General features: G+C 36.2%; 1 protein-coding gene across 7 annotated transcripts; it reads left to right on the top strand.

Moving 5' to 3' along the window:
* Window positions 1-37,366: 37,366 nt before the first annotated feature.
* Window positions 37,367-142,751, top strand: SLC4A7 (solute carrier family 4 member 7). Of its 7 annotated transcripts, XM_045088993.1 has the most exons (26): window positions 37,367-37,698; window positions 76,795-76,876; window positions 80,719-80,865; window positions 88,186-88,324; window positions 88,932-89,092; window positions 90,712-90,900; window positions 93,251-93,619; window positions 98,720-98,835; window positions 100,768-100,925; window positions 102,714-102,801; window positions 103,386-103,532; window positions 107,662-107,768; window positions 109,993-110,167; window positions 113,629-113,762; window positions 114,941-115,186; window positions 117,798-117,903; window positions 120,057-120,218; window positions 120,611-120,724; window positions 123,138-123,299; window positions 123,479-123,730; window positions 126,562-126,630; window positions 128,101-128,274; window positions 132,297-132,428; window positions 134,661-134,758; window positions 136,427-136,534; window positions 138,516-142,751. In XM_045088993.1, exons 1-26 carry the CDS (start codon window positions 37,639-37,641, stop codon window positions 138,595-138,597), a joined length of 3,777 nt encoding a protein of 1,258 aa, XP_044944928.1. In that variant the 5' UTR covers window positions 37,367-37,638; the 3' UTR covers window positions 138,598-142,751. The 7 variants fall into 7 exon arrangements, with proteins under 7 accessions (XP_044944928.1, XP_044944925.1, XP_044944926.1 ...); XM_045088991.1 differs by lacking the exon at window positions 93,251-93,619 and having other exon boundaries at window positions 37,368-37,698; window positions 90,712-90,861; XM_045088988.1 differs by lacking the exon at window positions 93,251-93,619 and having other exon boundaries at window positions 37,369-37,698.
* The last annotated feature ends 1,428 nt before the right edge of the window (window positions 142,752-144,179 follow it).

Genomic DNA, 144,179 nt, shown 5'->3' with positions numbered 1-144,179 from the left:
GCCCATCCCTCCTTTAGGGGACAAACAAGCAGTTGCCTATTTTTACTTCGACTAGACTCTACTTCCGCTTAGCTCAATCACATCCTTTATTGACTTCTTTCTCTTCCTTCCTCCCCCTTCCTCTTTCCCAATGTTATTTATAAATGTCAGATACTTGTTTACGGAGGGAAGGGTGATCTTTACCACGAGCTGCTGGTACTACTGCGGGGTTAACCTGCTCTGGGGCACCCGCTTTTACCATCACACACCTTGCTCCTTCTCTCTTCTCCATTGCTCCCCCTGGATGGAGGACACCAACAGCAGGAAGGGTGGAAACTCAAACCCAGAACCCAAAACACAAACACCCACTAATGACTCACATGCTGGAACTGGGGAGATTTGGAGACTTTCCTTTGCCGAAAAACTCAGAGGCAAATGTTTCCACGCACCGGAAGCCAAGCTGGCTCGTCCAGCACCGGGACTCTGCTGAGGTGGCTGCGACTCAGGGATGTGTCACCGACTCAGACATGGAGTTTACTGGGTCAGTAGATGGAAGGTGGCCTGGACTTGAATTTCTTTTCTTTTCTCCAAATGCCTGCTGGAGAAAATCTGATATATCCTGCATGAGTCAGGCTTGAGTGTTTCTGTTTCTGGGGAAGGGCGTTTTACTCCCCTGCTCTCCAGCTTCCCTGCTGGTTTTAATTGTGATTTTAATTAGCAAGCTTGTCATTGGAGTGGAGGCGTGGCCTTTCTTCAGAAGGAGAGTTTTCTCTGGCTGTGTGGTCCCTGCTCGGCCACTTGGATCTTATAATGATGAGAAATAACTTTTTTCTTTAGTGCTTTTTCTTTTGAATGTTCAAAGGGCTTTACCGAACTTTAACCCTTAGGGCCCTCCGTTTATATTTAGATTAAAAAAAAAGTGAACGTGGAGATCTTTTGTGGCAAAGTGCTTTGAAACCCTGAGATGAAAGGGATCCCGTAAAGAGAAATTAACCTCATTTATTTTTTAAGCAACATTTCGCGTGCGTGTGTGGACAGATGTAATTTGAGGCAACTCGGAGTCTCCCCTCCACTCTGCTGGTGACCCTCCCTCCCTGTCTCCAGCCGAATCAGGATCTCTTTTTTCTTTTTCACTTCTCTATTTCTCAAGCCAGGGCCTGTCTGGTGGAAAGGCTGATTCAGGCTATTAACTAACGCTGGGCCCTATCTCTAGGCAGGGCACCCCTCTCTAGCTGGATAGCCCCAAGTGGAGGAATCCAAGTTTCAGTACAGAAAGGAGAAAGTGAGGGTTGTGGGGCAGGAGGCTCCAGATCCCTGGGTGCATTCCTGAATTCATTAATGCACATGCAGCATTGCACTCCTAAGTGCACTGGGGCAAGACTAATATTTAGTTGGACCACACTGGGATTACCGTGCACATTGCTAATATATTGAAATATTCTTACATTGACTTGTAGATAGTCATTGCCTATGCCTCTGCAAAATATTGTGAAATATTTTGAATTTCACCCCTGCTCTGTGAGCTAGGAGACAAGACTTTCTTCTTGGTTTCCTGTAATGCTTAGCATAATGCGCCCCCGCGTTTGAAAGGCTTATACTAATTGATGGGGAGAATGAAAAACATCAGCAGCTTCTTTAACCATCAGGGGGTAATGGAGGACCAGCTCAGGATTTCCCTGTAAAATATAACGAGTGCTTCTAGTAAAGGATTCAGAAGTTAGATTTTCCCATTCACTCTCTGAAGTATTTGAAGTGAGGAAGGTACACGCAAAGATCGATGACTGGATGGGTTTTAATAAAAATACCCTTCCAGGTACTGAGATTTAGTCAAAAGCTTGGTACCCAGGAAGACTGCCGGAGGCTAGGGCCAGACCAGAAGCGGAACATTTCTGTTAAGCACTAAATATGTGCGCCTCCCCCCCATTCTTATATTAAAGCCCTAATTCCCAATTTGGTGGTATTTGGAGATGAGGCCTTTGGGAGGTAATTAGGCTTAGGTGAGGTAATAAGGGTGGGGCCCTCATGATGGGATTAGAGAGCCCTCCCTCCCTCTCTGTCTGTCTCTGTCTCTCTTCTGGACTCTGTCCCCCATCCTCCCCCTCACTTATGCACAGAGGAGAGGTCATGTGAGGACACAGCAAGAAGGTAGCGTTCTGTAAGTCAAGAAGAGAGCTGTCACCAGAACCCAACCGTGTTGACACCCTGACCTCAGACTTCCAGCTTCCAGAAGTGGAGTTCATGCTGGAGGTAGGTGCCTGTTGTCTCTACCACCGATCAATGGTATTCTGTTGTGGCAGCCCGAGTCGTCCAAGTCAGTGTCCTTGTGTTCCCATTACCTGGATTCTCCTGAGAGATCCAGTCCCACAGGCAGAGATGCTGAAACGGAGGCCAGTCTACCCAGGCCTGAGTCTACCCTGCGAAGGCCAGTGGCCTAGAAATAGAAAAAAAAAAAAAAAGGTCTACTTTGTTGGACTCTAGGGCTAAAGGGGAAAGAATACAGCATGGTCTCTGCCTTCAGGGCCCACTCCCCGTCAGTGTCTTAGCTTTTGACTAATCAGAGCTCTTCTGGTGAGTAAGGGAGGAGAAGATAATACACTATTTTGTTTTGGTTTGGTTTTAATAATTATTTTTGTGAGGGCATCTGGGTGGCTCAGTCAGTTAAATGTCTGCCTGTGGCTCAGGTCACTATCTCAGGGTCCTGGGATGGAGACCCATGTTTGGCTCCCTGCTCAGCAGGTAGTCTGCTTCTCCCTCTCCCTCCGTCTCTCCCCCCCACTCATGCTTTCTCTCTCTCTCTCAAATTAAAAAAAAAAATCTTAAAAATTTTTTTCCCCTTTTAAAAATAGATTTTATCTATTCATTTGCCAGAGAGAGTATGAGAGCACAAGCAGGGGGAGTGACAGGAAACATGATGCAGGACTCGCAGGACCTTGGGATTGTGACCTGAGCCAAAGGCAGACGCTTAGCTGACTGAGCCACCCAGGAGTCCCGGATGACACCCTGTTGAGAATACATTCCTAAAAATGACCCAGAAAATGTATTCATATAACTGCCAGTTGAGAGTGGGACTGGGTAAGAAGTGCACCGTTGGACCTGGTACAGGGTGGGATACCCAACTTCTCTCCCTATGGAGCGTGTCTCTCTACCTTCTCCTGGGCTCTCATGGCTTTCAAAAATGGCAAATAGCCAGTCTCATGAACCTCATGCCTTACCATCATGGTCTCTACCTTCACCACACATTGGAATCACTCAAGGTACTTTGAAGGAGATCCTGACTTGATTGGTCCAGGACACGGTGGGCATCAAGAGTCTTTAAGAGTCCCAGATGAATCTAGTATGTAGTTCAGGTTGAGAACCACTCCAGATAAGCTCTGAGAGTGAGAACTTGACCCATTTCATGGAGCTATCTCATTACATTGTCTCATAATTCTGAACTATCTCATACTTCTCTTTGGACCAAGCAAATGCATTTACTACACATGCATGATGCATGAAGGTCTTTGCTCACATTGCTTCATTGATTTGTGTTTCAACAGACTTGCTGGGCCAATAAGGAAAAATATATCATTGTTCCCTTGTTGTGCCTGATAAAGTCCATACAATTTCCAAAGATGAGATGTTTGTCATGTACTCTTGGACAATGTGCTCCTAGTTTCCACAATCTGGGTCATTGACTTCCTCTTGTGTAAAAACTGGCACACATCTAATCCTCCTACTCTTATTTTAAACAAATTAAGAAATTATTAGCTGCTTATTACAAACTAGGTACTCTAAGAGATGATTTTGATGCAAAATTTGTCATTTAACCTTTTTTTTCAACAAGTTTTTATTTTTATCAAAGTTGTATATATACATTGTTTTCAAAGTTAAATGAAGCTTATTATGGAAAATAGCAATCCTTGAGTTTTATCCCTTCCCCTTCTTAATTCCCACTCTCCAAAAGCAACCATATTTACCCTTTCAGGTGTTCTTCCAATATTTTTCAATATGTCCAGCTAACAAACTTACCCTGTTATTTCTTGATTTTATATGCTTAGAGATAATCTGTTGACTTCCTAATATAAAAAAAAAGGGGGTTAGTGCTCTCATTATGCCTCTGCTACACAGATATTTCCTCTCTGACATCCTAATTGAGGCATAGATTTTGATTATGTCAATACTCAGTTAATCATGTAGTGTTTGGGGGTGGGGGTGGTTGGTTAGCTCAGTCAGTTAAAATGTCCTTGGCTTAGGTCATGATCCTGGGATCCTGGGAGCCCCATGTCAGGCTCCCTCATCAGCTGAAAGTCTGCTTCTCCCTCTCCCTCTGCCTTTCCCCACTGTTCATGCTCTCTCTCTCTCTCTCTCAAATAAATAAATAAAATATTTTTTAAAAATGATTAATTATTTTCATAGTTGAGCTATGGAATATGCTGATTAGATTTCTTTGCTTGTATAATTTCTTGCTTTTTTGATTTTAATAATTTCACTTTTTATTTGATTAATTTTTATGTATCTTATATTTATTTCTCTTCAAATTATCATCCATCTTCTGAGACCATGTTCAAGGGTATCAGATAATCTATCAAATTCAGCTGTTTTGGGTTTTTGTTTGTTTTAGAATGGTTGCTAGTAGTACCCTTCTTGTATATGCTCCAGTTTAAACTGATTGTGCTCTAGAATTGAGAGGGCTGGTGTTCTAAGATTTCTCTTCACCATCATCTCAGAGATTACCTTCACCTGTCTCCAGTGTTGGATCTCTGGTTTCTTGAATCTCGTGTATTCCTCTTTCTTGTTTTACTTTCTTGTTATAGTGGAACTTATCCCCCAAGTAGCATTCTTAGCAAAGTTATATGGGAGGAAGATCATTTGAGGCTTTGCATATTCAGAAATGCATATATTCTAGCTTCATAGTTAATTGATAGTTTGCTTGGGTATGGAATTCTAGATTGGAATTATTTTCTTTCAGAATTTTGAAGACATTGATCCAGTATCTTCTAGGTTTCAGGATTCTTTGGGAAATCCAATGCCCCATTCTAAAGACCAGATTTTTATATTCCTTATTCTTACATTCTGAAGGATTTTGGGATCTTCTGTTTGCTCTCACTATTATGAAATTTCACAATAATAGGTCTTGGCATGAGTTTGTTTTCATTAATTGTCCTGGCTTTTGGTGGGATTTATCAATGGGGAAATTGGTGTCCTTTTACTTCTGGGATGTATTCTTGAATGATTTCTTTGCCAAGTTCCTCTCATCATTTCTTACATTCTGTCTTTCTGCAACTCCTGTTAATTAGTTGTTGGATGTCTGTGACTTATCCTCTCTTTTTATTATATCTTGTTTTCTATTTTCCATTTTTATATTTTAGTTCCACTTTCTGGGAGTTTTTCTTAATTTTGCTTTTTACTATTATATTGAGTTTTTCATTTCTGCTCTAATATTATTATCTTCCAAAAGGTTTTTTAATTTTTTGTTTTCTTTCTTAAATAACATCTCATTTATGTTTCATGGTTGTAATGTATTTTCTTCTCTAAGGATATTAATTATATTAATTTGACATTTTCCACTTTGTGCATAGTATATTTCCTCTGAATGGCTTTTCCTACAATGTGCTGTTCTTATTTTCTGTGTTTCTTATATTAGAGCTTTTCCTTGGATGTTGCTAGTCAATGATTTGTCCATTCATGTTTTCTTTTTAAATTTAATTTAATTTTTTCACCATACCCAGTGCTCCATGCAATACATGACCTCCTTAATACCTACCACCAGGTTCACCCATCCCCCAACCCCTCTCCCCTACAAACCCTCAGTTTGTTTCTCAGAGTCCACAGTCTCTCATGGTTCCTCTCCCCCTCTGATTTCCCTAATTCACTTTTCCTTTCCTTCTCCTAATGTCCTCCATGTTATTCCTTATGCTCCACAAGTAAATCCATTCATGTTTAACAATGAAAAACTCCAAAGCTGATTGAAGGCTCTGAGTGTGGGTGATGCTCTAAATTAGAGAACCACTGATTTCATATATTTAGGTCTTTTCTATTAAGTTGGTCAAATTTCTCCAAAGAAGACTCCTTCAGTCTCCTACTCAGAGGATAGTCCACGTCTGATTGCCAACGTTCCTGGCATAGAAAGTTGGGTGGGTGAGTGGGGAATGTTTTAGAATGCTGTGAATTCTTTCACTTAATCTTCTTGGGTTTGTCATGGACCCTGTTGCTCATCCGTGTTCGATATTACCCAAATGAAGAGACCCTGTGCTTTTACTCTTCCCAGAGAATAAACTTCCAGACATCTGTCAGGGTAGGGGATGGGCAGGTTGCCCAAGCACATGGAGTGGGAGAGGAGATACAGGGACCCAACTGCTTTTCAAACATCTTTAAACCAGTGCTCCTCTATCAATATTATCTATACACACACATGCACACACCTTCAGAGGGTTTCATTAATCCCTGAACCTTTTAATGAATTTTTTTTAAGATTTGATTTATTTAACAGGCAGAGGTCACAAGCAGGCAGAGAGAGAGGGAGGAAGCAGGCTCCCTGCCGAGCAGAGTGCCCAATGTGGGGCTGGAGCCCAGGACCTTGGGATCACAACCCGAACTGAAGGCAGAGGCTTTAACCTACTGAGCCACCCAGGCGTGCCCCCCTTTTAATGAATCTTAAGCTAAATTTACCCACTGTTGGCTTAAGATTCAGTTTTCTTGGGTTTTCCAGTTAGATCACCACTTGTCTATATTCTTGTCTCAAAAATTTTGTTTCTATAGTTTTCCTTTCTGTTCTACCGTTGTAGATTTATGCCTTATAAAATTATTTGTATTAATGTTGCATTTGGGTTTTAGGAAGAATGTGTTTAATATGCCATCTTTAAATAGAAGCCATTAGATTCTCATTAACTTCACTATGTCACAAAAAGTAAGAAGATATCCCTATTTTACAGATGAGAAAATGAGACCTTGTATCACAGTTACTGTAAGATTCAAACCTATACATTCTGTGTTCAAACCCATTGCTCTTTCCATTATTCTGTTCTGCCTATCTTAAACTGAAAAGTGAAACAACAAAAACAGTTTGTCATGATATGTCAGTTTCATTAGGACAAAGTATGTGGCAGGGTGATAATCCTGGGGGTTGCCTGGCTGTCTCATTTGATAGAGCATGTGATTCTTGATCTTGGGGTTATGAGTTTGAGCCTCACACTGGGTGTAGCGATTACTTAAAAATAAAATCTTTAAGAAAAGATAATTGCTGGGCAATTTGAAGAGATAATGATTTGAGATTTAACAGTTATTAAATGCAAATAAAGTGTTAGTGCTGTATAGGCCTGGTTTCCTGTCAAGATCAACAGGAAAACAATTTTCAAAATATCTCCTTTCTGTTTATAAATATCTTTATGGAAACTCTATGCAGAATTTAGCATAGTTCACCGGTTTTAACCATGTTGGGTTACTGATTTTCATTGCTGGCTGGCTGGCTGGCTGGATTGATTTAAATCTGCAAGTTAGATGATTTTCTCTAAAAGAAAAGTCTTGTGTATGTTATCTGCCTCTGAAATATGGCTTTGTAACCACAAAGCAAATATTTCTTTACCTACTGATTCCCCTACACACCCCTTCACAAGCATGCATAATTTAAGTGGCATTCTTTATAACAGAGACCGAGAGAACTATGAGGGGCTTAATGAATATACTAGATGTGTTTCTAAAAATAAATTTCCAGTTTTTATCCATTTTCAGCAATGATAGTTGTTTGAATATTTACAAGCTACCACAGGTCAAGTGTTGAGACTTATCATTTGGTATTATCTCTTGGGTAGCTTTAATCCATACTGGTAAAAACATATCAATCTTTATCAACTGATATTCCATCTTTGTCTAAGAACTAAGTTTAGATTGAGTAAACTTTTGAACAGCCTGGATTTGTTCTGCTTCTTGATTATGTCCATGGAAAACCCTTCTAGTAGTTTTCAGGTCTGGGTTTCTTCTGGAGTTGGCATTTCAGATCTGGTTCCAATCTGTGAATAAATCTAACCAGAGTAATGGGCTGCTTTGAGAATCATTTTTAACTGGAGAGACAAAAATTCCATCATGCTTCAGGTCATAAGTCTTGCTGCCAAAAAGTTTCCCAAGTGACAGTAATTATGTATTTATGATTTATTGGAGAATTTGGGTGTTCCAGAATAAGAGTAGGAAAATGAACACTTTAGGGCAAATGGTGAATTGATTCAGAGAGGCTCTTCCAACAATCTTTTTTGGTTACTTGTCCTCTTAGGAGGTGAATGGTGTTTTCTGGAACCACAGAAACTATAATCATTGGTCTGTTAGCTTCAGTATTGAACTTCTGGTCCCGGATGAAATGGCCAACATTGCTGTGCATGGGAGAGTTAAAGATCCTAAAAGTTTTCAAAGTCTTTGATTTGAGACATTTCTTTGAGAAGGCACAGGGCTTCTGACTGCATCATACAATTGGATTGAAGCCTGGAAATTCACCCCGATGTGTTTGAACAAACTGTAGCCTATGAATACTGTATTTTTTATATTGGAACATTCCTTTCCTTTTTAAAAAAGGACCCAGCATCTATCTTATCCATTTCCCACATTCTTAAGTAGTTGGAATATCAGTCTCAAAGTCTTCTCACAAACTTACTTTCATCCTTTTACAAGGATAGGAAAAAAAATAAATGAAGAAGGTATGTGAACTTCAAATTGGATTTAAAAATTATTTTCAGCTCATCGACTCCTTTTTCTCTGTCTCCATCTCTTTCTCTCTCACACACACATACATGAACAAGCACATGAATGCATCCAGACACATACAGCACATATAATATTCATATAATATGAGTAATATTAATGGAGTTATCACTGTCAAATAATCACACTGCAATCTATTTATTACACAGGTAGTATCTGAGTTCGTATATTTTCTGCTTTAATTGATCATACAGTGAGATGAGCTATGTTGATATGAGAGGACAGAATCCAACAAAATACAATTAATCTGATGATTTCACATGGTTCACAAATAACTGCAGTTATTCATTCATCGAACTTGTGAATATTTCCTAGATGTCCCTGACTCTGTTCTAGGCTTTCAGAATATAAAGATGAAAAATGAGATATCTGCCTTATGTAAGCAACTGAGGTATAAATATAAATTACAGTTCACGAGAAAGAGTAGATCTTTTTGAGCAATGTTCTAGGAGAGTGCTGTAGACTGAATATTTGTGTCCCCCAAAATTTATATGTTGAAATCTAATCCCCCAATGGGGATTTGTTATTTGGATGTGGGGTGTTTGGGAGGTGATTAAGTCATGCAGGTGGAGTCTTCATGAATGGAATTAGTGCCTTATTTAAAAAGGGGCCCTACAGAACTTCCCTGTTCCTTCTCCCATGTGAAGACATAGCAGGAAGACAACTATCTATGAACCAGACACCGCATCTGCCAGTGCCTTGACCTTGGAGTTCTGAGCCTCTAGAACTGTGAGAAATAAATTTCTGTTGTTTATAAGTCACCCATTCTATATATATAGCTGCCCAAACTGACTAAGGGAACAAAAAATTAAGCAACTACCTTGCCTGATAGAGGTTTCACTGAAGGGAAACATTTCAGTTAAACCTTGAAGTATGGGTAGAGTAAGCCTGGCTTAAGAAAGGGTCAAGTGCCTTCCTGGAAGAGGTGCTACAGGTCAACAGGGATTGACCAGATTTTATTTATAAGCTGGGTATTTGTAGTTTTGGAGCCATTTTTGGAGTCATTTTCAATTTCTCTTTCTCACACATGACATATCCAAGCTATTGTCAAATGTTATTGGCACAATGTATAGACTCTACTTTCAAAACACATGTCAAATCAGACCACTTCTCCCCATCTCCATGACCACTAGCCAGGTCCAAGTCATCATCATCTCTTGCCCAGACTACTACAAAAAAATCTTGGTTTGTTGTGTTAGTTTTCAGTTGCTGTGTAACAAATTACCACAAATTGGGTGGCTTAAAAACACACACAGTTGTATTTCACAATTTCCATGGGTCAGGAGTCTAGAAATAGCTTAACTGGATGCTCTGATCAGGGCCTAACAGTCTGTAGTCAAGGTGTTGGTTGCATTCTCATTTGGAGGTTCAACTAAGGAAGAATCCACCTCCAGCTTCATGCAGATTGTTGGCAAAATTTAGTTCCTTGTGGTTGTAGAACTGAGGGCTGGTTGATTACTGGCTCCTGGCAGGGGACTGCCTATAGGTTCTAGAGGTCTCTCATAGTTTTCTGACAAGAGAATTTCTCATATTCCAGTCTGTCAAGATGAAGTCTTATGTAAAGTAACATAATCAAGAGAGTGGCATCATATTTGCCATATTTTGTTCATGAGAAACAAGTCATAGTTTCTGCCTACATTCAAAGGAGATTCCCATACAAGAGCATGATTCATTAGAGGTCAACTTAACATGTGTCCACCATAGTGGTCTTACAAATTCTGTACATGCCCTCCTACAGCTTATTCTCCATGCAGAAGCCAGAGTGATCCATTTAAAATATAAAACTAACAATGTCATTCTCTTGTTTATAATCCTCTACTGGCTTAGAGTAAGGCCTAAAGATCATGCATATATAATCACTGGCTGCCTCACCTGCTTCATTTCTCACCAGTCTTCCCTCACTTACTCCTCTGCAACACATGGGAATCTTTGTGGCTCCGCAACCATGCCGAGCACACTTCTGCCTGATGATCTTTGCATTTGCTGTTTTCTCCATCTCAGACAGTACCCTAGCAGATCATTATTACTTGGGCTCTCTTTTCATATAGGTATCTGCTAAAATGTTACTTCCTCAGAGAGCACTTTTCAGTTTCCCCCAACCCCAAATACCCCTTTCATTATGTATCTCTATGTCTTTCCCCTACCTTATTTTTTCCTAGCCCTTATCTCTCTGTATCTTTTAGAATATACTTATTCACTTTTTCATTGACTATCTCTCCCCTAGAACTCAAGCTTCTTGAGGAGAGGGACCTTGTCTATCTCATTCTCTGTTGTTTTCCCATGCCTAAATCATTGCATAGAGTAAAGTTGACTTGTGTGTGTGAATGGATAATGAAAGGATTTAAGAGACAAAGTAAAACTTTTCAAAAATATTTTATTATTAATAATATGTTGAATTTTTCAAGTAAGCAGTAACTAAACTCTATTGGAATAGTTTTATTGGAATAGTGAAGAACAATCAGTACTGCAAAAGAGATTTTAAAGTCACTTGAGTGACCTCAAAATAGTTGATATTTCTTATTTGTTAATGATGAAGACTAGCATCACTGCTAGTGGAAAAACTTGACATTAACACAAAAAAAGGCAGTGACAGAGTAAGAGAAATAAAAAAGACAGAAGATGTTTAGAAAACAAATGGCAAAATGGCAAATGTAAATCCCACCTTAACATTAATTACTTTAAATTTAAATGATTAAACACTCCAATTGTGTAGAATGGATTTTTTCAAAAAGAGAGAGAGTGTGTATGTAGGCGTGGAGGGAGGGGCAGTGGGGGAGAGAGAAAGAGAGAGAGAATCCTAAATGGGCTCCATGCTCTGCACAGAGCCTGATGGAGGGCTCAGTCTCAGGACCCTGAGACCATGACTTGAGCTGAAATCAAAAGTTGGACCCTTATCCTACTGAGCCATCCAGGACCCAAGTAGAATAGATTTTTAAAAATGCTCCAAGTATATTCTGTTTATAAGCAACAAACTTTAAATTGAAGATACAAATAAGATAAAAGTAAAATGATAGAGGCATACCATTCAAAGAGTAACCAAAAGAAAGCTAAAGTTGTTACGTTAATATCAGACAAAATAGACTCTAAGAAGAAATTGTTACTAGAGACAAAAAAAGGGCATTTTATAATGATAAAGGGTCAATGCATCAAGAAGTTATAATAATTAGAAACTTATATAGAAACTTAGGAACTTGCACAAAAATGTTCAATGTTATATATACCTAAGAAGAGAGTCCCCAGATTCATGAAGCAAAAAAGTAAGAATTTAAGCAAGAAATAGAAAATTCAACAGTAATAATGGGAGACATCAAAATCCCACCTTGAAAAACTGTTAGAAAAACTGGACAGAAGATCACTTTAGAAAGAGATGATTTTTTTAAAAAAAGATTTTATTTATGTATTTGACAGACAGAGATCACAAGTAAGCAGAGAGGCAGGCAGGGGTGGAGGGCAGGCTCCCTGCTCAACAGAGAGCCCAATGTGATGCAAGGCTTGATCCCAGGACCCTGGGATCATGACCTGAGCCGAAGGTAGAGGCTTTAACCCACTGAGCCACCCAGGTGCCCCGAAAGAGATGATTTAAACAATACTGTAAACCATCTTGACATTACAGACACTTATAGAACACTCCCCCAAATGCTAAAAACCACATTCTTCTCAAGTGAACATGGAATATTCTCCAGGATAGACCCATATATTAAGTAATAAAAGAAGTCTCAGAACATTTGAAGGGTTAAAATTATACAAAGTATGTTTCCTGAATATGGTGAAATTAAATTAGAAGTCAATAACTGAAAGAATTTTGGAAATTCCCATTTATAAATTAATGTGTTAGAAGTTAATACTCTCTTAAATAATGGGTAAGAGGAGAAATCACATGGGACATTAGGAATAATTTTAAATGAATGAAAAAAAGTACAACATACCATGATTTATGGTATGCTTAGAGGAAAGCTTATAGGTTTAAATACTTATATTAAAAAAGAGTAAAGCTATTAAATCAATAACCTACACTTCTACCTTAAGAAACTAGAAAAAGAAGGATATTCTAAACCCACAGCAAGAAGAAGGAGGAAAATGATAAAGATTACAGCAGAAATAAGTGAAATCGAGAATAGAAGAATAATGGAGAAGATTTAAAAAACCCAAAATTTGGTTTATTGAAAGCATCAACAAAATTTTAAAAATTTAGCCAGACTGACGCAAAAGAAAGGGAGAGGACTCAGAGTACTGAACCCGAGAATGAAAGAGGTGATGTTATAACCAATCTTACAGAAATAAAAAAGATTATAAGAGAATACCATGAACAATTGTCAACAAATGAGATAACCTAGATTAAATGATTAAGTTTCTACAGTGCCAAAAAAAAGTCAATGTGGAAAGAATAGTCCAGTTCAACAAATGGTGCTAGATCAAATAATATCCACATGTGAAAGAATGAATGTGGTCCTCTACCCCATATCATATACAAAAATTAACTCAAAATAGATCAGAGACCTAAGTGTAAGAGCTAAATCCATAAAACTCTTAGAGGAAGCACAGGTAGGTGTAAGTCTTCATGACCTTGGATTTAGGCAACAGTTTCTTAGATATGACACATAAAGCATAATCCAACAAAGAAAACATGAATAAAGTGGACTTAATAAAAATTAAAAACTTATATGTATCAAGAAGTGAAAAGACAATGCACAGAATGGGAGAAAATATTTGCAATTCATATATCTGACAAGGATCTGGTAACCAAATTATTTGAAGAACATTTACAACTCAGTCATAAAAAGACAACCTAATTAAAAAGTGAGCAAGTGTTATTTTAGAAATTTCTAAATATACAAATATACAAATGACCATTAAGCACATGAAAAGATGCTCAACTCATAAGTCATTAGAGAAATGCAAATCAGCACCACAATGAGAACTACTTCACACCCACACCTGGATGAGTATACTCAAAAAGTTGGACCTTAGCAAGTGCTGGTGAGGTTATGGAGAATTTGGAACACTTACAGATTGCTGGTTTGAATAAAATGGTGCACTACTTTGCAAAACAGTTTGGTAATTTCTCAAAAGGTTAACTGTCACGTTACTATGTCACGTAGTAATTTCACTCCCAGGCATATACTCAAGAAAACTGAAAACAGATGATTCACAAAAAACTTGCACAAAAATGTTCAGAGCAACATTACATAATAGCTAAGAATTGGAAACAATTCAAATGTCCATCAACTGATAAATGGATAAAGAGATGTGATAGACCCATGCAATGGAATATTGTCTCCCTATAAAAAGGAATGAAGTAATATCAATGCTACAACATGAATGAACCTTAAACATGTGCTAAATGAAAGGCAAAACACACAAAAGGCCACATATTACAGAATTCCATTTATATGAAATTTCCCAAATATGCAAATTAACAAAAATACAAAGAAGACTTTTAGTTTCCAGTGGCTGGCAGATGGAGGGTATGGGGAATGAGTACTAATGTATATGAAGTTTCTTTTAGGGGTAATGAAAAATTCTTGAATTAATTAGTGATGATGATTGTATAACCTTGTAAATTTCTCAAAAGCCTTGAACTGTATACCTTTAAAAAGCTAATTTGATGGTACATAAATTATATGTCAATTTAAAAAAAAGAATCTATGGGGTTCCTGGCTGGCTCAGTCATCAGAGCATGTGATCTTTGATCTTGGGGTCATGAGTTCAAGCCCCATGTTGGGTATAGATCTTACTTTAAAGTAAATTTTTCAAATTTTTAAAGAATCTGATACTCATAAAGAAAGCAAATTATGAAAAATCACTTAAGTAAGAGTATCTTTCTGATGAGAGAGATGTGGCCCTTCATAAAGTCTATTGTAAGAAACTAACATCCACAGCTAGACCTACCTTGGATTTGATTTCATTCAACCTTGAGTTGCTCTCATCATAATGGCTATCATATGGGAGAAAACTTTCCCCAATTCTTTTCCCTCCTAGGTAGGTTCTGTTCTTTACTTTGTCCAAATGTCCCCCATTTCTTTCAAGAAAACATTCTCTTACTCCTTTTTCCCTTCACTTTTCTTTCTCATTTTCTTCTCTGCCTTTTCCCCCTCATTTCCCCCTTTTTATTAAAACTTTCCTTTCTTTTTTCATGTCTACTCACCTGTCTCTGTCTCCATGTCTCACCCTTCCCTTCACCTCTTCCTTGTTCCCTTTCCTCTTACCCGGCTACAATATAGAAATAAAATATACTTTAAAGTATTTTTTTTAAGATTTTATTTATTTATTTGACAGAGAGGGATCACAAGCAGGCAGAGAGGCAGGCAGAGAGAGAGGAGGAAGCAGGCTCCCTGCTGAGCAGAGAGCCCGATGTGGGACTCGATCCCAGGACTCTGAGATCATGACCTGAGCCGAAGGCAGCGGCTTAACCCACTGAGCCACCCAGGCGTCCCACTTTAAAGTATTTTTAAATTTTGTATGTATGTATGGTTTTTTTGACAGAGAGAGAGAGAGAGAAAAAGAATCTTAAGCATGCTCCATGCTCAGCACAGAGCCTTTTGGGGGCTTGACCTCACAACCCTGAGGTCATGACCTGAGCTGAAATCAAGAGTGGGGTGCTTAACTAACTGAGCCACCCAGGTGCCCCAAAGTATTTTTGTCAGAATTATGTACTTTTTTGCTTTCTTTGCTGAGCTGAAAAGAAAGTAATTTTGATGCTTAATATTTCTTTAAGGAAAAACAACTCTAAATTAATTACAAGGTTGATTTTGCTTTAGGGGATGTAACTGGTAATTAAAAAAAAGATTATCCACCCATGCTATATGAGTAGTTATAAATAATTGAGGTAAGATACTTTCATGAACATTAAAAAGTGATTTGTAAATATGAGCAGACACTACTGGTAAACACTGATAATATCTAGTGTGGTGGTGTTCACTGAAGGTTCTTAATTATAATTTGGCTCTTCTATGTGTAGACACGCCTGAGTTAACCATTTATGCTACAAAGCATAAGCCTCCTACACAGATAGTTTCATTCAACTCATATAAACCTGATCATATTTTCCCTCAGGAATGTCCTTTCTGAAATTAAAAAAAAAAAAAAAAATACAACATGGGTTGTAAGCTCTTCTCTTGTGAAGCCATCTTCAGAATGACCAATTATTCTCGGTCATTCATCTGGAAGAGTGAGTAAGTACAAAAAGAATACCATTAGCCACAAAGTTGTCATCTTCTTCAAATAAAATTCTGATCTCTCTGGTTTGAATATTGAAATGAAAGATTCACTGTTTTCTCCTATAATGGGTCAAGAGAAAAAATGATATTTTTTTTGTAACTGTCATTTTATGAAAAAACTTGATTCTGTTTGTTGGCTCAGAAAAGGAACTGGTTAAGTATCACAGGACTTGGTGATTGAAATTCTAGTGCTCAGAGTAGTGGTGTCAGAATGATGAGGCATCCAGATAGTGATCTCAGAAACCTTCCCAAACAATGTGACTGCTTCATTAGAAAGGGAAGGGGGAGGGAGGAAAGGCAGGCTTAATTCTTCAGTCAGTTCGTAAGAGGCCATCGACCCTGTCTCGGAGAGACAGAGTGCTTTACTGTGGGGCCTGTTTGGGTGTCTAGGTGCAACCATTACTGAAAGATTGGAATTATTATGAGATGTTAAGTATTAGGGGCCCCAAGGAGAGCTGAAGAAGGTGGACTTCCATTGCCTGGCTCTAAGAGTCAGTCAGGCGGCCCGTTTAAGATCCCCCCCAGATGGTTTGAGAAGTTTGGTATTCGCTTATCTTTTTTAAGCTGCACAAGGGCTCTGTGTCTGGGTAAGTTCGCTGTTCAGCAAAAATGAGCACTACCCCCACCCCCACCCTGCCAACCTCCTGAGCATACAATCAGACCATAATACCCAGGTTTCTTCATAGTTTGTTGAGGTCATGAATTCTCACTAATAGAATGTGTGCAGGAAATCGTTTGTGCCATAGTTGAGCCAAGCCTTTTAGGAAACTCGGAAGTCTCCTCCTTGCTCTGTTTCTTCCTTTATTGATTGGATGTTGATGATGGTGAGGCCTTGGGGGAGGAGGGAGCTACCTAGTAAAACAAAACATAATACGAAGGTGACTGAGCATGCCCAGAGCCACCCACCACCCAGAAACAGTTTAGGTGAGCAAGAAATAAGCTTTTATGAGACATGAGCATTATATATTTTGAGGTTTATTTATTATAGCTGCTAGTATGACCCTAACTAACAAGGGATTTGAGCGGCTCACAACTGAAAGACTACAATTAGAGGAAGCAACACTATCAGATGTGCCTTCAGCAAACTCACAGGGAACACCATTTCAGAAACATAACCCTTTTACCTTTTCTTCCTTCTGGTTCTCATTTTTAGTTGGTCATTGCCTTACTTCCTATTTTTTTTTTTTGTTTTAATTAATTAATTTATCAGTAGCAAAATCTCCTCTTTACAACTTGTCCCTCACCAACCCCATCCTCAAATATGACTGAGTTGGGAAAAAGTTACCAGGAAAGACTTTCATAAATCTCCCAAGAATGAGAATGGGGGTGATGTGGGAGGTGGGTGAGGAGAAGATGTTGCATTGTGATCAATGGAGGAGAGCCTCAGGAGTTCGGGATATCTGAATTATTTCCACCATGATGATGGTGAGAGGAAGGCGACCATTAGGAACAATGATGGATTATTTTTAGGTATGCTAAGTTTTGAAATTCTTACTCAACAAAATGAACATTGTTTACATTCCATCTATCTTTTCAATTGTCATAAATTGAATGTAGGTATAGTGAGAACAGCAAGCCAGGGAGCACGAGCCACCTTATTCTACAGTTAAGGAAATAATTTTACTTATTTATTTATTATTTATAAGATTTTATTTTTAAGTAATTTCTACACCCAACATGGGGCTCAAATTTATAATCCCAAGATCAAGAGTCAAATGTTTTATTGACTGAGCCGGCCAGGTGCCCCAAGAAATAATTTATCTTAAATTGTTTTATTTACCTGTATATAGATTAAAATGTGAATATTTTATAGTGATTCAAAGGGGGACATGCACCCCAATGTTTATAGCAGCAATGTCCACAATAGCCAAACTATGAGAAAAGCCCAAATGTCCATTGACAGATGAATGGATAAAGATGTAGTGTATATATATATTCGATTGTGTGTGTGTGTGTGTGTGTGTGTGTATGTATAATATTACTCAGGCATCAAAACGAATGAAATCTTGCCATTTGCAATAACATGGTTGGAACTAGAAGATATTATGCTAAGTGAAATAAGTCAGTCAGAGGGTGCCTGGACAGCTCAATTGATTAAGTGACTGCCTTTGGCTCAGGTCATGATCCAGGGGTCTTGGGATCGAGTCCTTCGTTGGGTTCCCTGCTCTGCGGGGAGCCTGCTTCTCCTCTCCCTCTGCCTGCCACTCCCCCTGCTTGTGCTCTCTCTCTCTCTTTTTCCATCAAATAAATAAATGAATCTTTTTAAAAATTTGTTTAAAAAAAAAAGTCAGCAGGCGCCTGGGTGGCTCAGTGGGTTAAGCCTCTGCCTTCAGCTCATGTCATGATCTCAGGGTCCTGGGATGGAGTCCTGCGTCGGGCTCCCTGCTCAGCAGGGAGCCTACTTCCTCCTCTTTCTCTCTCTCTGCTTGCCTCTCTGCCTACTTGTGATCTCTGTCTGTCAAATAAATAAATAAAACCTTATAAAAAATTAAAAAAATTTTTAAGATCAGTCAGAGAAAGACAAATACTATATGATTTCTCTCATATGTGCAACTGAAGAAACAAAACAGATGAACAAAGAGAAAGGGAATGAAAAATAAGATAAAATCAGAGAGGGAGACAAACTATAAGAGACTCTTAACCATAGGAAACAAACTGAAGGTTGCTAAAAGGGAGAGGGGTGAAGGGGAGGGTAACTGGGTGATAGACATTAAGGAGGGCATGTGATGTGTTGGGCACTCGGTATTATACGCAACTGATGAATCACCAAATTCTACCCCTGAAACCAATAATACACTATGTATTAATTAAATTGAATTTAAATAAAAAATTTAAAAAATAAATAAATAAAATTTAAACATTAATAAAATATATTTTTTTAATTAAAAAAAATTTTTTTTAAAGTGATCTCTACATTTAATATGGGGCTCAAACTCATAACCCAAAGATCAAGAGTCACATGCTTGGGATGCCTGGGTGGCTCAGTCTGTTAAGCATCTGCCTTCAGCTCAGGTCAAGATCTCAGGGGCCCAGGATCAAGTCCTGAATCAGGCTCCTTGCTCAGTGGGAAGCCTGCTCTCCTTCTGCTGGACGCCCCCCTGCTTATGCATGTGATCTATCTCTCTCTCTCTGACAAATAAATAAATAAAAACTTAAAAGAAAAAAAAGTTGCATGCTCTACCAGCTGAACCAGCCCAGCACCCCAAAATGTGAACACTTTTATTAAACACACAGTTATTTACAATTAAAAATACACAGTCTTTGAAGCACTGAATTATGAGACAAGTATAAATCACTTTATTGCAAGAAAGCCAAGTGAAAATTTCAGTAAATATTTGTTGAGCTCCTTTCATATGTCAGGTGCTATCACATTTGTTTTCTAGGGTTCAACCAGATCTACACATTTTATTTTTCTATATATTTCAAATAGCAGCATATACAAATATATACTGCACCTCGTAAGTTTTGGTGACACCAACCCAGGCAGAGTACACAAATGATAGTAACCTAAAATAAACACATTTTTACCCCTCTTGACTTTCTAATTTTGTTTGGAAGTGTCAGAGGCCAGGTTCCTGGGAAACAGACTCCTGTGATTCTTACATTTTTGGACAGAAGTTTGATTATGGGGTGCTCTGGAAAGCAGCACTTGCTTGCAAAGAGCAAGAAAAGCAGAAGGAAAAGCAAGAGGAGAAGGTGAACCACAATGTAATTGCAAAGACGCTTCAGTTGATCCTACGCAGAGCTTTGGAGCTGGAATGATTCTTCAGAGTTGTTCCAAACTGAGACAAATCGTCTGAGCATTTTTGGAAGCTGGTTGTCCCCAGGGAGGAGTATAACCTTCAGCTCAGGACAGTTCCTGAAGAGGAACTGAGTTGTGAGCCATTAGCAGCCAATATCCCTTGATCTAAGAGGGACCTGTTGGGCATGGAGCATCCACTGTACACATATTATCTGCAATTGCACCATTTTGTCATAAAAAGAACAGTACCAGGAGGGAGATATGTGAGTAAAAAGGGAAGAGAAGAAAAATAATAAATCAGTATTTGGGGAAAAGGGAAAATAAAGAATCGTGAAAAATAATTAAATAAGTTCAAAAACTAAAACATCTGTTGTACCAGGTACGGACTATGATTTCACAACACAGCACATTCTGGTTGAACACAGGGATTAAAATGGCTAAGGTCACTTGGTCCATCAGAAAGAGTTCCGGAAAACACCTGTGAATCATGATTCAGAGGCTTGTACCGTAACCTTCAAAGCACATTAAACTGATCGGAAATGCATTCTGTTAAACTACTTAACCAACAGAGGTCATTCAGTCAGAAGAACACTTTTAGAGCATGAAGAAGCAAGTTTGAAGAACATGGATGCTGCGAATGAAGGAACTTAAGTTTAGCCACTTTCAGTCTTAGTTTTTCAGTCAGAAAAATTATCAAGTTTTCATCATCCCGTGGATGATTAGAAAATTATGGCTATTTGACTTTGGAATCCATTCTAAGAATTTGGGGAGGCACCTGCTGACCATCTTGGTCTGGGTGTCCCTGGCAGCTGACCCAAGACAAAGACTCAGTAGCTAGTCGTTTATCTGGGAGTGGCAGGAAATAGTATGGTAGCGCGGGTGTGATGTAGCGATGGAGAATGCCATTAATCAAAGGTATGAGAGGAGCTCAGCCCCACTGTGAACCATGAAGCATACACTTTAGAATTATCTCAACTGAGGGGCCCGGAAGCGAGGATATCAGTCCCCAGTTGCTATTGGAGTGGGTTATGGCTATTGCTGGCCATATTGATTCTCCTGAGCTTGAGGCCTGCTTTGTGCCAGGTAGAGCAGCCTCCCCAGGCTTAAGGAAATGGCCTTGGGGGACAGAAAGGCAGGTACTGACCGTTGGAAGCCTACAGATAAAGCCCGAGGGTTATGTGCAGAAGCCTGTCAGTGTAGCCTCTGCTACATGGACAGCTGAAATATATTTTTCTTGTTATGATATGAAGGTTGGTTTCCATCTCCAAGGATGTTCCAAGCTGGGGCCAGGGGAGAGAGAAGCCAAAGGTATGCTGAGAAGAAGAAATCATTCTGAGATCTCCAAACATTTGGGCATGGCCGGGGCGCAGGGGAGAAAGTAAGAGTTGACATAACCAGGCAGTCCAAGGAAACGTCCTGTGGGGGAGAGCCCATGAAGGCAGCATCCTTTGTTCACCCAATCAGACCCTTAGACTCCTGAGCTAGAGAATAATAGCAGAGTGGAAAGTTTTCAGGTGGCGGTTACCTTGGTCCTGTGCCAGGTGTATTACTCACTGCTCACAAAACTCCAGCTGGTATTTACCCTCTGACAAAAGGGGAAAGAAAAAAGTTCTTCTGGTTTTAACGTCACTCTGGGCATGAAGCATGAAGTATAAGACCCCAGGATGGGGAAAATGAGAAAAATTTCCCATGGTCCTCGTTTATCTTTACCACAGGATCTCAGCTCTTTCTACCCCTTTAGGGAACGTAAGAGTCTAAAGTGTTTTGATTCTTTAACTAAATTTTGTTTATTAACCTCATATCTGAGGAAATAACATTTAATCGGCTCACTTCCTGAAGGGCTTGTTTCATATCCTTGACTCAGATTACTGTGGTGTGATCAGGGACAGCTTTACTCTTTCCTCCCACAGGGAGCTGAAGAGCGATTCACTGGCTTCTAGTACACGCAGGAAAGACTAGAACGAGAAACATCCTGACCCTGAACATCCTCTCACGTTTTAACTCAGAGAATCCGCTCCCTGCCCCAAATTTCGTCTATAAAAAAAAATCAGCCAGGATCCCTTTGCCAAAGAGGAAGATGTTCACCTATTTAATGAATCTTTATGTAGTTTATGTATACTGTATAGAAAGCCGAGAGGGAGGTGAAGATGAGGAAGTCATGTTCCCAGTCCTCATGGAACTTACTGGTATTCAACAGAGAAGGAAGGCATGGGGGCAATTAATTACAACCCAACACGAAATAGTGGTTTGATACCCTATGAGAAATTAATGGTGCTGATAGACCTTCTCTCATTAAATCTTAGACCTCTTCCATTTCACACTAAATTATTCAGCAGGTGTTAAAATTCTGCCCTCATTTTTTTTTTAAGATTTTATTTATCTATTTGAGAGAGAATGAGAGAGCACAAGATGGGGGAGGGTAAGCGGGAGAAGCAGACTCCCCCCTGAGCAGGGAGCCCAACATGGGACTCGATCCTGGGACTCCAAGATCATGACCTGAGCTGAAGGCAGACACTTAACCGACTGAGCCACCCAGGAGTCCTGCCCTCAGTGGTTTCTTATGGCTTTCCCAACTCATATAATAACTTTTCAAAGTCAGGAAGGACATCTTAAGAGCTGTGCTTTCTAAACGTCATGGTGCCCAGCAACCTCATCTGACCACCTCTTGAGCCCCTTCAGCCCTTGCCAAACTGCTTGGCCAATCAGCTCTGTAGTTGCAACATGACTTTTGAAGCCATTGATCGCTTTTATTGTACCTGATAGACAAGCCAGGGACTCTGATGATCTGGTAGACACTTCATGGACTCAAAAAGTTGTATGTGTTTAGTTGAATGTGTTAGGATTCCGTCTTCCCAGCATTGACCAGCCCGTGATGCTGTTCCATGCACACAGCCCTAAGGACTAAGCACTGGCACATGTCCTGCGCTTTTTTTAAGAAGCTGAAACATCTGCCTTTGTATTTTACCTCTGGCCCATTCATGGGATTGCTCAGATAGCATTTTCTCAGGGTTATTGCGTTTGCTTTGCAGAGTAAGTTCTTTTGTAATGAAGGATGTGGAATGGGTGCCACTCGTCGGCTCTGGAACAAGTGTCAGGCCTCAGTGCTGTGTGACAGTTCTAGAACAGTGAGTGGTAAGAGTCTGCAGCTGATCTGGTCAAGGCCTCCCAAAGAGGCACAATCAGTGCAGGCTCAGCCTGCTGCCTGTTTGATTCCTTTGGTCCCCAGCTACCAGATAGCTACTGAAATGGGTTCTAGATGCATCCATCTTTGTATTCTGGGTCTTTCTCATCCCCGTGTGAGCCCTTGTGGATATCTAGTGCCTCCCACATATCTTCAAACTGCTTTTTGCTTCTTCTCCTTTGACCCTGCCTGACTACTCTCCCTACCAAATTCCCTGCCCTTTGGAATTTCTCTTCTCTTCACATGGTCTGTTTCTTCTTCCTGTTGTAACTTGGGTGACTTCACGTAACACAGCTCTGATCAAGTGCCTCTGTCTTAATGCTGTGGCTCCCCATTATTCTCAGGAAGTCCCCATTCCCCACGTGCCAGCCCTGAATTGTGTATTCCCACTCTAGCCAATCTCTTCAGGTTCTTCTGGAATGCCTGCTTCATACTCTCCACCCCTAGATCTTCAAGCGCTGTTTCCTCTGACTGCTCTACCTTTGATTTTATTCTTCCTATATTTTAAAGACTAGACTTTCAGGGATCATTTCCATAGTTTCTTCCTATACTTTAGGTCTCACTTAGCAGTCTCCGTATTTGGGCCTCCTTCTTGACCCGAAGACTGAAGCTACCAGTACTCACATCGATGCTATTAGACCCAACAGGGTAATGTTCTCTTTCCTTGTCTGTTCTCTGTTAGACAGAAAGGTCCATCTTTGTCTTGTTCATGCCATACATTTACTGCCTACCACACAGTGGGTTCTTGATAGGGCCAGCTTCATGAGCACTTAGGTAGGAGTTTTGGTTTTGATACCTGTCAGTTGCTGTCTTGAACTTTTTTTTTTTAAGATTTTATTTTGTTTTGTTTAATTTTAGATGAACAGTGCCTGTATGTGTGTGTGCATGCAGGCAGGTGCTTGAGGGAGGGAGAAGCAAAGGGAGAGGAGAGAGAGAGTCTTAAGCAGGCTCCACACTCAGCTTGGAGCCCATGGGCAGTAAAGGCTAGGGGGCTTGATCTCACAACCATGAGATCATGATCTGAGCTGAAATCAAGAATCAAACACTTAACTGACTAAGCCTCCCAGGCATCCCTAAAGATTTTATTTTTGGGTACTCTCTACACCCAAGGTGGGGCTCAAACCCACAACCTGGAGATTAAGGTCCCACGCTCCACTGACGGAGTCAGCCAGGCATCCCTTGAACTTTTCAATCATTTGTCTTTGGGCTTATGTTTTGTAAGTGAAATCCAATGGAATAATGGAGCGTACACCAGAGGGTTGGAACCCTGGTCCCCCCTCATGGGATGTTCCCTGTTCCAACCAGTGACCACTGCTGCCTTTCCTCTCCCATTCCCCTCCACCATACCCACTTTGGTGCAGGAACCTGGAAGGGTTGGTTAGATTCTTGTGCCCAGATATGGAGTCAAGCACAGAGTCATACTGCCTGTGAGTCCAGCACTCTCTGTGAGTCCCCACTCGTCCAAAGGAACACAATGCTGAGTAGCAAATAAAAAACACAATGACAGGTTGAGAAGGAGGCCCCAGAAAAAAGGAAAACACTATTGTTTGCTGCTTTTTGAATAAGGGATTTTGTCTTTCATTTTGCACTGGGTCCCACATAGTATTATGTGGCTACTCCTGGCGCTCAATGAGTATTTGTTGAATAGCTGAATCAAAGAAATTGGATGAACCAAATGCATGTTTTTTTTTTGTTTGTGTGTGTTTGTTTGTTTCCCCGAAGCAATTGCCCAAATGGATTTTCCAACAGGGCTGTCATTTCCTAAAATATTTTTGGAACTTCTCTTTGAGAAAGTCACTCATTTGTTCAACGATTATTTTTGAACAGTTACTATGTACCAGGTTCTGGTGTGTAGTAGTGAACTATTTAGATAAGGATGTGGGAAATCTTGATCCTTAGAATTGTTTGCAGTGAATTTACTTTTCTAAAGAAGGCAAATGTTGCTAGGGGCCACATCTGGTGAGTAACATGGACCATAAAACTAAATGGTAACCATAATACTACTTGGGACTAAAATAAACTTTATAACTATGGAACCACAAATTAAAAACATTGGGTTTCTTATGTGAGTAAATTGATTCTGAAGATAATTTCCAAATACAAATTTCAAGACCATTTAGAATTACTTTTAATAAAGGAAGAGTATTCCAAGGTGACTATCTTGAAGCAGAAATTACTATTTAAATGTAGAAGCTCTGGTAGAAATTTTTTTTTAAAAAGATTTTATTTATTTATTTGTCAGAGAGAGAGACACACACACAGGCAGGCAGAGTGGCAGGCAGAGGCTGAAGGAGAAGCAGGCTCCCTCCAGAGCAAGGAGCCGAATGTGGGACTTGATTCCAGGATGCCAGGCTCATGACCTGAGCCAAAGTAGATGCTTAACTGACTGAGCCACCCAGACGTCCCAGATATACTTAAAAAAAAATAAGAAGAAGAATTGTTTTAGGTAACTTCTATTTTATTTTCTTAAACATACTTTTTAGTTTCATATGTAAAAGATTTTGGAAGTGATCTCAATGTGGTTATTAGTAATAACCTGCGTCTATGACCACATTGTTCTTATAACCTTTACTGTCAATAGTTTACTGCTTTACTCGAGCCTCTAAATTATGATTTTGTTCATCAGTTTTAGAACCTAGGGATAACCTATTTATGTTATAATACCTCTCCTATGTAGGCTGGCCCTTATTAGCTGTGTTATCTTAACCTCTTTGTGCCTTAGCTTCCTCGTAAAATTGTAGGGAGGTCTAAATAAATTAATATATGCAAAGACCTTAGAATACTACCTAGCATATGATAAATGCCACATTAAGATTTTTATTACAATAATTATTATTATCTGACCCTATGCATCTAGGCCAGGAATAGGCAAACATTTCCTCTAAGGGGGTCAGATAGTGGATATTTAAGGCTTTGTGTGTTGATGATCTCCGTCACAACTACTCTAGCCTGTTGTGATGCCAAACTCAGCTTTAGACCATATACAAATGAATGGGCATGACTGTCTTCCAATAAAACTTTAATTACAAAAACAGGTGGCTGGTTAGATCTGGTCCATAGGCAATTCATTTGTTGTCCCTCATTGGGGCCTTTTTGATGGGTTTGAGTTTGAGTGGTGGAGGAAGGCTTGGCCAAGAGTCAAGAACAGAGCCACAGTGACCCAACATCTGAAGCCCAGGTCACAGTGGTTAATAAGCTTCTTATTGCCCAAAGTGAGGGCAGGGTGGGGAACATCTCCATGGAAGTGTAGCTGTGGTTGTAGAGTAGATAGGCTACAACTGGAAAGCTCCCTGTATTTCAATCACCAGAGCTGGTTTTGTCCTGACACATTGATTCAGTGCACATTTTAGAAACCCCTGTTCAATGAATGCTTGGGTATGCAAAGGTTTACTATGTATCTACACAGATGCCCTGTTTCTTCCAGTTAATATGGAATTTAATCTTTTAAAAACTAGAGAGTAGTTTTGTCCTAAAGGGAGAGTTTGCAGACCCCAGATTTCTATAGAACATTCTTTAGCCTTACAGTAATTGGTGAGCCTAAATATTAGGAGGAAGAGGGACCCCTGACCTGCTTGGCTATCACCTTTCCCTGGAGTAACCTCAAAGGAGCCTTAAGTCTTGTGTTGTTGTTGCTAATGTCCTCCCCCCCAATATCAGATCAGCATGCAATACGCTTGCCTAAGTAATAGATATTATCTAGACAGATTGGGAGAAATGGAGAGGATATTTGTTTTCTTTATGAATTTGATGTCTTAAAGTGCCTGGCAGTCAGTGTGTCCTCTTTGGCAATATTCTTCTAGTTTTGTGTGGACACTCTCCTTCAGGTAAAAAAAGGTCCCTGACAGAGTGTCATGCATTCTGTATTTCCCTTGTGCTTTCCAGGGGCAGGGGTTTTTCTACAATCCTGAGGACTACTGAGACTTAAATTGGGCTCTTGTTTGATACAACAAAGTACATTTTGATTCATCGATTGATTCAAGAAATATCTACGGAGCTCCTACTCATGTGCCAGATACCGTACTGATCCTTGGAGGTGCAGGGATGAGTGCACAGCACCCCTGTTCTCATGGAATTTACTGCTTGGTGATAGATGCAGACATTAAACAAGTCAGCGAACAGGTAAGGACAGCACGTTATTAGAACGAGCAAGAAGTGCTAGGAGGGAAATGGAAGTTTATAGTAATATTTCTCAAATTTGCTGGTCAGAAGAATCATCTAGGGCTCGTGGTAAAATTGGGGAGTACTTGGACCCATCCTGGACCTGCTGAATCTCTAAGGAAATCCACATATTTTATAAGTACCCCAAATAAGAAAATTTGGGAAACTTACAAATAAGAAAATTTGGGAAACCTGGTCTAAGAGAATTTAAAGCAAAAACAAAAACCCTTGTCCAACCAGGCAGTAATCTTAGAAGCTTTCCTCCTAAAGAAGGATTATTTGACAGGTCTTCGAAAGTTTGTTGTAATAATTGGCAGAAAGCTTCCATTTCAAATTTGTGTTTGCTGATGCTGATGACCTATGGACTTAAATGACACCTTTATGAAACCCTCATTAGGTTGCTAGGCAATGGCTGCTCTACTGACTTGGGTTTAGTTTCCTGGACATGAGACTTTCTGAAACTCTGTTTTCTATCTCTTTGCTAAAATATGTATTTTTTCTTATCCAGAAAAGATGCCATTGGGAATATTTACTCTGAAAACATTCTTCTCTTTTTGGGATGCCCACAGCATACTCTACAGACCTCATGGAAGACTTGACTTTAACACATTGAGGGTTTTTTTTTTTTTTTTTTAAAGATTTTATTCATTTATTTGAGAGAGAGAGAGTGGAAGCAGGGAGCAGGGGGAGGGCAAAAGGAGAGAGATAAGCAGGCTCCCCGCTGAGCAGGGAGCTGGATGCAGAACTCCATCCCAGGACCCTGGGATCAGGACCTGAGCCCAAGGCAGAGGCTTAACCAACGGAGCCACCCAGACATCCCTAACCCATTGAGTGTTTTGACTTGGCCTCAATGAGAGAAGTGATCCCTCTTAACAAGTTATGAATATTCTTATGCACTATTTAGTTTTAGTTACTATTATTGTGCTTGTGCTTATTTAAAGTGATATTTAACTTTCAAATATTCTTATTCTAAACCACTGTGAAATAACATTTTATAGCTATATTTTCTTAGTATAAAAGTAACTTATTCATTGTAGAAATTTATAGAAACATAAAAAATAAAATTTAAAAACCACCTATATTCCTGAGGCACCTGGTTGGCTCAGTCCTTGGTGCATTCCATTTCTGATTTCAGCTCAGTTCGTGGTCTCAGGGTCATTAGGTGGAGCCCCACATGAAGCTCCCCATTCTGTGGGGAATCTGCTTGATTCTTTCCTTCTCCCTCTATCCTTCCCTGCTCCCCCCACCACCACATGCATATGTGGGCACGTGCTCTCAAATAAATATTTAAGATAAATAAATATAGAAAAATCACCTGTATTCCTATTCACTGTCAGCATTTTTGTCTATTTCTGTTTAATCATTTTATCATTAAATTTTAATACATTAGTTTCAATTGATCATTCACTGATAGGTAATTATAATTAGGATTAAACTTTATGTCAACTTTGTATATAGATCTTTTAACAAAACTTGATACAGCGAGCATTTTTCTATGAAAATTTAGAATGTCTTGGTGAGTACATTATATTCCATCATGAAGATATGCAAACATTTATTTATTTAATACTTTTTCATTGCTTCATTTTTAGATGGTTTTTAATTTTTCACTTTAATATATACATTTCATAACATAACATTGGCATAAACCCCATTTTATATAAACAAATAATGTCCATATCTATGACCCATCTTTTAAGACATTCCTCGTGATGCTATTACTGGGTTGAAGAACATGCTATTTTTTGAGATTGTTAATACATGTTGCCAAATTGCTTTTCAGAAAGACTGTACCAATTTAGGCCCAGGGGGTGTCTTTAGAGGGAGATGCTAGAAATTACCCTTGACTAGATGGATCCGTAGGGGCCAATAAGCACTAGGAAATGGATGTGATTTTTGGATACACTGATTAGCCTCCCTGTGTTCTGTGATTCCGGACTTGTATTCCTAACTCTGACAACCTAGTTTCACATTGAATAGTATAGGTGGGGTGTAGAAAGAGCCCTATCAACTACATCTACTATTGTACCAAAGTCTTACAGAATATATGTTACTGATGAGGAGTCATGCCATCTTCACATACAAAGGGCAGCTTATGAGTGGCACCATGGCCTGGATCTCTATTCATATTATAAACATTATTGCAAATTGGCATTTAAAGAGGAGATACAGTGAGGGAGTCATTGGTAAATGATAACACTAGTATTCTCATTGGTGGGGGATATATTCTCAGTCCTCCAGTGGAAACATTTTCAAATTCTTGGTGATTTTTCTGGTTAACTGTCTTTAGGAAAAGAAAAAATGCAGTGCTTGTAGCTTCATACTTTGTAAAATATCTTTTTCATCTTCCCTCCCCATTCTCAGCTTTCAACTGTGCATGATGTGTCAATGGAACTCAACTATGAAAAACAAGTAAAAGGAAAGCTTACCACTTCTCAGGCCTCACTGACCCCAGGTTACAAGGACACAGTTATTATATTTAGGTGGAGTTGTCATGTGGGTTAGTGTGCCCAGTGACATGTGCTGGACTGGCTCTTTCCACCAAATGAATCAGTTTGTGTAAGAAAGGAACCATAATTTATTTGACTAGGACCATAATTTTTAAGATTAGGGCTTATGTTGCATGTATGCATGTGTGTGTATGTGTGTGTGTGTGAGAGAGAGAGAGAGAGAGTAGGTGTACTCTTTTACCTACAGGCACAAGTTACCATATACTGGCTTCTGGCTTCAAGCAGTAAAGATTACAGTAGTCCCTAGGATGTCTAGAGAGCATTTGGAAGCACCCTGAGGGCTTAAATTTCCACTTGATCTGATCTCTGCACTCTCTATTGGCAATTCATTAACAGCCTGAGTTTCACAAAGCAAAGCTATAGAACTACAAGAGAGATCCAGACGGACAGGCCCTGGGTGGGAAATGAACCCCTAATCACACAGAGCTGTTTTTAAGAGAGATCTTTAAGGACAGGAACAGCAGACTGGAACAGGAGAAGCGTAAGACAGGCAGGAGCTCAAAGCTGTTTGAGCAGGAGGGAGAGATCATCAGTACTGAAGAAGTTATAGAAAGTAGGATCTTCAGGGCTCCCTATAGTTAAAATAGATACAGCACTCATTCTGTCAAGTATTTTATTATCTATTGCCTTATTTGGCCATTGCCACACCTTTGAAATAAAGGGAACAAGTATTGTAGGTGTGCAATCCTTTATTTGAAACCCTTAGGGCCAGATCTTTTAGATTTCAGAATTTTTCAGAATTTAGACAAATGACATAATGCCAATTGTGTATGCTATGAAGCACCCTTAAAGGGCGTCTGAGGTATCATTCTGTTATCAGACCCATTATATGGGTAATGAGACAAATAGATATTCACAATAAGGGAAAAAAAAACTATAAACAGTTTCACATCAGTTTAGGTGAGGTTTCTGCGGTTAGATGAGTTATGAAAATCGTTTAGTTTTTCAGAGATTTATGGAGTTTGCAATTGAGGGTAAAGGATTGTGGTCTCAATGATCCCCATTTTACAGATCAGGAAACAGAAGTCCAGAGGTGTTAGTGACAACATGCAGTGTCGTGCAGAACCTAAGTCTTTTTCCTGTCAGTTTTAGATGATCATAAAATAAGATGATTATGAATATTTCAAGATGATCTAAAGCAACCCAAGTATTTATTTTAACATTAGTGGCCTGGTATGGGGTGCCTGGATGGCTCAGTCCGTGCAGCTTGCAACTCTTGATCTTGGGGATGTAGGTTTGAGCCCCATGCTGGGTGTAGAGATTACTTCAAAATAAAATCTTAAAAAAACCAAAATCTTTAAAAAACCCAGAGATTACTTAAAAATAAAATCTTTAAAAAAACAAAACCCAAACTCATTAATGCATAGTAATTTTTTAAGAAATTTGATTCCATCTTTGCCTCCCTAAAAATCTTTTAAACCTTTGTTTCTCTTTCTCAAGATAGGCCTTGGGATTTTAGATTTCTCCTTTGGTTCAGATGAGTTCTTTTCCAGAATTCATTGTCGTCTCAGTTGCGGACCTGCTTGAAGGGATCACTTTCATAAAAGGGGTATGTGATTCCTGAAGTTTAAGTATATCTAAAGAGTTGTGCTGAGAATTAAAACAAAAACAAAAACCAGACAAGAATCATTCAGTGTTTTCCTAGCCCAAGTGCAGAGAGGAATGGTCCTTGGAAAGCAGTCAAAACATAAGCCACACCCAGGTGTACCTAGGTGTTACCAAAATGGACTCTGACTTTTAAAGAACACTGCCTAAATCAAAGTGTGTAACAATCTTTAAAAGAAGTTTGCTGGCATATCTCAAAGTGCCAATGTACACTATTCTGTACTCACTTGCCATCTGTTACTCAATGGTGGATTATAGTATTTCACCTAATGTCTGAGCAAACTAGATGGTGACCAATGACTTTGAACTGACTTGGAAAAAATCAGCATTGTTAAAGAAACAATGAGCTGAGTGTTACTCAGTCTAGAATTCAGTCCCAGGGCCTTTCCTAACTTGCTCTGTTATTTGATCATGATAGTGCTTACAGTCTTTGACATAATTGTACTTTGTACAATAATCATAGTTCCTTCCCCATATGTGCATAAGATAATTCAGAAATAGACATACAAATAATTCTAGAAGGAAAAGATATAGATATAAGTATATAATTGTTTTTTTTTCCTTACAAAAACCATCATAATATACCCATTTATTCACTTTTGTTTTTCTGTAACTTAATATTAAGAATATATCTTGAAACCCTTTCCGTATAGGCATACTTATATAACTCATTCTTTCGGTGCTAAATTGTATTTCATCATTTGGAGTGCCAAAATATATTTAACCAATCCCCCTTGCTGACATAGTATTGCCAGTTTTTTTTCCTATCAAAATGTATCAATGAATATACCTAAACATATACTTTACCCACCATTTTTATTAGTGAAAGCAGATTAAAATGCTTTTATTTGTTTCCTGTGGCACTAACTTAAGCTTTGTTCTTTAGGCTTTTCTTAAGACTATTTTTTAAGACTTTATTTATTTATTTTAGAGAGAAAGAGAGAGTGTGAGAGGGGAGAGACTGAGAGGGAGAAGCAGACTCTCCATTGAGCAGGGAGCCCAATGCAGGACTCAATCCCAGGACTCTGGGATCATGACCTGAGCCAAAGGCAGGAGCTTAACCAGCTGAGCCACCCAGGTGTCCCTTAAGACTATTTTCTTAAAGCAGTTTTAGGTTCAGAGCTAAATTGAGGGGAAGGTACAGAGATTTTCCCTGTACTCCCTGCCCCCACACCAGCACAGCCTCCCCTTTTAACAACACTGTCCAACAGAGGGATACTTTTTTGTTACAACTGATGAACTGACACTGACACATCATAATCACCCAAAGTCCATAGACTACATTACAGTTTACTACTGGTGATGTACATTCACTACATTACAGTTTACTCCTGGTGGTGTACATTCCTTGGATTTAGACACGTGTATAATGGCATGTATCCATTATTATGTGACCAAATGGTATTTTCATTGTCCTATATGTTAGGTGTTGTGTTAGATGTTCTCAATTAATCTTTGACATTGCAAACTCAGGAGGATACTACTATGATTTGCTCCAATTTATAGTTTCAAAAAGAAGGCAGGCAAGGTGAAGTCTTCCTCAAAAACACAAGAACAACCACAAAGGCAACCTGTCTCAGGAAGTTTGCCTGGATGGGGAGGGATGCTTCATCACTGGGTTACCCTGTTTCTTCCGATCAATAACCTTGATCTTTAAAAAAAAAAATATTATTGAAGTAGAGTTGACATACAATGTTGTATTATTTTCAAGTGTACAACATAGTGAGTTGACAATTACGTGCTCACAATGCTCACGATGATTAAGTGCAGGTACCTTTTGTCCCCTGTTGAAAAGAAAACCACGGGTCTAAAATGTCACTTGGGTCGGGCCAAGTCACCAAACCCAATTACAGTTTGTTTGTTTGTTTCTTTTTTTAAAAGATTATTAATTTATTTATTTGTCAGAGAGAGAGTGAGTGAGCACAAGCAGGGGGAGCAGCAGGCAGAGGGAGAAGCAGGCCCCCACTGAGCACGGAGCTGGATGTGGGACTCATCCTAGGACCCTGGGATCCTGACCTGAGCTGAAGGCAGATGCTTAAAGCCAGTCGGGTGTCCCCCAGCTGCAGTTTCAATATCCCCCAGAAATGTAATTTTAACTGGTCAGTCAGGGATTTTCTGAGCAGTGTTCATGAGGTAATGTGCCACATGGACTCTCTTCCATTCCTTACAGAAAGAAGAGGTAATCCTCATAATAAGACCCTCTGCCATTGCCCGGAAGGGAAGATGATCTTGCCTAAAACAATCCTTTTTTTAATTTTGCTTACAATTTTCTTCCCACCCTCCTTCCTGTAAATACCTTCCATTTTGTCTGACACCTTGGAACTCCCCTCTACTTGGTAGGTAGAATGCTGCCAGATGCATGGATTCTTTAACAAGGTCAATTAAATCTTCAAATTTACTCTTGAGTTTTGTCTTTTTAACAGGCCATATTATTATAATATTATTGACTATATTCCCTATGCTGTGCTTTTCATCTCCATTACTTATTTATTTTATAACTGGAAGCTGTACCTCTTAATCCCCTTCACCTGTTTCTCCCATCCCCTCTGGCTACTACCAGTTTTTCTTTGTATTTATGAGTCTGTTTCTGATTTTTTTTCCAGTGCCCTTGATCTTGTTGTTACCTCTGGTTGTTACCTCTTTCCTCCCCTCCCCCAGCAGTTTGATCAAGTAATACCATTAACATTCATAACTCAGTTTAAATCTAATGTGTTTCTCTGTAACTTTTCCAAATGCCTTCACTTTTGTCCTTTTCCTGTAGCTGGCAGCCCTCATTCCCTTCCTTTTCTAGCAAAAACCATTCTATTCTTTTTCACTGAGGTTCCCATGATCATATTAGAGCTGCACACATTGCATTGTTGGCATTTGTCTGTATATCAATGTCTTCCATCTTGAACTCCATGAAATCAGGAACAGGCCTGCTTTTTTGTTCCGTTTTAAAAATTTATTGAAAGAGCTACTTCATCCCCCCTCCCCATCATCTTCCTATTGTTTTCCTCCCCTTACAACTGCCCTGGTGTTCTTATAAACACTATTCCAAGGAGTTTAGTTTTCCTCATGGGTGGGGATGATTGGGAACATTTAAATTTCAGCCATGACTAGAAGAGGTAATGAAGAGATTTGTAATTGTTAATGGATCTTCCGTTAAAGGTTGGTTTCATGCTTTTCAAAATGACACAGAAGCTGCTATTTGTCTTTACAGAATATGTCCTGGCTTCTTAGAGAACTGTTGGGTGAAGATTTTTTCTCTTCAGGATGAAGATCTTGCCAAAATGTTGTATCCATGTCCCTGCTAGTATTACCTACTATTCCAGAAACCTGGTAAGTGTCTTGGGCTACAGCTGAATGTCATTAACTTTAGGTGCTATAAATCCAGTGTTAGCGATGAATTTAGGTTCACATTCACCTTTGTTTAGCAGTTGTCTCCCTGTGCTACATTTTGGATGAATATTTAAAATACTTAAGATAATAATTTGCCTTTCAGCACCTTGGAACATTACAGTCATTTACATTTGATGAAAGTGATTTTAACACATTACCTTCTTTACTCACCACAATATCACTTCAGGATGAACTCTGGCTAAGCCAGAATTAAATGGGCAATTGAGAATAATAAATTCTATAATTCAGACCTTTACTACATTGTTTTTCTAGTAGTTGGGATCAAATGAAAAGTAGAAAAAGTACATGGCAACACAGAGGTTACTCAAAAAATAATTGTGAATTAAATAAACTAAGGGCTTATTTTTAATTTTTTTTTTTCAAGATGGATGAAGAGAAACTCATTTTCTAGCATGGTTTCCTGAGTGTGTATATGTATATATATTTGCTGTTGTTTTTTAAATATTTTATTTATTGAGAGGGGGGAGGAGCAAAGGGAGAGAGAGAGATATACAAGTAGATTCTACACTCACCACGGAGCTGAGTGGGGCTTGATCTCACAACCCTGAGATCATGACCTGAGTTGAAATCAAAAGTCAGTGGCTTAACCAATGAAGCCATCCAGGAGCCTCTTCTGAGTGTATATTGTTAAGCCCTTCTTGAAGCTGACTACTTAGCTCTTTCAACTCTGGCTTTAAGGGTCATGGCTCCTACTTCGTTCCTGTTACTACTGTTGGTCACATTCTCAGCTGTCACCCAGGATGCTCTTAGGTCTTAAAGGATGTCCCCTTGTGCCCCTACTTCATTCAATTAATCCAAGTAGAGCTTACAAGTGCCAAGAACTCTTCTGGGTGTACTAGGAATTTAACAACAAACAAAGCAGAGCACCCCCCCCCCCCGCCCAAATCACTGCTTGAATGAAGCATACATAAAACTATGCTAATGTATGTATACAAACAATAAACATGATAAAGCGTAACATATATAAAATGTTTTAAGAGGGTAAGTGCTGTACAGAAAAATAAGGCAGAGAAAGGGAATGGAGGGTGTTCTGTGTACACTAATTACAGTTAATGGCTACTTCGTAAGAGAGTCCAGAACAAATTCTTCTATATAAATCATATTCATCTTAGAGAGTGATGGTATGGGTACAAGTGATGGATGCCTTCAACAAATTTATAAGGTGCTTTTTTTTTTTTTTAAATTCCAGGTCCCCTCTTTCTTCATATTCTTTTCCTTTTCATTCTTGTTTCATCTTTTCTTCCCTTCTTCTTATTGTTGTTCAACTATCTTTAATGAGGCATTGGATTGGTGCAACAGAAAGAGTAGGTTTACTAACTAGGACCTAAAGCCACTTATCTCTATGAGCCTCAGTTTCCTCATCCATAAAGTGGTGATAATAAAAACATTTTGTAGTGTTGTGAGGATTAAAGATGAAGCATGTTTACAAAACATCACAGTCTCTAATTGCAGACCTCTTTAAATGGTAGCTATTATTAAAAGCACATCTGCTCTTATCCAAGTAAGTGGATCTATGTGTGCTAGACTCAAAGTAACTCTCTGGAAGTAACTCTCTGGAGCAAAAGGAGACTAGGACCCAAACCAGGAACGGCTCTTGCAGCATCCTTAATTTTCTGACAAAGGGCTTTGCTAATATCCTATTGGAGATGGATAAGACATGTGCTCTGAATCCTCTGTGACATAAAGTCTCTCTCCAAAGCACTGATGAAGCTCTTATTAGCTAGCTTTCTTATCTTTTTTTTTTTAAGATTTTATTTATTTATTTGACAGACAGATCACAAGCAGGCAGAGAGGCAGGCAGAGAGTGGAGGAAGAAGGCTCCCTGCTGAACAGAGAGCCCGATGTGGGGCTTGATCCCAGGACGACCTGAGCCTAAGGCAGAGACCCCAACCCACTGAGCCACCCAGGTGCCCCTAACTTTCTTATCTTTTTAAAAATACACACGACAGCTCGGCGAGGAGCCTGCTTCCTCCTCCTCTCTCTCTCTGCCTACTTGTGATCTCTCTGTCAAGTAAATAAATAACATCTTTAAAAAAAAAATACACAGGATAATCCTGTTATCAACAATGCCCATAATAAGCATGCTGTGCTTTTATCCCAGGTTTGCGGATAAAAAGTCAGTGAGCCCTTCTGTGACTGTCGGTGGCAGGTCCCATTATCATTCCCAGATGGAGCTGTGGATATTTGAGAGCTGCGCTCCAGGTGTGGATATGTGGGGGTGGACTCAAGAGTGCGGGAGCCGCCGTGATGCCGGGACAAAGGGACAAGCACTCGAGGATACCTCGTGAGGAGGACTCCCTGTTTCAGGGCCTCGAGCTGGGGTTCACACCTCCTGAACTGAGAGGGGGGAAAAAAAAACCTTGCAGGAGTCCTGAAGACCAGTTAGTTCCTTTGGGGTTCCTGTGAGCGTCCTTCATAAGCGTGGCGTCCTCCTACCTTCCTGCTACTCTAAAGAACGTGGTTAGGAGGTAGGTGCGTTGGTAAACCCCACCGCACTTGGAAGCTTCAGGAGAACCTTCCACCCGAAAAACGAGTTAGACGCTCTGTTTCAGTAAAGATTTTACAAAGAGGGCGGAGCCTCGTGAGGAGGTGGCCTGGGGGTGGTGCACGCGGGCCTCTGCGAGCCGCCGATTGGCTGGAACAAATGCCTGTCCCGCTTCCCTCCCTCCCCGTGTCCGGTGGCCTCGCGGCAGGACCGGCGGGCGCGCGGAGCAGGCTGGCGGTGCCAAACTGGCAGGGGGCGTGACGAGGGAGGCGGGGAGGGGGCGTGTTGGGGCGGGGCCCGGGCGCCGCGCGTCACGGTCTGCGGCCCCGCCCCCGGACCCTACGCGGGTTACTCCTCCTCCCCCGCCTAGACCTCCCGCTCGCTCAGTTCTCGCTCCACGTTCCACGCCGCGGCCTCGCTCCCCCGCGAGAGCCAGCGCTGCGGCTGCTGCGCGCACACGCTGCCCCGCGTCTGCCGCGCACGGCTCTTCCCACGCGCGCGCCTCGGTCACGGACGCACGTTCGTTTTCTCTCGCGCGCCCGGGTCTCGGCGGCGGCGGCGGCGGGCGGCGGCGGGCGGCGGGCGGACCGCGCGGGGCAGCTCGGTAGCGGCCGCCGCGGGCTGGCCGACGGGCCATGGAGGCGGATGGGGCCGGCGAGCAGATGAGACCGCTACTCACCCGGGTAACCAACAGGGTGAGGGCGCCGCGGGCGGCGGGGCTCCTCGGCGGGAGCGGGGCGGGGGGGCGCGGAACGAGGCAGACAAAGGCGGGGGCGCGGCGGGCGTCGCGGTCCGGCCACTTCGTCCCGGGCCCGGAGCCACTCCGCCGCCCCGCAGCCGCACGCCTCGCCATCCCCTTTGTGTGGGCGCCCGGGGCGCGGGTGCGAGGGGGCGGCGGCGGCGGCGGCGCCCTGGAGGCCCGAGTGGGGGCAGCCGGCAGCGCGCCGCGGGCATCCTCGAGACCCGCATCCTCGCTGTGGCTCCGGCCCCGGGGGGCCGTCTGTCTGCCCTTGACCCCACCAGCTCTTCCTTTCTCCCCTCTGCGCTCACCTCCCTTACTCCTGGGCGTTCTTCCCGGCCGGGGTCTTCGTTCCGGCTACCTTGGCGCTGGATTTCAGATTAGCCCATCGAAAACCCATCTTCTTTCTCCCTCTGAGCGCGGCTCCACCTGTTTCTAGCCTCAGGCAGTGGTGAAGAGTTGGGGTGAATCTTTTCCCTTCTTTCGCTTCTCCCTGCCGGGTCCGCGTGGTATGCTTTGTTCGGTGAGTTCTCCGGCCGCGAGGACGAGCTGCTTTCGCGGCCAAGGCTGCTTTTCGCTGCTGACTCTGCCTGGTCCGCCTCCTCCTCTTTTGGCGAGAACCAGGGGAGTATCCTCCTGCCGCAGGCCAAGTAGAAAGAGGAAAGTGTCTTGAGCCCTCTGAGCTGCTCCTTCTTTCAACAGCCTAGCAAAATCTCGTATCCCGGTGGCTTTGGCTTCAGGATTAGAGGAGGGGGTTGCGGGGGGAGGCTTTTAGAAGGCCAGCGTTCCCGTTTAGGATGCTGGACCGGCGGCCCATGCTCGAGAAACTGACTTCCTGCTTTCATGTAGAATACATGTGTCCCCACAGTTGTGATTCTCTTTTCTCTTCTCTCTTCGTAATTCCTGACTCAAAAGGGCATGGAAGTGTTATAAATTTTCCTACTTCCAATTCTTACTCTGTGACCAGCAAAGGGGGGGTGGTTGTCCTGAAAATTTTCCAGTCTTTAACAACTAACAGGAAAATTGCTTTTCGTGTGTTTTATTCAAGACTTTTCTTCCAACTCGCTCCCCCCACCCCCCGCCAATCTTTTTAAAGAATATTGTAAGGCCCTGGAGACTGGTCATTCGTTATTACTAAAGTATGTTCACTTACAAATTCTCAAAACATGGAGGAAAACGGAGTCTCCAGACAATGAAGTCATTTAGCAGTGGTTTTAGGGGAAGATCAAGTCACAAGGATGGTAATGGAATACTGGAAACTCGTTCTAAGGAATCTTCAGTGATTCTTTGTGTGACATTTTGAATAAGCTGAGTTTGGGAGGTTTCTTTCTTTCTTTTCTTATTTCTCTGTTACTGTGTATCAAACAGTGTTGTCACATTTGCAAATTTTCAATTCGGAGCAGTTAAAGAACATTCTAGTGTTCATAAAGCTAGATGGAAGCTATGTCTTCTCAAATACTGTCTACTTAGCTAGCAAAAGAAGCGTAGTAATGCCATTGCCTTCTGGATCAGTGATTCATTCATTCATTGTAATAACACTTAGAACCTATTTTGTAGTATTCAACAAGACAGAATCAGCTCTGCTGTACTAGAACTTACATTCAAATGAATGACAAAGGAATTATCAAGCACTTATAGATGGCCTGGCTGGGGAGCACTTTGGAAGGTATACCTTCTAAATCTTTGGGAAGGTAAAGACTTGGCCACAGCAAATGTATACAAATCAGTATCAGAAATCAAATATAATAAGCAGTCACAGCACACAGTCTAAAACCAGAATGGGAGAACAGGAAAACTGTTGATTAAAGTAATACAGACCACTCTAACTTAAAAACTGGGAAGAGAGGAACTCTCTTGATACATGATCAGTTTTCCCCTGGAAAAGTCATAAAAATGTAAGATTATGATATTCATCAGTCATTTCTTCTTTAACAGGCAGCTACTTGGCATAGCCAAAAAAAGTAGAATAAAATTAATATTTATAAAATGAAATCTTGGGTATGTGATTATGCAAAATTTTTGAATAAATTGGTGGTAGTTTATATTGCTCTGAAACAAGCCCATCTGTTCCATAATTTAGGCTCTGAGGTTTCTTCTGCTTCTAAAATTCTGTTCTTTTCATTGATCATGGTTTTGGGGTAGGAGAAAAGTCATTTATAAAAACGCAACTTTTGGCGCCAGGGTGGCTCAGCGGGTTAAGCCTCTGCCTTCGGCTCAGGTCATGATCCCAGGGTCCTGGGATCAAGCCCCACATCGAGCTCTCTGCTCAGCAGGGAGCCTGCTTCCTCCTCTCTCTGCCTACTCTGCCTACTTTTGGTCTCTGTCTGCCAAATAAATAAAATCTTAAAAAAAAAAAAACTAACAACGCAACTTTTGTTTGCTTCTACAGAAACTTATAGCAGGCCTCCCTTAGAAGTGAACTGTCAGTCTTATTTTCTGGTATTAAATATTCTGTTACAACAGATAACAGTTTAGAAGGTTCCCAAGTTTTGGCAAGCATTTATTCTTTTAAGCAGTACACTATTTAACATAGTTCTGTTGCCACTGAAATTTTTGGTCTGTTTCATGAATTTTGTTGTTTTACAATTTCATTTATTTTATGGGTATTAAATTATCTCCTAGGTGCCAGGCACTGGGGATATGGGCACACAAGGTAGAGTCCTAACCTCACTGAGTTTATTTTGGCATGTATAGTGAACACACTGATAGCATTTGCATTCCTGCTAATCTATTTATGAGTGCCAGTTCAAACATTTTCCTGAGTTCATTAGAAATGCTTTTAAAAAAGTAGTCATTCAGTAAATAAAACATAATAACAATATACTGTGAATTCAGTGGTGATTGACAAGTAGAAGGTTTTTCTGGTGGTTCTGTAAGCATAGTCTTTGGGATCTGTGGTTAGGTATTGATAACTCAAGAGATAATATGTACCCAGCATAGTATCAGAATTTTAGTTACCTTTTTGCCCTTAGTTGGTTTCTCTGCATCACAGTCCATGGAGTTGTAATAAAGGGAGAGACAGGAAATCTCATCTGTGCAAATGAAACTGTAGGACAATTGAGTTGGATTGAAGAATTGTTTTATTTGGTAATTGAGAGTGATAAGTATAGATTTTCTTCTAAGAGAGCTTAGGATATGAAAATTAGAATCTTTTTTTACACTAGTCTTCTGTTTCTTGAGTAGGTTAAAATCGAAAGCCAAAGTAACCTGTTGTTAGAGGAACCTGGTTTATTTTAGTGGTATGTGGTATGCTAACCAATATATTTTAAAGCCTTAGTAGTTAAACTTGTCAACATCCTGTAATGGGTTGTTTTTCATCCTCTTTCCTTCCCCTTCTTTCTTGCTATATTTTACCACAAATATGATCTTGAAGTGGATAGGATCTGCAGCTCACAAAATGGGCTATTTACATAAAAGAATACAGGTAGATGCAGAGGGTTAGTGCTATTGTCAGCGGGGCTTTTGATTTATATTATAGCTTCTTCTTGTTGACTATAGATTCGTCTGTAGTTGTCTGCTTTTTATGGATTCAGTATTTCTAATTTTGCAGTAAGCATGTATCAGTAATAAAGATCAGTGTTTATCTATGTAAGGGTGCCACAACCTGCCGAGATGCTTTTAAGCCCACTTTTGAACCAAGAGAGTTTTTGGTTCCTGTACAAAGCATGTAGTCTATAGCTTACAATGAATCTTGCCTCTGTTTTTGTTTAGTAAACTACTTCATGTATTTTGTTGAGTAATATTCATCTAATTTTATAACTTGGGAAGACATTTAGGATTATTTGTAATTTTGATGATAATAAACCATGAAGGGGTCTGCTTGGCACGATGTTAGGATAGTGTTTGTTACTGTTGCTGTTAATAGTCTTCCTGAGGGCACAGGACTTAGCAGCCTCAAGTACTGCTAGGTTTCCTAAATGAGTGATTCATCACTTCATGAACTGGACATTTTTAATGACTGTTATAAGAGGGGCCACTGTTTTTTTTTTCAGTGCTTGGTTTAGGAAGATAATGTGATTATGACATAAATATGCACTTTGATCTGGAGCTGATTTGTCAGTGCAGAATGGTTCTAGTTTGACTATAAGATTTTCATATTTACTCCAAAGAGGATATTTTTAAGTATTTTGATTTTTATTAAGCCATAGTTTGGATTTAATAAGTCTAAGGAGTTGTTTTTTGAGCAATGTCCAAGTGAAGGATAAAGCATACTCTGCCTTTTCATAATGAAATAGAAGAGACAATTTAATATTTTAAATATTCTTTCTTTTGTAGAGAATATGAGATTAGTGTCACTAGTTTTTATTTTGTTTACCTGTCAGTATAGAATTGTCCTCTTTTTCTGGAGTTCAGGACTGTACTGCTTCTTTTTTGTCAGATTGCCTGATTTGGAGAACCTGTTGAGTTATATGTCATCCCTGACTAGGAACTTGGGAATTGGATATACCTTTGAAAATGGATTCACACGTGCAGCCTGCCCATACTTTATATTATAGAATGGACTGTGGACTGATTTCTCAGAAGAGCATGAGAAAGGAAAACATGATACTTTTAATCTCTTCTTCTCATCATTTGCCATAGCATACAATTAACACTTGGTGCTTTTATGTTTGGTGTATGTACTTTTATACGCAGATTGTTTTCAGCTTGATACCATTCCTTTTTTTTTTTTTAAAGATTTTATTTATTTATTTATTTGACAGACAGAGATCATAAGTAGGCAGAGACGCAGGCAGAGCGAGAGGGGGAAGCTGAGCAAAGAGCCCCATGCATGGCTCGGTCCCAGGACCCTGGAATCATGACCTGAGCCGAAGGCAGAGGCTTTAACCCACTGAGCCACCCAGGCGCCCCCTGATACCATTCTTTATTCTGGAAAAATACTGGAAAAATAGTTACACAGACTCTTACTTAAACAATTGATGTATTCAACAAAGATAGGAATGTATGTAGCAGACTCTCTTCCCATTGAGTTCCATGGTAGTATTTGGAAAGGTTTTCATTAAGAAAAAAAGTTCACTTAAGAAACACATTTTTGAGTGGTGTCTGGGTAGTTCAGTCAGTTAAGCATCTGACTCTTGATTTCAGCTCAGGTCTTAATCTCAGGGTTAGGAGATTGAGCATCCCCATCCGGCTCCATGCTGGGTGTGGAGCCTGCTTAAGATTCTCTCTCTCCCTCTCTTTAAAAAAAAAAAAAGAAACAAAGAAGGAAACAAATTTTTTTTTAAGAGATCTTATTTATTTATTTGACAGAGAGACACAGTGAGAGAGGGAACACAAGCAAGAGGGAGAATCAGGCTTCCCTCGGAGCAGGAAGCCCAATGCAGGGTTCGATCCCAGGACCCTTGGATCATGACCTGAGCTGAAGGCAGACACTTAACAACTGAACCACCCAGGCACCCCGAAACAAATTTTTTAAAAAATATTTTATTTATTTATTTGAAAGAGAGTGTGTGCACGGAGCAGGGACAGGGGTAGGGACAGAGGGAGAAGCAGACTCCCCACTGAGCAAGGAACCCCTCTTGGGGCTCCATCTCTGTACCCTGGGATCATGATCAAAGGCAGTCACTTTAATGGACTGAGTCACCCAGGTGCCCCCAAAGAGACAAATTTTTGATAAGAATTTAGATTTCATTTCTATTAATAGTTTGGCTGCTGGGGTGTCATTGTGATTAGAAAAGCATCTTTTCTCTTTTGTAATTGTAGCACTTTTTAATTTTTGCCATGGGTAGGTAGGGTTTTGGGGGTAAGTGTCAGGAAATGGAAGGAAGAAGGGTATTATTGGACTCTGTTTATCTAAATTACAACAGATGCCCCCTTGTAGGCAGATTCAAACTAGCACAAGACTCCATGAGAGGAGCATGGTCTGGACTTGAGTCTCCACCAGCTCTCCCTGAAAGCCCTTTTGCCTTTCTGTAGGATACCAGTCCCAAATTGAATATGGTAGCCCCACATTTTTTGCTTTTTCAATTTAATACTTCTGCTCTAATCGTTTTGCTTACTGGACTGTAATCATGCTTGGGGATTCTTTGCTCTACATTTTAAATTCCCAGGATTTTTTTTTCTCCTCTGGGCATTCACATTGTCACATTCAGATCTGCAGCAGATAATGCTGTGTGATGTGAAATGTATTGCATTCTGAAAATCCTGGATGTTAAGATCATATTGTACAAAATGAATTAAAGACCCAAATGTTTTAATCCTGTAAGAGTCTAGTATATGTATTTAAAATGAGAGACCTCTGTGTAAAAATCAGACTATAACCCCTCGTGATAGTTCCCATAATTATTTAGTAGACTTGACTTTGCTTGATACCATTAATTGTTAAACATGATCCCTTTGAGTGTGCTTTGTTTGCTTTGCACCAAGGTACACTTCATGATGAATTCTCTCCTGTTTTTTCATTAGCTCTGGATTCTGTCCTAACATTTGGAGTATTAATGGTGCCACAGATAAAACAGCACTTATATTCAAAATTATTTCCAAAACAGATAAGACCATGGGGACTGTGATCCATGAATCCCCCAGAAACTGAAAAATTTTATGCTTGTATGCTTTCTTTCCAGGAGAGGATCAAATGGCTTGACATTCAGATCTCAAAGGGGTTTATAATCCAAAAAGTAGTGGAAGGAATGCTTAGCCTAAAAGTTAGCTCAGCTGGTATTCTTAGAAGTTCATAGAAGTCTTATATTTTGTTTAAATAGATGACAATAATTATTATAGCCCTGGTATTTGCTATGGTTTGTTTTGTGGAATATTTAATCTGTAGCAGGTTTTGCCAATTAAGTTTGGGAAATGTCACACACTGTACTTTTTAGAGATTCATACTGCATAATGACATATTAAAGGCTCTGAGAAATCCTATAATAAATACATTAAACTTTGGTGGGGAGAGAATATAGTCATGGATATTTCCATTTCCAGTGAAATGGAAATTTCTGGTGGTTCTTACAAAATATGAGCAGTAGGTCACTAATCTATCCTAATACAGGTCTAAGAAAGCAAAGCCTGTGATAGTGATAATTCACTTTGTTACAGTAGCAGGAGAGTTTTGAAAAATAATCACTTAAGACGCTTTGGGAACAACCTGATAAGGTTAGGTTGAATAAATTATGGAATAGCCACAGAGTGAGGTATTACAGCTATAAAAAAAGATTGAGGAAGATCTCTTTGTACTGATGTGGACAGATCTCTAGGATTAATTGATTAAAAAAGTAAAAGTGAGTGACAGAGGGCACTATACAGTGCTTTTTCTTTATGGGGATAATAAGAATGTATATTTGTATTGACTAGTATTTTTATAAATACATGGGAAAGGAAAACAGAAAACCAACAAAAAATGGTTGCCATGAAGAGTATGAGGGAACAGGACTTGAGACAGGAGTGGGAGCAAAACTTTAATATGTACCTTTCTATGTGGTTTTGGTTTTGAACTGTGCAAACACAGTATTCAATAAAATAGGATGGTTTCTTACATTACTTTATGCCATGGATTAGCATAACTAGCTATTTCATGAGTGACTTGGTATAATTTAGTATGATATCGGCTGCTTAATTTTTCACGTTAAAAAAGCACCATAAAGGGACGCCTGGGTGGCTCAGTGGGTTAAGCCTCTGCCTTTAGCTCAGGTCATGATCCTGGGGTCCTGGGATGGAGCCCCGCATGGGTATCACTGCTCAGCGGGGAGCCTGCTTCCTCCTCTCTCTCTGCCTACTTGTGACCTCTGTCTGTCAAATAAACAAATAAAATCTTAAAAAAAAAAAAAAGCACCATAAAAATGGCAAAGTTGTTAATACATGCTTATGAGTAAAGTCACATATTATATGTCTAACTCTATTACTGAATCTTCGGTCCTTTGACAGCTTTGAGTTTGCATGTTACTGATGTCCTGATCCTCTTCGCCCTTTCAACGCCTATCTCTTCGGGGATTTAGACTGTGGAGGATTAAGTAGAAGGCATGATGTGGAAAAAGAGGAAAAGTGTTGTAAATGAAGTGCCTTAGGCCTAGGAAAGAACTGCTTGGTTACATATATACTTACACTTAGAATTTTCCTTTCGATTTTTATACTTACCTTCAACTGAAGATCATAAGTGTTAAGAAAGAAATCTTCCAGACTAATTACGATTAATTGTTGAGATTACAGCGGCACAGTTGAGGGGCCACCACTGAACTGTGTTCCTTGTTTTGCTCTAGAAGGGCCCATTACCTTGAGTGTGGTGTGACTGCTTTCCCATAGAGCTGTGCAGTGTGGCAGTGCTGTGGGAAGACATCACTGTAACTATGGATTCTTCCTGTTGTATGTACTCCCTGTGAAATGTCAGTCCCTACATTTAAAACAACTAGTTAAAAATAAGACTAAGAAATGATTTCTCTTTAGTCAGTTTTTAGAAGCCAGTAATTTGGAAGAGAGAATCATCTTTTTTTCTTCTCTTGGAAGTATTTTTATATTTATATTTGAGTATAAGCCTCAGTGGTATTCTGAGACTTCCCAGCACTTCAGATGGAATAATGAAACCTCTTCGAAGGGAAGCACTGGGTAAGGAGGAGGAATGCCATGATTCTCATATTGTTGTGAATTGATAGTCTAGGATTTATCATTTTGTCCTTTGCTCTGGGGCAAGTGAAGAACAGATAACTAACTCTTTAGAGAGAGCCTGCTTTGAGGCACGTGTTTTATTAGGTATCTTTCAGTCACTTATTATCCCTGTTACAGATGTGAACTTATAAACAGATTTCCTGAAATTTCCCAGGCCATACAATTAGTAGGAGGCCAAGCTAAGATTTGAGCTTATGGTCTATGCTAAAGCACCACTTCTCCCTCTTGTTCCATTTCTCATTAGCCTTGAGTAGTCAGTGATCCTGTTTGTCACTACCATTTAACATTAATTACATTACATTACCATACCTAACATTAGGTAATTTTACATGTGTGATAATTGAAAGCTCTATTTGCCTTAGATAATGAACTGTATTTTTATATTTAAAGGTTTTTATTACTATAACTTCTGTGAATTTGTTGCTAATATTAATGGAAATTAAATATTTCAAAGAAATTTGCCTCTTTGTCTCCAGATTCAAGGAATGTAATACATTTTTCTGGATCATTATTGATTCCTCAATTTAGGTCTATTCTGGGGTTTAACACATAGAAAGCAGTCAATGACTGGTCAGGGAATGAATATTAGGATAATGTGAACTCCTAAGATTTGAAGTTAAATATGGTTAATTGTTTAATCAGTCCGTTAAGGAATCTTATAGGATTCTGGGGTGTTACTATCAAAGAAAAGACTGCTTTGCTTGATGTAACTGCCAGTAGAAGAGAATATTTTTTGCCTTGGTTCTAGGGGAAATATTGAATAAATACACTTTGGATTGATCTCAGAGTAACAATACTTAATACTTAACATTTTTTAAACTGAGATATGATTCAAACAAGTGAGTATTAAGTACATTAAAATGAAAATTTTGATTCTTAAGATACTTCACAAGTTCTAAATACATTAATACTTGTGTAATATATGATTTTTGAAAATCTACAAGTTTTAATGTATACTGTTATAAAAGGACTAATGGCAAGAAAAGAGATCCCAAATTTCAGATATGATGTCAGCTGTTATATATATTGGTTTGAAATTGTGCTATTTCTCTTAATTCGTTAGGATTATTTTTTTAATCTATTTTTATTTATTTATTTATTTTTATTTGATAGAGAGATCACAAGTAGGCAGAGTCAGGCAGAGAGGGTGAGGGAAGCAGCCTCCCCGCTGAGCAGAGAGCCCGATGCAGGGCTCAGTCCCAGGACCCTGAGATCATGACCTGAGCTGAAGGCAGAGGCTTAACCCACTTAGCCACCCTGGCGCCCCAAGGATTATTACTTACATAAAAAATAGATGTATTTTGGGCGCCTGAGTGGCTCAGTGGGTTAAGCCGCTGCCTTCGGCTCAGGTCATGATCCCAGGATCCTGGGATCGAGTCCCGCATCCGGCTCTCTGCTCAGCGGGGAGCCTGCTTCCTCCTCTCTCTCTTTCTGCCTGCCTCTCTGCCTCCTTGTGATCTCTGTCTGTCAAATAAATAAATAAAATCTTTAAGAAAAAAATAGATGTATTTTGTTCATTTGCTTTTAATTTTGTGATTTTGTGGTCTGTTGGCCCTCTTGCTTCCTGGACTCTGCCTCCCTAACTTCCCAGTCCATGCATCCTGTTTGCACAGGTGCCATAACTGGCTGGTGCACTGACTCAGTAGAGTCCTTTCAGTAATATTCTGTATTTATTTTTGTTTTGCTTGTAATTGTTCCCAGATGGCCTTATAATATGTTCAGGAGGAATTTCCTTATCCATTTTTGCACATATCATTAGCAGTATCCTTAGGAGCCTCTTTAAATCTGGGCAAATTGATCTCCCTTTTGTTAGGAATAAGGTATTCATTCAGACTAAAATTAGCCTTCATTTTGTATTTCATTTTATTGAACTGTTTTTATTATTATTTTTTATTTTTATTTTTTAACGATTTTATTTATTTATTTGACAGAGAGAAATCACAAGTAGACAGAGAGGCAGGCAGAGAGAGAGAGGGAAGCAGGCTCCCTGCTGAGCAGAGAGCCCGATTCGGGACTTGATCCCAGGACCCGGAGATCACGACCCGAGCCGAAGGCAGTGGCCCAACCCACTGAGCCACCCAGGCGCCCTTGAACTGTTTTTATTCAGTTAATAGGAAATGCACTACATAACCATGAGGCCAAAACCTTATTTTCAGGAGAAGGTAAAATTTGGACGCAGCCTAACTTTAGCCCCTGGTGCGACAAGTGTGTGCTTGGGTTTCACACAACACCGGGTTCTCATACATAATCTGCCACCAGGTGGCCTTGGGCAACTAACATCTTTGAATCTCATTTTTCTCATCTATAAAATTGAATTATAATACTTATAGGGCTTCTTCAGGATCATGGAAAAGAGTATACTGTGCATAAAATGCTGAATGTGCCTGTGGAAACATGTAATTAGTAACCAACCTGTATTCTTATGATATACCTCATATAACAGAATTCTAAAACAATTATTCTACATATTGATTGAAAAGAAACAGAAAATAAAGTCTTGACTATCCTCTGACATTGAGATATTCTGGATGGCTCTGTGGGAAGGGGTTAGGTATTGGGAAAAATTTAGTCTTCTACCTGTATTTTTCCTTTACTCTCACATGACTGCCACTCTCACCACACTTCTGACAATAGATGTGGGATGGGGTGTTTACTCTTACCAAACAATTCTGTGACACGAGCTGGGTGTTCTGCTATTTAATTCAATTCTGGCACTGTCCCCTTGGAGATATCATCTGATCCCCAGAGTTAAGTACCCTGAGTCACACAGCTGCCCCTTCAGATGCCCAAGCCCGGTCCAGGTTGTCACCTGTCCTTCTGACTGATAGCTAGGAAGTGGAGGTTCCCCTGACTCCTCCTTGAACTCGATTGATATGCTAGAGCAGCTCACAGAACTCATAAAATCAGTTTATTTACGGTTTGCCACCTTACTTTAAAAGGATATGATAAAGGACACAGATGAACATCCAGATGGATGAGATGCATAGGGCAAGGTTGTGGAGCTTCTGTCAGTCTCTTTGAGGGCCGCTCTCCCAGCACCTCCACCCACGTGCTCCAGCCACCTGGAGGCTCTCCAGGCCTTGTACTTGTGGAGACTTAGGGAGGTTTCATCGAGTTGGCATGACAGTCATTAACTCCATTTTTCCCCTCTCCCCTCTTCGGAGAGTGGGCTTAGGGCTGACTTCCAAGCTTCTAACCATGACCAGCTCCCATCTAGGAGTCACCACATTAGAATAAGAGACCTTGCTCTCATCCAGGAAGTTCCAAGGGATTTAAGAGTTCTGTGTCAGGAATCAGGGACAAAATATTTAGAAGTTTAAACCATAGTCTGATTATTTTCATATTTAACCACTCGACAAAACTTTTAAAATGTAATATATGTCTTTCCTTTTGAGAATAGAGTGCTGATTACTGCTATTAGACTGTTGTGGTCTTTTAAAATCTTATTTTAATTATTTTCTTTTGATATTGGATTTCTTATGTGTTTATGTGTTATGTATTTATGTGCGTGCGTATACATACCACATCTTTGTCCATTCATCTGTCGAGGGATATCTGGGCTCTTCCCATAGTTTGGCTGTTGTGCATGTTGCTGCTATAAACATTTGGGTGTAGGGGCCCCTTTGGATCACTACCTTTCTGTCTTTGGGGTAAATACCCAGTAATACAATTGCTGGGTCCTGGGTAGTTCTATTTTCAACTTTTTGAGGAAACTCCAAAGTTTTCAGGATGGCTGTACTTGATTGCATTCCAACTGACAGGGTAAGAGGGTTCCCTTCTTTCCCTTTTCTCTAAGGGAAAAAAGTTTTAGATTAAATTTCATCATTTCAGATCACAGTTAAAAAGTGCAAATTCCATCTTTTACATAATTGCATTTATACTCAATTTTTATGTTAATTTACTTTGCTCTCATCTCCTAATTGGGTTGATTTAGCAATAAATGGGTTAAAAAGTTTAAGTAGTAAATATTGAGTGGATTGACCACTATGGATTGTTTTATACTTAGAGTGCTTGTGCTTCCTCAGTAATGGTTGTGCACTTCAGACAGGGGCATTTTGAGATTCTGATTTGTTGGCAGTGATCTCAGATTATCAAGGGTTGCTGCATCTTCCTGTCTCTACAATAGGTAGAGGTATCTGATTAGAGAAGTGAAGTTTACCGAGAAAAATTTTTGTAAAAAGCCCAATGATATTGTTTCAGCTTTATTTTTCATTCTGCCTCAAGAGAATGGCACACACATCATAATCAGTGAGCATTGATAGACTAATTTTGGTTGGACCTGTTGGTTAGTGTTTTAATGTTCATGCCTTTAATTACTCAAGGGATAACAGCTTTTGCTTTAGTTTGTTGTATGACATAAATGAAGTTGACCTTTGTTTTAGAGCATAGATCTAGGGCCTTTAATCAGAACTTTTTATTTAAGGTGTCGATCGTGAAGTAAAATTTTAGTTTACCCCTTTTCACTTTGTCCCTCATTATTCAAAATAGTTACAAAGCTAAAACCTCGACTAGCCTCTGCTTGTCCAGCTTTTAAAGTAGGTGTTGTTAAATAAAATTTAGGAAGGATAACCCTAAATATTCATTCCCTGCATCTTCTCCTCAGTTTTTCAAGCGGTTGTGATTTATTAGTGATTTGTGAAAACAATTTATTGGGTTATCACAAGCATTAAAAAAGTAATAGAAAATACCAAACAATACATTTGGGTTAATGATTGTTTTGTGAAACTTTCATTAGATATATATATGTACATGTAAACAGGTAACTGTGTATACTGTAGTCCCAGGGATTCCTGTTAAGAGACAATTGGAAATCCATTTCTGTAAGGTTAACATTTGATTATTTTCTTTTGGGAATTTTATATATATATATGTGTGTGTGTGTGTGTGTGTGTGTGTGTGTGTATAAAATGTTTTCATTTAAAATTTTAACAAATCCAAATAAATATCTAGATTAAACACTATCTTTTAAATCTAAGTTAATGCTATATCAGAAGGTTTTATATTGCAGAATTTAACTTCTGGTTCCATGTATAATAAGTGAGGTATAATGAGAAAGAAGAATTTCCAACAGATATTCTTCTGTTCAATTTTAAATTCTTATCAGCTGTTTAAGGCTTTAGGATTGTGGTCAGCAAAACAACCTATATGTATGTGTGTAAATAAAAGTTAGTCAGTTTAGTTAGTTTGACCCACAAGTAGCTGAGGTATTGTAGTATTTTTATGAAGATGAGCATTCCATAGAGAAAAATATTACCTTTAATACTCGAGCACTTGAATCAGTTCTCTATTGCTGTACATTACCTGCTTTGAGATTTAATAAGAAGCAAGATGAGAAGCATGGACTGGTTAATGGTATTAAACTGTAATTCTTCTGTTCTGTGTATATGTAAATACATAGAGAAGGTTTGAAAGAAGACACCTTGTTTATTGTATATATTGTGTAGGGTAATCCTTATTGACTTAGGCTTTTTTTTTTTTGGAGAGGGATCTGAAGGAGATTCCGTTTGGTTCAATAGTTTATTGATGTAAGGAGAAATGAGTCTGATTCTGTTTCATAAGCTGTAATTTTTTTCTTAATCTCTACACCCAACATGGGGCTTGAACTCACAACCCTGAGATCAAGCGTTGTTGTGCTACCAACTGAGCTAGCCAGGTACCCCTGATAAGTATTAGTGAAGAAAGCAAAATATGTTCCTTATGATACCATTTTTTAGTGTATTAACTGGAAGGTGATTTAATATTGGATATTATTAATATTGAAATATGTAAAAATTAATATTGAATATCTTGGAGGTGGAATTTAAGGGTAAATAGAAGATTATTTGTTCTTGAAATTTTTACCTAGAGCAATATATTATTTTTAAAAAAAATTAAGAGATTTTTGTTTGTTTATTTGTCAGAGAGGGGGAGAGAGCACAAGCACAGATGGGGGCGGGGTGGGGAGAGGTAGGCAGAGGGAGAAGCGGGCTCCCCACTGAGCAAGGAGTGGGACTTGATCTCAGGACTCTGGATCATGACATGAGCCGAAGGCAGACGCTTAACCAACTGAGTCACTCAGGCGTCCTAGAGCATTTATTATTTTTATAATAGAAAATATATATTGTTTTAAGTAAACTGTACCCCCAATGTGTGCTCAAACTTTGTGACTCTGAGATCAAGAGTTGTGTGTTCTACTGATTGAGCCATCCAGGTGCCCCTATAATAAAAGTATTTTAAAGTATATGAAGTTATTCTCTGACAGCCACTTCTTACCCAGATTCATTATTCCTAGAAGAGTTCAATTATTTTTTAGGGATTGGACGAAATGGTCATGCTTTTCACTGGATCATCTTAGCTCCTTAGCAATAGCTTTAGCTTATTGACCATTGTGTTGAATTTTTAACTGTAAAGATGGTTATAGTGAAAATAATTTTCATATAATTGAGATTTAGGCTCTTGATAGGTTTAAGTGTATTTAGGCTTGGCAGCATCTTATATGAGGTCCTCTAAATTATGCCATTCTAGAACTAATTTCCTTTACCAGGTTTTAAAGCCTAAATGATGTTTGAGCTTTTGATGACTGTTTGAGAAGTCTTCAGTGGGCTCTTGGAGAAATATTTGTTTCTGTTTTGCAATGTTGTAAATGTGATCTGGTAACAGTATCCTCCCATAATTCCTAGTCTGAACCTTGAGGCTCTCCGGTTATTTAACCTGCCTTTCATTTTTGTTTTGGTCTATTGCCTGCATTTTTCTGTCCAGTTTAGAATCCATGGCCCATATCTCCAGCATTTGCTTTTTTGTTTGAGGACATTTATCATCCTGTCTCTTGGTATTAACTATTTCAGTAAATTCCTAATTCTCAGGCAGTTTATCTGTGTTGAAGATGCTCAGAACAACTGGAAAAATTAAGTTACCCAGCTTTTTAGGTTGGTACCTCATGCATCGATGTTTCTTTCCCTCTGGTTCCTCATCAAACAGAAAATACTCTGTCTAATTGTCTCCTGTTCTCTGCAGTGGGTACACCGAACATTCTTGCTTTGGTCAGAATGTATTCTCTCACCCCTCAGTCTTAGTAAATATTGCTACTTTCTTCACAGAGGCACTAGAGGAAACCAGAAGGGGCTTCATACACTTCATTTACTTGGATCGCTCACCTGGAACTTGTGGTGTCTTATGTGGGACTTACCAAACCTTTTCTTCCTGTGTTTCGTATCTCTGTGAATGGCACACTATCTGCTTGGCTCAAATTTGAAGATGTGAGCACTGTCACGACTTTTCTCTCCCTCTACCCAAACCCCAAATCCAGTGGATTCAGCGTCCTATCTCTGGTAGGTTTCCTTACTCCATACTTTCTTTGATCATTGTAGTTCAGGCCTCTATCTTCTTTTGCCTAGAATAAGGCAATATCTTTCCAGTTGCTTCCAGTGTTAAAGAAAAAGTTATTCAGTGACACTTGCTAAAGAATATAAAACAGACTTTATTTAAGGGAGACCATCATGAAATCGGTGTAGGGACCACTTCAGTGGAGGAGAGGGATTGGACCCAACTCTGACTCTAATAAGGACAAGAGGCATTTATATCCAAGAAGCAAGGATGGGGGTCATTAGATGGAAAGTTACTAAGAGCAAACAGCAGAGGGTAAGGGGGTTCTTGTTAGGTAAGCTTGGCAGAATCTGGAAGGCAGGACAGAGTGGTAAAATATCCAAGATGGCCAGACACCAAGGATGAGGGATTTTCATTAATGATTTATCAGGGTTCTCACTCAAACTGAATCCCACAAAGACAGAGAGGGAAACCCCAGGTCTGCTTAGAGAAGCCTGATTAAAGTTTGGTCAAAAGAGAGAGTTTTTGTCACCAGTTTCTACATTGTTTCCTTGCTCGGTGGTGGTGGTGGTGGGGTGTCTTCATACTAATGCATACACTCCCCTTTTTAAAGTCCATTGCTCTCAGGGTGAATCTAAAACTTGTCTGTGTACGCGTGTAGTGATCCGAAGGGACATCTGCACTCACTCCAGTGTTCATAACAGCAGTGTCCATAATAGCCAAACTATGGAAAGAACCCAGATGTCCATTGACGGATGAATGGGTAAAGATGTGCTACACACACACACACACACACACACACACACAGGAATACTACTCAGTCATCAAGAAAATGAAATCTTGCCATTTGCAGTGACATGGATGGAGCTAGAGGGTATTATGCTAAGCAAAAGAAGTCAATCAGAGAAAGATAGTTTATCATGTGATCTCACTCATGTGGAATTTAAGAAACAGAACAGAGATCAAAGGGGAAGGGAGGGAAAAATAAGACAAAAATCAGAGAGGGAAACATGCCATAAGAGACTCTTAATCATAGGAAACAGGGTTGCTGGAGGGGAAAAGGGTGAAGGGGTGGGGTAACTGGGTGATGGACATTAAGGAGGGCATGTGATGTAATGAGCACTGAGTATTATAAGACTGATGAATCACTGACCTCTGCCTCTGAAACCAATAATATACCATATGTTAGTTGAATTACATAAAATAAAGGAAAAAAAAAACTTAGCTGCACCCTGAAAGGTCTAGCCTTTTCCCCCTTCTCTACCTTTATCTGTCTTAATTGCTCTTCCCTCTTTTCTGCATTTCAACCATAGTCAAATTTTTTTAGTTATTTGAAGCTAGTAGACTTTATCATCTTTGGGTCTGGGCATACGATATCCCTACTCCTACCACAGTGCTTGACGCATAATAGGCACGTGATAAATATCTGTTAGATGAGTAAGTGGACAAAAGAACAAATAAAAGTATGTTGTATAAGGATAGGTATAAACATTTCTGAAATACATATATAGATATCCAAATGATTTAGCTGGTGAAAAGGTAGATTTAAAATCCTGTATTCAAATGAAGAATTTTGTGATAATGCAAGGGCAACTTGAATATTTATCATAGTGCATACTATATTTTCAGTAAGATGCAAATTTGTATAAAATGAATGGAAAATCATTTGCATTGAACAGGCCTTGGATATAAAGGTTGGTACTCAATTTCCCTAGATTCAGGTTTGAATACTATTTCCTGGCTACATTTACTGATTGCTTACTCTGTCTCCTAGAATTCTTAAGGAGGGACTCAAATGAGTATGAAACCATTATCACAATTGAAAAGGCAAGTTTCAGTATGTGTCTTACCTATGCTGGGATCAGTTTTTTTGTTTTGTTTTTAGTTTTTACTTTTCAAAATGTCCATGTTTCGAAATGAAAGCCAAAAAAAAAAAAAAAAAAGAAAGCCATATGTGACTTGTATCAAATGTAAACTAGCAAGGAATATTTCATTTTTACCACTAAGAATCTGTTGTATATGTACAGAATTAATAAAATTCTGTGTAAAGAAACTTACATCTCTGGGGTGCCTGGGTGGCTTAGTTGGTTAAGTATGCAGTTCTTGATTTTGGCTCAGGTTATGATCTCAGGGTTGTGAGATCAAGCCCCCCCGTCTGGGCTCTGAACTAGACATGGAGCCTGTTTAAGATTTTCTGTCTCCCTCTTCTCTTCCTCCCCTCACCCGTGTGTGTGCACGTGCTTCTCCTTCCCACCCCCCAATTCTCTGTCTCTAAAAAAATTTTTTTTTATCTCCAAGGACCTTGAAATTAGTTGGGAAATGGTGATAAATATATTAAGAATAGATTCAATTTCACTTAAATATAAAATGTGAAATTAACATAGTATGAGCAATAAAGACGATCATGTAGTAGGATGGTACTAATTCTTTTTTTTTTTTTTTAAGATTTTATTTATTTATTTGACAGAGAGAGAGATCACAAGTAGGCAGAGAGGCAGGTAGAGAGAAGGGGAAGCAGGCTCCCTGCTGGGCAGAGGGCCCAATGTGGGGCTCAATCTCAGGACCCTGAGATCATGACCTGAGCAAAAGGCAAAGGCTTAACCCACTAAGCCACCCAAGTGCCCCAGGATGGTACTAATTCTTAATGTTACATTGTTTTCTGCCAGGAACTTGTCTAAGCTCATTGCCTTCATTATCTTGTTAAATTTTTATAAATTATCAGTTGTGATACTGTTATTGTCCACATTCTACAAGAGAGGACACTGAGATCCAATGAGATTAGGTAATTTGCCCACTTTTGCATAATAAAGAGTAGAACTGGGATTCGAATTCAGGCATCTGACTCTAGAATCTATACACATTAAAGTAATGTTTTATCTTTAGCCAAAGTAAACTTGTTTTCAGATTGCATTTTGTGTGTGTGTGTGTGTGTGTGTGTGTACATATATAGACAATATTTTCATTAGTATTTAGTGTTAATTTTACACTAATGTGACATAAAGAGATAACTTAGTGGATTAAGTCATTAATTGGAAGCTGTTTCAATTAACAAAATGTTACAGTGTTCATTATTTAAGCATGGTTTTATTTTCTGAGTCCGATTTTATTTCTCACATAGCCACCTATTTTAAAGGTTACTGTTTATTTTCCAAATGCAAGTTTGGGCCTTTTGAAAGATAAATATTACTTGAATCTTTAAAAAAATATCTAGTATCAGAGTAATTGCAACAACCATTTATTGTAATTGGTAAAGATCTGCCAGTTTATCTGCATAATAATTAAATTTGGTAACATTTTAATTTTAATTTTTTGAACTATTACAGTTTATAATGGAGCTTTTATCTTGATAAGTAAAAACAAATAGAATTATTTTAAGTATTCCAGGCAGGGTCCTTTTGGTTTCCTGGGATCAGAAATCTATTTAAACTTGTATAGTTAAAGAGATCTTCTTCCTGGACAAGCATCCGAAAGAGTTAAGGTGGCTTTGGAGCGCAGCTCTCTCTCACCTGCCTCTTCCTCATTTCCCACACATGGCTGCTTTGTGATGTGCTGCTTGATGTCACTCCTAAGATGCCTGCATCTGTTTCCATCTCCTCTAATTTTTGCTGTCAAGCTGATAGTCTTTAGTCTCAATCCTTCTAAGCAAGATTAAGACTAAGAATTCTAATTTAACAGATTAACCAAATAAGTGCCTTGTGGTGAAATACAGGGACAAGTTACGATGATTTTCTGGTGTATTCAGTTGATCTGAAGGAGTTACTATAGAGGTGCTCTGTACCAAAACCACTTTGAAATGTGAAGGTTTAGGCGAATAGGTAAGGCCTGAGGGGCTTGTTTTGTAGTATCCGAAAAGTATGTGTATGTAAAAAGATTTTCATTCTGCCGTTATTTACTTAAAAGTATTGTATCAAAACTATAGTAGGAATACACTGATAATAGGTAGTTTTCAGTGAAACTGTTAATCTTAAATGCAAGTTCAAGATGAATTTTTGCCTGTAGGGTTCATTGCTAAATGCGGTTTTTATAAAAGGATGAGGGCTTTACTATTGTGGACATTCATGACAACTTTTGAGGAAGAATCTGGTAGATTTTGTTGATTTCTTTTATATGATCTTAAAGAGTAAGTAGTAGCTCCCACTGCAGCTAAAGCAGTGGTTTCTCAGTGGGTTTGTGTGTTGGGCTGTGTTTTTGCCTCTAAAGGGGTATTTGGCCTTCCTGGAGACGTTTTTTGATGGTCACAGCTGGGGAGAGGGGATTTCTGTGCTATGGCCTCTAATAAATAGAGGCCAGATACGCTACTGAACATTCTGCAATGTACGGGCCCTCCCCACACAACAAAGAAGTGTCCAACCCCAAGTGTCGATGGTGCCCAAGTTGATGTATAGAATCTATTATATAGAATCAAGGATCATAGAGCAAAAAGGTTAAAAGGTTATTGGAGTTAGAGAAGTTACCCTGAATTGGTTTAGAATGCCTTAGGGAGAAAGAGGAAGTCATTTCTATGGAAGCCTGTGTTTAAATATCACTGAGTGCGTTATTTTAATCTATATTTTAACTTTGGTGATTTTCCTGTATATAAACCAGTTTTAGTTATATTCTAATTCTTACTAATCAGAATATTTTTTAATTTCTTAGATACATTTTCCTTGAACTCATGGCCCCAAGATCCTGAGTCTCATGTTCCACCAACTGGGCCAGCTGGGCACCCCTGGAAAGTTTCTGATAAGACAGTATTTACCTTACAGTAAACTATACTTGTGAACTAGATTCTTCAACTGTTTAATTCTCATGAAGTTATAGATACACCTCAGAATATGTTTAAAAACAAAATTCCTGGGTGCCTGGGTGGCTCAGTGGGTTAAGCCTCTGCCTTCGGCTCAGGTCATGATCTCAGGGACCTGGGATCGAGTCCAACATCAGGCTCTCTGCTCAGCAGGGAGCCTGCTTCCCCCTCTCTCTCTGCCTGCCTCTCTACCTACTTGTGATCTCTCTCTGTGTGTCAAATAAATAAATAAAATCTTTAAAAACAAGCAAAAAACCCCCCGAATTCCTGAAATGCTGCAGGTATTTGAAACAATTAAAAAAAAAAACCTGTAAAATCTACTTTGCCTGTAACCCATTGATGACTCAGTGGTACACGTAAAAATGCCCTTATGAAAAATATAGCTCTATAATTTCTTAAATATCCTAACATATAAATCGAATATTTACTCAGTAGTTCTTTAAATTTGTTTTAAAAAATTTTTTAAGACCCTGAGATCATGACCTGAGTTGAAGGCCAGAGCTTAACCCACTGAGCCACTCATGCGCCCCTCAGTAGTTCTTTACCTTCTGATATGAATGAAATTAATGTTCAGGTTTCTTAAAGCAGCTCCAGTGGAAGTTTTTTCAGACCCAGAATTTCCTGCATAGAACATGAATTTATAGAGTGGTTCTCTCCATGATCATTAGACATTCCGCATGTCTAATGATCACCACCAGATGGCGATCTTATACGTCGATAAAGACCTACTTGGTGCAAACTGAATTGGTTGCCCCAATTAAGCCAGTTGAACTCAGCAGTGATATTTAGCAATGGTAAAAGGTGTGGACTGGCTATGCATCTCTCTGAAACATGAGACCTGTTTTGTTTTACAGGGTTTTCTTCTTTTTTTTCTTGGCTCTTTGCTTCAAATTTTTCTGTGGAAACCAATGTAAAACAATATCCCCATAAATTTATTATAATATTGATGCGTCCCACAAATTCATTTTTAAAAAACAGAAATGTGTTGAAAATTTTGATCCATCTTCTGACCTCATGAAATGCACTTTTGAAATGTTACTTGCCTTGTTATCAAAGTTCTATTAAAACATGAGTTGATCACATTTTTTTTCCCCCAAAGATTGTATTTACTTATTTGGTGGGCGGGGAGAGAACGAAACGGTGAGGGGAGAGGGAATCTGAAGGAGACTCTGCACTGAGCACAAAGCCTGATGTGGGGCTCTATCCCACAGCTGGGATATCATGACCTGAGGTGAAACCATGATTTGGACACTTAATGGACTGAGCCACCCAGGTACTTGGAATTGATCAGTTTTGAAGAATTGACTAAAATGATAATTTTTTGTGTTTAATAACTTTTTAATGGTTATTTCTGATATTAAATCATATACTGTATGTTGAATTAATAGATCCTTAACATCTTTAGAGAAGCGTGATCTTTGTTGAAACAGACCAGTATATCATCCTCATACTTTTTATCTTTTATGTTTTTAGAAATACTTACTAACAAATATGTTTTATCCTTTATAAAACATAAAAATGTGATCATATTAAATATGATACTTCTACAATTTGCTTTTTTTCTTATATTAACTGGTATCTATAGAGTGGAACTTCCAGGTTCTGTTTCATTCTTTGTGTCTTACTAATAATATCTAATGATAATTAGCTGTTCCCTATTTACTTTCAGGTTGTTTTCTCTTTTGCCAGTTTGAATAGTCAGCATGCTTGACCTTATCTATACATTTTGGTGGTTTTATTTCTGAGTAGATACTTAGGAGTGATACTGCTGCACAAAGAATATTCTTAAAGATTTAAAAAAATGGGTTCTTGCTAGCTTATACTCCAGAAAGTTTTGAGAAATTTATATTCCCACTGGGAATTATGAGAGTGTCTGTTTACTGGTTAGATGTTAATTTTTTTTTCCTAATCTGATGAGTAAAATTTGCTGAACCTGTAGTGAGAATGTCTGTCTTATACAATTATTGGTCCTTTATATTTTCTCTTAAGGAAATTACTTGGTTCATATTTTTTGTTTATTTTTTTATGCCTTTTACTTCCTTTTTAAATCAAGAAATTTCTTGTATTAGAGATATATAATGACATGTCTGTCATTCTGCATATATTTCCTTACGTTCTACCTTGTCTCTTACGATGTTCTTTGCTTTAGAGAAATGTTTGTTTTTAATGGAGGAAAATACATCTTTATCAGTCTTTTTCTTTCTCATCTTGACTAAGATGAGATTTCTCATCTTGATTTCTCATCTTGACTAAGAATATATCCCCACTCCAAGATATTACCCTTCTAAGTAATCCATCTAGAATTTATTTTTACCTGTGGTTTGACAATGAAGTAGACAACTTCATTTTATCAAACTGGAAAAGCAAAGAAATCTTAGTTTTAGTTTCTTGACTCAATTTTGCCTTATAAAATATATAATTATTGTTTCTGTGTTGGTACCATACATATCATAATTTTATAGTATATTGGATTGTTTTTTTAGGCGAAGTGTCACCTACCCCCCTTTTTCCATGATTTTATTGGGAATAGATTGTCTTAGAGATAGTGGAAACTTATGACTTGTGCAAAGACTGAAATCTTTAGTATTTTGCATTTTAATATGTTTGCTTTTGTTATCTAGTCAGTAATTTATCATTTTGGGGCAGGTTCTTCATATTCTAATTATATTTAAGTTACATTGAAAGAGATAACTTGAGTGTAATATTTGAGAGAGTTTCTTGAGCAGTACGGGGTTTAGTGACATTTTCTAATGGTCCAGTCATAAATCTTGATTCTGAACTAGATAGTAGTGTTTAAGCAATCCTAGTACTCCAAATGTATTTTTAACATGAATTTTAAAATTCAAGACAAACCATAGGACACAGCTTACTTAGAAGGCTTCACTATAAATATGGAACAGAAGGTAGTTATTATCAGTCTTTATATAAAAATAGAAATCTAATTTATGTAAGTGAAAAGGTATGTGTGTGTGTGTGTGTCAGGGTTGTGGAAAATCCTTATTTTTCTTTTTGTAAAATAAGCAGATATTTGCCTAAAATGATACATTATTTAAAGTTATGATGACAACTCTAGCTACCAAGAACAGTTATAAGGCAAAAGCAGAAAGTAGTTCTGTCTGGTGAGTGGACATGATATGAGAGGAGTAGGGAGCCTTGTGTAAGTCTTGATATCTTCTATCATGTATAGGTTTACTTAATTTTTTCCAGATGAAGTTGCCTTCAACAATCTTTAGGAGATATATATATATATATATATATATATATATATATTCATTCTATTTTTTAGAGATTCTTTTTTTTAAGATTTTATTTATTTATTTGACAGAGAGAGAGAGATCACAAGCAGGCAGAGAGAGAGAGGGGAGGCAGGCTCCTTAGTGAGCAGAGAGCCCGATGCGGGACTTGATCCCAGGACCCTGGGATCATGACCTGAGCGGAAGGCAGTGGCTTAACCCACTGAGCCACCCAGGCGCCCTAGGGTATATTTTTTAATTGGAACAAAGCAAGTTATGTATATAACAGTGAGTTGTAACATGGCTATCTTTTTTGGTAAGAATATATATACTTCTATTTGCATTACAGAAATGGGGAAAAGGTTGAAAATGGGGCAGAGAGAATAAGGGAATAAACGAGACTGTTTTGATTCATGTAAAGGTATGCCTAAATGAAATAAGCCGGATACAGAATAACAAATACAGTATGCTCTCACTTATATCAGACTCACAGAAGCAGACAGTGGAATGGATGGTTGCCTGGGGCTGCAGGTAGGAGGAAGTGAGGGGGGTGATGGTTAAAGGGTACAAAGTTTCAGTTACATAAGGTAATTAAGTTCTGGAAATGTGTTAGACAGCATAGTGCCTACAGCTAAGAAAACTGTATTATAGGGGAGCCTGGGTGGCTCAGTGGGTTAAAGCCTCTGACTTAGGCCCAGGTCATAGTCCCAGGGTCCTGGGATCGAGCTTCGCATCGGGCTCTCTGCTTAGCAGGGAGCCTGCTTCCCACCCCATCTCTGCCTGCCTCTCTGCCTGCTTGTGTTCTCCGTCAAATAAATAAAATCTTTTTTTTTTTTTTTTAAAGCTGTATTATATACTTAAAATTATTTTGGCAGATAATGGTCCGGTATTCTTACCACACACACACACTCAGTAATAAGGGGAGGGGTGGGAGGAAAGTTTGGGAGGTGACAGATATGTCTGTGGCCTTGATGGTGGAGATGGTTTTATGGGTGTGTATCCCCAGACTCATAGAGTTGTATGTATTACATACATGTTGATCATACCTCAATAGATCGCCTTAAAATAAGGATTGCTGAAAAATCTTTAAAGAAATAGATTTAAATTCTGTACCTTATATGTTGAGTTAATATCTTTTTATTTTATCAAGAGAGTTGTAGAATTAAACTTATTTTACCTTTCTATTTAATCTGTAAACTTGATATTTTAAAGTTTAGTTTGAATATTGGTTTTAGTAGTGCCCAGGATACTGTCACAACAGGTAATATGCTGCAGAAATTGATCTTTTGTATTTTGATGTAGAGTCAGTTTTGTTTTGCAATTTAGGAAATTAAAAATTTGTATGTACCTAATTCCTTCTTTTCCCTTTCCTGGGGACTCTTAACCTTCCTTTCCTCTCTCTCCTATACATGTGTCCGATACTACCCCCCCTCCCCCCGCCAACCACCTGGCTTTCCCTCCTTCCTTTTACCTAAATCCCTGTGCTCAGGGTTTTTATAATCTAGTGCTTGAAACCTATGGCTGACTAGGATGTTAAGCTCTTAAATATAGTGGGGAGGGCCAAGAGTTTCTACAGGAGGTAAATTTCAAGAGGTTATTGTGGGAATTGCTATTGAACTTGATTGTTTGCAGACACTTTTCATTCTGGTTGTGATGTATTGAGAATTTTTAAATTTGTTGACTAACGGGGTGCCTGGGTGGCTCAGTTGGTTGGACGACTGCCTTCGGCTCAGGTCATGATCCTGGAGTCCCGGGATCGAGTCTTGCATCGGGCTCCCAGCTCCACGAACAGCTGGGCTCCCAGCTCCACCTTCTCTCTCTGACCTTCTCCTCGCTCATGCTCTCTCCAACTGTCTCTCTCTCAAATAAATAAATAAAATCTTAAAAAAAAAATGTTGACTAACATATCTTTTCTAGTTGCTTTCTAAAAATTTATGTTTGTTTGCCAACTATAAATCATAGAAAGGTTGAATATTTTAAAAATATGATTAGTTATATGCTTTAGGGGAACTGTTGATGTCATTGGGGTTTCTATCTTAGAGAAATTTAATAAAATACAAGCTTTAGTTTGAAGGCTATGTTATGTCTTTTGACTGCTATCTACAGTATCCTATAAAGTTGTGGAAAATTAAAACATTGTTTTTCTGTTTGATTTATTATTTTGGTTTTACATTTCTTACTTTGTTATTTATCTGTTATATGTTATCTGGATTTTGCAGGATTAGCTGGTAGTAAGACTTCGTTTTTGGGAAATAGATATTCCTATAAAAAATATCATTTATTTGCATTGTTTTAAGGCTTTGATGGCTCCAGGGAGAAAATATACTATCCAAAGAAAATAGTTTAATTAAAAAGAGAATTAACTTAATTTAGATTACAATTATTTAAAAAATTTTTTTTTATTTATTTGTTTGACAGAGAGAGACACAGTGAAAGGAGGAACACAAGCAGGGGAGTGGGAGAGGGAGAATCAGGCTTCCCACAGAACAGGGAGCCCAACGTGGGGCTCTATCCCAGAACCCTGGGATCATGACCTGAGCCGAAGGTAGACGCCCAATGACTGAGCCACCCAGGCATTAAAAAAATTTTTTTTTTAAGATTTTATTTGAGTGAGAGTGTAAGTGCATACAAGTGCTGGAGTGGCAGAGGGAGAAGAAGAAACAGACTTCCCATTGAGCAGGGAGCCCAGGATGGAGCCCAGGATGGAGCCCAGGACACTGAAACCATGACCTGGGCCAAAGGCAGACACTGAACCAACTGAACCACCCAGGTACCCTAAATTAAGAGTACAATCTATATGGATTTGGTACACATTTTATTTTATTAATTCATGTTCAGTTAGAATTTTGTTTTAATCATCTATAGTTGAATTTTTTTTTATTATTTCTATTTCTTATATTTGTTTCTTACATCAGTATTTCTTATCTCTGTCTTATATCTTACATCTATTTTTCTTTATAGACCGTTGGAATAGAGGAAAAAGCGTGGACTGAGAAAGACTAGGTTTGCATCTTAAACCTACTGCTTACTAGATCTGTGACTTCGGAGAAGTAATTTAACTTCTCTGAGCTTTAGTTAGTGTTGAGAGGATTAAATTAAATGTCTGAAGGTTAAATGTACTATGTAATAATTCAGTGTGTATCATCATGTTTAGCCTAGTTTTGGCACATAATAGGTGCTCAATAAGTATTTTTATTTATTTTTTTTAAGATACCCAGAATAATAGAATGATAATTTTTAGTCTTCATTCTTTAAAATGTTTGTTGAACAAACAATATCATAGAGAAACTAAAAAGAATATAATCCACCTACAACTATGTATGTATGTATGTATGTATGTAGTTAGTTAGTTAGTTAGTTAGTTAGTTAAAGTAAGCTTGGTGCCTAGTGTGGGGCTTAAACTCTCAATCCCAAGATCCAGGTTCATATGCTCCACTGACTGAGCCAGCCACCCCACACCCAAAACTTTATATTTTCAAGATACAGCCCTTTACAGTAGTTCTCAAAGTGCTGTCCATGGACCTCGGCCAGCCCCTGAGATCAGGGGATCTCTAATGCCAAAACTATTTTTAATAGTTCAAGACATTATTTGCCTTTTCCACTGTTGTGGAATTTGTACTGAGGGTACAGAGGCAATGATGAGTAAAACTTCTGGTCCCTTAGCTCAAAACAAGGCAGAGGCACCAAACAGCCCTGGTAGGCATTCTCAGTTTAAAAAATGAAACAGATTTTCACTTAGGAACATCCCTTGATGAAGAAGGAAAAATCATCTTGGTAAATCTGAGTCTTGGAGTGCACATTACTTTAATATTCTGAATGACAAAATAGGAAGCATGCATGAAAACACTTCTGTTACATACTGAAGTAACAGTAATTGGGGTAAATACACTGGTGTGATTGCTTGACTTATGAGCTGAAGCTGGCTGCTTTTGTACTTGAAAGTAACTGCACACTAAACTATGGTTATTCAGACTTGACATTTGGCAGGTATTTCCTAAAAAAGGATGTGAACCTATCACTTCAAACAAAAAGAACTGGTAGCATTTGTTACCAATGATAATAAATCTAGCTTTCATGATAAAACAAGAAATTTGGAAAAGTTTTATCTACCAGCTGAACTTCTCTGATGAGGTTATTGATGATATTAACAAAATATATTTTTAATATCATATAATGAAATGTGAGGTTTGGAAGAGTTCTAGTACCCAGTGAACATGTATTTTAGAACTGGGTGAGAGAACCATTCAAAGTGCATGGTAGATTAATGGATTTCAGTATACATGCACAAAAGCATTCATTTGAAATGGTTTTAAAATCCTTTTTTTTTTTTTTTTTTTTAAGATTTTACTTATCTATCTGACAGAGAGAGATCACAAGTAGGCAGAGAGGCAGGCAGAGAGAGAGGAGGAAGCAGGCTCCTCGCTGAGCAGAGAGCCCGATGCAGGGACTCGATCCCAGTACCCTGAGATCATGACCTTGAGCCGAAGGCAGCGGCCCAACCCACTGAGCCACCCAGGCGCCCCTGAAATGGTTTTAGATTCTACCTTGCAAACTAACGTTTAAGAAATGACTACTTCTTGGGGTGCCTGGCTGGCTCAGTTGGTAGAGCATGTGACTCTTGATTTCAGGGTCCTGATCTCTACCTTGGGCATAGAGCTTATTCAAAAATAAATATTTTAAAATAAATTATAAATTATTAAATTATTATAATAATTTTAAAATAAATTATTTAAAAAATAAATTTTAAAATAAAAATTTTAAAAATGACTACTTTTTAAATTTGGTGCAGTATCAGTGAGGAATATCCACAGTTAACTGAAAAGAATATTAAAACACTTCTCCCTTGACAACAGAGTATTTCATGGATCTGGAATTTTTATATAATTCAACCAAATCATATCCTTGATTAGAGAATTAGATATGAGAATCTAATTGTCTTCTATTAAGGTCAGGTGTTAGAGATGTACAGAAATGTAAAAGCCCATTTTTTCATTAAAGCTTTTATTTTTGAAAAGGATTATTTTTCATTAAAATACTATTTATGTTAATGTGTAATGACTTTATTTTAAATTGAATTTAAATCTTTTAAAGTTTTCTCAGTTTTACTTCCAATATAGTAAATATAGATGTTAAACTTGTATAAACAAAGGCCGTTTGAGGTCTTCTGTAATTTTTAGAGTGTAAAGAGATCTTGAGTCTGAAAGTTGGAGGAGTGCTTCTCATTTTCTTTTTCCTCTTTTAGCTAAAAGATTAAAATAATTGTAAACCATAATGTGATTAAATAACTTTGTTGAATTACTCTTGTTATTAATATAGTTATTATATTATATACTATTAATGTAGTTGGTATAAATATTAGAGTAACAATTATACAAGTTGGTATACATATTAGAGTAACAATTAAAGGCAGAACTTTCTTCAGATGCAGACATCTTTGGGTCCTCCTGAAATTAAGTGAAAGGGCTAGATTTAACGAACTATGTTGTTGGCAGTTTATTCTCTAAGATCTGACTAACCCTCACTCACTCACTCATGTAACCATCCCCATATATCCTTAGAGTATGTTCTCTTTTGAACTACTGTTACAGTAAGTTTCAGTTGAAAACTGGTTGCTATGTTTCTCTTTTGGTATTTTCTATTACTACTGTGTGTATTATGCTCCTAGTCTCTTTTGCTGTCACTCTCTCTATATAAGTTGTAGTCATTAGCTTGGAAGATTAGGTAACTTAGAAGACTGTGATTGGCTGTACCATAAAAGCAACTTAGGAGAGTTCATCTGTGCAAAGCACAGTGACCTAAATCAGATATATACTTACTGTCCCTGGAATCTTCAAGGGACTTAACTGCGTTACATTGTCAAAGACAAGCCATTTATATTTTGCTATGGAGAGATTTCGTCTGGAGAAGAAGTTTCCTGTATGTACCTGGTTGTGATCTTGTGTTTTATTTACAAACAGATCTGACTTTTTCAGTTTACTAGTGAAGCTTGAAGAAATGTCAGGCTTATTAGCACTGGCTTAGAATAGTATCATCCTCTGTGTCCTTGGCTGTGGAAGTCGTTTGCTGTAAAGAGGAGATCCTGGTATAAAGTTAGCAGTGTTTGTAGCATCATTATTATTCTATAAAATTAGTTTTTTTGACCAGTTAATATTACTGGAATGAGGCTTTTAAAAATTCTGTTTGGCCAAGATACTAGGAAAGAAATCACTTTGTCTTTAATGGTTAAGTATGTTTTGAATATAAACTGAAATATTTGATAACTCTTTGTAGTTACAATCATTATTTTTTGGAGGTACTACTTTTGGCCTGTGGCCATATGTCTTAAGTAATGAAGAAATTAATTTGTGATAGGGATCTTACGCTGTTTTAAAGCAGATTTTGTAAACCTCAAATGTCCAAAAAGGATAAAAAACTAGATTTATGGTATATTGTTAAATAATCTTTTAACATTCTTTTTCTTTTTCTTTTTTTTTTTTTTATTATTATGCCTTTGACCTGTTAAAAGTTTGGTTTTTGGTCATTTGGCCAAGAAAACACAAATCACAGATTGTGCTTTTTCAGATGGAAAAATGACTTATGGGAAGAATTAGTACAATGTGTTACGTAGTTACAAAGTCTGTTTCAAATAGTTTGATTTTGCTGGGAATTCCTGCTTGTGAATTGAATTTTAGTTTTATCATGTGTTGGTGATGGGCTTTTTTGTTTATAAACTGATTTATTACATTTCAAAATACTGAATACCTTTGTATGTTTGAGCTTTAATTGTGTTCATAAGGAGTCTTTAAGTAAATCCAGTGTAAATTTTTAGCTCCTTTGAAACATACTCAACATTCTAGTATTAGAGAGCTTACTAAGAATCCTGCGTGATGCTTAGGGTATACTAGTGAACAAAACAAACATGATTCCCCTCTTCTTGGAACTTATGTTCTATTGGAAGATAGTAGAAAGAAATTAAAGAAGTAGTTATATAAGTATGTAAAGAACATTGAAGAAGTATAATATATAATTGTAAGTTTTAACAGATGTTGTGAAGAAAAAGTACTATGTGTTCTCAGCATATATTATAGTGACCTTGGTCTCTTGTTGTGTGGGTAAAGAACCCATGTAACTGGGACTCTTTAGAGACCTGGCTTTTAATTTCAGTTCTTTCACCAGCTTACAGTGTGATCTTGTGTCGCTTAAGCTGTGTGTGTGTAATGTATGTATAAAATCTGAACATTGAATGAAAAAATAAAGCCTGTTGATCCCTATGAGTCTGTGAGGTCTCATTCATTAAGATTAGGAATGGAAAAGATAATTCACTTACCTCCAGATTTTTTTTTTTTTTTTTAAACCATGGAGAGCCACTTAGCTGTAAATTAACTGTTAAGCTGGACATTTGATAGTATTACAGTTTTTCATTCATTTATGTATCTCTGGTACCTGGAATATGCTTGGCACATAGTTTGTACTCAGTAAATATTTATTGAATGAATGAGTTCCATAATTCCTAGTCTTTAAGGGAATGAAACTTTTCTCATGACCTGTTGGATTTACAGGGAATAAGGTTATTATCTAGTGGAAGAAGAGGCAAACCGACCATATTGCTAAGGGATTTTCTGGCTGTCTCCTGTTGGTTTTTACTAGAAAACTGCAAAGGAACCCTAAAAATAGCCAGGTCATGATAAGCTTGTGCTGACCGGAGATAAGGAATCTTGACAGAACACGTACTGGGCCTTATTTCGTTGAAAAACTGATTGGGGTGTGTGTGTGTGTATGTGTGTTTTCCCTTTAGTGCAGAATGCCTGTGCTTTTCTGCACATTTTAATTACTAATAAGATTGTGATAGTTTTTTTTAAAAAGCCTGTTTTAGAAATAGATTTTATTATGCTTATTTCAGTAAACATATACTACTTGATAACCATAAAATAAGTGATTTGTATGTTTTTTTTTTTGTGTGTGTGTACTGATTTGGAACTTGGAAAGAATGCATTTCCCCATAGAAATAATATAATAAATATTTGTGATTTATAATTTCAAGTAGAACCCTGATGAGGCTTTCCATTTGTTCATGACTCTTGTGCCTTGTGATGAAGTACGTGACAGTACAGTGTGTCACTAGCAATCCTCTTTCTTATTGGAGTCCATTATGTGGCAGTTTTTATGCCTCAGACCTCTTAGTTTTCTTACTCTTACATTCTTTGTTATTTCACTTTTTTCTTTTGAAACTTTTTCTTAAAATCCATTGTGTTTAGTTTTAACAGTGGTATATAAAATAGATTTTTAAAAAATAATCATATAATGTATTTTTATCCCCAGGGGTACAGGTCTGTGAATCGCCAGGTTTACACACTTCACAGCACTCACCGTAGCACATACCCTCTCCAATGTCCATAACCTCTTAAATTTCACACAACAAACTGAGGGTTGCTGGGGTCCCTCCTCCAAATCACTTATGGTTTGTCTCCCTCCCGATCCCATCTTGTTTCATAAAATAGATTTTTGAAGGCTTTTTTCTCCAACATCCGAATCTATCTGCACCGGGCACAAGGCATTTTTCTCAAGACTTTAATTTTTTTTTTCCCCCCTGTGGGAATTGCATGATTGTCTGAGTTTGAAATTTGCTGTTTTAAATTTGTAGTAATTTCCCATATACCTCTTCTGTCTTTTCTGCATGTTTTAGAGGAATGAATCAGAAATGCCAAGTGAGTTCTTTAGAAACTACGAATATCATTCTTTGACTTTTATTTTATGAAATGGTAGGCATTGATGATTGATCTCCTTTTAATTGGATTAGAAAAGATTATTTGCCCTATTCTTAAGATTTTTGCCCATAAATTTATAGTTTCCTAAATAAGTTCAACTTTTGGTGGTAGATGGGGATATGGTTAGGAATTGGAAATGTTGGAGGAAACTTGTATTTTGGAGGGGGACAACATTGTTATTTATACATACTCTGATAAGTTGCCCTACACGTTTTGGGGAAATATTCTGACATACAAATCAACTTTTAAAATACTATTTATTGATTTAGGTTTCTTTGTATTTCAGTGAAAGTGTATGATTTACAGTATTTTCTTGTGAATTGGAATATACTTTTCATTTTCTGAAGGATTAAAACAATGTAAGTGAAGTTGACAGTATTCCCAAGCAGGCTTACTAAAATGATTAAGAGCATGAAGCAGTCTTTATTGAAGAGCGTGTGTAGTACTTTAGTCCTAATCATAATGCAGGGAGGGAGGTGGTGTTTAAACTTTGGTGTGCACCAGAATCACATAAGGGGGTTATTTAATAGAGATACTTGTTACCCACCTTAACCTACTGAATGAGCACATCTAGCATAGAGCAAGGGGAGATGAATTTTAATAAACTCTTTAGGTGTGCCTGAATTTTTAATACATTTAAAAGTCTCTTAAAGTAATAGTTTTATATCCTTATGAAAGTTACTTGCTGTATCTTGGCATTTTCTCCTAGATACTTATGCATGTATTTCCTGTGAATAATTCTTCATACAACCGTAATACTATTTTAGGATATATTTTAAATCTTCACTTCATTTTTAATTAGGAAACTTATAGGTATTTGTTTCTGTACTTGTAAGGCCTCTCTAATCTAGTTAGAAAGCTTTTTTTTTCCCCCTTAAACATGGAATAGTTTCCTCATTTAGTTTAGTAAAAAGTGGGAGCATTTTCTATGGGTTCTGTATTGTTTTGTGGCATTTTATGTAATATATCCTTCCACAATGCTTTCAGGTGGGTATTATGCTCTGTAGATGAGGACCAAGATAGGTAAGTGACTTTCAGAAGATTGCATTCTTAAGTCTTCTTCTGTATTCACATGGCTAAAAATAAATCAGAGAATATAAACTAATAAATTCAAAAGTCTACATCTACTGCCAGAGGTAACTGGTTTTCCTGTTTTCTTGTATGTCTTCCAGTGTTTCATTATGCAAATTAAAATGTTCCTGTTCTGGGTACTTCCTAACACAGAAAGTAGCAGACCTTATATATGGTTCTCTACCTTGTGTATATTTCATTTTATAATAGGTCTTAGACACTATATGTACTGGCATGAAAAATACCTCCCAGTACCTTGGTATTCCACTGGCATAGCCATTCCTCTATTAAATAGGGACTCTTGGACTGTGTCCAATCTTTTCCCATTATAAGCTGCAATAAATAATCTTGTACATGTGTCCTTTCATACATAGAGAATTTAAACTTTCATTATGATCTTATATTTCTAGTTCTTTATTGTCTTCTTTGTTACGGAGCACTTATAATCTGATTAGTAACCTTATTTTACAAACAGAAATGGAATAGAAATTTGAAACCAATGCAAATAATTTTCTAAAGATTAGCGTGAGTCAATCTTACATTGACATACTTTGGATAGCTTTTTTTTTTTTTTTTTAAAGATTTTATTTATTTATTTGACAGAGGGAGAGAGGTCACAAGTAGGCAGAGAGGCAGGCAGAGAGAGAGAGGAGGAAGCAGGATCCCCGCTGGGCAGAGCCTGATGTGGGGCTCGATCCCAGGACCCTGTGATCATGACCCGAGCTGAAGGCAGAGGCTTTAACCCACTGAGCCACCCAGGTGCCCCTTGGGTAGCTTTTTTATTCTTCCATGTATTTCAGTTTTCTCAGTGCCTTGGGATTATTTCATTTTAGGAAGGCTTTATAGGCATCACTTATCTGATGTTAAGAATGAAAACATTTTGATGTCGGGGGTTGCTCTTTGCTGTTACTATATTTAGTTTTTCATTACATTCTTGGAGTTAAAAAATGAAGTTTTGGGGTGCCTGGGTAGCTCAGTGGGTTAAAGCCTCTGCCTTTGGCTTAGGTCATGATCCCAGGGTCCTGGGATCGAATCCCACATCAGACTCTCTGCTCGGGCAGGGAGCCTGCTTCCTCCTGTCTCTATGCCTGCTTCTCTGCCTACTCTGTCAAATAAATAAATAAAATCTTAAAAAAAAAAAAGTTTTTTCCTAGATGCAAATATAAAAATAACTGACATATTAACAGATTGAAATTTGAACTTATTCTCTTTTTAAATTACTAAAATTAAATATTTGTTGTAACAAAAAAATTAAACAGTATATGATTGTCTCTGTGTTATTGCTTTCCTAATCATCAATATGAGACCGTTTGAAGGTTAGCCTTCCAAATATTTATTACTGTGTAATACATTTTTGTATATACTTTAAAGAATACAAGTGTACTTTATATAGTATATAAACATACTCTATATTTAGAAATACGGCTTGAGGCATTATCCTAAAATGATAGGATTTAAAATGCAGTATATTTGTTTCAGAAACGAATTGTCCCCTTGAAACATTAATGGCTTTGTTCTAAGGGATTTCCAGTATATAAAGTCATATGCATCCTGCAGACTTTGTTGAATTACTTGTAATATGTCAAGATGACTATTTGTGTGGCCTACTTAATTTAATGTTTGCATTTATAGCAGATTGCCTTTTTGATTCGTGTTTCACAGTTGTTGAAAAGCTACAAAAAGTTTTAAGAGAAAGGGGGAATGCAGATGCTCCTCCCCTTGTTTACAGTGCTAGTATTATAAATTTCTTATACTCTTAAAATTTGAACTTTAGTTTGTTCTGCCAGTTACACGTGAGAGCATTCTTCTTGAAAACCCAGTCAGTCACAATAAAATAATATTCTTAGTTGGCTTTAAGTTAAGTGACTTACTTACTTAAAGCCTCACAGGCACGATTAAATGGGAGCCAGCTGGGTGGGCCATGAGAGGAGGGGCTGGTAGATAGACTTTTTTCAGCATGCCACTTTTTGCACATATTGGGGGCATTTTTTGGTATGGTAGATGTTTAGATGTCCAGCTTAGGTTGTTTTTGAGTATTAGTTAATAGTGTTGTTAGTCCATATAAACATGTAAGTATATCTGTAGAAATAAAAGGTATTTTTTGGTTAGGGGTAAGAGAAAAATCTGTTGTTTTCTTTCCTATCTTAGCCAGCGTTCCTGATAATGAAAGTTTAGAATGGGAGCACTTAATCCCTTTTAGAATACACAGTATGCTACCTCTTGGGAATAATCACCTTTTAGGAGACTGCTTATATTCAACCTGTACATGAAATCACTGGAGGAGAGCTGAAGGTTTTAGAGTATGAAATGCTTACTAATTATACTTTGTTTTTTTGTGTGTTTCTAAGTGTGTATTTTTGTGATTCCTATTTTAGTCTTTCCTCATTACTTATTGGTGTTTGATTGTTGTGAGGCAGTTCGATGAACCATACATACTGTTGTCACTTGTCTTTCTCAGTCCATTATGTGAAAATACAGTCTGTTACCCGCTCCTGTAGACATAGAGCCTTAGTAAGTCATTTGACTTCTGCTTTTTCTGTATTAAATTGAACAGCAATCCTTCAAAGTTCTGTACAATAACCTCTTGATACTCAATTCTATTTGATTATATATTTGAATTGTCTTATCTTCAGAAGGTGGATTTGGATATCAAGAGATCTGCATTGCCTTAATGTATTGTTTCTGGTTCTGAATTTTGGGATGTAAATAGAGTTTGGATAGCAGGGTATTTGTATAAAAAGTTAAATTGATTCAGCTCTTGGGGGCACCTGGGTGACTCAATGGGTTAAAGCCTCTGCCTTCAGCTCAGGTCATGATCCCAGGGTTCTGGGATCGAGCCCCACATCGGGCTCTCTGCTCAGCGGCGAGCCTGCTTCTTCCTCTCTCTCTCTGCCTGCCTCTCTGCCTACTTGTGATCTCTGTCTGTCAAATAAAATAAATAAAATCTTTAAAAAAAAATTTGATTCAGCTCCTGATTTAAAGATTGGAGAATTTAGACACAGAATCTGGATAGGACGGCACAATTGTATACGAATAATATGCATTGAAAAAAGCTGTACCAAACATATGCTAGTATAGATCAAAATTGGAGGAGATGTTAATCGATCATTTTAACCAACCTCCTGTTTGATCCTTTCTTAAATGGTCTTCCAGTTTATGCTTGGCCCTTGAAATTGGTTAGAAGCTAACTGTGTTCTTTCCGGTTTATTGTTCTAAGTGTTAGATCCTGGACAATGAGATCAGCCATAAAATGGGAATGGCTGAAAATATGTCTTGAAAAATTTGAAAAGTGCTATAATTTGATCAATAAAAAAGTGCCTGTATTCTAGAAAAATAATATTCAGTGGGATATTAATGTTGCAATTAATGTTACTACTATAATTATATTTATATGTATTTATATATCCTATATAAATACATTTATTTATGTAAACATATTTATGTATAATAAAATTATAATTTTATTATTTGATTCTCTTATCTCCAGTTGTCTTCTGTTGCCTAAAGAATTTCCGGTTATAGTATAAGGACCTTCAAAGAGAATGAATTAGATTATTTACTTTCTTTTTTGAGAGCTCTTTCCTCTCCTCCTTTGGAAGGTTTGTAGTACTTTGATTTTATCTGAGCCAGAACATTGTCCATTTCCTGTTGCCCATCCTTTTGCCTGCTTTGAACAGTGGTTTTAGCTTATCCACCTCTTTCTTCATCATGCCCCCCAGTGCCTTCCAGGTTATATCTGGATCTTTAGCCTCTTCCTGAGCCATCCTTTCCTAGCATTCATCTTTCAGTTTGATTCTTTGACGAAAGCATTATAGGATAGCACCTCCCTGGTGTGATTGGTTTGCTGAAGGAGGTTTCATATTCTGGGTTCTTCAGCATACTCCACATATAGCATAGACTGTGTGAGCTGATCTAGGTCACTCTTAAAGTTTTACGTAGTTTTGTTTAATATTGCCAGCTCTTCCTCAGAACCTTTGTATATCTTTCCAAATTCTTGAATGTCTTCTCCAATATGTCTCCCCAGTCCCTGGCTTTGTTGAACATAGCTGAGTCCTTGTTCACTGTTGACTGAGTATTGTACACTGTTCTCTAGTCTTAAAATGGAATAGACTTTCCTGAGGAACTAGAAAACTTCTTTGCCTACCCAGTCAGGGTGCACCTGTTGAGACATGTTGCGGTAGTCATATTGGACAAAGTGCAAGGCCTCCTAACAATGGTAAAAGTTGGCGAGGTTTCCTTGGTCAGCTACAGCTGACCCATGCTGGGCAAGGGTTCAGTATGGGCCACAGCTCAAAATGAAGACTTTTTGAGGGAAGGGAATTTCCTCATCTGTTCATATCTGTGCTGCAAAATCTTGAGCATACTAATGTTCCTTTCAAAGTTAAGTTCGAAGTTGGGAAGGGAAGATAAAACTAAAATTTTATTCATTTAAAAAAATAGTCTACAGTATTTTACAAAAATATGTTTCTTTTTTTTGAGCTGGAAAAGGAAACAAAATTATGAAGGTAGACTTGGAAAACTCGAAGTTAGAACCTCCTTAAAGGTTAAATTTAGTTGTGGCTTTTCCTTTGTAGAGAAATAAGTTCTTGTAACTTGGATGGGCTCTTGGTTAATTTATGAGTGGAAGTGTACTACATGTTTAGTCTATAGATGCATTTTTTTAAAGATTTTATTTATTTGTTTGATGGAGAGATCACAAGTAGGCAGAGTCAGGCAGAGGGGGAGGGGTAACCAGGCTTCTGGCTGAGCAGAGAGCCTGGCTCAATTCCAGGATCCTGGGATCATGACCTGAGCCGAAGGCAGAGGCTTAACCCACTGAGCCACCCAGGTGCTCCTATAGATGTGCTTTTTAATGTGGAACCATAATACAATCTGGTATAGCTGAGTTAAGTGTTTCCTTTTTAATTAGGGGACCTAAGAGCAAAGAACAACCCAAAAAAGCATTCCATATTGATATCCAAGGGTTTCCCTCACCGCCCCTCCCCCCCATTTTTCTCTAATTGTTGATCTGGATTGTCTTTCTGTTGTAGTGAATATATGTACAGTCACTTAGTAACTTTCATAGAAGACCAACAAAAAATTGCTACCTCAGTTCTTACCATGAAATTTGGAATAATCTTTTGTGGATTTAAAAAAACAAAAAACAACTATAAGCTTATGTTGAAAAAGAATGCAGTTAGCTATAATTAGTTAGCTTATAGTTACCTTCTTTGAGGGGAAGGCAATCTGTTACTTATTTTATTGCTTTTTCAAATAATGCCCCTATTAGTAGGTATATAGTGTATATTTGACATCATAAGTAAATGAGAATAATTTCTTTTTAGGGTCCTGATGAAGAAGCTGTTGTGGATCTTGGCAAAACCAGTTCAACTGTGAACACAAAGTTTGAAAAAGAAGAACTAGAAAGTAAGTTTGTTTAACTTACGCTTAGCAGGATAAATTACTAATGAAAGTTTGTTCGTGTGCTTTAAATTTTACCTATTTGGGGGCACCTGGGTGGCTTAGTGGGTTAGGCCACTGCCTTCGTCTCAGGTCATGGTCTCAGGGTCCTGGGATCAAGCCCCATCTCGGGCTCTCTGCTCAGCGGGGAGCCTGCTTCCTCCTCCCTCTGCCTGCCTCTCTGCCTGCTTGTGATCTCTCTCTGTCAAATAAATAAATAAAATCTTTAAAAAACATTTTTTTAACCTATTTGTGGAAACGTTTTGTTGTTATGAGGTAGAGCATACATTTAAAAGAACGTTTAATACTTTTCTAAATATAGTTCAAGGTATAATACAGCAGATACCCATATAACCATACGCATAGCTGCAGTTAGAATATTCCTTGATTTTTCTTGTTGAAAGTATTGATATAACAAAGATTTCAGAATCTCTGTGCTTTTTTTTTCTTTTGAGAGAGAGAGAGAGAGAGAGAGAGAGCGTGTGAGCGTGTGAGCAGGGAGGGGTATATGGGTTAGAGGGAGAGGGAGAATCTCAAGCAGGCTGCACGCTTAGTGTGGAGCTTAATGTAGGGCTCAATCTCATGATGCCGAGATCATGACCTGAGCCGAAACCAAGAGTTGGATGCTTAACTGACTGAGCCACCTAGGTACCCTTAGAATCGATGCTTTTCAATCTTCCTGGTGGTTGCCATTATTTACCTTGGAAATTAAAATACCAAAGTTAAAAAGTCAGTTGATTCTTTTATTTTTTTTTTTTCATTTCTAGAGGCTAGGTAATATGTGTTTTTATCAATCCAGAATGCCATAGCCATAGTTATTTCAGTGTTCATTTTATAGGTCAGTTGCACTAGCCTTTTCCAGTGCTATGATACCTCAGCATAGAATTGTGGAACAAATGAATTATATGTCATTCTGTCTTCCAGGAAGAAGTCCTGGCAAATGGTTTCTTCTCTCTTTTTTTTTTCCTTCTGACTGAAATAATTTTGTTTTACAAAAGAGTTGCAAAGATAGTATAGTGTTCTGTTTCCCTTTACGCAGCTTTTTAAAATTTTAACATTTTACTTAACCATCATTGTTAATGAAAATGAAGAAATTAGCATTGGTACAGTTTTATTAACTAGACTAAATTTTATTCAGATTTCTCCAGTTTTCAACTGATGTTGGTGTCCTGTTCCAGGATCACCTCACACAGTTCAAGATCCAATAGTACATTTAGTTGTCTCATCTCCTTAGTCTCCTCTATGACAGTTTTTTAGTCTTTCCTTGTTTTTTTTGACCTTGACGTGTTTGAAGGGTAGTGGTTAGATACTTTGTAGAATGTCTCTAAGTTTGGGTTTGTTTATGTTATCATATGAACAGACTGAGATTATGGATATTTGGGAAGCTTACCACAGAAGTGAGCGTATCATATGTGGGGACATGTGATGTCAATGTGACTTATTAGTATTGTTAACTTTGAACCCTTGGTTAGAGTGGTGTTCCTGGCAAATGTTCTGATAGACTTTTGAGGTCTTTTGGGGAACTATGTTTTTAAGTTAAAGCCTTCTGTGAAAGCTGGTATCCTATAAGGATAGGATGGAGAGAGACAAAAAAGTGTTCTCCGTATTTACTTTGTGAGGTGGAAGAAAGCCCTGTCTTTTAAAATTATCTTTAGAAATCTAGGCTTCCTAGGGCTTCTGAAAGGAATCTCAGTTATCTGGAAGCTTATTACCATATAATGTTACCTCTCAAATGTGTGCAATCTAGAACATGAAGACTAGCATTTGGATGTGGTTTTTTTTTGCTTCCCTTTGTTACCCCAGAGCCTTTAGCTTTGCGTACTTGATACATATCTAAATTTCAGTGTGGGGTTTGAGGGAGAGATTACGTTTATCTGCGTTTGACTGAATAGCCCTTTGACAGAGTAAAGGTTAAAGAAAAAGGAAAGAAAGGAAAGGAAAGAAAGAATCATAGCACAGAACACTAAGGTTGATAATAAAAGCTAAATAAACAAGGCTTAGATTTTCATATTCCTGTTTATTCTTTCTAAATTGGAAACTCCTATAATTTATTTTTATTTTGGTGCATTAGGGCTATGTGCCAGAGCCATTAGTACAAATTGGAGTACAACCTTGTAATTCCCAGTGCTCAGTGATGAGAATCTGACTCTTTAATTTCCACTTTTCTGTAGTATTCAGAAGAAAATAGTCTCACTAAAATTAAATAGTAATATCATTGAGTTTTGTTATAATTTTTTTAGTTTTCTTATTGAGATATAATTTATTTAACATAAATTTCACCATTTTAAAGTGCATAGTTAATTTTTTTTAAGGTATATTCGCTATGTTGTGCAACCATGACCACTCTAATTCTAGAACATTTCCATCATCTCCCCTCCCCCCATGCTATACAATTGATTTTTAATTTTGGGCTTAAAAAATAATCGGTATTTAATTTCTATAATTTTATTTTTATCTAGTGTGTACTGTGTACTAGGCAACGTACTAGGCATTGGAAGATGGTAAAGCAAATAATTTTAGTTGTTTTATATCTATAGTCCATTGTATATCTAGTTCTGTTTTAGTTTAAATGTAATGACTTAATTTATTGATATTACTGTGTTGGCATCTGAAGCAAGAAATCAAGAGTCACCTTTTTCAAACTTAGCTGGGTATGTGTGTTTCAGAAAACTCAAATTTTTTGTAAATGGATATTGGTAAATGAATGCAGAATTGCCATGGGTATTGATTTTAGGGTTACAAATGAATTTTAAGAAGTTGGCAAATTTGAAAATAAAGAATTCACAAATAATAAGGATTGACTGTACTTTCAAATCGCATCTAAAGTTGAGGATCCTGATGGTCAGAAAATAAATACTTCAAGAAATTCAGTTTCTTGAAGTATTTATTTTCTGACCATCTTATGGAACTTGTTAGGAAAAGAATGTCATTAACTATGTGTATTTCAGCATGTTACTTTTTAAATAAAGTACGTATGGTCAAAAAGCAGACCCGTGTCAGAAGGCATTTGTAGAGTTGCAAATTAGTTAGACTTGTAGCCCACCACTCCATGTAACTTAGAAAGGAACGTTACTTAAACTATTTAAGAAGTCAAGTTCATGCCTCAGTATTTGGCATAGTGCTGCTAGCTTTCTATTTCCTTTCTAGTTAAGTTTTATTTAGTGGACAAAAGCAGAGACTACCTTTTATAACCATTTTGTTGGTCACAATACAAATTGGGAATTGTGCAAATTCCACAGTAGCTTTTTAATATTCCAGAAGCATGTGATAACCTTATTATATTGTTTCCCCCCACCGATCTGGTAATTTATGCCCTTTAGTTGGAGTATTTGGATCATTTACATTTAATGTAGCTTTCAGTAATTTGGACCTTGCTGATTTGAGATTTTCAAAACTGTAATTAATAAATATTTGTAAATATCTGTCTATGAATATTGATTATAAGGTATTTTATTATCATTAAAGCATATCCCTTAAGGATGTCTGTTAACTAGGTTTGACATCAAAATGTTGGTGGAATAAATTTATGTCTACATGGTATGATTTCAGATAGGCCAACCTCTTCTTTCCCAAAGTGCCTTTTTAACCTTGCCAAAATAATGCTTACACAAGTAACCTGTTTTATCAGTCAGTGGTATTAACCCGTGACAGCGTTCTTTTAGTGTTCTGCAAAGGAAAAGAACAGGAAATAGCATTGTTAGTTACATGAGCTTAAATATAATTCTTTTTATCAAAGTAAAATTTGGTATACTTTTATGTGTATTCTTTCCTTTTTGGAAAATTAGTAATGTTTCTGAACCTTTGGCTAGGTCATCGAGCTGTCTATATTGGTGTTCACGTCCCATTTAGTAAAGAGAGTCGTCGGCGTCATAGGCATCGTGGACACAAACATCACCACCGAAGAAGAAAAGATAAAGAATCCGATAAAGAAGATGGACGGGAGTCTCCTTCTTATGGTAAGAGAAAACAGTAGTTCCTTGTTAACACCTTAAAATTCTTTCCTGACAAATTTTGTTTAAAAAGTAGAATATTTTCTTTCTTAAATTTTATGTCTGCTGTAATTTAGACACATTATTAAACCTTGAAGGATATATACTAATTGAAGTAATATTTTTTTCTCCAAGGAATATACTCATTGAAGTAATAATATTTTTCTCTATTATATATTTCATTATTTATATGTGCAATGAACAAATATCTGGAATCTTCAGGCTCCTGGATAAGATTAATTTTTTGGCTAGAAAAACTTATCCACTAAATTGAACTATTTGGTTATCTCTGCAAAAAAACAGTGCTCTCATTTGATAGTATTGCCTGTGAAAGGACAGAGGTTTGTTTGAAAGAAGAGAAATACAGAAGGGCCAATAGAGGAAATCAGAAAGAAAAAAGGCATATGGTAGAGAAAAGAGAATGTTACCTGAAAAAAATTTTTGGTAAGTACTGATTTAAGTGGCCCTGAAATGTGCAAATGCTGTACAGCTTGAGGAGGACTTCTAGGATATTGTAGATAGTGGACATATAAAGCATCATCATTTTTTTAGGACATAATGGGCCTGCATGGCCATCTCTACACTGTGGGTTCTAGTATGTGCATTCTAGCAAAGTTACATGAGCTGTCCTTGGAGGCATTTGTGTGCTTGCTAAAGGAATGTTTTTGTAACAAAGAGGTAAAGAATTATGGGTCATATAGCTACAACATGAACATAAGAAAATAGTGATTTATGAAGTGCCAATTCTGTGCTAAGCATTCCACCAAGCCCTTGACATGCTCTTTGATTTAATTCTCTCTGCGCTTTTAATTTTATTTATTTTTTTAATTCTAATTTTAATTCCAGTTACTTAACATACAGTGTTATTTTCATTTTAGGTGTATGATATAGTGATTCAGCAGTTCCATACAACACCTGGTGCTCATCATACCAAAAACATTCCTTAATCCCCATTTCCTATATCACCTATCACCTACCCACCTCCCTTTTGGTAACTATCAGTTTGTTCTCTATAGTTAAGAGTTTGTTTCTTGGTTTGTCTTTCTCTCTTTTTTTTTCTCTTTCCTTATTTGTTTTGTTTATTAAATTCCATATATGAATGAAATCATATGGTATTTATTTTTCTCTGACTTAACTTTGCTTGACATTATACTGTAGCTCCATCCATGTCATTGCCAATGGCAAGATTTCATTCTTTTTTATGGCTGAACAATTCCATTGTGTACATACCACATGGCTTTTCTCTGCATTTTTAAAAGATGGGTATTGTTTTCATTTTGTAGATGGAGATACTTCAGCTTAGAGAGGTTAAATGTGATGGGAATCTCTTAAAAGCCTCTGTTAAGAGGTAGTACATGGCCTAGTATATGATGGCCTAGTACAAAGTACTAAGTGGTCACATAGTTAAACAAAGGTCCTGTAGGTAGCAATGGAGAAACCAATACTAATTTCAGAAAGGATCACTGGTAGACTTTGATGATATTAGGTAATTAGAACTATGTAGAACTATTTTGCTGTTCTGTATGATGTATCCATCCAGTTTAGGATATCTTCTGCTATTTTGAATAGATCATTATGCTTCTCTAATTGATGTGAATAAAAGGGTACATCATGTTTTTATAGAATGCTATCTGTAAAACTGTAAGTGTGGTCACTAGGATAGGTATAGGTGGTTTGATGTTTCAAGCTAAAGTATACATGTGAAGTCTAAATATAGTGGTTTGAAGAATTTAGTGGAGGAAATATTTGTGACTTTTTGATGGAATAACTATTCTTAGAAAAGTTTTATGCCACTGAAGTAGGTTTCTTTTGGTTTTAACTGCCAATATGTATCCAAGAAATTGCTATGAATGAGGTCTCTTTTTTCCCATTGTCCACTCTCTAAATGTAAATTACATAGGACTTTTGCTTCTGGACATGATAGAATAACATGAATTTTCCCTCTTACTTTAAACAATTAGAAAAATTGACAAAGTGCATAAAACATTAACTTACAGATATTGGACAACACATTGTACCATTCTGACCACTGAGAGAGGGTAGGAAAGTGAGATGAGCCTTATTCTTGCCTGAGCATATTAAATAGAGACAGTTTCCAGGCCACAGCACAGGGAGGGGAATGTGGAACAGAACCTTGCAGGCTCTGAGAGTTGAGATAGAGATTGGAATTTGGAAAGGCCAAAGAGGCCAGTCAGGTAGGGAGTGCCAGAGAGTAAAGAGCTATATACAGAGACGCTTCCAAAGGTCATAAAGGAAACTACTTGAGGCCTGGGAAATGGCCATCAGAAAACAGTAGGGTAAACAGTTCTTGGATATTGTGTAAGACTGGGAATAGGGTGTGTTTCCATCAGACAGAGAGGAAAGATCTTGGCATATGGGGCATTGTGGAGAGTTCTCAGAGAGGTATTGCCCTAATAGTGGATCTTAATTTTACACTAAAAGTTGCAGTGGATTTGTTCTAAAAATTTTTAAGGCAGGTCTTAAAAGAATTAAAGTCCTTTTCCAGGACAAAGTACAGTACTACTAAAAGAAATAAAGTAAAATCCAGCACCTAAGCATATAAAATCCACAATATCTGATATCTACAAATTACTTGAAATATGAAAAGTAGGAAGATAGGAGCCATAACTAGGAGAAAAATAAACTAGTAGAAACAGATCCGGAAATGGCAGAGTTGATTGAATTCAAAAGTGAACATGTTAAAGCAACTCTAACATATCTGTTTTGTATGTTCAAGAAGATAGAGAATGTGACTGATGAACAGAGAAATTGAAAATGTAAGAAAACCCAAAAGGAAATTTCAGAGATGAAAAATACAGTCTCTGAAGTGAAAAAAGAGGGTTTGGCTGTACAGGAAAAAAATAGTCAGTGATTTTCAAGACATAGTGATAGAAACTACCCAAAGTGAAATAGAAAACACTGAAATTAATAAATAGAGCATCAGTAATTTGTAGAGCAATATCAGTTAGTCTGACATATGTATATATGTAGTGCCAGCAAGGAACGTGGCAGAAAACAATATTTGAAGAAATAATAGTTATAAAATTTCTAAGTTTAATGAAAACTCTGGACAGGTTCAGGGAGCTCAGCAAAACCCATGAAGAAACATGAAGATAATCACACAAAGGCACATGAAAATTAAATTGCTGAAGCCAGGATATAACAATCCTATATATCCTATATGAATATGCATATAATAACAGCCTCAAAATACATGAAGCAGAAGTGATAAAATTGAGGAGATAAATTTACAGTTGTATAAATTTATAAAAGTTATAGATTTCAACTCTCTTTTCTTAGTTATGGATAAAACAGGAAAAAAAAATCAGTAAGGATATGGAAGACCTGAGTAATATCACTTAGGTTGATATTCATATTCCTTGAGCCCTCCACCCAATAATAGCAGAATACTTTTTTTTTACAAGTGTAAATGGAATGTTTCCCAAGATAGATTATATTCCAGTCAATAAATAAGTCTTAATACATTGAAAAGATTGAAAGTATATTCTGTGACCACAATGGAATTAAATTACAAAGATATCAAGAAAAATCCCCGGATAGTTGGAAATTAAACAGATGTTTCTCAGTAATCTCTGGGTTAAAGAAGCAATTGGAAAAGAAATTAGGAAATATTTTGAACTCATAAAAATAAAAACACAGTACTGTCAATGATTGAGATAAAATCTTGTAAAGTGAGGACATGCTTCTGGTGTACAGGTTCTGTTAGCATAGAACTGTGCAAAGTTAGGACTATGTATAAATTGAAATTCGTTAGATGCAGTTAAAACAGTGCATAGAGGAATATTTGAAGCATTTAATCTTTATATTAGAAAAGAAGGAAGATCTGATCTTCAGTGACCTAAATTTTTAACTTAAGAAACTAGGAGAAAGCCTAGAACAAATTAAACCAAAGTAAGGAAACGAAAAGAAAAATAAAAACTGTTGCAGAAAATGAATAAAGACCAGAAAAACAAGAGTAAAAGTCAGTTAGACTGAAGTCTGATTCTTTGAAAAGATAAGTAAAATCGATAAACTTATATAGCTAGAGTGATGAGGGAGAAAAAAAAGATATGAATTACCAGCATCAGAAAATTTCAGTGCAGATTGTACAGGTATTAGAAGACTGATGAGGGAATATTATGAATGGTTTTATGCCAACAAAATTGGTAATTTAAGATGAAATGGTGAAATTCCTTAAGAATATAAACTAACAAAAAAAATGGATAATCTTACCCTACATGTATAAAGAAATTAAATTTGTAGTCTAAAACATTCCTACAATGCCATTTTACTCCCAGATGGCATCATGGATGAATCTGATCAAACATATAAGGAAGAAATTAGAGAGACTGCCAGAAAATTGAAGATGAAGGACTACTTCCCATTTCATTGTTATGAATCCAACATTGCCTCGATACCAAAACTGAATAACAGTTGTTACAAAAAAATAAAACTATAGACTAAATATCTCTCACGAATGTAGATTCACAAAGCGTTAAGAAACTAAAAACACATTTTACCCTGTAATATCCAAAAAGGATACTGTATCATTACTGTGTTAGGCAGAATAATGGTTCTCAAGATATCTCTCTTCCCAAAGCCCAGAAACTGTGAATGTTAACTTGATAGCAAACTTGAATTTATCAATGTGATTAGATTAAGGATTTTGAGATGGAGAAGTTGAGTGAAGTATGCCAGTGGGCCAGTTGTAATTACAAGGATCCTTTAGTAAGAGGGAGTCAGAAGATCAGAGAGGAAGTAGTTGTGACCATACAAGCAAATAGTTGTAGTAAGTGGTTCAGACCCAAATAACATAGGCAGCTTCCAGAAGCTAGAAAAGGTAAGGAAATGGATTTTTCCCCTAGAGCTTGCAGAAGGAACCAGCCAATGACTTTAGCATTGTAAGACTCATTTTGGACTTCTGGTCTCCAGAACTATATAAGACAATAAATTTGTGTTTAGGCCACCAAGTTTGTGGTAATTTGTTACAGCAGCAATAGGATATTAGTATAATAACCATGTGGGAAAACAGGGTTGGTATAAAATTTAACTATCAATATAAATAACCACATTAACACTATAAAGGAGGAAACCCCTTTAATTGTCTCAGTAGGTGCAGAAAAAGCTTTTGACAAAAATTCCACGGCCATTCATGATAAAATTCTCAGCCAAGAAGGAATAAAAGAAAACTTCCTCTACCAGATACACAGCATCTACAAAAACACTTTGTCAACCTCACACTTAGTGCTGAGAGATAGAATGCTTTCTGCTTATGATTTGGAGAAAGGCAGGGTTGTCCTCCACCACTTCTGTAGAACATGGTATTGTAGCACCTAGCTTGTGTGATAAGGCAAGAAAAATTAAAGGCATACAGATTGCAAAGGAAGAAGTAAAACTGTCTTTATTTACAGATACAAGATCATGTATATAAATCCTAGGCAATCTGTGAAATTATAGAACTAAGTGAGTTTAGAAAGGTTATAAAATATACAATTTTATTTCTATATATTTCTCAAGTAGCAATGAACAATCAGAAATTGAAATTAAAAAAAAAACACTTATGGGGCGCCTGGGTGGCTCAGTGGGTTAAGCCTCTGCCTTCTGCTCAGGTCATGATCTCAGGGTCCTGGGATGGAGCCCTGCATTGGGCTCTCTGCTCGGCAGGGAGCCTACTTCCTCCTCTCTCTCTGTCTCTGCCTGCCTCTCTGCCTACTTGTGATCTCTCTCTGTCAAATAAATAAATAAAATCTTCAAAAAAAAAAAAAAACCCACTTACAGTAGAACCAAAAATATTGCTTGGAAGTAAATCTGACAAGAGAACTGTAAGACCTAAATGTTGGAAGGTTCAAAACATCAGGAAGTTCAGTCGTAATATGTTTTAGTTTGTCCTGCATAGGTCTCAGGGTGGTCCTTTAATATGAGGACCTATGTGATACACATCCTGGAAAATTTTCAAATTTGCTTTTTATTGCTTCTCCCCTATTCTATGTTTTCTGATTTCTGGAGTTTTTCCTGTTTGATTTTTCTTACTTTTTTCTCTACATTCTTGAACCTTTAGTTTTCCATCTTCTTATTTTTTATTGATGCAGTCTGATTTCTTCAGCTTTGTCTTTTCCTTTATTTATTTTTTTAATATTATTTATAAAAATTCTTAAAAAATTTATTTATCTTTAAAAGATTTTATTTGCCAGAGAGAGAGAGAGAGAGCGAGCGAGCACAAGCAAGGGTGAGGGGCAAAGACAGAGGGAGAAGCAGGCTCCCTGCTGAGCAAGGAACCTGACATGGGACTTAATCCCAAGACCCTGGGATCTTGATCTGAGCCAAAGGCAGCAACTTAACCAACTAAGCCACCCAGGTGGCCCTGTTTTTTGCTTTGTTAATCGTCCTAACCTATTCTTTAACCTGTTTTTTGCATCTGCAAGTGCCTGCAAGTTTGTTTACTTCGGTGTAGATTTTGATTTTGACTTCGTATCTCATATTCAGCAGGAGTTGATTTTGTTTTCAGCTGATGCTTGTGGTTGTTTTCTTGTCCAAGGAACCCTATACTGACTGTGTAGGTAGTTTAAATTCAGATGCCATGATGGGGATTCTGTTTCGTATCAGTGATTTGTCCTGCCTCCCTAATCTTAGCTGAGTTTTGCTTCTCTGTGGGAGTACAAAAAGCCAGTTTCTATATACCTCTCACTTTGCTTTTTCTTGTAATTTTTTGGACCTTGGGAGATTTTCCTTTTTCAGCTTTGATCTTAGCTACATATTAATTACATATTTTTAAAATTTGTTTTGTCCAACATTTTCTTATATTTTTAGTGAGAAAAGAGTCTTATTTTTGACATAGTGTTCCATGTTTTCGGATATTGCATATTTTTATTTGTTTTTACACGTTATATTAGTTTCACTTATTTAATTTTACTTTTTTAAAAATTTTATTTTTAAGTAATCTCTGTACCCAGTATGAGCCTCAAACTTACAACCCTGAGATCAAGAGTCACATGTTCTACTGACTGAGCCAGCCAAGACACCCCTCACTTGTTTATTTTTAAGATATAATTTTTCTTTTTTGTCTATGGAGGTGATCTTTCTGTGGTACTCTTTGTTTTTGGATTGTTGGTCTTTGTTTTCTTCCCGATTTATAGTATTTTAATAAAAGTTTTGATGGAATATATTTTTATTGAAATATATTAAATATTCAAATAAATACATTTATTTGAATGCATCTCACTTTCAAACTGAGTTTATCTTTGAAGGAATTGTGGCAATTTTTGAGTGTATTTAAATTCTTTTGTCAAGACACACCATCCCAAAGAGTTCAGTTCATTCTTGGTACTGAAGATGATGATGAAGAGCACATTCCTCATGATCTCTTTACGGAAATGGATGAACTGTGTTACAGAGATGGTGAAGAGTATGAATGGAAAGAAACTGCCAGGTAATAATACCTGTATTATTAGTCTTAGTATTTAGTTGGCTTCTCATGATTTTTTTTCTTGTGTTGTAAATATAATGAATTTGTGAGTTCCTGGGTGCTTTAAAATAACGAGGAGAGAATTTCTTCTTCTCTGGAAGCTACAGCTTCAGTTTATCTCTTTATTCTCAAAATTGGTTTTCTTAAGTGATCCTTACCACTTTAACATAGCATAGAAGTAATTATGTTAATTATACATTTTAATGTCTTTAATTAGAGAAATAAATTTCAAAAATCAAGGTCCTGCTGCATATGTTCAGTTTAGAAGAGGATTAGCAGTGGAAACCACAAGGTTCTGTAGTGTGTCTTTGTAGACCTATTATTGTGTAGCTAGAACAGAATGAGGAACTGTAGAGGTTGTAACTTGTGAATAGAATGGACCATTAGCTAATGGTTCACTTTGTAAAAATGAGTTTGTAGTCAAATTTTGTGTTGGTAGTGGTAATCTTTTTTTTCTCTTTAAAAGAACAAGTATATATAAAAAAAGAACAAGCGTATGTTTATTATATTAAAATAAGCAAATGAAATCATCATTATTTACAAAATATATTTTTGTGTTGACGTATTTCAGATGGCTGAAATTTGAAGAGGATGTTGAAGATGGTGGTGACCGATGGAGTAAACCTTATGTGGCAACTCTTTCTTTGCACAGTCTTTTTGAACTAAGAAGTTGCATCCTAAATGGAACAGTGATGCTGGACATGAGAGCAAGCACTCTAGATGAAATAGCAGGTTAAGCAGTTTGACTTTTTCAGTACCTATGTTGTGCTGAAATTAACGATATTTAAATAAGGAAAATGAGGTGGGATTTTAGACCATTGATGAATTGCTCTTGGTTGACAGCATGAGGAGTACACATATAAATAACCCTTTTTGTCTTTAATAAACTTAGAATCTAGAAGATTAATAAATTAGACAAGCACAACTATAGTACCAAAAAGAAAGTGACTGGTGCCATAAGCAAGATATGCAGTCTGTTTCTGGAAATGTAGAGGAAAGAGCTTTTTGTTTCTTCAGTTTTTGGACCAAGGTATCTGGGGAAAATCCACAAGGACATTAAATGTACTACTTATTTACTACTTATTTATAGACTTTGAACACATGAGAACAAGGAGCAGGTGGTACAGGAAAAAGAAAGTATTCTGAGGAGGAGGAAGAGAAGAAAGAAAGGTCTAAAAAGTATAGAAAAACAGGTATGGATCTCACATGGAAGTCAGTTCCCTGTGAGTATACAGATTTCTTGAATAGTATTAGGAGACATTACTTTGGCTTTGCAAGTATCGCATAACACAGAGCAGTGTTTTAATTATTTATGATGTAATGTCTTCTAATCCAAAGTCCCTTTGTGTAGTAGGCTGTAGTACTTATGTTAATGTTACAGTCTACCTATCAGGTTGATTCCAGTTTTCTCTCAGAGGAATCTCTTATGTTTGAAAGCTTGACTGTTTTATCTCAAATTAATGGCACTGTTTTAAAATATTTATATATATTTTATAGTTTAAAAATAGTCCAGTCACTATAATAATGGGTCATATGGCATTACATCAGTCTCTCCATTCCCCATACCTCCTTCACAGCCTGATACACTCATCTTCCTAGAATTTATTACTTAATGATATTTTATCCTTTCACTTGCTCATTGGTTTTTCTACCTCTGGAAGAGTGAGAGTGGAAACTTGATCTCCTTAGTTAAATTCTGTATTCCCAACATGTAAGGTACTCAGTAAATAGTTAATTATTGAATGAAAGAGTCTAATACTCATCTGTAATTTTGACAAAAAATATGAAGCGCAATAAAATACCTTCACTTTTTAGGAAGCCAATATTACTGAATATTGAGTTTAATAGAATTTATTGTGTCCATATCAGGAAAGCACTTTCAACTATAGGAAGGCTATTAGTGTAGAATAGTGACCTCTTTAGAAATAACAGTATTTACAAAAGATAGGGGTCTCCATGTAACTTGTTTACTTTTCTTAGATAATGTTCATATTTATCTTTCTTTTTTTTCTCCCCATTTAAATTCAAGTTAGTTAACAAATAGTGTATTATTACTTCCGGGGGTAGAATGTTGATTCATCAGTTACATATAACACCCAGTGCTCGATACATCCAAGTGCCCTTCTTAATGCCCATCACCCAGTTACCCCATATTCTCACCCACCTCCCCTTTAGCACATATTTATCCTTACGCATACATTATTCAATATCAGAAGAGAATGATATTTTCTAGAGAACTATTTAAAGGTTTTGTTTTTCAGTAAGGTTTCATGTACATTTTATGGTTTATGTTATAGTCATCCAGGTATTCGTTTATTTAATAAAAACGGCTGTTATTTTTCTTTCAATAGATATGGTATTGGACAACATGATAGCCTCTGGCCAGTTGGATGAGTCCATAAGAGAGAATGTCAGAGAAGCTCTTCTGAAGAGACATCATCATCAGAATGAGAAAAGATTCACCAGTCGGATTCCCCTTGTTCGATCTTTTGCAGATATAGGCAAGAAACATTCTGACCCTCACTTGCTTGAAAGGAATGGTGAGATAAGTTTCACTAACACTTCTACTCTAACAGCATTCCAGTGTACAATTAGCATTTGGGGGCAGAAAGATATTTTTTCCAGATAATTTTGTAGATCATTTTATGATCTCTTTTATTATTTTTTAAAAAGGAATGATGTTATTTTTGTATTTAAAAATATCATTTCTAAAATATTCTTTATAACATGACAATTAATTTGTAGAAATCATTCAGATGAAAAAACTAAATATTCACTTTGTTATAATGGCACATCTATCACTATAGCCAATCCTGAATTACTTCTTACTTTTTTGTTTTTGTCAAGAACAATTGAATAACTGATTAAAGAGACATAAATTATGATCTGTAAGTTTTAATCTTTTATTCTAAGTCTTGGATTTGAAACTTTATTATTTATATTAGATTTTTCATAGTGATTTTTTTTGTTTCTCCAAATATACTTTTTTTGCAGAGCATAAATAAGTGTTTTTGGGTTGGTTTGATGATTTGACTGCCCTTTATTTATATACTTTGTGTAAGGTTTTTTATGGATGGTTTCTTCTTAAGCTAGAGATGACCTCCTTGATGTCTTCCAAACCATTGAGAATGGCACAGACCATTTTCTAGCTCCCAACTGTCATGGTCTAGCAGTGGATTATGTGGGACCTGGTGGCTTATGTGGGGATGCATTGTTTTTGTAGCCATTCACCTCCATCATTGTTTTAAGGCTGGCACATCTGGAGGCAGAGGATACTTCCTGGGGTTCTGTTTTGGCTCTCAAAGAGAGCTCTGATGACAGTGACTCTCCAAAACCTAGGTCCAAAGGGCTGGAGTTGCTTAGGAGGATCCTTCTTGCCTCTAGCTGATACCATTACCCAAGGATGAGAGTTAAGAGGGGTGGTTGATGGACCACAGTGTCTTTCTGCTCATCTTCTTTGTCCCTGCAATAATAGTATGGCTTTTAAGCATTCTACAAACAGCCATTGGGGATGGGATGGGGTTTAATATATCTAGAGTGGACAGTAATCATCTTTTGCAGCTCAGCGTGACATACTAAGTACATTTTCTTCTTACGGACCTAAGTTCAATTTAAAATTAAGCCATCCAAGCCACATTTTGCGTCTTTTTCATCTTCATGTACTGTATATTCTCAGCTTTCCTGAAATGAGTTCATTTACTCAGAGAGACCCTATTAAATCTTTATGCTTCACGTGGAATTGTTCCCGATATTCCCTGATTGTCATCATTTGTTTCCTTTTAATCATAAGACAATGGCTGTTTTCTTTTAAATGTCATTTTAGCATGTGCATGTCATATTTTTGTATTATAGTTGTAATTTAACAGCATATAGCTTTAGTTTTAACGAAGTTGTGGTTGTTTATGAACTAAGGTTCATCTTTTTATATTTCTGGGATCTCTTGAGCATATGGCTTTGATAACTTAGATCATATAGGATTGACTGTCATAATTCTCATGTTTTCCCTAAAATCAGTATTCCACTAAGCTACACTTCTTAGAAAACCAAGTCTTTGAAATATAAATGTATATGACCTTTTGAAATATGCTAGACTTACTTCATTTTTGCCGCTGTTGGTGAGAAATACTTTATTATCTAGCTAAATTAAATTGTATGTATTTAATTTTATCTGCAGTATTAGAAATGGATGCATATTTTAGGACATTTCTAGTATCTTTACAGGGCTGAAGAACACCCTTTCAAATTGACACTGTTTTGTGTGTGTGTGTGTTTTTTTTTTTAATTCCTGTAACTTTCCTTATGTTTTAAAATTTTACTTGAGAGCACTACCAGTAGGTGATGCTCTACTGACTAATGTAAAGATTTGGTATCGATTTTAAGTTAGGAATTATTAGATGATACAAACTTTATTTGTGAGAGAATTATCTATAGCAGCTTGGGTACAGTGTAGGAAAAATACACTAAATATAATCTATCAGTGCTTGTAAGTTTTGTTTAGGGTTTTATTTCTTAGCTTATTTTTATATTCCATTCTTATTTGCTATTTATTGTTTATCAACTTTGCACTGATAGTTTTTTTTAAAAAGCCACATTATTGAATATTCGGATTACTAGCAGAATATTACCCCCCACCATCTATCATTTGCATTGTTTTTTATTTTCTGTTTTGTTTTCTGGATACATCTTCAGGAAACTAAGTATAATTTAAGCAGCTTTTCATTGCCTTTCTAACATTTAAACATCTGATTGCCATGCTAACTCTGATAGCATGAATTTGAAATTTTGGGCTTTAAAGCTTGCAGTTTACATTGTAAATTGATGTTACGTGTGTGTGTCTGTTTGCCTTGTGCAATGAACTTCATCATTTTTCATTTATTTGTTTTATCTCAGGGGAAGGCCTTTCAGCCTCCCGCCACTCTTTACGAACAGGTCTGTCTGCCTCAAACCTTTCATTGAGAGGAGAATCGCCTTTATCTCTTCTTCTCAGTCATCTTCTTCCTTCTTCAAGAGCTGGAAGCCCTGCAGGCTCAAGGTGTACAACCCCAGTACCCACCCCTCAAAACAGCCCTCCTTCCAGCCCTAGCGTCAGTCGCCTGACCTCCAGAAGTTCCCAGCAGAGTCAGCTTCAGGCCCCAGAACTACTGGTTTCACCTGCCAGTGATGATATTCCCACAGTAGTAATTCATCCGCCTGAGGAAGACTTAGAAGCACTCAGAGGCCAGGAGCAGAAGAAGGAGGAAAATGTTGACATGACTCCAGGCAACTATTTGCATCCTCCTTGTGTGGTGCTTTTAGCCTCTGGATCACTTGCACTTGGAATGCCTTTCAGCACAGAGCTTTAGCAGCATATGTAGATAATGCTTATAATTTATTTTGACTTCTGCATGTTTTTTTTTTTTTTCCCTTATAGTATATTGTAGAAAAGAACAGAAGCATTAAACATTTTTAGATTACAAAAAGACTGCAAAGAACTATGCATAACTTAAAGCCCTTTCAAAAATTTTTACTGAGATTTTACAGGTCAGGACGTTTGGATGGTTCAGAAAAATAAATTGTTACATCTTGGAAAATTAAAAAATTACTTATAACAATTTTACTTATAAACAAAATGGTGACTTCTTGTGCATTTCCTTCATAGTATGAATGAACACATCTTGGACATAAATTACAATGAGGTGATATGCCTTTCAGTTACTATTTGTTGCTTTTTTCCAAAGACTGCAGTATATTTTAACCTTCCTAACACAAATAGGATCGAATGTTCTTTTCCTCCTTTTGTCTCTGAGAAGATCAAAGTTCTCTGATGGCTATCTGGAATCATCATTATTTTAAGACTAGTATTATATTTTGGGATAGACTTTAGTTTGTCCTCTGTTTAATGTCATAGCTACCTTTACTCCAAATTGACCTTGAAATTCTTAAGACCAGAGATCCTAGAGTAGTGGCTAGGATATATTTTTGTCTGTGAATTAGAAAAATTATTTCTTAGTGGATAGAAGGTTTAATAATTCATCCAAGTGTTATACATTATGGTAATTTTGTTTTCATAATATATGTTATATGTACATTTAAACATGTATATCTTTCCACTCAATTCATATAAAGAAGTATTCTTTAGTGACTTTTTTTACTGACAGCTAAGTGTCAGTGTGACATGTAAATCAAATGCTAGCTAGTGGTTTTAATCATAGAAGTATTTTTTCATTTCTTCATAATACCAATAACATTTAATGCTTCACTGATAACTTATGTTTATTGTATTAGCTATTCAGTTTGTATAAAAATTTGTGTCATTTAGTTGGATGCACCCATTTTTCAGAAACTCAGATTCTAAAACTCAGAAACTCAGAAAAGCTAGAGAACTTCTCCCTGGATCATTGAACTAGTAAGTGATAGCCTAAGTCCTCTGACAAAAATCCTCGAGATCCTATCATATATGACAAACTTCTCTTTCTCTGTATTGAATTTCTCCAGACATACCAAGTATGTTTAATCAAGGCCTATTGTAGTTGCCAAAAAAACCCCATACTTCTAGAAGTAAAAAATGGACATATGGTGGCTAAATTATTGTATATTAATTATGACCATAGTTATAGCTTCCATTGTTTTCTAGTTTGTTCTACATGCAGTGGTATTACTTTTCAAATATATTTATAATTGTCCTAACAGTTTGATGAGGTTCTTGTTATTCCCTATTTTACAAATCAAGAAAACAAAGACTTATTAAGATCATGCCATAAATGACCAGGAATTGAACTCAGATCTATCCACAGCAAAATCTACAGTATAATATATCATTGTAGATTTTAATACCTTGTAGAAAATATATAGTATAGTAATGAGGTAACTGAACAAAAAGAAATACCTATAATTATTTACTCAGAAGTAATCAATAGTCTTAATTAGAAAGAACCAGCAAGACTTACTATTTTTCTTTGAAGAAAGGTCATTATTTTTTTAAAAGATTTTTTATTTATTTAGTTGACAGAGATTGCAAGTAGGTAGAGAGGCAGGCAGAGAGAGAGGGAGAAGCAGGCTACGCACTGAGCAGAGACCAATGTGGGGCTCTATCCCAGAACCCTGAGATCATGACCTGAGCCGAAAGCAGAGGCTTTAACCCACTGAGCCACCCAGGTGCCCCAAGACAAGTGATTTTAAAGTTAATCCTTCGCATTTGTTTTTACTTCTCTCTCGCAGTAATACTGAACATTTCTTTTTTACCAGCTTCTATGAGGGATTATAAATTTTATAAGGGAACTAGAAGATGATACATGGTTTTACAGTAGCTTGTTAGGCCGTGTTGTTAAGAAGATAAAGGTAGCAATTAACTGAAAATTGAAGAAATTCAGCTTTTTTTTTTCTCCTCTGCCGTAAGTATGCCATGAGATTTAAAGAAAAGAAATTAGAAGGGAGGGAAAAGAGAGCAATTTCTAAAGACAAGAAAAAGCCCATAATTACTGTTTAAAAAGACATGTATAGAAAGTATGTGATTAAAATTATAGGAACAGCTATATGTTGTTCCCTAGTATGATTGCCTGTGGTGCTTAAAACGCCTAGAAACCCTGGTTGAGTTTCCTTGAAGTCTGCTGTTATGTTACAGGAGGAAAGTGGCCTTAGCATCATTTTGAAGAGACTGATGTCCTAGATCTTGTATCATGGGATCATGATTTGTGCATACCCATAGTAAGAAAGAAAGTGGTGTTTCCTATTATGCTTTGGAGAATAATTACATGTAAAAGAGTTAAGCTTAGTTTTAGTATTTGTAACTATCTTCTGACTCCCTGTTTTTCAAATTTGGCACTGTTGACACTGGACTCATCTTTGTCATGAGGGGCTATCATGTGCATTGTAGGATGTTCTTCTGCATCTCTGGCCTCTGCACTAGCTGCCAGTATTACTCCCTAGTTGTGGTGATGAAAAATGTCCCTCCCTATTGCCAGATGTCTCTTGGGGGACAGAATCTTCTCTTTGTGCATCACTGCTCCAGCTGCTTCTATTTTCAATCTTTTAGTGGCAGAAGACTCTGATATCTTGGATTTATCTTTCTCTAGGTAGATATGTTATTGTGAGAAAAACTGTAAAGACAAAAGAATAGATTTACTAAAATATGATTTTTAAATCCGAGTATTGATTTTATATATATACAGACATTGTTTTTTCTTAAAGCCAAGAAGTACAGTCTTTCTGAGTTATCTGTGCTTGTGATAGTTTTAATTTGGGGGAATTTACTCATTTAATTCTGAGCACTGGAATTTATTGTACAAGCAGGGAGACTTCCTTTACTGGTTGAGAAACAGCTTTAACTTAGCTGAGATTGGGAAGGACTACATAGAGAAGATACTGGTGAAAAACTTTTAACGTATACTTCTTATGCCAGTTCTAATAGGTTTAGAATGACCAGGTTAGCTGGATGACTTCAGATCCTATTCTAACTTTATCAGTTTTGTATTTCCACATCATTTCTTCTTCCTGCTCCCACTATATCCTTACATTCTCCCCATAGTCTCCGTTCTACTCTTCTCTCTAAAATCTGGTGGCTGACACTGTTCTGGGAAATTGCATATATATTCTTTTGATTATACATGTGTGGACTGAATATATGTCACTGAAAAATACTGGTTAACCTTTTCTCATCCCCCCCCCCTTCCCCAGCCAAACTGGGCATGTATTTTAATAAAGGAATGGACTCTCTTCTGGAATTTCAGAGGCAAAGGTCAAAGAAGAGGAATCATAGTAACTATTCTGCTAAGCTAAGGTGGTAGAAATGAGATAAGTTTTAGCATATAGTTTTTATTTGAGAATTGTTTAACACTTCCAGAGCATGTTGCTAAATTGTTTGTATATTTGCAAACAATTTTTTTTTTTTTAAGATTTTTTTTTTTTTTAAGTAATCTGACACCTAGTGTGGAGCTCAAACCCACAACTCCAAGATCAGGAGTTGCACACTCCACTGACCAAGCCAGTCAGCCACCCCAACAGTTATATATGCTTTTTATTTTTAGGTTTTTGGGTCATGATAACATCCTATTTTAGGTATTTAACAAGGGAAGGGGATATCACAAATGTCTTTGGTCACTGCGTTGGAGTAGTAAACCCAAATGACGTAGATTCAATTATTAGTCACACTATGTTCTAGAAAAATGAAAATTCCCTCTCATGGATCAGATATATCCGATGTGCTTAAAATTCAGGAAATTTACCAATATTAACTTTGAAGTTTATAGGATTTAGGCACAAACTGCTTAATTGAATTTCTGTGGGTAGCTAGATTGTTGTGTGAGTGGCAGAGTTAAAACTAAAAGTCAAGTCTGTTGTAGGTCAGCCTACCACATTTTTTCTTGTGCTCAGTGTTTTGGACAATAATAAACTATATTCTTGAACTAGAATATCCTGGGTGTTTTGAAAAAGTGAGATACATTTAGTGGTAGAAATCTGTGTTATGTACTTTATAAACATTGAGACTTGAGCTTTTTGCAGACTTCACAGGGATAACAATTGGTCATAGGCTAGAGGTTTTTTTTTTTTAGATTATTTTATTGTTGTGAAATATTGCTACTGATATCACTTGAAATGAGCATACTAATGATAGAATGTATATCTATCATTTGTAATCTAAACAAGCTTATTTTACAGATTTGTCTGAGCTTTCAGGTTGAGTGAGTTAAAGTCATACGGCTACAAAGTGGCAAAGGGTGCTTATTTCAACACAGATGTGTTTGATTATAAAACACTTTTGTATTTATACTGTAAAAACATTGCTGTTGTATTTTCAAGTTATACTTCTTAGGAGTAATGGCAGTAGGCAGCATGTAAATACTACTCAAGAGAAATGAAATTATTGAGGAAATCATTATGGTGGAAGATTATGATAAATTGAACCTACATCTAGTTGATGGAGCTCTTGGATTTTCTGAGTTGCATTTAAAGTTTATCAGAAAATAAATATTGTCACTGATGTAAGTATGCCAAGTGTAATTTGGCATCATTAAGCTCTGCAGTTGGCATGTGTGTTTATGTACATTGCAAGTGCATTCCTTGACTATTTGTAGTGGTGTAGTCAGACTCAGGTCTTCCATTTTCTGTGTTCCTCACCTACTCACTTTTTCCTTCTCTTTGCAAATGGCCACCGTTTTTGTAAATTCCAATTATATTATTTTTAAATGTTAAAATATACAGCTTCATTATTGCTTAAAATGTTATTCTAGTCTTGCTGGTATGATACTAACACTTGGCACTTTTTTTTTTTAAACCTTGCACATTTGCTTTTAATAAATTATCACTTTCAGGATATGAGCAGAGTCAGTTTACAAAGTGAATTTCCTCCTTACTGATTTGGAATATCTTGGTTCTTAAAAACAGGTATTTTGGCCTCTCCACAGTCTGCACCTGGAAACCTGGACAATAGTAAAAGTGGAGAAATTAAAGGTAATGGAGGTGGAGGAAGCAGAGAAAATAGTACCGTTGACTTCAGCAAGGTAATTCTGTCATTCCCGGTAAATTTTCTTAATCACTGAGATTTTTATAATCACTGAGAAAATCACTAGCAATGTGACTTTATTAACACTGATTATAATAATTTTTTAATAGATTGGTGATTACAAGCCTACATGTGATACTTGTGATACTTAAAGTCAAAAATTGCGAGAAAGTTAACAGTCTTAAGAGCATTTGAATATCTTTCTATATTACTAGTTTCAGGAATTTTGACAAAAGAATATGTGAATAATATGGTATTTCCATCTTACCTACCCATAGATATCATGAAACTTTAGTACCTTTTGAATTTGTCATTTGTTTTGGAGCTACTTTCCAGCAGAAAGAATAATTCTGGGAATTATGTTACAGCACTGGTGATTCAGCCTTTTCTTGGCTGTAATAAGATCCCAGAATTACTGTCTTACAGTGTCAGTATTTTCTGGAATGTCCCTGGGAAACATATTGGTGTGTCCTCATGGGTAGGTAAAGGCATGGATTTAAACACAACTTACCTATCTCAGCTGTGATTTTTTATTTTGGTAGATGAGTGTTTAGGTAAAATAAAAATAGAAAACTCAAAATTTCAAAAGAACTGTGCAGAAAACCCTTAAGTTCAAATTGCAGTTGAATTTAAAGCATACTTTATGAATATTCCTTCTGAATAGTTGATTCTTTGTAGCTGTTATAATTTCTGATTAGTTTGCTGTAAGACACTCTATTTTAACATCATTGTATCCAATTTAAGACTTTAAATTAAATGTGACTATTTCAAGTGACTATTTTCTTAAGCCTCTTATGGTATAAAATCTATAAATCACATTTTGCAGAAAAGGAATATAAATAAATGATTTGCAGTATAGTTTTGCTTGAGCTTCTTGCTCTAAAATTATAAAAGTATTTTTAATTCTTCTATTCTAACTTGACCATATTTTTACTGGTACCTCTGTTATTTCAGATGAGTGGAAAGTGTTTAGTAACCATACTGCAGCTTATTCTGGTTAAATGGATAAATGTAATTTTCATTAGACATCTCCTCTAGACATGGCAGATGCCGTTTATTTCTGTTCCTCTGTCACAGTTTTACTTATTGTTACTTGGCCTATCCTTGTGTACCCCTCCTTGTCTCCTGTTGGGCAGGAGTCTGCCTCCTGGCACTGTAGTTGTGGCACACTGGGTGTGGGACTCAAGAGGCCCGCTGTAAGTGCTGGTTTCATTTCTCATAGATAGCCCTGTAAGTGGTCGTTTAGTGACTTGTGTGAAACTGCATAGAAATGAAGTTCCCATACTTTGATATTATGTTGATAACCTTTTCTTTGTAATTATACACAGACTACTAAATTTGATTTTATAGCACTATCTCTAAATCTATACTAGCGATGGCTATTTACTTTAGTTTTAAATAAAAATAAAAACAGTTTTTTGCCACCTAATGAAAATACCAAGGAATACACAGAGCTTTTTTAAAATAAAAAGGACTTAAAACAAAATATGTAAAATATAAAAGGGCTAATTCATTTCTAAGATTAAACAAAAATAATCATGAAATGAATAATTTTTAACACTCTGTATAATTTCATGAGCCATTGTTAGTTTGTGAATATATTTTTGTCCTTAATAGTTTTTAATGAATAGTGCTATAATCACTGAAAATTTTCTCTAGTTTGTATGTTTGAAAATTTAGATCTCTGAAATAGTAAAGAAAAAACAGTTGGGAGCATTGTTTGATAGATGTGTTCTGCTTGCTTTTTTTGTATTTGTCTACTCCATTCTTTATATGTGTGAGAATTTTGGTGTTTTTACATCTATTAGATCACTGGTTTTTTTTTTAGCAAATAGTAGCCTTAAAAGGAGTTTTTCTTTCCTATTTACTTCTAAATAGACTTAAAAATACCATACAAATTTGATTTTAATTATTATTTATTTGTCAATAGGTTGATATGAATTTCATGAGAAAAATTCCTTCGGGAGCCGAGGCATCCAATGTTCTGGTGGGAGAAGTAGACTTTTTGGAAAGACCTATAATTGCATTTGTGAGACTGGCTCCTGCTGTTCTCCTCTCAGGGTTGACTGAAGTCCCTGTTCCTACGAGGTAGAGTTGGTTCTGATTAACACTCTCAGATTTGCAGTGGTTAAATTTTATCTATTGGTTAAAAGGAGCATTTTTGCTTTTAAAAGCTTATTTTAATTGTTAATATTGTCATTGCACCGAATGCTTTGACTAGTAGAGCATAAAAGAGTTATCTTTCTGGAATTAAAAACAAAAAGAAAACTTCCTTTTAAAAAATAATTAGCATTTATACCTTTATAAGAGGTTTGGTGTTTTAGGAGCTTTGGTTTAAAAGGCAGCTCATCATTTTAGACCTATTATCTTCTGTGGAGTCAGAATGGAATTGAATCTTCGCTGGGTCACTTTTTCTGGGAAGGTCAAGCCTGACTTAAATTTCCTAAGCTTCATTTATAAAATGAAGATGTGATTACTTCATAGGGTTGATTAAATGTAATAAAATGCCTCTGAATTAGGTAAAATGCTTTGTTCTGACCTGACCAAAAATTTCTGTTCAGTATACATAAGAATTAGCAAGTTGTGTTATAGGATAATCCGTTTATTAGCTACTGACTATATAAATTTAATTATAAATAAGAATTTTAAGAATACTCAAAAACCATTTTTTATAATAGTAAAGATGAAGAATTAATTGTAACTTGATTAGAGTATATGTGCCTATTTCTGGTATGTTTTCCTGGGTTACATTAATGGTATTGTATTAAGATAAGTGAGAAAAAGAATTCTGTAGCTTCACATTTAAATTCTCATGAAACAAGAAGATGAGCACTTCCAATTAGGGGGGGAATATTAATATCTTACTGTAGTGTTAATGAGGATATAACTAAGTACCAAGTTAAATACTTTTTATTTAGTCATTTATGAATAAATTAAAAAAATAAAATAATATGAAATTTGATGTTAAATTTGTGGAGTTGTGAATAAAAATTCTTTTTCCTTGCAGAGTTCCATTTTTTTAAAAAAGATTTTTAATTATTTACTTGACAGAGAGATGAAGTAGAGACAGGCTTTTTGCTGAGGAGGGGTGGGGCTCCATCCCAGGACCTTGGCTTGGGATCATGACCTGAGCTGCAGATGCTTAATAGACTGAGCCACCGGGACACTTGGGTGGCTCAGTTGGTTAAGCAGTTGCCTTCAGATCAGGTCATGATCCCAGCATCCTGGGATCAAGTCCCACATCGGGCTCCTTGCTCGGCGGGGAACCTGCTTCTCCCTCTGCCTCTCTCTCTCTCTCTCTGACAAATAAATAAATAAAATCTTTAAAAAAAAAAAAAAAGAAAGAAAAACCAGACTGAGCCACCGAGGCCCCCTGCATAGTCCCTTACTTACTGCAGTAGAGTCTTTATCCAGACCATAATTTGAGGGATTATGAATTTTTTGTGAATACTCTGTACTATTTTATTAGGTAAACCTTACTTCTAAGTATTTAGTGGGATTGGTATTTCCATTATTCGCTAATTTACTTTTTCATCAGTACAGATTAGATAAAATTGCTTATTCAGATTCAAAAGGGTAAAGAAAATGGGAACTTTTATCATAAAACTCTCAATTCTCTAATTATTTTTTTACCCTAAAGAAGATGGGGAGCAGTAACTTGGTAGAAAGTTGATTATGAATGCCTTGCTTATTAGTTTTGTGGTCTGCTTTACTGTGAGTAGAGTGTCATCTTTTTCTCACTGATTAGTGTGGGAGGTGGGAAAGAGATCTGAACGTTGTTTCTGTGTTTATATTTGAATTATTTCTTTATGATTGCCTCGGTCTTTTTGTATATGTTGTTTTTATTAAAGTCTGTGTATTTTAATGTTTCTTTAGATTTTTGTTTCTGTTACTGGGTCCTGCAGGCAAGGCACCACAGTACCATGAAATTGGAAGATCAATAGCCACTCTCATGACAGATGAGGTAATTAAAATGTCCCAAGAGGTAGATACTCATTATGAATATCATATTATAAAATCTCTTAGAAGTGGAATTTCAGATCCTTTTCAAGCGGGCAGTGATTGTGAAACATACTCTAGTTTTCTTTTTCTTCATAGTGAAGCTTACAAAATTGTCCTTGCTGTCTGTACTATTTTATCTTATTATCGCTTCAACTATTTGCCTTTGGTAAGGTCTTTGAGACCTTTCTGTCAAGATCAGTGGATGCTTTTTGGTCTTTTTCTCTTCCTCTCCATCCCCCCGTATTTGGAGTTATTGGCCACTTTCTTGAAATTTTGTCCATCCTGCATTTCAGGATATCATTTCTTTGGGTTTTTCTCAGGATTTCGTCTTTTCCCCCTTCTTGCTTTTTTTTCTCCTTAATTTCTCTCTTCCGTTTTTGAACCTTTTCACTGAACATGACTTATATTGACCAGGTTTGCTGTCTCTATTTGGGGCAGAGATTTTGTAATTAAGTGTTAGACTTATTTATCATATCTAAAGTGGATTTACTATGTGTAGAATTTTCTTTCAGCTTTAAAATCCTTTTACCCATTTTTTTTTGGTAGATTTTTCATGATGTAGCCTATAAGGCAAAAGACAGAAATGACCTCTTATCTGGAATTGATGAATTTTTAGATCAAGTAACTGTCCTACCTCCAGGAGAGTGGGATCCTTCAATACGCATAGAGCCACCAAAAAGTGTTCCTTCTCAGGTAAGAATCTACACAATTCAGTGAATTACTTTTTCTTAGTTAAAATATTTTTGAATTGAATATTTTTATGATTCAGAAATCAAAACTATATATAAAAATGTAAACTCCTACCATATTCCATTTACCTTCTTATAAAACTCTATACCCACCTCCTGTGAGAGGACCATTTATTATTAGTTTTTTGTTTATCCTTCTAATTTTCATTCAGTACAAGGAAATATGAATACAGTCCTATTTCTTTCAATTTCTTACCAAAAGTTAACATACCACATGGACTGTTCTGCACTTTGCTTTTTTCATATGACAGTATATCCTGGAGATTCGATCATAATATATCCTAGAAATATTTCTCATTTTCTCATAGCTTTGTTATGGGTCATTTATGGATATCCTGTAGTTTGTGCTTTTCCTGGGCTTAGGCTTTTGCTTTTACAAAGCATAGAAGAGTATTGATATGCCAATTTAGTCTTAGGTAGGTGTATTTATAGGGTAGATTCCCAGAAATAGGATTGCTGGCTCACATGGGAACTTACTTATAATTTTAGTTGATACTACCAGAATCCCTTCTTACTGGGTTGCACTGTTCTGGACTCCCACGCTGATGAATGGCCTTTCCCTACAGCCTCACTAACTGTGTTGTCAGACTTTAAGTATTTGTCAGTCTGATAGCTATCTTTATCCTACTATGTCAAGTACTTTAAAGTGGTTTTAATGTACACTTATGTAATTAGTGAAGTTGAATATTCTTGGTAATCTGTAGTTCATCACTCCAACCCCCCTCAAAAAAAACACCTTTTCTTAGTATTGAACTCACTTGTTGATCCTTTGGAATTTATTATGGTGTATTATGTGGAGTATGCATCCATGTTTATTTTTCATCTAAATTTTTAGCTGCCTTTTTGTTCTAGTTTATTAAAAAGTTAAGTGTTAAGTGCTGCTGCCTTACATTTTCTAAATTTCCATTTTCATTCAAGTCTGTTTCTAGAATTTCTTTTCCATAGCCTGTCTATTTATGGACCAGTTCCACACTTTAATTTCTGAGGCTTTTTAGCATATATGAATATCTAGTAGGTCTAGATTCCCTCTTGACCTATTACTTTTTCTTTTCTGAATTTTCTTTGCTGTTTCTGCATGTCTATTTTTCTATGTAAGCTTTAAAATCAGCTTTAATTTCCAGAAATAAAACCTGATTTTTCAAAAATTGTGAAATTTGTAAATGAACTGAGGGAGAATTAACATCTTTGTAACATTGAATCATTCAAGAATATGGTATGTTTTCCCCCACTTGTTTTCCTATTTCAAGTCAGTTCTTATGTCCTTAAGGAATGCAATAAAGTTCTCCTTATCTACGCTTTACACACTTCTTGGTGAGTGTATTCATTAGCATTTTGTCTTTATTGTCTCTGTTGTAAATGAGGGTTTTGTTCATTATATCACCAGTTTTTACTTTTATGAAGTAAATATGAACGCTATTTTAAGTAAATATTAAGGCTATTTATGAAGGCTATTTGTTGCTGTATGTTTCTTTCTGATCTTCCTCCCTTCCTAGTTCTTTCATTGTATGTAAGTTTTACAGTCATATCATCTGCAGTCAGATAATTTTATCCCTCCTTTTCTCATTCTTCCAGCTCTAATACATTTTCTATTGTCTAATTGTGTTGAGTGGTAGTTGACTTTACATGGGCATTTCTTTTCTTTTCTTTTTTAAATTTATTTATTTATTGTAGAGAGAAAGAGAGAATACTCCTGTGTAGATGTGAGTAGAGTGGGTGGGATAGAAGGAGAGGGAGAGAATCTCCAGCAGACTCTGCTTCATCTCATGGCACTGAAACTGGGACCTGAGCTGAAACTCAGAGCTTAACTCACTGAGCCATCCAGGCGCCCCTAAATGGGCATTTCTGAATTTGTTCTGAACTGTAGTCCATGGTTTTTGGTTTTTGGTTTTTTTTTTAAGATTTTATTTTTATTTATTTGATAGAGATCACAAGTAGGCAGAGAGGCAGAGAGAGAGAGAGATGGAGAAGCCCAGGCTCCCCACTGAGCAAAGAGCCCAATGTGGGACTCAATCCCAGGACCCTGAGATCATGACCTGAGCCGAAGGCAGAGGCTTTAACCCACTGAGCTACCCAGGCGCCCCTGAACTGTAGTCCATGTTTTTAATGTTTCTCTCATTAAGTCACTGACATTGGAGGCCAAAATACACATTTTTATCATGCTAAGAAAGTATCCTAATTTTTATTTCATTGATAATTTTAATATAAGTGGGTGTTAAATTTTTTCAAATAGCCTGTTAGCATCTCTAGAGATGATTGTATGAATTTTATTTACCGATTATTTTGGTGAACCATAGTAAAGGAGTATATGATACGAAAACACTCTTGTGTTGATAGAATAAGCCCAGACTCAGCTTCAAAGTGCTGGTTGTCTCTAATATTTTGTTTGAGTTGTTTGCATCACTGTAAGTAGATTAGTTTGCAGTATTTTGTGCTGTCTCCATTCACGCTTTACATTTGTTTCATAAAGGTAAATTTGTAAATTTTCCTCTCCTTGTGGTGTCAAAACTTTAAATGGCTTGAAATGATTTGGTTCTAAAAGTTTGGAAGAATCCCTTTGTAAAATGTTCTGATTCTGAGTCTTTGTGTGGTGGGCTTCAGCAATATGCTTATTTCTTCTGTGGTGATTCGCTTGTGTAAGCTTTCTGTTTTTTTTTCTGGGGTCAATCTTAAGTTTTCCTAAAACATTACCTATTTCCTGTTTTTCTGGTATCAGTTTTGGGAAATTATGTATTATTTGTATATTACTCATTTCATCAAGGTTTTTTAATTTATTTGCATAACATTATACAGTATGGTCTGTGTGTGTGTGTGTGTGTTTAGAAAATTTCCCTCAGTTTGAAGTTGCCTCCTTGTCATGTCTTTTGCTGAGTATTAGCTAATGGTTTATATTTTTTCAAATAGAGCAGCTTTTTACAACTTATTTCATTTTTTCCTTTTTAAAAAAAGCATTTTGTGGCTCAGTTTCTGCTTTTAGCTATTTTATTTCATTCCATTCACTTCATGAAAGAATTTTGTTTTCACATTTCCTGAGTTAGATATTTAATTCATTTATTTTTATCCTTTTGTTTTTCTTAATATAAGTGCTTAATTTTCTTGAATGATGCTTTTGCTATATCCCATAGATTGTATTACATAATATTTTTCATTATTTTTGTTTTTTAGGAATTCTGTAATTTTGTTCTCTCTTTCCTCTTTGAGCTAGGATATGTTAGTTTTAATTTATTTTCAAATGGTAAACATACAATTATAGATAAGTTTTACTACTGAACATATAAACCACGTAGTTTAAGTTTGTAATTTACTCAGAGCTTTTGACTCAGGGGATATCCAAGGATGAACACTCCTCCCCCACCTTTCTCTCTTTCTTCTGTTTTTCTTTTTGTCTCCTTCCCTCTTGCTCCCTGTGTCACATACAACCTTTCACCCCTATAAGTAACAAATTAGAAGTTAGCTTTTTTATCTTCAGGTGAGGGGGGCAGGGACATCCTTTATCATAAGAATCTTGAATTAGTAATAAGGTTTAATGGGAAATTTATTTTTATTAAAATGTATTTTAACAGATAACTCTTGTATTAATGTCTTCAGAGAAGTAGTTTGGTAAAATAAATATGGCATTTACTTTTTTATTAATGTAATAATACTTTTCATTAGTTAGCATGAACAATATTTTAAATATTCTGGTTGGAGAGATGCTTTATTGGATACTTATTTTCCTATGGCTGATTTGAAATAGTGTGAATGAATGTGTTTCATAGTATATTTGATATTAAATATATTAGTATATTTGATATTATATATCAGTATATAATTGTATAAATATACATCGTATATTTGATACTAAAATACAAAATATGAAAAGCCAATCATAAGCATAAATACTAATAGAGACAAATATTAGACGCCATTCTAAAGTGCAGTTTATTTAAAGTGGAGTTTATATTAAGAATCATTTTTTCTAGAAGTATTGATTAGATATGTAATCAACATAAGATCTCCTATTCCCTCTAATTCAAGGGTACCGTCTTAGCTTTTTTAAAACAGAATTCTGAAAATGTGTTTTTTGTGAAATGCAGGAAAAGAGAAAGATTCCTGTATTTCCCAATGGATCTGCCCCCAGCTCGGGTGATACTCCTAAAGAGGCCGACCACCATGCTGGGCCTGAGCTACAGAGGACTGGACGGTGGGTACAAATACTGATTCAGTGTGGGAGTCTTCTGGGGGGCTAGGGGTTGATTTGATGAAGAAGGCATAAAAATTCTTTTTTTCTTTTTAAATATATGGAAGTTAGTCTTATACAGTGTTTTTTTTTCATATTTAAAAAAGTATTTTGTAAATGTATGATGTTAAGAAAAATTATTCATTTTAAAATAAATTTACTAATATATACTTGGACTTTGAGTATCAGGTTTTAATTTAAAGTGAAAATATTATGGATCATACAGTAAGAATATTAAGCAGTTACATAGTATATAGGATGATTTACATTACCCATACAGAAGGTTCTTGAAGAAGGTGTGGAGTGCTATTAAAATTCTCCATATGAAGATAGAGAATTACAGGAATAGAGAGAAATTGTAACTGAGATTTTCTGTGTGTGTGCCTAGACTTAAAACTCTTAAATGAGCATTATATCAGGAGATAATGTAAAATTAGAGAGTGAAGCATAATTAAACCATGGTAATAAGCTTTAGAAACCTAGCTAGAAAAACTATTGAAGACGTTAATTTTTGCAATAAATACAGAAATATTGCTGGGTGCAAACATTGTCTTAAAATATTTTGTAGAAGTAGAGAAATGTTACAGTATTTCCATACCATAGCAAATCATGTGGATATTTATATAGTTATGTATTGGTGGTGGAGTGAACAGAAGAGATTTTGAATCTTAAATACTTGTTTAGCAAATCAAACTATTTTATACAGAAACATTATTAGGTGGCATTGATGACATGCTTAAAGAATACTATATAGAAGAAAAATAATAAATGGCATACTGAATATAAAATTTAGAGAAACTTAAAACTTACAGTTTATTCATTGCCTAATGTATTATAATCTCTACAATAGAAAATAGTCTCTGTAGAATATATATGAGATAGTCTCTATCATAGAGAATAAGATTGCCCTGGTGTGGAAAGTGGTGGTCTAATACTACCTGTTAGTGTTATTTCTTTAGATCTCTGACTGAGATAGGGTTAGTGATTGAGAAATACCAAGTAGGACTCCCATTGATTTCATGGTCACACAAGAGCCTCCCATAAAATATAAAACAGTTGTTGATTTGAATATACAGTTTTATTTTCTAGATTAGCACCTTTTTTATTGCAAGTTGATTTCCCTTGCTGTCACATTTTTTATAGAGTAACTTATACTTATCAATGTGTGCTTAGTATTTATTTCAGTATTAACTTTAAATAAAGGTAGAATGATAAACCTTGAAACATCCAAAGCATTTTAAAGCATAAGATTAATTTTTTGGTGTATTTTCTACAGAGTGATTGTATGTTTTATGAGTCACAAAACCTTTTTGAATTACTGAGTTGTCTCTAGTATTTACTGAGTACCTACTATGTCCTAGACAGTGTTCTAGACACTGGTGATAAAGGCAGTGAACAAGAAAAAGCCCCTATCCTTCACAGAGCTTGTATAAGATGTATATAAGAGTCTGATTAAAAAAAAAAAAAAAACCACACATTAAAATGATAAGGCTTTAATGTGCAAATACAGATTTTAAATTTCCTAATTAAAACCTCTTAGTTTTACTAATGTGTACATGAACTTGAGTATATATTCAGTAAATTAAATGCTCTGAAGTGGTTTTTAGGCTTTTCTCCTGGACAAGAAATACTTATGTTATTGAGGTACTAATATTAAAAGTCATTAGAATTATTTAATTCACTACTGACTGAGTCTAAGCACAACATACTATATTCATATTAAAGCGTATTTGGGGGACTTAGGATATATATTATAATTGCCTTCCTGGTATTTCTGATATTTGCCTTTAAGATTTATAATGTAGATAATAATTGATAGAATTGCTTATGCTCATTTTCATGAATGGAGTGTTAGGTCTTACTTATTTTATTGTATATTTTCTTGTGCATTTGTGTCTGAAATTACATTTACTCATATAAAATCATTTACCTGCACTCTTCTTAATATATAGTCCATAAAATACAGATGTTTATGTGTCTTTTAACTTAATGAGATCTGCCTTTCCTCTATCCGTGGATTAGACTAAATGAGTGTATCTTCTATAATTTATATCATGATTTAAATAGGATATTAATTTTTGTTGACGAAACACTAGGCACAAGCAGTTTTATGTAGCCCATAGTTTTAGTTTGAACTAGCTAGAATCCTCTAGTGTACAGTTTGACGAGTTTCATCTCACCTATTTAGGCTTTTTGGTGGTTTGATACTTGACATCAAAAGGAAAACACCTTTTTTCTTGAGTGACTTCAAGGATGCATTAAGTCTACAGTGCCTGGCCTCGATTCTTTTCCTATACTGTGCCTGTATGTCTCCTGTAATCACTTTTGGAGGGCTGCTTGGAGAAGCTACAGAAGGCAGAATAGTGAGTACAAAGATTGGTAGTGGCCAGGCTCTTAGCTCTTCAGAGGCAAGTGTGTGTATGCATTTGTCTCACTATTCATACTTTCATTTGAAGAGTCTACCCACAGCATGATTAACCTGTCCCAAAGCAGACTTCCCCCAAAGGTAATTGCTATGGAAAACATGGGGAAGCCATTTGAGCAGGAGAAGATGCACAGTTGAGGTAAAAAATAAATAAAATAAAAAAAGAAAAAAGAGAAAAAAAAAGAAAAAAGTTTAACCTGGCTTGCTGGATGAATGGTTTTATAAATTGAGTAAAAGGCTTGTACTGTCTTTGTTGTGGGGAGTGGGGAAGGGTTGCCTGTGGGAGACAAATTGAACTGATGCCGGGTGGGTCATGGGTGGGGGAATTTACCAGCAGGGCTACTTGATATTCTGTAAGGCATCATAGGATTAGTTAGAGCCATGCAATTATTAACTCATCATCCCTGGTGGGTAGGCCCTGACTCCACAACTAGTCTTCAGAAGTTGTAGACAAATGGTGGATTTTTAGTGTTATTTTGCTGTTATTAAATTTTTGTGAAGGTAGATAACATTTTAATTAGAAAGTATAACTGAAAACTGCACCCATATTTTGATATGACTAAAATGAAAGTTTTTATGATTTTTTTGTTCTTGGTAATGCTGTATAAGGGGCTGTGGGAGGCATGATAACAGAGTATCCAGTGCTTTGTAAACTGCTGAAAGACTAATTTTTCTGTTTATATACATTTTAATGGCATGTAAATGAGATTATTTGTAATTCTTGAGTGTATTTTATTTAATTGTATTTACTCTTGGGAGGAAATTCATTTTTTACAGATAAACGATTTAAATAAGTAATGATAATTATTCAATTAAAATACTTCGTGAGCTGAACCTGAGACAAACTTGACAACTGAAATTTCCTTTGAAACTATACTGGTTTTGATTATTTAGATTCTTTTACCTTATTCTGCAGTAATTGTATCAAGGGAATCTATTTTTAGTAAGTTGCTTTTATATGCTGTCTCAAACTGTACATGTAACTCTGCTGGTCCCCTGGAGATGTGTCCTGTCTGTTACTATCACGGAAATGCTGCTTGCTTTTTGACTGTCCAGCACTGCCTGCCCTTCTCATCCTGCTGTTTAGTACCACGTACATGTGGGAGTGCTTGAAGCATTGGGGGAATGTAGACAGCTGTGAAATGGACCCTAACCGAAGAGAAGAAGATAGTGTATATGTAGGTAACAGGTCATGGTGTGCTGTGCCACATGTGAGTGAGATCAAGGAAGAGCTGTAGCAGCTGAAGTACCAGGAACAGAGAAATCAGGAGTATTGCACAGGAGAGTGGTGGGAGATTATGCATTTGCTTTCAGGTGCTTTATTGGAACCTCAAATAGAAGGTACAGTTCCAGAGTTTGTAGAGTGGCAAGGAGGAAGAACAAAGGTTGGGAATAGATGAGGTTAACAAGGGAGAGATTTTACAGTGACTGGAAAGGAGAAAAAGTGGGAAGTTACATTTGTGGACTAGAGGAAGAATGAAAATGAGGAGAAAAATGGCAAATTAGACATGGGCACTGTCAGAACTTCAAAAGAGGAATCACCATGATGTGATTTTGCAAAAACCAAAATAGAGGCTTTGAGAAAAAGAGTAAAGAGGAATGTGGAGTGGTCAGTGCCATGCAGTGGCGAGGTGTATGGGGAGGATAACGGTAGGGCTTCTGATGGCTACAGTGGAAACTTGGGAATGTCACGAGGGGAAGGCGGGGTGGTGGGGCAGTGATTTCTTTAGGGAGAGAGACCTTTCAGTTTGGGAATAAACACAACAAAATTAGAAAAAGAATTGATCTGGGTAAAGGAGCTAGTGAATGTGACAATAAGAGGTTGGGAGAGCAGTGAGGGGGGTGGTGAAGGGAAGGTCTTCATCTGGGAGGTTCTGCCTTTTCAACATGATCTTTGGAAGGAAAACTGTAATTTTGTGCCTATCCCTCTCACCCTCCCCCCCTTAGCATTTCTTTGCCATCTCCTTGGTTCTATTCTGAATTTTTTGCTTTCTATCTCTGTAGACATTATTTAGACATTTTTTTCTTTGACTTGAGCTCTACTTAAATTCATTCCTAAATTATACAGTCTAATTGAACTAAGGATTTTATAATGGCTTAGCAGTTAATATGGACACTTCATCTTGCCAAAAATATGTGAGTTTGATCCTATTTTTATAGTAATAGTTGAGTAATGCTTTTACTGCATACTATTATTTTTGTGATTTTGATTTTGGAAGACATTGTTATTACTGATGATGAGATTTACTGACATTTATTGAGTGCATTTGTATGGCAGCCTGTAGGCTTGCTAGGTGTTTGCACAAACATGGCTTCCTTAAGTTCTCTTGGCTTTGGTCACTCCTATTTAAAAGAGAGAAAGGTTGGGCTTAAAACATTTGAGATAACGGCTATGGCTTAAAGTCTAGTAGAAATGGGTCTCCTGCTCCAGTCTGGTTCTGAAGCCCGCTCTTGCCTGCTGCTCTGCTGCCTGCCAGGTCCGGGAGGGGCGTTTCTCATAAGCTGCTTTTCCTTACCTTACCAAGGATGGGCTTTTCCTCTCTTGAGAGTGCCTTCCGTTGACCTTGATGTTTGTAAATGGTAAACTGCTCTTCTCTCTCTAATCCCTCCCCTTTGTCTAGTGGCATAGGCTGTACCCCTTATTGTCTAATAAGTTAAAAGGTAATGTTGGTAGTGGTACAGAAACGAAATGCTCGCTTTAAGTAAAACTCTCCTGAGGCTTTCATTTTCTTATTTTATCTTTTTTAACCACCTCTTTATTTAATAGTTGCTGTGAGTTTTTTAAAGAGATTTTCCATCTGTTTTAGGGTAAAAACATTTTATTTTTGATATCTGTTAGTTAAGCCCATCATATAAAATGAATTTCTTTAAAATGTGTAGAAAATTGCTTTTTAGAAATCATTTTGAGAAGGATGGCATCAGTTGTTAATTTCTGATTTATTTACTTGAAAGTGTTTTTGTGCACACCATATGGAATATTTAATGTTTTCTGTTTTTTTAAGTGAACTCTTTCAGACATAACAAAAACATCAAAAATAACAAACGTCTTTGTACTCCCCACAAACTTAAAAAATGAAATACCTATAGATAGAGTTAAAATCTTTATATCTCTCTTGCACTTAGTCCTCCCTCCTGGCCTCCCACAATAATGTTTTGAATAAAGGTTGATTGTAAAAGTTCACTTTTAATATGAAAAAAAGCAGTTTTCCCTATGTATTTAAAATGTATTTGTAATTTTCCATATTGAAAACTTAAATTTGACTTAAAAGTTGTGTCTGCTTTATATTTTTAACTGCTTGATTAGTATTTTTATTTTCCAGATGTCTTATATGTATTTTGGTAGGTTAGAGATAGGTTTATGATGTATTACTTCTATTCATTTCTTTTTTCCTTAAACAGAGTGCAATAGAGTCTCTTTTTGGAGCATCATTAACTGGGATTGCCTATTCGTTGTTTGCTGGGCAACCTCTAACAATATTGGGGAGCACAGGTCCAGTTTTAGTGTTTGAAAAAATTTTATTTAAATTCTGCAGGTATGTAATTGTTATTTACTTATCATATGTGTATAATTACATTGTTTATTAACTTTAGTTAAAGGTACTTTATGTATTTAGTAGCTGAAAAAGAAGACCTGATATATTATATATTTTCAGAATTTTGGGGCTGCCATGTAGTTGACCGTACTCTGGTCCCTACTATCATTCCTACCTCAGTCACCTTGAGTATAAAATCAGTGGATTTGAGTCCTGGTCAACAAATCACTTGGGCAATAAGAATCTTATGTTCTAGCAAATTTAAACCCACTAAGCTGTTAAACTCATTGTTGATTAGTTGGTATGTTGGTCATACAAAGGAATTTTAAAAAGAGGTGGATCTTGGAGGCTGAAGCTGACTTTAATCTATCAGGCCATATCAGTCAGACAGCCATAGCTATCTGTTGTGTTGTGGTCTCCACTGGCTGGGTCATTCACAGTGGGAATCAGTGCATGGTACTATAGCTGGTAGACTTGGAATTTGACATGGCCAGTACCGTTCCTTTTGTGAGACAAGTGTAGTTGAATATTTTAGCCTGAAACAACTTAAATTTAATTAAATATTTGATTCATCTAACTCATCTTGTTCTGATTCTTTCTTCACTGAACAAGCTGATTCTGATTGCAATCTGGCATACTAAGTACATAGACTGAGAGGGAATGCAGTGTCCTGAAGTATTCTGGACCCTGTGGTCTTAAAGTAATTTCTTACTTGACACTGAGTTTATAAAAAATGAAGTCACTTCCTGCGGTGACACTGGTGGCAAGGGGGATGGTATTGGTGGTGGTGGTGAAGGGGACAGGGATGTGGTTATTATGTTGACAGAGTTTCTGGGTCTTTAGAGAGTCACGTCTAGTTGTCCTATAGAATGTACATCTGTCATTTACTCCTTAGAACTGATTTCAAAGTGAGGTCTTTGGTTTTGGAATGTTAATTACCTGGTAGACTTTCACTGTAAATCTTTTGTATAGGTAAAATATAACCATTGTAATTCTGTAATCTTCAGTTACAGCAGAAATGTACAGACAGCTTTCTTTAGTTGTTATTTTTATCTGGTAATTTGCTCTTTTTTTCGGGATCTTATGTTTCCATACTCTTTTTATTGCTTGTTAAGAAATTTTAATAATACTTTGCCATGTGTGTATGTTTATCATGTCCATGTTTTTTTCCTAAACAGAGATTATCAGCTTTCCTATCTGTCATTAAGAACCAGTATTGGTCTGTGGACTGCTTTCTTGTGCATTGTTTTGGTTGCAACAGATGCGAGCAGCCTTGTGTGTTATATTACTCGATTCACAGAGGAGGCTTTTGCAGCTTTAATTTGCATCATATTCATCTATGAGGCTTTGGAGAAGCTCTTTCATTTAGGAGAAATATATGCATTTAATATGCACAACAATTTAGATGAACTGACCCACTACTCGTAAGTGTATTCCATTTTCCCTGGTATTAAAATGTATTTTTGCAGAGATGTTTGAGCCAAAAAAAATGAATTTATTTGCATTGTGATGCTCATTGTATATCTAGCTGTAACTACCCAACTAGCTATATGGAGGTTGACTTGTTTATTACAGATGAGATTTTACCAGAGCACTCCATGAACATAAATACAGTTGAACAAATTCAATCATTTTTATTCCCTGAAACAACTTACTCAAGTATGTGTATTTTTGGTCTTCTGTTTGAATTGAATCAGTCAATTTAAATTTAATTGGTAACTGCGATCTATTTGAATCAGGCAATTATATTAGATCTTGTATTCTTTAGCCAATCCTGAATGTAGGATGTAATATTTCTTTTATTTTTTTCTTTTTTATATATATTAAGATTTTATTTATTTTTTTGGGAGAGAGAGAGAGAGATGGAGAGAGCACAAATGGGAAGCAGAGGGAGAAACAGGTTCCTCGCTGAGCAGGGAACCCGGGGCGGGGCTCCATCCCAGGTTTCTGGGAGCATGACCTGAGCCGAAGGCAGACGCTTAACCAACTGAGTCACCTGGGTACTCCTCTGTTTCTTACATTTTTCGTATATTGCATTTGCATTAACATTTTGAAGTCTGATAATTTTTATTTGAAGTCTGATAATATTTACTTTAAAGTTTGATAAAATTTTATCTTATTAACATTTTTTGAAGTCTAATAATTTGTATTTGAAGTCTGATAGTATTTATTTTTAAAGTATAATTTCAGTATACTCTCGTGTAATATTTCGTGCAGTACTTGTGATAAGAAAATCATGAATTGAAAATATTTAAAGACTCTAGAATAAAATAAGATTTGAAAAGTAATTATAGTAGTTAGAAATATATTCAGTAAAGTCAAATAGGTTGTTAAAATTAAATGTATCTAGGTAGATAGAGACCTATATTTGCTGTTTTGAGCAGTCATGCTTGGTGTAAATGTGATCCTGGATTTGGTTGACTTACATGGAGAAAGTGGTCACCAACAAACAAGGATACAGTTCCCTCCTTCTGCCTACCCAAGTCTCAAATCCCTGTGCTCTCCCCTTTCCCTCCATCCCTTTCTTGCATACTCAACTTGGATGGACAGAGTAGGGAGGAGTATGGAAATTTCTATGAGATATTGACCTATTTGAGGAGAGGAGAGACATTCTGATGCCAACTCTGTTTTGTGCTATCATCTTTGCTCTTAAACTAGTTAATTTTTCAAGTGTTATTCTTGTTTTTTTCCTCTTTCCTGTTCCTTTGATCTTTATGAACCATGGCTTTTATAGCTAGTTCCAGCCAATCAGAATAGTATTTGCTTCTGGTTAACTGAATAATTACATGTGAACATGATTCAGTCAGCTGACATCCTGTGAGCATTTGCAGGTACTGTGTTAGCAGTGTTGCATAATTCATATCACATGTGACTTGATTATTTGTATCATAGCCCCTTTTGTATATGAAGAAACAGAGCCTCATGGAGGTTAAAACCTGCCTCGAGTCAGCTAGTAAATGATAGAGCTTGGAATGAATCCAAAGTCCAGCCTCTTGCTTGTGTTCAGAACAGCTCATAATCTAACTGGGAATATTCCTGCGTGCTGCTTCTTTTTATTTTTTATTGTTTTTTTCTTTTTCTTTTTAAAATTTCACATTTAGAGATTTCTTTGTGTGTGCTTCTAGCTTGTCTTTAGATGAGATAGTTCTGGATATAAACTGAACTCTTTGATCTCCTTATGACCTTCCTAGTCCTGTCCTGGTGAAAAGTCATGTTACTTTATTTCTGTAAGAATGAATGTTAAGATCAGTGAAGGATGAGCATGAGTAGGCAGGGCTTGTCAGAGTACAAAGCATTAATAGGAGTATCGCTTTATTGGGAATCTGTGTGTTTTGTGTATGTGTGTGTCGAGAGGCAGAATAGCTCCCCTGAGGGTTAAGTAGGTAATATTTAGTGGAGAGTGACCTTGCTAAACATGGTGGTATCTTGTCATATTTTTAAAGAAAATAGTATCCCTCCCCAAGGGATATATGTAACAGGTTTCATTAAGGTACTCTAAAATATCATTGTATTGATATTTGTATATTAATTACGTTTTTATTTACATTGGCCAAATCTTGTTCCCTTCCATTGTTTCTGATGTGTTTTCACTTTTTAATCTCCGTGCATTGCGGCATGGGAAAAAAGATTAATTAAAAGCTACCACAGGGCCGCCTGGATGGCTCAGTGTTTTAAGTGTCCTTCAGCTCAGGTCCTGAGTCTTGGATCTAACCCCATGACTGGGTTCCCTGCTCAGTGGGGAGTCTGCTCCTCCCTCTCCGATTGCCCCTCCCCATAATACACGCACGTGTGCTCTCTCTCAAATAAATAAGATCGAACAACAGCAACAAAAAGCTACCACATTGGGGCGCCTGGGTAGCTCAGTGGGTTAAAACCTCTCTCTCTTTCTCTGCCTGCCTCTCTGCCTGCTTGTGATCTCTATCTGTCAAATAAATAAATTAAAAAAAAAAAGCTACCACATTGTGTGATTGATTTAATAAAATGTAAACATGAAATGCAGGACCCTTAAAATTTTATCCTGTTCTCATTTCTCAGATGTGTATGTGTTGAACCTCCTAACCCTAGCAATGAAACTCTAAAAATATGGAAGGAAAAGAATTTAACAGCAGATGATATTTTCTGGGGGAATCTCACTGTTTCTGTGAGTACATTATAACATAAAGGATTTTGCAAACATTAACCTAGTTCTTTAGCTTTTTATGAGTAGACCTACATTTTCCTCTTGATCAGTAGGTATGGTGTGTTTTTAGAGTATAGTGTTGTGCTGAGCAGAGTTACCACATGTATATGTATCATGCAGTGAAAAGTGTAGGCTGGAAAGAATGAACCTGGTAAGGGGGATAAAAATGAACTAAATGTGACTTCCAAGATATAATTAATTAAAAAGTGAATATACTTCCGGTATCTAATTCCATGTAGATTGTAGATTGATAAATTCAAAGAAAGTGTTTACTAGGACTATGGTTGAATATACTGGGGTTGACAGAACAGTCCATATCCATTGTTCTGTTCTCTGTGTATCAGTTTATCTCCTCCATGAACAGCTTATTTAGAAGATCATGAATCCTTTCCTAATGTCCTCGATATCAAACTGAACTTGGTTTAACTGGCATAGTGGTCTACTCTGTAGTCTAGTCTGTAGAAACTAGTGTAACTGAAGCACCTAAAAAGGGAAACAGGACAAAAACATGAGCACCTACTGTGTACGGAGTACTACCACATGTTCTTATAATGTTGTTCTGGCCTTAGAGTATCTATCTGTTCAGGGCACTTCCCAGACTGGGCTTTGGTATTAAGGTATAAAGTGATTCTGGCAATATCAATTAAAATCAAGAGCTCTTGAGCTTCTCTGGTGCTTTTTATATCATATAAGTGATTATAGGTCATTGTTTTTTCACTAAAGATATAGCTATATTATTGGGAGGGTATTGATATGTAATTGGAAGGGTGCCGTCTGCAATTTTCTCTCACTAATAATTTAAGTCTGTATGGTCCACTATAGTAGCCATTGGCCAAATGTGTCTAATTCAAATTTAAACCAATTAATTAATTTAAATTTAAATTAAATACAATTAATTAGAAGTTCAGTTCTCAGTTTCACTAGCCATGTTTCAAGACCTCAGTCTGTTCGTATGGCTGCTACATTGGACAGTGGAGATATAGAACATTTCCGTCAGCACAGAAAGTTCTGTAGGACAGTACTGATTTAAAACACATTTATAGATCAGTAATCAACCTAGATTAATGGTTCACTGTTTTATTAAAAAAGTCAGTTTTGCTACCAAAGAGTTAATAGAGGTGCTCAAATGAAAGTGATCTGTTAAAAAAGACCTCATACAATGGTGAATAGGAGGTCCTGATACTATAGATAATGGTCTTCTGCGTTTGTTTTCTTGATATTCAAAAGGCCCACAGTTTTTGTTTTTGTTTTTGTTGGTTTTTTATACTTATAGCTTTTATTTTTGTGATCCACGATGAAAATCTGTAGCTGTACTAATCTCAGCAATTAGAAATCAAGAATAATGGACTATTTCTCTCTTGGTAAACCTGAGTTGTGTTTGTTAAAATGAGTCTCCTTAGAATATAAGTAACATTAGTGATATGTATCATTGTTAATCTCTGGTTGCCTTTCAGTACTTTTTCCCCAAAAGGAAAATTAGGTCAATAGAAAATTACATTATATTATGCCATATAATTGATGAAGATTTTTTAAAAAATAGAATTACTATTCGAATGATTGCTCTGCTTCAAACCCATGGTTTTCAGTTAAGTCAGAAAAGCCACCCGGTTTTTATTCCTCATTTGAATTTAGCACAACTATAGCCATTTCTTATTCAGCATTGAAAGTAGATGCAGTAGCAATTTTCTGTTGGTTCCTTTTGTTTTAAGCAACTTGTTTGGAAATAAAGAAAAGATAGTAAAATTGCGGATCAGCAAGAATGCATACAAAATATGTGGAAATTAATATTCACTCCGAGATATTCACTAAAGGGAATACGGAATTGAAAGGACCGTGGGGTATAACTTGGCAAAACACTGTATTTCAGTCCAGTGACTTAAGATACACATGTTTTTCAAACTGTAACATCTCTGAACTCAGAGTATATTTTATGGTTGATGATGCGTTAAAGTTGACTTGGCAGTATTTTTTCTTTCTAAGTGAAATATAAAATAATGGCATGTCTTCAGTCACTAGGATCTTTGAGTCAGTGGAGTTCACTGATAATTTATTAGATACCTGAGAATCTTCTTCATTTTCTCCTTTTTCTATTTTTTTCCCTCCTTTTTCCCCAGGAATGTAGAACCTTTCATGGTGTATTTGTAGGATCTGCTTGTAGTCTTCATGGCCCTTATATTCCAGATGTGCTCTTTTGGTGTGTCATCTTATTTTTCACAACATTTTTTCTGTCTTCATTCCTCAAGCAATTTAAGACCAAGCGGTATTTTCCTACTAAGGTAATTGGGGTGTGGTTTTGGAGTCCTGATAGTATTCATGTTTTTAGTTTTTGTTACCTTGTTTTTTTTCAGAACAGTAATACATTGTTTGGGGTTAATACTTGATATCAAATAGTGGTAAAGAACTTACTTATAGTAAAAAATGTATATCACATTTCTGAATAACAGTAGGAAGATAATGGTACCATGAGGAATGGGATGGTAGTAGTATGTTGTGAAATGTGTTTTGTCTCTTTGAAAAGATATTAGATATAAATGTATTTCATGGGCATGTCACTAATTAAAAACCTTATTCACACTTTCTAGTGGCATATTTTAATTTGAAAGGTGAGAATTATTTAGAAAAGACATAGTTTCTCTGCGTTTATTTTAACATAATCCCTTTAATATAGGTGCGATCGACAATCAGTGACTTTGCTGTATTTCTCACAATAGTAATAATGGTTGCAATTGACTACCTTGTAGGAGTTCCATCTCCTAAACTTCATGTTCCTGAAAAATTCGAGGTAAGAATTAAAATATTTGGTTATTTGTTACTTGGGATACCAAACTATTTTAAAATTAGACACTTCATAGAAATATATATTTCTCACATACATAAAAGGTGACAAGATGTGAAGAGACAAGTGAACCTATTTAGGAAGTAAGCAAGAAGGTATCGAAGTTAGTCCTATCAGGGAGAGTGAATGAAAATACCAATGGTATTTGGGAATCATTTAAAAAATTTAACCCTGCTGTTGTAGCTGGAGTTCATGATGTATTTTCCAGGCAAAAGAAACATTTTTTATTCCTTCATAAGGAAGTGACTCAAACTTGAATTTAGAATTGTAACAAGGAGATCCTAGTTATTAGTAGGGTAGTGTTATCTGACAATAAATGGAAGACTCCACGTCTCATTTTCTAGCAGAGTCAGGAGAGAATTAAGTCTATTCTTCCACAAGAAGAATGATACCTATGTGACCATCCATGAACCCTTTGCATTCATCAGTAGCCTGTAGCTATGTTGTGCATAATGTAGCATATGCATAACATAGATTCAAAAATTGTTTTCCCTTTTAAGTAGGAGTTAATAGCTTTTGAGTAGTTTCTGGAATTTCTTATAGTTGAGTATTTGTGTCACTGATTATCTTTATGTTTATCTTTATATATATCTTTATTTTAAAAACTGAAGGTCTAAAGGGGATTAGAAATAAGGAATAAAATGAATATAATTTTAGTATGTTTTATTTCTCACTGGGGAGAAATTATTTTTAAAACCGGTAGTCTCCAAAGTAGAGTGCATGGCTGAAAAATGAATGTCTACTTAGATTTTTATTTAAAAATAAGAAAAATTTAGCTTTGTAATACTTACTATATGAATTTTACTATATGGAAAACCATTCGTAACCTAACATAAATGTGTATAGAGCCATTGGGCATACTCAGTTATATTTTAAAAAATTGTATTGTTTTATTGCTGGAAGTATATAATAAAATTTGGATACCTTTGTTTGAAAGCACAGATACTGAGCCTCTAAAGATTTTTGGCCATTAAAAGATGACTATATGAAAGTCTTTTTTTTTTTTTCTTTTTTTAAACCAAGTCTTTTACCAGATAAAACTATAAATTAATACTGGTTCAAAATATTGATGTAATTTCTTTTAATCCTGGGCTCTGTTCCTTATTTTCATCCCTAAATATATTTTTGTTAATTGTTTATTGATCTAGCTTTCAAGTAGCAAACTGATTTCAAGAGGCATAAGATATATTTGAGGAAATAAATCAAGGAACACTTAAGAACTTTGCATTGTGTACAATTTTTAATACCAAACAGCTTAATGTGTATCAGTGTGGGAAAATTGGAATACCTGCATTTGAAAATACTTAATGTTCCTTTTGTATTAACATGTTTTTGTGATGAAAAAACAGGCTTAAAATGAAGTTTAGGTAATGGAAATATGTTTAGATTTCAATATATTCCGAGCCTTCCAAGAATACTAACCTTGTAGGATCTTTTAAAATGTTTTGTTACAAAACAAATTTTACGATACTGCATTGGAATGTATTTGAGTCTGATAAATTGCCACATCTTTAGAAAAGTATGCCCTGAGGCCCAGTTCTGACCCTGCCTCTGACCCTTTAGTACTGACCCTGCCAAGATCACTAGTCTGTAGGATCTTCAAAGCAGTTTAGTTTAAGAGTTGATCTAGTAGGTAGATTGACCTCACTTTATTCGAAGTAGGTTAGGAGCATGTTGAAATGACACTCTGCTTCATTTACCTATTTGTCTATAACAAACCTCCCAAATCTAAAGCCTGTAAAACAGCAACACCTTATTTGTCGTAAATCGGTGGCAGTTGGTACTAAGCTTAGCCTGGTACTGGTCTGGTCTCGTGGCTTGGGATCTTTCTCTGTGGCTGCAGTCATCCATTGCTTTGATGGTGGCAGTATGTCTTCATTCCCATGTCTGGGAGCTCAGATCAGATGGCTGAAGCAGCTGGGATAATTGGCTCCTTTCTCTCTCTCACCATTTTGTATCTTATCCTCAAGAAGGCATATCCAGGCTTATTCAACAGCTTAATCTCAGGGTTCCAAGAGGGTTAGAGAAACTGCAGGGTCCCTTGAGATCAAGACTCAGAAGTCACACAGTGGCACTTTGGCTTTATTCTGTTGGCTGAAGTAAACCATAAGGACATCCTAGGTCCAAGGGAGGAAATGGATTCCTCCTGTAGATGGAAAGATTGACTACATGGCCAAGTGACCTGCATCGAGGGATGGGAAGCATTCTTGTGGCTATCTTTGCAGATAATTCACTACACATTCATGATTTAATCTAGTTCTTTTTAACCCCTTGGAATTTCTTGGAATAGACACAACCCATGTTGTAGAAATTTTGTGTAGTAGGAAGAAACATCTTTTTATCTTTAATTTTTTAACAGCCCACAGATCCAAGTAGGGGCTGGATCATAAGCCCGTTGGGAGAGAACCCTTGGTGGACTTTACTAATAGCTGCCATCCCAGCTCTGCTTTGTACCATTCTCATCTTTATGGACCAGCAAATTACAGCTGTAATCATAAACAGAAAGGAGCACAAATTGAAGGTAATTCTAAACTTTGCCTCAGGTCTATAATTTCTTCAAGAGTTTGGGATATTTTCATAATGACTAGAACATTAAAATGTGTGAGATGAAAATTAATTTCTTCCCTGTGTATAAAATAATATAGTATTTTAACCTAAAAGAACAGTTTTAACTAATAAATATTCATGTTCACTTTTCAGAAGGGAGCTGGCTATCACCTTGATTTGCTCATGGTTGGTGTTATGTTGGGAGTTTGCTCTATCATGGGACTTCCATGGTTTGTGGCTGCAACAGTGTTGTCAATAAGTCATGTCAACAGCTTGAAAGTTGAATCTGAATGTTCTGCCCCTGGGGAGCAACCCAAGTTTTTGGGAATTCGTGAACAGCGAGTTACAGGGCTCATGATTTTTATTCTGATGGGCCTGTCTGTGTTCATGACTTCAGTACTAAAGGTAAAATCTCTTTACTGCAATATTTTAAAATCTTTTTTTGTCATAAAATTATACTTGCTTGTATGAAATGAAACATGAAAATATCTAAAATTAGTTTTCATTTCCTGGAATTTACTTGGAAGATAATATTCTGATAAATGGTGTTTAATATAGGAGGCATTTCAGTATTAGATGTGTCCATTTTAGAAATATTATAAAAGGATAGTATTAAAGACTATAGAGTTTTGGAAGGAGTTAATCCATGGCTTTGTTATGATCTAAAAGAAGAATATACCGAGAGGATTTTATGGGCATCTTAGAAGAAGTAATAGTGAAATATGGTTGATATAATTATTTGACCAAAATGTGAAAATAATTGCTATTAATTAAATAAATGTATTATTTCTGATCAGCTAAATGAAGTAAAGGTAATAGCGCTCATTAGAAAATACGTACAGCTACTATAAATGAAGAATGCAAGAACTACGTTTAATGCAAGACCTTTAACTTTATGTTAAATATCTTTTAGTTAACATTTGGTATTTACTATACATATCCTAATGGATCTAGTGATTAAAAAATATAACAACAGCAAATGTAGCTAAGTATATAATCTGAGATTTTCAGTTCATCGTGGGAAGAGCTCTACTCTATTTTTTTCCTTTGGTGTTCTAGTTATTGCAAAAAAAACTATTAAGCAAAGAGCTATGTACATTTATATATTGGGGAGGAAACTTGGGAGTGTGTATATATGTTATTATATTAACTAAAAAAATTAAAGTTGTATGCTAGACTTCTTTGGCCTTCATCTCGTGAACTTTCTAGCAACAGACTAATTCACCAGATATTTGTTGAGTACTTACACTGCTGCTATTAAGACTGGGGAAATAATAATAAATAGGATATATTATTGTTTGCTTTTCAGAACTTGGCAGTCTAGTTGGTGAAGCAGATAGGTAAAGGGGCATTTACTGCATTGTGGTGAGTGTATTGTTGGAAGTACTTGGCAAAAGAGGAGAAAGATTTAGTGCATTCTTTTGGGGATATTGTCCCCTACTAAGGAATGTTGCCTTTAAAATTTTTTAAGTATTGACTGTATATAGGCAGGAAATTCAAATAGAACATCAGGAAAGCCCTAAAATGAGAAGTTAGTCTTCCTATTTTCCGTTGGCTTTCCAGAACCAACTCTCCAGAGATAGTTTCTTTTTAACATCTTTATTTTTAAAAGTTATATTGGTAGTTACAACCATTATAGGTTTACATGCTTTTGTAATTTTATTTTTTGCTTTATTATTATTACACTGAGTCTCTTTACCCAAGACAGTGATTCTCAAAGTTTAGTCTTAAGGATGACCTCTGGGAGTCCACAGAAGCAAAAGTATTTGGGGAGCATGTCCTCAGTTTATCTCTGAAGAACCTAGGAGGGTCCTGAGACCAAAAAGCTTGGGAGCCTGTCACGTAAGGTTGGATGTTTTATGAGAATTTAACACACTTATGGTTCCACCAGCCAGTCTTCCTCCATCAGCTGCCTTTGGTTGACTGTGTTTTTAGTTTTACTGTAATGGTTACCAACATTTGCATTCTGTGCTGTAATTATAATTAAACTGTCCATGCTTTTTCTGTAAGTTAAATTATAAAAATGTAAGCCCTCTGGGAACACATAATTAGTATTATGATGATACGTATGTGTTCACTGAGGACTAAGCAGTCTGATCTGCCTGCACAGAGGCAGAAATATACCCTATTTCACTAAGCTCCTGTTGCTGCTTGAAGAGTAACTGCCCAAGCCTTAGGACCCAGTCAGTTTTCTTAGCACCTATTACCTATTACAGATATTAGACCTTTGAATATGTTCTCATATTTCTATCCCATGTCTTCACTGTTAATGAAAATTTCCTGGCTTTTTTTTTTTTTAAAGAGCTCTTTGGTCTTCTCAAAATCATTATGACAGAATTAATTAATTTGATAATTATATGTTTAAATCTAGAAGGCTTTTTCTTTCTTATTATTTTTCCTAGCATTCTAAAGTTGCTTTATGGGTAAAATATTCTCTTAAAATTTCCTGAGGATATTTATTAGATTTTTAACTTGTTTTCTTCTCTTCCTGTAGTACCTTTTCCTCCTGGGTTTCTTAGGAAAGACGTGTTCATTTGTTCATAGAGAATGAATGTGGTTTTCCTCTGTAGCTCTTAGGTGTTGTTTCTTGTTTTTTGAGTAGGTGGATGGATCCTGTTAATGGCTTTACTGTAGGATGCCTAGGCATGGTAGATAGGCAGTTGGGATCCCTTTAACTGCCAAAGTAGTAAGGACTTTCTTTTGGAGTGGAGTTCAATTATTATATCAGTAAATGGTACTACTGTATAATAGTTACTGTATGGTAGTGATATCAAAATTAATGGTTAATGCCCTTAAAATTTTTTTTAATTAAGCTTTTATTTTAATTCCTGGTTAAAGCTTTATGAATGATTGATACGCACCATGTGCTTTTCTGAGTATTTTAGTATTTGAAATCCTTTAATCTTCATGCAATCTGTTATAGAAATTATGGCATAGAGAGGTTAAGGCTTAAGAAGAGGTTAACTGGCTTTTTAAACCAAGCAGTCTTGATTATAGTGCTCACATTCTTAACCACTGGACATTCTCCCGTTTCATGAAGAAAACATGTAGAAGATAGTTTTTCTAGGAGGCTATTGTTTACTACCATTTTTCTTAAATAGAGAATATAAGTTAGGTCTCATCACTGAAAGATCTTTTAATTCTACCTCCATAGGTGCTCACTGTGTTTTGTGTATTTTATTGCTATGAAATTGTTTTAGTAGCATGGGTTCTAACTGTGGTCTTTTTACTTACAGTTTATACCAATGCCTGTCCTGTATGGTGTTTTCCTTTATATGGGAGTTTCCTCATTAAAAGGAATCCAGGCAAGTCTTAAGTAAATAATGATTTTGTAGAGAAACTTGAAACATATTTTACATTTGCCAAGATTGTTTTTATAATGGTAGTGATGTATTTATAATGGTAGTGATGATATTCTGGGAGGCAGGTAGCTGATAACTTCAAATCCACATTTTCCAAGTGATTATTGCTTACTACACATTTTTCCCCTCAAGAATGAGAATTTTTTTTTTTAACATATAATGTATTATTAGCCCCAGGAGTACAGGTCTGTGAATCGCCAGGTTTACACACTTCACAGCACTCACCATAGTGCACACAGCACTCACCATAGCGCATACCCTCCCCAATGTCCACAACCTAACCACTCTCTCCCTGCCCTCCTCGCAACCCTTAGTTGATCATGATCTCTTTTTAATAGAAGCCAGTGAAAGGCCTTATAACTATTGATAAAGACTGGTATAGTAAGAGGGGGGATGTTGAAGACTGGAATTGTTAATACTTGCCATTTGTATATTGCATTACAGTTATAAATCTAGTACACAAATTATTTTCTGTGATTCGCAAAACAATATTGTTAGGCAGGAAAGGAAGAAATACTAATTTTGTCAACTAAGAAACAAGAGGGACTTCTGGACTGTTCTTAATCAAGTAAGCAATGGAGCCAAGGTTAGAACCCAGTGATTTCCCTCCTCTGTCTTGTTTATAATAATTCCTGGAAAACAACTGGATAAAATTTATTTAGTTCTTTATGTAAAACACTTGGCTCCATAAGCACTGTTAGCACCACATGGCCACCACCTATCATGGAAAGCATATTGTCTGATGTTGCCAGCCATGGCTGGCAAGGCTTCACAGAGATTGCATCTTTTTTTTCCCCCCAGTAGTCTTGGATCTCCCCTCCACTGGTCAAGAAATGATCTCATTAACTCACTTTATTTTTTTATTTTTTCTTTTACAACTTTCTTTTATAATTTTGTGAGATCTTACTTCTGGTTTATAAATGAAGAAACTGAAGTTTAGAAAGACCAAGGAATTTGCTCATAGTTTCCTTTGCGTTGGGTGGAAGTTTAATAATTGTGACTTAAGGCTATTTTATAGCATTGATAATGTTAGAGTTGGAAAGAACCTTGGAAATTGTTGTTCTTTTACTGTACATATTAGAAAACAAGGTCAAAGAAAGTAAATGGCTTATGCAGTTGATTATAGCAAATAAGCATATCTAAATATTTTAATCCCCCAACTTAAGACATTTTGAGTTGAGTCTTCTGATTAAATTAATTGCATGAATTTAGAATGATTGCCTTGATTTTTGCCCCCTCCTTGGGTCCAGATGTTCTGTATTGCAGTATTTTCCTGTACTATGAGAACGTATTACGGAAGTTACAGTTTAAATTACAAAACTCGAAGGTTGTATATAATTGCCTAAGTAGCAGAAATGATGGTTTTGTTAAAAACTTTTTCTTGCTTTGTATTGTTTTCCATTCAATACGTAGTTTTTTGACCGTATAAAATTATTTGGAATGCCTGCTAAGCATCAGCCCGATCTGATATATCTTCGTTACGTGCCTCTCTGGAAAGTCCATATTTTCACAGTCATTCAGCTCACTTGTCTGGTTCTTTTGTGGGTGATAAAAGCTTCAGCTGCGGCGGTTGTTTTCCCCATGATGGTAAGGCTTTTTTTTTTTTTTTTTTTTTTTTTAATTTTTTTTTCAGACTTTGTCACTAATTAATAACACTCTATGTTTCAACAGTATTTTACTTTTCTCTTCTCTTAGTAATATGATAACATATTAGTAATGTTTGTATTTGAGAAAGGGAATAGCACACCTTAAGTACCTTAGGTGTTTCAAAATATGAACTGGCCCTTTCGTAGCTATTAAACCAGCCACTTTAGAAACTGAATTCGCCTGTTATTTTCCATATTTTTGTTTGTTCTTTAGTCCCTGGGCTACAGAATGTTGTTTTGTAATTTTGAACAACTTTAAAGTTTAGGACGTTTATGGAACAAAGATGATAATGAGATATAAAAAAAGCAAAGCAGCTAGAATAGCATAGTTCTTAACAAAATGTTTCAATACATCTTTCTCAGAAATTAACAGATCTAGAAGTTAAAAAATAATAAAAATTGTAGGTAGTATTAAGAAGATAACATTGTTCACTAAATTATCACAGAATATTGAATTTTGCAAACAGAGAATATTCATCCTTCTGTAAATTCCATGTAAACACTGGTTATGTACTTGGCCACAGAGAAAGTCTTTAAAAATTAAGAAGCTATAAAAATTATGCAGGTAATAACATTTCCTGATCACAAATAAATTACAAATGAATCATGAAAAGCACTAAAAACATGTGAAGTATTTAAACATTAAATGCTGAAATAATCCCTGGGTTGAAAACTGATTTTAAAAAAACATTGTAGGTATTGCAGCAGAGAATTTTGAACAAAGTCAGTGAGATACATCTAAGGTTCATAAGGAAAATGTATACCCTTCACCACATATATTATTCAAGAAGACTTTTTAAAAAATGCAACCAAATTTTTTATTTGTAAAACTCAATAATGAATAAGCTCCTTTCAATTTGAGTAAAGAAGAAAAGGACAGAGCAAAATATACAAGATTAAGAAAGAGAAAAGAAATGTAATCACAGTAGTGGAAGAGATTTGAGGGGCTTTCAGAAAGTACTACATGAATCTATAGGAGTAAGTTTGTACATCTAGTGTGGAAGTTGACAAACTTTATTTCTGTAAATATTTTCAGCTTTGTAGATCGCAAGATATATAGGCACTTCTATAACAGGAGAGAAATTTCCACAATTTCTTATTGGTAAATCCTAAAAAGTAATTGTATAGTTTTTTAAAATGAAAGACTACTAATGAGAAGAATATAATTCTTTTTCATTTGAGATATTTCATGGGGCTGCGGTTCAAAGTTCATGTTCCCTATCATCAAGTCAATTCCAAATGTGCATCTTTGAAAGCTTATTCTAGGTCACAGGCCATACAAAACAGGTAGGGCAAGATTTAACCCAGGGGCTGTGGTTTGTTTACCACTGGTCTAGAGGAGATGGGTTATTTCCATTCTATACATACATTTCCAAGAATTAGCCCAAAGAGAAATAGAAAATTTATGGATCTGTATAACTCAGTTGCATACAAGAGACTGGAAAAATGGCCAAAGATCTGCCCTTGGATCACAGGCCCAGCTGATTTTAAAGAACAATTAATTCCAGTACTTCTGGAATTATTCTAGGAAAGGAAAGGAAGAGATGGAAAAGTCTGCATTTTTTTCTCATGAAATACTAGCAAGATCTTAATACCAAAGACTAGTAAAGTTGTAAAAAGAGTGATGGTGACTCTTTTAGTTAAAGTCTCACTTAACTAATATAAGTCCAAAAACTCTTAAGGTATTTACAAATAAATTTTTGTGTTTCTATAAGTAAAATATGATTAAATAGAGTGTGATACTTCAGCAGCAAACAAAAAATACCAACATAATTAAAGATAGAAAGTCTTATAAAATTGTAGTCACTGTGCATAAAAATTTGTAAATAAATTCCAATATAGGGAAGCACACTATTACTGTTGTTATTTGATATGAACTGAAGGTTCTAACTGTGATAAAAGAATAATATAATATTTGTTATAAGGGAGAGGTAACATCATTTGTAGATAATATGATTGTTTGCCTGTTAACTCAAATAAATCAAATGAAAACAGACTAAAAGCCCTAGTAGAATTAGTAAGAATTTTGTTAGAGTGGGTGGTTACAAGAAACCTGGTTGACGTTCCAAAAGAAATTTATTATATGATAGCTTTGGATGCTGTAGGTTTGCAAGCAAGGTATGGATGGGGCCATGCTCCCTTTGTAACCTATAAGGGAACTCTTTTGCCTCTTCCTAGCTTCTAGTGGTTTGCTGAAAGTTTGGCATTGTGTTGCAACTGTGTAACTCCAAACTGGCACCTTGTGATGTGGTCTGTATATCACTGTGTCTTTATATGACCGTTTTATTAAGACCCTGGGCATACTGTATTAGGAAACCACCCTACTCCAGTATGGCCTTATCTTAATTTTATCTCCAACAACCCTATTTCCAAATAAAATCATATTCTGAGGTACCAGCAGTTAGGATTTCAATGTATCTTTCATGGGAGACACAATTCAATCCATAATAATGTTGCAAAGTACATAAAATTTAGATCTGAACAAAGAGGAAGATATATCATATTCTTTGTGCATACTTAGTATTGTAAAAATGTCACTTCCATGTTTGAATTTTATGAGTTTTACTTACGTGTGTTTGTGTGTATTCGGAGAGGGTGTTGTCATTGTGAACTATATACATTGAGAGTATATATATATATATACACACACACACATACACATTGAGTATATATATATATATATAGTCTTAGAAGATTTGACTGTGTATGGAAGCTAAGGTTGCTTCTGTAACTGATACCATATTCAGACAGAAACCATAAATGAATTGAAGATTTAAATGTTAAAATGTAGAAGAAATTTTTGAAAAATATTTATGTAGTCTAGTGATGGAGGGTAACCTTTCAAGAGGATAGGGAAACCCAGCTGTAAAGGAAAGATCTATTTGACCACATGATAATTAAATGTTTTATATGGACATAGTAAAATCAGATTGTGAACTAGGAGAAAGTATTTGTAACATACAGGGCAGATAAAATGCTTCTATCTGAACTGCACAGAGCTCTTATGAACTCATGAATAAAAGTCATAAAAGGCAATTGAAAACCAGGCAAAAGATAGTAATAAGGAAAATGATAAGAAAAAAAGAAACCAGTGGACATTTGAAAATATCTTGAACCTTAGTAGCAGTTAAAGGAAAACAAATTAAAGTAATGGTGTATCTTTTTCACATATGTAATTGGAAGTCTAAAGCCAGTATTGGCAAATGGGTTCTCTAATGAATTGCTCAAGAGATTTTTAAATTTATTTCAATTTGGGGGCGACTGGGTGTCTTAGTTGGTTAAGTGTCCTACTCTTGATTTTGGCTCAGGTCATGAGATCGAGCCCTACATTGAGCTTCCTGCTGGGCAGGAATGGAGCCTGCTTAAGATTCTCTGTCTGTCCCCCTTCCCCCCCACAACACACCCCATATATATATTTTCACACACACACACACACACACACATCTGCTTATATAATGTATATAGTTTAAGGTCATCATAAAAATTAATTGAAGCTAATTAAAGTGAAGATCCCATGCTTAATCTGCTTTATAATTTTATGCAGAATGTATGGGATTTATATAGGAAGAGATTAAAAATGCCATTTCTTTTATATGTTTTCTTTGAGCTGGAAGCTTCAGAGATAAATAGGTGACTCAGTTCCTTTGAAATAAGATGGTATATAAAGTGATTTTTTAAAAATTTACTTGAGAGAGAGGGGAGGAAGCAGGGAGGGACAGAGAGAGACTTTCAGACTCCTTGCTGGGTGGAACCCCAGTCGGGGTTTGATCTCATGACCTGAGCCAAACCAAGAGTCCTGATGCTTAATCAGCTGCACCATGCAGGGGCCCCTGAAGTTATTTTTAAATAAAATACAAGAAGTACTTTTTTGTTATTTGTGATTTGATACTTTTTCTCTCTTTAAATGACATAATTTGTATATTTTTAGATGTTACTTAATAGTTTCTCTCCTACTTTTTAAAGGTTCTTGCATTAGTCTTTGTACGCAAACTCATGGATCTGTGTTTCACAAAGAGAGAACTTAGTTGGCTTGATGATCTCATGCCAGAAAGTAAGAAAAAGAAAGAAGATGACAAAAAGAAAAAAGAGAAAGAGGTAAAAAGACCAGAATTTCAAATTTATGCTATTCACTTGTTTAATATTTTGTATTGAGTAACTGGCCCTCTTGTGGTCACTTTACAGGAATCCGCTTCTTTGATCCTCCTAAGAACCTTATTATTATGAAGCGTAGGTACTTCTATTATTCCCAGTTTACAAATAAGGAAACTGAGGCATAGGTTAGTAGGGAACTTGCTTTAAACATTAGCTCTTAATCCATTTTACCAACTTAAGTTGCCCCTCCAAAGCCTTGATCCCCCCCAAAAAAACTTTCAAAAATTACAATTCACATGTGTACTTAATTTTAAAAGTGAGAGAATTTAGCAGTCTTTAAAACATAGGTAATGCATAGGTAACACAAGCATATTAAATACATATGCACATTTTACTGTACATTTTAATTTTAACATTTTAATATTCTGACATAATGACAAAAAGGATTTTAAACAATCTTTTTACAGAAAGTAGTGTTCAACTGTAGTCTTAATTTTCAGTATTATGTACCGTTATTTTTATTTTGTATACAGAGATTTACATGAATATTTAATTCTGAATTTGATTTTTTAAATAACCAGCTCAGTGCTGTTGCTTAGTAAGAAAAAAAAGTAGACATGTAGCAAGTTCACATGTAGCATAGATGATTGTATTGATTTTAATACCTGACTCCGTTTTCCCATTAGAATGAGAATATTGCTTGAAATTCAAAGATAAGAAGAAAGATACATATTTTAAATATTGTGGTCCTGTTTAAATAGTGATCTCAACATTACTTTTCCCTCTAATTTTTGAGAGAAGGCAACATAATTTATACCTTATTATATTGCATAGTATTTATGGAAATGGATTTGTTAAAACTTAACAAGACAACTGGGTTTAGGCCTTGGTATTTTTTTTTTCTTTACATAGTTTGGATTGATTATTCAGTGCTAATTTATGGCACAATTACTGGTTTTTATTTAACAGAAATTATGACTCTTTATTTAGGATACTAACAAATATGTGTAAATGTTTATGAGCTTTTGGTGAATTTTCAAAGAGGATGCAATTCATTTATAAAATACTTAGGTTAAAATTACCTGTTTATTATTTTTTGCATTAAGTTAGAATAAGTTTCAGTTTATATAGCAGAAGACAAAAGTAAAGGAGGCCTCAACACAAGCGTTTATGCTCTCCTATAGAAGTCTTGAGAAGAGTGAATGATCTGGTGTAATGGCTCCCCAGAGTTGTCTGGAGACCCTGTGCCTCTTTCCCCCTAGCCTAGGCATACAGTTTCCAGTCTCAGAATAGCCTCATAGGTCAAAATGAATGCAGAGCCTGAGCTCTCATGTTAGCATTAGAGATGGCAGAAAGGATGGGGTGAGAAAGCACAATGGGCTCTCCCCTGCTATCCTTGTTTTTTAAGAAGTCTCCAGAAATGTCATTCAGTAAGTTCCACTTGAATCTCATGGTCACGTGGAGTTACTACAAATGCTGGGAAATTTAGCTCTGGCTTTATTTATTTTTTTTTAATGATTATTTTTTTTAAAAGCTGGGCATATGGTCACCTACAAGTAGTGGGATTTCTAGTGGTAAGAAAGAAGAGTGTAGATGTTCTCCCAGTCCATCCTGATGTATCCCCAGTAAATACGATACCATGATTTTAGGTCATGTCTCCAGTATATGTTTTTCTTCACCTGGGGCAACATTTCTCCTCAGGGTTCGTAATTCTGTGTTTGAGAAACTTTTGATTGTCAGAGTTGGATGGGCATCTAATGGGTAGAGGTCCAGGCTGCTACCGAATATCCTATATATGCAAGACTTTCCCTTACTATGAAGAATTGTTTGGCCCTAAATGTCAGTATTGCTGAGATTGAGAAACCCTGCCTCATCCAAATGAGGTTTTGCTTATATTGTATTGTAATGAAAGCCATCAGATTTTACAAAATTTTATCTTACTATATACTAATAATTGATAATAAAATTTATGTAGTTGAGTTAATTTTAACATAGTATTCATATAACTGAAAGAAATGAAAGTTATAACCATTTAAAAGTTAACCTTTACAAGTGGTTGTTTTCTTTTGTGATGCCAGTATGTGTTTATAGTTGTAAAAGGGATTTTTCAGTCATGACAGATATGTTTAAATATATTGTCAGTTTGAGTTTGTAATTCTTGAAGATGTTATATATTAATTGGTCCTTGCGAAAATATTCTGGGAAAAGTAATTTTTTCATGTATGTGCTCTGAAGGAAGCTGAACGAATGCTTCAAGCTGATGATGACACCGTGCACCTTCCATTTGAAGGGGGAAGTCTCTTACAGATTCCGGTTAAGGCCCTAAAATATAGGTGAGATAAAACTTTATCTTGTAAAATGTGTTTTGTGTACATATCAAGTACATGAATAAGCCATGTTAATGCTTTGTTAAAGTAGTGATCTCTATTTTTAGAAAGATGACAAAACTGATACCTGGCCTAATGTCAACAACTAAAGGGGGTCTTCGGGAATTTGAAAGGAAAATCTCACGGTCCTTCCCCTTGCAGGTTTGTAGGCAGGAGGGAAGAAAAAGCTTGACTGGAACCAGAGCCTTAAACCAACTTCCATGCCAAGCAGACAAGAGTACTTGTCTTGCATCACTCCTGTTTGAATGAAGTTTAAAATCAGTATAGCTTTCCCTCTCTGTCCTTTATTAGGCCTGCATCAGTGTGTGCTGGAAAATTAATCTTTGTAACCCATTTTCTGATAACTTTCCAAATTGTGACTTGACAATTGGCAGTGAGTGTGCTCCTATTATGAAAAAGTTGAGTTCCATGTATAGCTTATTATGTATGAGTTTGTTGATTTACATGTAAATTTAAGAACTAAAGACAGTGGCAAATTCTTCTGTTTATCTTTTTGTAGTTTTAAAAGATTAAAAACGTATATGTCTGATTCTTATTTCCACATTTTTTTCTATTTCTAATTAGCTATTGATAGTAGAAAAGTCAGTTTTAGAATGTATATAGAATGTATATAGGTTTAGAATGTATATACAAGGGCAGAGTCCACCAACTGGAAACTATCTACTCTGAGTAAATGTTTCTGTGGCTGGTTGCTAACTTCAAATAACTGAAGAGAGACATTCCTGAAGCACTTTCTAGCTTCAAATGTCCCCCTTTAAGAACTTTCCCATTTGTCACTTGTATGAATGAGATATTACTCTTCTGGTGAGGAAAAAGGACTTGCAAATATATTTCTATTAACTTCACAGTTAATAGCTGACAACCTTGAGTCCAAAATTACTTACAGATACCATCATTTTTGAATTTGCGGTCTCAAAGGAATTTTGCACTATTTTATAGAGACAGGGAATGATTACATTTATCCCTTACAATGAAAGGACAGTATTTTGTTCTTTTGATTCTGATTTAGATAAATTTGTTTGGCTAACACTTTGAAACTAAAACGCGAATGTCAGCTAAAAGTGATATATTATAAGCCTGTTTTTGTGTTATCTGTTCAAATATTTTCAGAACTGTTTTTATTTTTAAGGTGTCGCCTTTCCCATCATTCATTTTAATGATTTTTTTGAATTATTAAAAAACCTAGTTTTTGGGTTTTTTTTAAAATCATGATCTTAAGTTTTCCTTATGTACTTTGGATCTCTAGTTGATGAGGTTGAAATTTATCTTAGTTATAAAAGTTTTCTAATTGACTTAAGGCTGTATTTTTTATATGTAATATGTTCTTTTGTTATTTCAATAATATGTGTATAGCCAAGATAATCATCTTTGGGCTTCATTGCCAATTTAATAAATCTTAACTCCTAGTTTTGGTTATATAGAAGGATGTAATTCCCCATGAAACCTTTATAACAGAACTCCGAAATTCTGATGTTTTGCTAGACCTTGGTTTAAATGCATGACAAAGAGTTTTCTCAATTTTAAAATTGATGAAGACAAATATTAATAAAGAGTGATAATATTAATGCTTTTGCAAGTACTGAATACTAACCAAAAAGTGTATTTATTCTTCAGTGTTGATCCCTCAGTTGTTAACATATCAGATGAAATGGCCAAAACTGCACAGTGGAAGGCACTTTCCATGAATACTGAGAATGCCAAAGTAACCAGATCTAGCACGAGGTAGCTGTAATTCTTTACGCATTTTCTAACTGTAGCCAATTTTTAATCGACTTATGGGTAGATAGCTATTTCATAAAACCATTAAATGTAACTCAATTTGTATAAGTTATATTCTCTTAACAAAGCCAGCCTTCTTCTTTTCTTCCCCTCTTCCCTTTTATCTGTCTATCCATCATTTTGCCGAATATTGGAAATCAGATATATAAGTGCTGATTGGTTACCTTTTAAATTCATAATTGCCTATTTCCAAAAAGAATTTGAGCCATTTTATAATAAAAATGAATATATACATGTGGCAGTATGGAATAAGTATATAAAATATCAAAACCATATAAAGAAAGATAATTACTAGAGGTTACATAAATACTCTTAAGTGAACACTGCCTCAATCATGCTTTCTGATGGTCCGAGAAAAAAAGATAGACATGACTGATTTCCTTGTTTTGCTTTAGCCTGGCATTTCTTCAGATGAGATAAACATTTTCCTAGAAGATAGTTGGAAGAAATTTTTAATCCATGGATATAAACACCATTTGGTTTTATAATGGACCACATATTCCATAACAATTTTTATAACTCCTCTCTTAGATTTCTTGTTAGGAATCCATTTTGTCTGTCTTTTATGCTCACTTCAAGGCCTGAATCTAAGGGATTCTAGTTTCAAAACCGTTACTACTTTAATCCCTTGGGTCTGTGGAGAAATGAGGTATTCTCCTGTAGTGCACACAGTCATTCATATTGCACAAATACTCTGTGTGCACTTTGTGTCAGAAACTGTTGGGTGTCCGTATACTCTGCTTGTACATCAGATCAAAACTTTTTTTAGGGCAAATGGTCACTGGCTGCTTCTGATTGATTAGTTACTGTCTTTCAGGCCACTGTCTTTTGATAGTAATTAGTTAGGTTTTATTCATTCCTTCCTCGCCTCTCCTTAGAGCTTTGCTCCTACTTAATCTCTATTATCCCCCCTGACTTTTTTTTTTTTTTTTAATAATTTCTTGCCTTCTGATTTTTTTAAGCTGGACTATTTCCCTTTTTCTGTCTTTGATCTTAAAAGTTTTTTAAAAATGAACTCTCTGTCATTTTGATTATTCCATGCAGCTAGAATTTAGCTTAATGCTCTTTTTACTCTTAATAATTTTTCACACGTTGTCAGCACTTGTGGCCCAGATTATTAGTACAGTTGCAAATGTAAAGACCTTATAATTATAATATTATTATATGTTATACAATAATATAAAAGTATCTTTTATGCTTTTGCCTTTCATTGGGGTTGCCTCTCAATTCCAAATTACAGGGGAAGAGAAACAGTGTATAGGTTATGTCATTTAACAGAAAAAATGTTTGGAGGTCCTTCCTTCAGTCTTGTCTGGATAAGGCCGCAAACCAGTGTGTTGTTATACATTTGAAAAGTTTTTTCAAAACACATAATCATGTGTTACAATTAAATTAGTCACTTAAATCCATGGACATGAAATTATTGTATTTGATATAAATTTGAAAATATAGAATATATGTGTTTTGATTTTTTTATTCGTAAACCAAATTTGATGAGAGAAAGTTTATAAATTTGTTACATTTTTCAGAAAATGTAATGCTTATCTATATTAACAAAGGTTGCTTTTTTAATGGATTTGTCAGTGAAATGTTACATGCTACAACTATTTATTTATAAAATAAAACTAATAAATCAGACTTAGTCATATAATGACTAAGAAACTCCTCTTCAGTTGTAAAACAACAAAAAAAAAACAAACATGAATTTCAGTGGCAAGCATATCCATTAAAAATACTAAGAATTTTTAATATTTGTCTTTCCAATCAAATTTATTGGTAGGAAAAGAAAGCAGTAAAATAATAATAGTGAATCATATGTTTATAGTATTAATAGTAATTTCAAAAGGCTTATTGTGGATACTAAGCATTGGCCATTTTTTGAAAGTAATAAGAATCATTTATTCTCATTCCTTGTTTTAAATAGCCCTGAAAAACCTGTGAGTGTGAAAATAAATCTTGAAGACGAACCAACAAAGAAATATATGGACGCTGAAACTTCGTTATAGAATTGAACCAAGAGGAATTATATATATAGCTATACAGATATATATTTTATTTATACATATATATAATGTGTGTATTTCATGTCATTATATATAACAATATTGTAAGTCATGCTGTTTATGCGTGACTCCTGGGTTTTTGAAGTAGTGTCTAAAGTTTGTTAGGAACACCATGGAGACTGTGTATATAATGAAATGGTCTCTTAGAAATGAGGTACATGGTTCTTTCTATTCAAATATTTATTCTGTTGAAAAAAAAATTTCTGTTCTGCAGTAGAAAGATGTGGGGAAATGCATTCAATCTACTTTTCCTTTAAGTCTATTTGTTTATCAGTGGTAATTCATACCAACCTTATGTGATGTACTTTGTCCATATATTTATAATTTTTACTTGAGCTACTAAAAATTTTTACATATTATTTCACTTTTGTTAGTTCTTTGTGGGAAGAACAGGGAGTCTTTATGCCCTTGTTGTGGACAAATGGTAACATGTCATGGCTTCTCTGTATGTATGTTTCATTTATGCAGATGTCCATCATGTTTCACAAGCAGTGGAGAGTTTTTGGCTCTAATGGTAGAACAATAGAAACTGTCTAGATAAGAACTATAGTCTTGACCTATGTGTCTTTAAAATTTATTTTAAATCTTAAAAAACATCCACATCCAGGTTTCTATTCGAATAGGCAAGTAAAATTGCAGGTGATTTTATAATTTAACCCCATACCAGTCATAACTTTATGGATTTTAGAAGCTGTAAAATGCCAGTTGATAATAGTTAAATTTTGTTGCCTTTGTAGAATTTTTTTTTGAATCCTAATGCTTTATAAGAGCCCAGAATGCTTCCTCTGTTCTCTGCCTTTGCTGTCTTTTACTTAAAATATGGTTAGGTTTATATCAGGTTTAAGTTCTTGATTATTTTTCTATTACAAGTAATATGACTAAATAATCAGGAGTCACAATTCTCTTAATGGGTTTATGATCAGTATTACTTTATTCTAAAGAATTACCTTTCATTTTCTTGTTTACGTTGTTATTCTTTCTATGATATAGATAATATTTAATAGATTGTTATCTGTGATCTATTATAAACTATTTTATTTATTTTCATTGATATGATACTTAGATATATAAACATTTGAAAAGGTAACAAATACAGAATAATTTAAATTGTTCATGTAAATAGTTGGTGCTCACTTGCATTTACGGTTTATTATCTTCAAAAGCAGTTGACAGATTTTACATCTTTGATATAAAGCACTGCCATATTTGTATTTTAAAAGGAATTTAAACATTTTATGTATAGCTCAGATTGATGGCATTCTTTCTAGTTTGTGTTAGTATTTGTTATTTAGTTTCTGCTTTTCTGAGCTATCTTTAACTTCTAGCAAATCTTTTTAGTCATCTTTTATAAACTCTTAGCTCTACATGAAATAAATAAATGTTATTCTTGTTAAGCCTGTAGGACTGGATGAATGGGGTTGTGAAAGTGATTTGGCAAGAGGATAATTTACGAAAACCAAATGAGTATTGAGAAGCCACAGGAATACCGAAATTGTAACATGGATATTAGGATGAAAATTTTAATGAAATTCCAATGCGCCCTTTAATCATTTGTAATTAAAGTTCAAAAGTATGAACAGTTGATCTTATAGAGGATCATGAGGAATGCCAAAAGCTGGTATTTTAGCAATTCTGAAGTGTTTTGAATCCATTTAAACTGCTCGGTAGCTGATATAATTTCCCCATCTGAGACCATATTGTCAGATTCTAGTTAAAGAATTCAACTTCTGCCTCAAATGAGAAGTTGGAAATGTAGCTACTTTTCTTTAGAAAATAGAGCTGGCATCATTTGGTACTGCCTGAAAAAGAGTTAGACTCTATTGGCAATTGATAATTGAGTATTACCCACGGTGCTTATTTTTTATGAGCTTCCACCGAAATGATTCCTATTATTACATAGCAGCATAATCATTTCCAAAGACCCCAGTATTTGCTGCTATATTTTGCAAACTCCCCTGGTGTACCTGAACAAGGGGATTTCCTCACATCATTTCTTTGTGTCTAGACATCATAGGGTTAACAGATGTGCTTATTTTACAGGAAGGGATTTTAAAATTTAAACTGAAAACTACCTGGGATCATAGTGTGATTTTATTTAATTATGTATAGTAATTGTCCAGTGCCAGAAAAACCATGACTTGCAAAATACTTTGCACTCAAAGTGTTTTCACTATTTCTAATTGTTAATGGTTTCTGCTTTCTTTTGACTACTTGACTTAAAAAATCATCTGATATGACTACTCCATTGAAGAGCAAAGGTAACTCATGTTTATTAAGTAATTAACTGCTTGTTCTACATGGTTATAGTATTTTTCCACTATTTTTAAAAAAAATAACGATCATGGCTAGTGTTCATTGCAAGACAGTAAAAAATATAATTTACTACATATATTAATTTTAAATGTTGCCTTAAATAGGTATAAATGAGCAGTAGTAATTGCAGTGTACTGATTTACCTCAAGGTGCAAAATAATTAAACCTGTACATATTCCATTTACAAAATAAATTAATATAAACAGCCCTGCACTTTCTTAGATGCCTTGGTTTCCAGGATGGAGCTTAGTGCTACTGAATACCCTGGCTACAGAGCCACCTCAGGATATTCTTCTCTCCACCCTATTTTATTTATTTATAGAGGCCTGTTTACAGAGACTATAATAAATCCTGATGTTGACCATCTGAAATTTACTTTCTTTTGAATGCTATTTCACTCTAAAATAGCAGCTTTTGAGAAAACAATGAACGAACTTCCTTATAATAAAAGGATGATTCTTTATATTCTCTTATATTAGATATGCTGAAGTGAAGCACACAGTCTTTCGTGTGTGTGTGTCTGTGTGTGTGTGTGGTGTAAGAGAGAAAAAAAATGATGTTTAAAATCTTAAATCTCTTCAGTTGTTGAAAAAAGCTGTGGCATATCAATGTTCATATTTGCCAAGTCTTTGTAAAACATGATGTGCTAATGCATGTTATTTATAAAGCAGGTTTCTTTATCACTCAAAATTACTAATTTTTTGTTTTCTCCACCCAAAAAGCATTTCTTTCTTCCTCATGCTTCAAGTTTATGTATGTATATAATAGCTTTCTAAGTTTTTCCTTTCACAAACACAGGTTCAGAATTCTGTAAAACATAAAATGGTTTCTGAAACTGAGGTATTACACCAGAGCTTGCTGTTTTTCAAGGATCATATCATGTGCATCAGTTCTTTAAATGTGCTCAACATGTGAATCCTGTTTTAAAGTGCTCAGATTTTGGATGTGTAAGCCATTGATATAACATTGTAATTCAAAAATGTTTAAATTAAATAACTTAATGTTTTAAATTTATTTATGTAGATTACATCATTGTTAATCATATATAATACAAATGTGTGAAATGTTTTTTGGTTTAGTCCAACAATTATTTATTTTTTAGAAAGTAAGCTTAAAGATATTAAGGACATTGAAAATTAAAATAGTGTTCAAAATTCAAAATTTGGCAATTTTAATATAAAGTTGGTTCTTTTCTAATATTATCAGAAAGTAATATAAGTATCAATAATAGGAAAACATATAGTTGGAAATGGAATCATCTAAAGATCATTTTAAAACTTTAATTTAATTAGCACATACTGACTTCTACAGTTGACTTATCATAATTGTTAAACCCCAGTGGTTTTTAAATCAGATTTTGTGCATTGATTGATTTTTGTGTTGTGGCTTTTCTTTTGTTGCTTTAATATTAAAAATATGGGGGGATTTTTGTTTGTTTTGTAGGGGGTTATCTTTCAATGTTTACTATGTTTGAATAAATAGAAATTGAATTTTATTGTTCATTTATATAGTATTTGATAGCTTGGTATAATTTCACAGTACAGTTCTAATTTTTATGACTTTTATAATTACAATGACAATATTTTCTTTTGTAATAAAATTCAAGGTAAATTAAATATTTAAAATGTAGAACTGGTATTTTTCATTTATATGAAGTACAGGTCTCTACCAAGTCTATAATGTGAACAATTCTGCCTTTCAAATTTGTTTCATAATTGTTAGAAAAAAACTATTTTTTAGAGATGTTATTGAAGTTGAGAGAGCAATAAAAGTCTACTGAATTAGTTGTTGGATATTGTCTTTATTTTGTACTTTAATTATTAGAATTGCTGCATATCTTTCTTATGCAGAGGAATGGGGGATGAAGGAAATTAAGTGATTCCTGTTTCCTGCTTCCTAATATTCATATGCTTTAGGGAGGAAACAGAAAAGGAGATGAAGCAAAGTATTGTGTGTTTCACAATGACTTTTTAATAGTTAAGAAGTATCGAAATTAAAGCCCTTTAAGAGTAGGCTGGTCCATTATTTTCCCTTTAATAAGAAAGAGCTTCTGATATCCCAACATGAACTTGATAACCTTTGGGAGTGAGAAAAGTGCTTAGAAGTTTAGAAATTTCATCTGAAAGTTTTCTGACATGTATTTTAAGAAAAAGTTTTTTGTTAAATTATTATTCCTATGTATAGAACTTTGAGTTTATTGTTTATTATTATTATTATTTTTAAGAAGTTGAGAGGAGGGTGCCTGGGTGGCTCAGTGGGTTAAGCCGCTGCCTTTAGCTCAGGTCATGATCTCAGGGTCCTGGGATCGAGTCCTGCATCGGGCTCTCTGCTCAGCAGGGGTCCTGCTTCCCTTCCTCTTTCTCTGCCTGCCTCTCTGCCTACTTATTTTATTAAATAAATAAATAAAATATTTTTTTAAAAAAAGTGGAGAGGAAAGGAAATCTTACTCATTTTGTTTTATCTTGCTTATTAAAGCATAACTGAGTATCAGTTAATTCTTTCTATGGCTAACATTTACATTTCTTCTGTTAGGCTTTGAATGAGAGCATTCCTGATTGGAAAACCCTTCTTTCGGTTTCTGTGCTGCTCTTTTTGGACTCACTTTCAGTTCTGCTTTTCCTTTAAATTGTACTCACCTTCAGCCAGTCTACAGGATCTTTCTCATTCCTCTAGTGAAAGTGTGTGTACATGCGTGTTTAGATACCCTTTTTTAGTCCTGAGTATCTTAGAAATTTGGGCAAGTGATTTTGTCCTCTTGTTAATCCTGAAAATGTACACCTATTTTGGTGCCTGTTTACATTACTTTTATTTTTATTTTACTCAATTTTTTCTATGTTATAGTTAAGACATTTTGTTTTGCTTTTGAACTATGTAATTTACGTTGTCTGTGAAATCATTTCAGCATAGTAGAAGGGGTATCGGAAAACAAAAAAGGGATGGATGTTAGGTCTTCCAAGTTTGAGCCCTACAACGTAAGCCATAACTTCAGCAAACATCGCCAGGGCATGGATCTTCGTCACTCCTTCTTGAGGGGCAAGTGCCCTTCATCTGAATCTTCTATGTAACTTTCACTTCTATTCAGAAAGGGCCAAAATATTAGCTTACCATTTTGTTGAGAAATAGAAGGATAGAAATCACATTCAGTATTCTGATGAAGGGTAGAAGTAATTGGAATCATTTTGTCTCATAGCTAAATATTTAAAATGTCTTTA

This window comes from Mustela putorius, unplaced genomic scaffold (assembly GCF_011764305.1).
Source record: "Mustela putorius furo isolate JIRA1106 unplaced genomic scaffold, ASM1176430v1.1 tig00003834_pilon_pilon_pilon, whole genome shotgun sequence".
Lineage (NCBI taxonomy): Eukaryota > Metazoa > Chordata > Mammalia > Carnivora > Mustelidae > Mustela > Mustela putorius.
This window is presented reverse-complemented; position numbering and strand designations above follow the sequence as displayed.

Excerpts from the sequence above, each read along its gene's own strand:
- SLC4A7 (XM_045088993.1), top strand. The coding sequence starts at position 37,639 with ATGGAGGCGGATGGGGCCGGCGAGCAGATGAGACCGCTACTCACCCGG. Across the intron at positions 89,093-90,711 it reads CACTCTAGATGAAATAGCAG|ATATGGTATTGGACAACATG; the intron begins GTTAAGCAGTTT and ends TTCTTTCAATAG. Across the intron at positions 128,275-132,296 it reads CGGTTGTTTTCCCCATGATG|GTTCTTGCATTAGTCTTTGT; the intron begins GTAAGGCTTTTT and ends TACTTTTTAAAG.